Source organism: Anastrepha ludens, chromosome 6 (genome assembly GCF_028408465.1).
Source record: "Anastrepha ludens isolate Willacy chromosome 6, idAnaLude1.1, whole genome shotgun sequence".
Lineage (NCBI taxonomy): Eukaryota > Metazoa > Arthropoda > Insecta > Diptera > Tephritidae > Anastrepha > Anastrepha ludens.
The window spans coordinates 13,255,882-13,400,060 of record NC_071502.1 but is presented as its reverse complement, the minus strand read 5'-3'; the positions used below and the strand labels follow the sequence as shown (position 1 = coordinate 13,400,060).

At 36.7% G+C, this 144,179-nt stretch overlaps 1 protein-coding gene across 2 annotated transcripts; it reads left to right on the top strand.

Moving 5' to 3' along the window:
• Positions 1 to 31,262: 31,262 nt before the first annotated feature.
• Positions 31,263 to 89,572, top strand: LOC128868611 (sodium/potassium-transporting ATPase subunit beta-1-interacting protein). Of its 2 annotated transcripts, none has more exons than XM_054110901.1 (5): positions 31,263 to 31,395; positions 47,398 to 47,478; positions 50,896 to 51,093; positions 51,696 to 51,756; positions 86,589 to 89,572. In XM_054110901.1, the coding sequence occupies exons 1-5, from the start codon at positions 31,300 to 31,302 to the stop codon at positions 87,956 to 87,958; spliced, it is 1,806 nt and encodes a 601-aa protein (XP_053966876.1). In that variant the 5' UTR covers positions 31,263 to 31,299; the 3' UTR covers positions 87,959 to 89,572. The 2 variants fall into 2 exon arrangements, with proteins under 2 accessions (XP_053966876.1, XP_053966875.1); XM_054110900.1 differs by lacking the exon at positions 86,589 to 89,572 and adding an exon at positions 72,983 to 82,445.
• The last annotated feature ends 54,607 nt before the right edge of the window (positions 89,573 to 144,179 follow it).

Here is a 144,179-nt window from a genome sequence, read left to right as displayed (position 1 = left end):
AAAAGAGAATATAATTTTCGTTGTGAAAAGTTTGACCAAAAACAGCTGAATTATGGCGCGGCATCATTAAACGCTAAACGCTTCTGGCTTGAGGATTAATGCAACTGTGCCACTAAATATTACGCCAAACAATGCCAACAGCACCCGCGTACGAGCTGGCCCCGTGGTTTATAGTCGCTACGTGCCACAATCAGCTATTTGTGTGATGTGGAATGCACGCTTGTGTAAATGTGTTTATGCGCTGCTCAGTGGGTGTTTTGCTCGCTGTTCGCTTGTCGGATAAGTGAATGTAATTTAATTTTTGTTAATCATTGATGCCCACAGTGAGTTGCAACGAAATGTAACAACAACAATAGCTCATAAATGTGTGAGCACACATGCACATGGAGACGAAGCAAAGCTATCGCTCACAATTGCAAAATGCGGAAGCAGGCTAAGTGTGGTAATAAATTTAATAAACATTTAAGTTCATTCACTTTACAATTTACACTTTTTGTAAATATTTAAAAAAAAGTGGTGAGTGACTGGCGACAGTGGCAAGCTAGAAATGTAATGAGTTAATATTTGGAGCGAAGGTGTCAGTTAGCTGCATTTGAATTCGATAAGTCAAATAATTTCGCCAATGTCGTTGAAATTTTTGAGACATTTTGAAAGAAAAAACTTTTTTTGAATGAGCAACAGTAGAATATTTTAGTATGATTGCCAATTGAAAGCTATTTAAAAAATTACAAACTGAGTCAAAGCGGTAGCCCACACAATTTTTAATAAAAGGAATTTCAATACAAATTGTTCACTGCTTGCAAAAAAAAAAAAAAAAGAAGTGAGGAAGGGTGAAACCCTACGCTGTACACCCGACACATATCCCCAGCGAAATCGCATATTCAATGATTGTGAAATTGCAGGCATATTTTTTTTCCTTGTGCACCCCTCTCGGGGCATAGGGCCTCGACAAGACTTGTCTTGCGATGGTTTCTTTAATCAATTTGATTTCTGACAGGGTAGGTGATTAGCCTGCCCCCACCAGTCCTAAGTAGTGGGAATGGCCACCAGTCATAGCCTAGGAACAACGCCTTCTTAGTGCTTGGAGCGTCATCTGTGTTTCGCATTTTTCTACCAGAAGGATCACACAGATGATTGAGGACTTCGCTAAAGTGGGTGTCTGCGCTATTACCGCGGCTGCCCGCTTCCTCTTGCTGGCGCCACTGATGCACTGCGTAACTGTGTGTTTTTCTTTGTTTTTGCTTGTTTTAGCAGCCACAATGCAAGTAATGCGCTGAGTTTTGTGCGGGAATAAGGATGGAAAGGATACATTTTTGGGTTTGAGGAATGGGTTTGGTTGGGTTTTTGTTGTTTTTTTTTGTCTTGCTTTAGAAACGGGGAAAGTGGGTAAATTTGGAAAAGTGCGAGAGCCGTGCTTTACGTGGGATTCGAACCCGCAACCTCTGGGCTCGCAGGCTAGTGCACTTACGCTAGACTACCGGGGTCGCAAAACATGATAAAGACGTGGTGATATTAATTTTCATAAATTGACTTACATAAGAAATAGTTTCGTCTTTCATGTGGTCACGAAATGATGGTTTGATCGCATCATATGATTTCTTACTACATCTAATACAATATGAAACATGTTTATTGATCTGATATAGATGTTATATGCTATGAAAAAAATAAATAAATGGGCGTACAATCGTATCATATGATGAGATCATATGACGAGATCACATGATTGAATCACATGACGGGATCATATGATGAGATCATATGATGCATTTATAAAGATTAGTATCACCCTAAATACTATATTAGTGATAGTTTTTATTCTGACTGACGCGCGAAAACTAGGGGTTGGCTAGAAATACAAATTTTTTCAACTGATGTACTGTCAGTGTCAGCGTCAGCGATAAGTTTTGACTATTTATTTACTTATTTTGTAATTTCAATTATTTTTGACGTGAGAACCTCTTATAATTCGATGTAGCCGGCTGCACGCAACAAAAAATGCGTCGTTATCTTGCTCATGCGTAGTTATCTTGCTCATGCGGCGTTACCTTGCTTGAACTGCATGTTATGTTATGTTATTTGATGTTACGTTATGTCATGTTATGGTATGTTATGTCATGTTATGTTATGTTATGTCATGTTATGTTATGTTATGCTATGTTATGTTATGTTATGTTATGTTATGTTATGTTATCTTATGTTATGTTATCTTATGTTATGTTATGTTATGTTATGTTATATTATGTTATGTTATGTTATGTTATGTTATGTTATGTTATGTTATGTTATATTAAAATTTTCTTTTGAAAAATGCAACCTTTCCATCAGTATTTTCTTATGACGTTGTCACGTTAAACTACCACGTAAAGCAAAGTCTCGAGAAATATGGCAAAATTTGAGTAAAATTTTCATCAAAATTTCGAATTTTTTACTCAGAATTTTTAGAAAAATTTCATGTACGCAGTTTTATAGACCATTGAATTTGTTGCATTTGTTGTATTAAATAAATGCAAGTTTCAAGTTAATCAAAAATCGCGTCGATTTTTGACAATTTTTTTCTGCTGGCGGTGTTGGGTGTTTTCTTCGATATCTATGAAAACACAGAAGTGAAGTAGGCGTTAAATGGAGAAAATGCACGAGACCGCGTCCAAAAAAAAGTATCTCAAAAATCAGTGTGATTTTTGATCAGACTGATTTTTTATCTACTTGAAAAGTGCATTTTTTCCCAGAGCTCATGGAGGTGGTAAAAGTCAAAAACGTCTCTAACGAGAGGCACTAAAATCTTATATAATTAAACAGTCTTTGATTCGCTTTGCACAATTGGGGTATTATATGTTATAAGCCAGAGTATATCAGTTTGACTATCTACGTAAATTGTGAAAAAAACCCCCACAAAAACAACTATTTTTCATTTTGAAAAATTCTCTTCCATATTCCCAAAAATTTTTCGACGAATCATTAAAAAAATTTATAAATTACCTTCTAAATAAGTTATTCTTCGAGCTAGAGGATTCAGAAGTTAGGATGTTTAAGGCCCACTGAATATTACGAACAAATTGCTTGATTGCTTTGATGATCTGTCAAAAATAGCTGACATACATTTTCCAGTCGTTTTTGCTTGTGGCTAATATCTGCTATGAAAATTAACCAGAGATGGAAATTTTTGTAGTTTTTCTTTTCGCGGCAGAATCAAAAATATGGCTAAACTTCATTTAGGAATTTTTGATGGGCTTTTACCGATCGCGAATGATGGGATGTGGTTGTTACTGCTTTCGAAAGTTTAATGGGAACTATTTTGATTTTATTCTTTTTTATTACACGAAAAACGTCTTACTCGAATAGCTGCCAAATCCAAACTAACCAATCAATCAGTCTGAAATTTGTTTTGCCGTCATGACGATGCTGGCACCAACTTTCCTCAGGAACGCCCTCTGCTATCAAACACGGGTGCTTATTGAATCGCCCTCGTATGCACAATTTCTTACATATGTCTGTATGTATGACCGCAATTAAGTAAGCGTTAACGGTAATGCTCAAAACATTGTCAGCATATCTACAAACATACATACAGATTTGCCCATATGTACATAGACGCATACATACATATATATACTATATATAAACAAATATACCCATTATCATTCATCCAAATTTGCCTCATTTGTAAGTCACTGCATTGCACTTTTCATGCACGTCATGTGGCTGTTGACGTCAGCTGCACCTTCAAAGGTTTACATTTATGCAGCCACACACACAAGCATACATGCACTCGTATACACATTCATGCACGCATTGTCGCATTAATTTATATTTAATTGCAAATGCAACATTAATTGCTTTCTCCACTTGTCTTGTTGTCGTGTTGCGTTGTGCTCGTGGTTGTTGTAGTGGCAATTCGCCCCAAATGCTGCCACTGCTGCAATTGTTTTTGTAGCGCTTGTCACGGTTGTTATTATAGCTTTTCTTGGCGCATTACTTGTACGTTTACACACAAAAACCATATTGCTCACTTTTTCTTTCTTCTTCCTCCACCGCTGACCTCTACTGCACCTCGGCTGCTCGCCACTCAAATGCGAGAGACAACTGCTTTGCTTTGATTTGATTTTTCTTTTTTTTCGTTTTCTTGTGTTTTTGTGTCGTTGACACTTCGTGCTATTGACTTTTGTTGCACACTGTTGTTAAATGTTAAAAAGTGTTTAATCACACAGTTGTAGGCACTTTCATGTATCGTATTTTATAATTAGTGGAGCAAAATGCGAGCACGCTTGGCTTAATGGCTTTGTTGTTTGAGTGGAAAGTGAAATCGGCTAAGGAAATTGCATTGATTTAATGAGAAGGAAGTGCATAAATAAGATGTGGATATGTCCGAAGCAATTTTTTAATTTTAATTTAATTGTATTTAAAGCTTTTTGTGAAAGCTCTGGTAATGAAGCTGCAAAATATGCATATTTAAATATGTATATTTAAATATGATTTTCTTTGTATTTTAGGATAGAATAAAGTAAAACAAAAAAAAATTTTTTTGGGAAAAACATTTTTGTATTTTGTTTTTTCATTTATGGAAAACATCACTCCTCAGATTTTTGTATATTTTTTTGTAAATTAAAAAAAAAAAATTTTTTTTTTACTTTTTGTTAATAGCTGCGACTTTGCTCAGTGATCTCTGAAAGTTTCATAGATTTATTTTTGTTGTTTTGAAAGTGAAAAACTTTCTGTTCTTGTAAGTATATTTTTTAATTTGATTGTTTTGGAAAAAAATTACTTTGGATTTTTTTTTTAATTTTTGGAAAAAATTCCTCCTTAGATATGTTTTTTTGTTATTGTATTTTTTCTATTTTTATTTTTTTACTAATTTTTTATTTTAATTTTTTTATTTATTTTTTATTTTTATTTTTTTATTTATTTTATATTTATCATAAGAAAAAGATTTAGAAATTTTCAGCAAAACTTCTTTAAAAAAAATTTTAAGTGTCGTGCATTTGTTTCATGGAGAAAAAGCGCAGCACCGTCAAGCAAAAAATTATAAAAAATAAACAGGATATTTCAGTCACCTAAAATTTGCACTTCATTACAATAAAATTAAATAGGCAATAACTGTGCGTACCCAAAAATTTTAAATAAAAAGCGCGAAATAATAAAAATTAATAAATTTGCACAATGTTTTAAAGTTGGTTTTTGTTATGGAATGAAATATATTTTTATATGGTAACAAAATAATTAAAATTAATTTAAAGCAAAAAAATAAATAAAAAATACATCCAAACTACTCTATTTGCGGTAACTTTATCACGATCCTACTATCTCTAGTTTGAGCTCTTGTTACGAGGTCTAAGGGGTAACACCAGGCGGAAAATCTAGCAGAGAATTTTTACTAACAAGTGAAACCTTGAACCAAGTCGGCAAGTGAGAAGTAAAGCCGCCTTTTTCAAATTTCAATTCAATTTCAAACAAAACCTACTAATTAGTTGTCCTGCGACATACATCACACTACAAATCTTTCGAGTTAGGATCATATAGGTAAATCGACTAATGACGTAATTAAAAAATGGAAATGGAAAACTTACAAAGAACGCACATAAATAGGAGGCGTCCTCAGCTGCTACCTGCTCGGTTATTGTCAGCAGCTGGTGCCCCAATTCCACTCGCCACTCGCTCAACCGCTGATCAGCAATTAATCAGTACAGCAGAAAAGCATTCAGTTGTAATTTCAAAAAAAAAAAAAGAATAAAAAGGCAAATTATTAATCAAGACAACTGAGTCTGAGCAGTGGCAGCAATAATTGTTGCACACACGCAGCTCGATGTTTTAATTGCAACTGTTGCGGTTATATGAAAACTTTGTTGCCTCGTTTTTACGTTGCGATAATTGAGTGAATACGCGCGTGCTTGAGTCTTTGCGTGGAACTCAAAGCAAAAAAAAACGACATTGTAAGAAGAGGCATTCCTGATTTGCAACAATTTCTCAGAGCTGCTGCGACCTCAGCTGGGAAGTGAAATTTCCCAGACAGCTGTTGCGAAGAGGAGCCCCTGCGTTCATGCCGTCACACAGCCACATTGCTCGAACCTCTTTCTCGCCCTTCTTTGCATTGCAGCATCGGCTGTTTGTTGCACTTGCTCATTGTAGTTGATGTTATTGTCGTGCGTGGCAATTACTTGCATGCAGTTCGCCTTGTTGCAAAGCAGCAAGGGCGGAAAATTCTTTCGTATGTGAGCTATTCGGCAGTGAAAATCAGTCAAGCAAAGGGAATAAAGTTGAAAATGAAGGAGTGGAAAAGGAATTTGTGGAGGGCCAGCAGCACCAGCAACAGAAGCAGAGTGGCGGGAGCAATTGCAGTTGCAAGCATGTGAAGAATGGCTAAGTAAGTACAAAAAATGCGACTTTACGGAGGTGCTGCCAAGGGCTGAATTCTTATGCGGCTGCTGATGCTGTTTAATTTCATTTTAATTACGTGCAATGCGCATGTAAACTCGCGGCAATCTCTGTCAGTTTGCAACATTTCATTTGTGCGCAAGGAAACATACTTGTACGAGCATCTAACGACAACTAAGAGGAGGGATAGTAAATGATTGGTCAGGGGAAGTTAAGGTCAAAAGGTTGCTATACCTTTGCCTACGAATCTTGGTTTGAGGCACTATGTTAGGGGAATGCAGTCGGATATACACCGAAGGATCAAAAATAAGTCGGTAACAAGACGTAGCTTTGCGGGTGATTGCAGTGCGACAGAGAAGCCTCAATTATTTAGGGGGTTTCAGCTTCGTTGGCCACGCATCTGGCATCACAATTCATAGCATCGGTATACAAATATTTAATGATTTACTTACTCAAGAACCAAGAGTGACCAATTCCTATGTCAAATCGGACGGTGAGTCCAAGAGGCTGAGAATCTTTTCCTGTTATGTTATTTTCGTGATGTGGCAAAATAACGATAAAAAAATTTACGAAAATTCAAAATTCCGAAATTTTTATTCGGAATAAAAAAAAAACTAAAAATTATAAAAAATCAAAATTTTTAATCAGAATTAAAACAAAACTTATAAAAATTGAAAATTTGAAAATATTTAATCAGAATTGAAAAATAATAATAGAAATTCTAAATTTCAACATTTTTAATCATAATTGAAAAAACAAATTATAAAAACTAAAAATTTTTACATTTTTAACCAGAGCTAAAAAAAAAAAATGTATAAAAATTCAAAATTTTTTTTCAGAGTTAAGAAAAAATCTATAAAAATTGAAAATTTGAAAATATTTAATCAGAATTGAAAAAAATTATAAAAATTAAAAATTTCAAAATAAAAAAAAATTAAAAGAAAACTTAAATTTTTAATCAGAATTAAAAAAAAGTTTTACAAATTCAAAATTTCAAAACTTTTAATCAGAATAAAAAAAACATAAAAAATGAGAAGTTTAAGTTTGTGTTCAGAATTAAGAAAAAATTAATCAAAATTGAAAATTTTCAATCAGAATTGAGAAAAAATTATGAAAATTCTAAATTTCAACATTTGTAATCAGAATTAAAAAGAATTATTGTATAAAAATTACAAATTTCAAAATTTTTTATCAGAAAAAAAAAAATGAAAAGAAAATCAAATTTCAAAATTTTTTATCAAAAAAAAAAAAAAATTAAAAGAAAATCAAATTTTTTAATCAGAATTAAAAAAAAATTATACAAATTCAAAACTCGAAACTTTTAATCAGAATAAAAAAATCATAAAAAATGAGAAGTTTAAGTTTGTGTTCAGAATTAAGAAAAAATTAATCAAAATTGAAAATTTTCAATCAGAATTGAGAAAAAATTATGAAAATTCTAAATTTCAACATTTGTAATCGGAATTGAAAAAAAATTATAAAAATTACAAATTTCAAAATTTTTTATCAGAAAAAAATTAAAAGAAAATCAAATTTCAAATTTTTTTTATCAAAAAAAAAAAAATAAAAGAAAATAAAATTTTTTAATCAGAATTAAAAATAAATTATACAAATTCAAAATTCGAAATTTTTAATCAGAATAAAAAAATCATAAAAAATAATAAATTCAAATTTTTATTTCGTATTAAGAAAAAATTAATAAAAATTGAAAATTTTCAATCAGAATTGAGAAAAAATTATGAAAATTCTAAATTTCAACATTTGTAATCGGAATTGAAAAAAAATTATAAAAATTACAAATTTCAAAATTTTTTGTCAGAAAAAAATTAAAAGAAAATCAAATTTCAAAATTTTTATCAAAAAAAAAATAAATAAAAGAAAATAAAATTTTTTAATCAGAATTAAAAATAAATTATACAAATTCAAAATTCGAAATTTTTAATCGGAATAAAAAAATCATAAAAAATAATAAATTCAAATTTTTATTCCGAATTAAGAAAAAATTAATACAAATTGAAAATTTTCAATCAGAATTGAGAAAAAATTATGAAAATTCTAAATTTCAACATTTGTAATCAGAATTAAAAAGAATTATAAAAATTACAAATTTCAAAATTTTTTATCAGGAAAAAAATGAAAAGAAAATCAAATTTCAAAATTTTTTATCAAAAAAAAAAATTAAACGAAACTCAAATTTTTTAATCAGAATTAAAAAAAAATTATACAAATTCAAAACTCGAAACTTTTAATCAGAATAAAAAAATCATAAAAAATAATAAGTTTAAATTTTTATTCAGAATTAAGAAAAAATTAATAAAAATTGAAAATTTTCAATCAGAATTGAGAAAAAATTATGAAAATTCTAAATTTCAACATTTGTAATCGGAATTGAATAAAAATTATAAAAATTACAAATTTAGAAATTCTTTATTAGGAAAAAAAATTAAAAGAAAATCAAATTTTTTAATCAGAATTAAAAAAAAAATTATACAAATTCAAAATTCGAAATTTTTAATCGGAATTAAAAAATCACAAAGAATAATAAATTCAAATTTTTATTCAGAATTAAGGAAAAAGTAATAAAAATTGAAAATTTGAAAATTTTTAGTCAGAATTAGAAAAAACTTTTAAAAATCAGAATTGAAAAAAAAAAATTATTAAAACTTTAAATTCCAACATTTTAATCAGAATAAAAAAAAATTTTTTTAAATTTTAAAATTTCAGAATTTTTAATCAGAATTAAGAAAAAAATTCAAAATTTCCAAGTTTTTAATCAGATTTAAAAAAAATTTATATAAATTCCGCAATTCGAAATCTGTATTCAGAATTAAAAAAAAATTTATAAAAATTGAAAATTTGAAAATATTTAATCAGAATTAGAAAAAAATCTAAAAACCAAAATTAAAAAAAAAAATTTATAAAAATTTAAAACTTCAGAATTTTTAATTAGAATTAAAAAAAAAATTTCTAAAAATTGAAAACTTCGAAATTTCTAATGAGAATTTAAAAATTAATTAATTTGGGTGTGCAGTTGTATAGCCCGTTAAATTTTATTTTAATAAAGTGTAAATTTGATATGGCTGAAAATTCTTGTTGATTTTTGTGAATATGTTGTGGTGACGATGTTGGATGAAAAAATATCTTGCACTCGTTATATGAAGAAAATGTGTAATCCTGCGGAAATCCTTTTGGATTTCGCAAATATAAGACTTTTTTTTCTAAAATTTTCAAAAAGATTGAGTCTTACCCGACCACCCCGGCAATTTTATCGAAATCTTATTCACGGACGATAGACGCTCCTATAGGGTTTTTATTTTGCCAGCCAGCTAATAATATGACTTTGAATATCACTCGACGAAAAATTGAATTGAAATTACCCATTCTAACGTATGGCGAAGAAGCTTAGATGATGACAACATCCGATAAGCCTTCACGCGGATAGTTCAAGAGAAAGATTCTGCAGAAGATTTTCGGCCCTTTTCACGTTGGCGACGTTTCAGAACGTTCCATTACCTTAAAATATAGGCAGAAATCGTGCTTTTAAGTCGGAATATCTCGAATTTGAGTTCACATGCGTATTCTTCTTCTTCTTCTTAGCTTCAAGTCTGTGGGGGACCATAGCATCATCAGAAATCTTCTTCTAATTCGCTCTCTCTCTCTCTCTCTCTTGCTACATTTTTCCAATTACGAACATTCATCACTTTCAAGTTTGCTTCGCTGGCTTGATGACATCTCTTTCTTGGTCAGCCGCTTTTTCTTCCTCTTATTGGACGTAAAGTAAACTCTTTTTTTTTAATTCTTTTATTTTTCATTCTTATAATGTGGTCAATCCATCTAGTCCGCTGTGCTTTAATAAAACTGCATTACATTCGCACCGGTACCGAAGTAGGTGAGGTGTTTCAAATCTGTTAATCGATCAACTTTGTTAAAAACTAATAGCGAAAAGTGTGCCGTGTAAACAGAATGTTTTCTTGAGTAAACTTATTTTTTTGTGTTCAAAAATTCTCCATGCCTTAAAATCCACTCCATGCCAGATAAATAAAAAAGTAAAATAAAATTCTGTAACAACACAAGACAGAAACACCTACTTCGCTGTTGGTGAAAGTAAATAAACAACTGGGCCAAATGTGGAAATTTATGAGCTTCCAAAGTGACTACTGCTGGATTTATAATCGAATTTTGCCTATAAAAGGATGCCAAAAGCTTAAGAGAAATACATAAATACATACGTACATACGCTCATATACGAATAAAAACTTCAGTAACAATTGTTATGCCAAGAGAAATTCAGAGAACAATCGACTGGGCCACGTGCATTTGTGTGTGTTCGTGTGTGCGCAAGTATGTGGCTTCCTTAATTTATTTGCGATAAAACCAAACTTGACCTCAACGAGAATTACTTACTTGTAACGGGTGCTTTCTATGTAGGTAAAGAGTATTTTTTTCGGAGGAAATGAAAATCGAGTTTAACTGAGATATATTGAAATACCATTACAACAATTTTTCTAACACTTACGAAACTAGAACTCGTACATATTTTCCATTTTGACTTATTTCTGGTTTTTAAGTTGAACTTTCCGCTTTCGTATATTACATATTACACATTAAAATTTCAGACGATGCGGTTGAATACTTGATTTTTTTTTTTGACAACACCAGACCGAAGAAAGTTTGTTTTGAGATAAATGAGTTTAAAGTTTTGACCATTTAAATGCGACCATTGACGCCGCCGCGTGACGAATCTGACTGACTCTACCTGCTAAAACGGCTGTAGCATCGAAAATACTGGGAATATCCTTCCAAAAATTTGACTGTATATTCTTAAAAGCCTATACTTTGGAAATATCAAAAAAAAAAAAAAAAAAAAAAATCGATTTTTTGAAAATTCTAGACCACCGGAACCTCTTAAGAGCTTTATAATAAAATTTGATGATACATATTTTTGCGGTCGATTTTAGCCCGTTGTATCCCTTTGCTATGTGTATTTTCTGGCTTTTCCCGCAAACGAGACAAAAAACACCAATCTATATAGGAGTTAGAGAGTTAAAATTTTCTAGCGAAATATTCCTCATTATTTTTTACATATAATTGCTGAACAAATTATATATCTAAAATTAAAGATCACAAAGTTTCCTATGTCGATTTACCATAGGAATTAGCAAGGCGTAAACTTTAAAATCGCCGATGCACGTATACCATTTTTTGTTGTTCTTTTCGAGGGTCAGAACCTTGTTATTTGTTTGTGTTCTTTACTAATTGATAGGAATATTTTTTGAGATTATTTGGACCAGAAATTCTTATCATTAAAGTGAAGTGGTCACATTAGAGCTATCAGATTTTGAATTGAAACAAATCAACGACAGTTCAAATTGTTTCGGCAATCTTTATTATTTTTTGTAGCACCATTCCTGACATTTATTTTTTAAAGATAATCCCTTTTAAATGTTGGCTGCAACTGCGCCGTAATTTGGTCATCCGTAAACACCAATTTTCAATAACTCACTGGAAGACTTTGGGCGCTGTCTCGTGAATAACTTTAGAAATTGTGGCTTCTAATGTCTCAATCGAAGCTGGTTTATCCACAGAGCATTTAGACTTTATATACCCCTACAAATAAAAGTCCAAATGTAAGTCTGACAGATGGTAAATATTGGTCCACTGCCTCGCCTACCCCTCATATACAAATTTGGATCCAAATGATAATTATGATTCAGTTTTGATGATATTTTATGTTAGTCGGAAAACCATTTATTCTGAAAACAGTCTCTACTGTCTTCCAATGCAACAATTTAGTACGGAAAATACGCATCCTTCTATTCGAAAGAACCCAGAGTTCTCAAATCATAGTTTCACATAAGGAAAGTATGGTCATACTCTGCGTCATCGAGTCAGGTTTCTACTCTCAACATCTACAACCAACTAAATCAATGCGTTTTCCAGACAAAACTAACGTATTTCAGGCAGAATGACTTGCAGTAAGTGAAGTCTGAAAAACCATAACCGACGTCATGCAAGAGTCAATGTAGCTATCTTCACGGGTAGCCAGGCTGATATAAAGACGGCAAACTCATATAATATAACTTCTAAACTTGTAATGCAGTGTAACTGAACTCGCTCAGCCAATAGTCCAATATCACTCTATTATGGCTTCCGGATAACAGGCACATCAAGAATAATTAGAAGGCGGATGAGCTTGCTAGGCTAGAATCCCACTTATGCTCGGCCGAAGCGGAACCAGTAGTAATGGTGGTATGGGGATGCTTACTGGTTTCACGCTCAACTACGCCCCATACGTAGTAATCCAGGGGATTCAGGTCGGGGAAGTTAGACGGCTATAAGTTCGGTGTTATGTGGTCATGGACATTTTTAGCCATCCAATCTTGTGTTGCCATCGCTTTGTGTGAAGGAGCTGAGTTTTTGCTGAAAGATGTATATATCGATCGAGGGTTTTATTACTGTCACTCGAAGCTCGAGATATACTGCAGAATTCACTCGAAACCCTTGAGTGAAGAAGTGTGGTGGCATGACACACAAATGACATCTGTTGCTCGCAACACCTAAAACCATAACATTGGCTGGAAACTTCGTGTGCTTGACAACGGGAACCTTGGAACAAGGCTTTCTGTCATTTATGCGGTTCGTTGTTGTCGCAATAACTTTGCCTGTCAGTGTGGTGTAATCACCAGTCGTCTTCGTCTAGCTTATCTAACGGTAGGCCCAGGAAACTAGCTGTTTCGACAGGTTGGGTTCAGAGGGAGAGGGGTGTTAGATGAGTGGGTTGGATGGGGTATGTGAGAAGGTGGTTACATGCCGGACATATGTTTAGTATATCGGGGTCGATTCTGGTTAAGTAGGAGTTTAACTTGCTGCAGTATCCACAACGTAATTGTGCCAGTGTTACACGGTACTCTCAGGGAAGTTGGAGCTCTTTGACTGCGATAGGTGGTGGTTGGACTCCGATAACGGCGTTCGGGGGTCGGAAGCTTAAGAAGGTGGTAATGGTCTCCCGATGAATGTCGTTTATGGTCTGTCTGTACACTTTCCGATGCAGTAGCTGTCTGTCTGTTTTGTCTTGGATCTCGTCCGCGTAATTGAGGAAGTGCCTCCTGACGTGCCTGGTGGCTCTGGCTCAAGCAGGTGTCTGCATGGGTGAGGCCTGCAGTAACACCCTAGCAGAAACTGCTTGCTGAGCAGTTTGTTATGCTTCTTCACAGGCAGCATGGGAGCCTCGTAGTGTAGGTGTTGTATCGGGGACATCATGAGACATCCTGTTGCGGTCCTTATTGCAGTGTTTTGGCAGGTCTGAAGCTTCGTCCACTGCGAATCACTGGTTCAAGGCGACCAGACAGGCGCAGAATAGTTTAGAACCGGTCGGTCTATTGCTTTAAAAGTCGACAGCAACATTTCCTTGTCTTTGCTCCAAGTGCTGCCGGCAAGCGACTTGAGGACCTTGTTGCGACTTTTGGTTTGCGTGAAAATTTGTTTCGTCGGAAAAAAACTATAACATCTAAGGAGCTTCAAAATGTTTAATTATGCTTAAAAGACGTTTTGATCGGATAACTCGCGGATAACTCGGATAAAATGTTTTCTGCGCATCGCGTAGGAGATCTTCATGTACAACTCGACGGATAAGATCCTCAGAAACATTCAGCTCCCTCGCAAGAGCGCTCATTGATTTAGAAGAGTTCTCGTCAATGAATAAATTCTGCAGATCGGATAGTCTCAGAACGTTCCTCGTGTGTTTTGTGTTTTGCAACAGATTTTGTATCGTCGCCTGATGCTTGCAATTCACGGCGGCGAACCTTAGGGACGAATGAACGGGCGCACTTAAGAAAATTTCAGATTTCTAATAAGATTTCCAATAGACGATAAGCGCATGTCTTCTTTTCATTTCTTGAGTTAAGTTAGAGTCGTCCATGTTTTATCTGAAAGAGGGTAAGCCATAGAGGCGGCATAGCCACATATATGCATGCCCTTAGTTAGGTATACACCCTGTATTTAGAGTTGTCTGCAGTTTCCAAGTGGTTGAAAGGTAACAAAATATCCCCTCTCCCTTCTTCAACTGCTCTATTCTTTGCACTTTTTGCGCTCCCTTCGCAAATGGAATGTTGATTTGCCAGTTACGCCTACCTAAAGTTATGTGCGCTCAAAAGAAACACCCCTTACATTGGAAAGGAGCACATCCATATCTTTATGTATGCGCATTTGCATACTCTTAGAACGCGGCTAACGGCGGATGCACGTCCAAAGAAAATAGTGAATTGAAAAAGTAAATAAATAAATGTTTGAATGGCTGCTTTGTAGGCCCGAATGACCCATAAACAGCTAAGAAATAAAGTAATAAAAAGAAAATTGTAGTAAACAACAATAAAGCAATTGAAGGCTTTTTATCATGCAACAGCAAAAATAAAAGAGAATAACTGCAATAACAACAACATGCAAACAAAAGTTGTGCGCTGATTTGACTATAACAAAGAAAATAAGTTCGCCAGAAACAATTTCAATATTCGAGTGTGGAAAAGTGGAAAGTGCTGTGTGAACACTCAAGAATTAAATTGTAAAAAAACAGAAACCAAATCACAAACACCTGAACGACGACGGTTGGATGTTGGGCTGAACAATCGAAGGTCCCGCGCCGAATAAGTGGAAGAGGAAGGCTAAAGTACGATGAAACAATTGTAAACAAACAAACAAATTGAGCTGAAAGTTTAAGTGGAAAATCCACAGGTCGGAAATGAAAGGAGACCACAAAATTGAGGGATTTGAAAAACATGCAAGGGTGACGCATAACACGGGCTGACAACAACAACCCACATACTTACATGAGCACTTCTAAGTGGAAATGTCAAGCCAAGCGCTTAAATAAAAGTGAAAATTGTAGAGCAGAAAATGGGGGAAAAAACGAAATTACATAAATGTCAACTGCAGCGGAAAATGTGAAAATGGTTTTAAATGGAATAACGAAAACCGAAAAAATGAGAAAGAAAAACAAAAAAATTTAACTGAGGAGAAAAACTCAACATAACTCTTAACATTTTTGGGAAACAGTTTTAGCCACCCTTTTTTTTTTTGACTTTATTTAAATTGTTTTTTGATTTTTTGTGTGATTTTTTTTCTATTGTATTTTGTTTATTTTTTTTTAATTCTTTTTTTCATTTCATTTGAATTTTTTTATTTCCATTCCATACCTTTTGCCTTTCCGCTTACCACGAAATCACTTTAACAACCTTTCAGTTGGTGGTCAAGTTGTTAATATGTCAACAGGAAATCGCTACTGAAAGTTGCTCAGAAACGTTAGGTGACACATAAAATACATACATAAACGCCAAAAGCATGGCACACATAACAGACGTTACAACAGCGTTACAAACTGCAGGCCTCCATAAACAACCCGACATACATTCCTATTCGGGCTTGTGCGGATGTACATAGATGTACATTGTGTAAAATAAGTACCCGGAATTTATAATTTAAACTCTCCCGGGAATACCTGACACTTCAAATTTGGTTTTTTCATGTTGGTACACATGGCCTTGAATGCACAAGCCTTATTAGAACGGGATCTATTACTGAGTGTGTTTTATTCTGCAGTCAAAGTGAGTTGATCTTTTGTTTACTTGGCGAATTTTACTATGGATTTCTGCAAAAAGAGCATCGGAAGGAGGTCTCTGAAGACATGGTTTCCCGAGCTAATACGGACCCTACGTTCATGAAACACATAATAACTGGTGATGAGACATGGGTCTACGAGTACGATATGCAAACCAGTCAGCAATCGTCTGAATGGCGCTTCGAGAACGAGCCGTATCCAAAAAAACCACGCCAAAGCCGGTCAAAAGTGAAGGTTATGCTCACGGTTTTCTTTGATTACCAAGGCGTGGTGCACTCTGAGTTCCTTCCAGAGGGCCAAACGGTTAATAAGTAATATTATTTATCCGTTTTAAGGCGTTTACGTGAAGCCATTCGCCGTAAACGGCCCGAATTGTGGAAGGACAATTCGTGGATTCTGCACGACGACAACGCGCCATCGCACCGAGCCTTGATTGTACGCGAATACAAGACCAAAAACTTAATAAATACTATCGAACAGCCACCGTATTCGCCAGATCTCGCACCCTGTGACTTTTTTCTCTTCCCAAAACTAAAATTGCCACTTCGGGGAAGGCGTTTTGAGTCGATTGAAGACATTAAAAAAATTCGCTAAAGGAGCTGAAGACCATCCCGGCGCCGGCCTACCAGCGGGCCATGGATGACTGGGTTGTTCGTTGGAATATTTGTATCGGCTCAAAAGGAGCCTATTTTGAAGGCGATCCAACAAATAATCATGAATAATATGAAAAAATGTGTTTTTTTTTTAAATTCCGGGTACTTATTTTACACAATGTATACTCCATATTGTGCATATATAGATTTTCACGAGCACGCGCCGGAAAATAGCACGTGTGCTTGGTAGCCAATGGCAGTGCACGGTGTGTTGTGGTTTTACTTAATATGGGAAAAATGAAAAAAAAAATTTATAAAAAAAAAATTTATAAAAAAAGGAATTACGGAAAATAAATTTATTATTATTGGCCAAACATCAAAATTAAAAATGCTAACTCTAACGGCTAGCGCTTTTGGCTAAAAAGTAAAATACAAAAGTGCTTTTGCATCGTTACGACGGAGCTAATCCGTACCGCTTTACGACGGCGTTTTGTTTTTGCTAGTTTTTTTGTCGGGACAACTAGCAAGTACAGCACTCAGACACAATTACGTCCATTGTACTGCACTCGGATTCCATTTTAATTTTCTTTAAATCTACCCAACCTCCGAAGAAATCTAAGTAGATTTTATGGTGCCAAGGAGCCAAGGTGGTCGCTTCTTAACACATAAGTGTCAAAGACCTCAAACCTGATTCAAGCAAAGGCGGGGCAGACGCACAGAAAGTGGTCCGCCGTCTTATCCTCCTCTCGACATGCTGGGCAGAGTGCACTGTCTGAGATGCCAACCTTTTCCATGTGCTTCGCCCACAGAAAGTGGCCCGTTATCAGCCCAATCTACTGTCTGCAGTCCTTTAATGATAGTCCTGCTTAATGACAGAAGGATTTGCGACAGTCGATCGGACATGACAGGTAACATCAGTTTAGTCCATCTGCAGCCTCTCAGCATGCCAAGCTCGCTTGTGGGTTGTAGTAAACCATTTGAAAACCGTGGCTTTGATGGCTGCAGAAGGGAGTGGCAAAACGGGCTCTGAGCCAAAGAAATTGGCCTCCGAGGTCATCGTAGCTAAGGAGTCAGAGGTCTCGTTACCCACGACTCCCACATGTCTCAGGACCCATGTTAGCATCAAGCTATTGTGTCTATCGACATAGTTCAGCTTGGATTTACAGGACTCGACTACCCCTGATGTGGTCGGGTGGCTGTCTAAGGCCATGAGCCCAGCTTGGCTGTCGCTGCAGACACATATAGATCTGCCTCTTCATCTGTTTTCGACAACAAAGTTCATCGCTTCTTGTCCCGCTGGATTCCACGTAGGCCCCAGAGTAGGAGCCGTGCTCGGTCCTGGAGCCATCCGAAAACAATGTTAATGTTTTAAGGCCATGAGCCCAGCTTGGCTGTCGCTGCAGACACATATAGATCTGCCTCTTCATCTGTTTTCGACAACAAAGTTCATCGCTTCTTGTCCCGCTGGATTCCACGTAGGCCCCAGAGTAGGAGCCGTGCTCGGTCCTGGAGCCATCCGAAAACAATGTTTGCCGGGCTCATTTTCAGAGTTTGACCACAATTGATCCTCTGGCAGCACTACACTGTATCTCTTTTCAAGTACGAATCGTTGGATCGAAATTCATGCCTTCTCTGTTTTCCAATGCCGCACAGGGCCCGTACCAGTTTCCATTGTGTTTCAGCCACCAGATGGCCTTCAAGGCCTCTCCTTGGATGAAAGCATCAAGCGGCATCTAATGCCGAGCCTGAAGTAGTCGGAAAAGCTCCGGTGCAACAGATGGCCACAGTGCATTGTAGTCTTGATAAGGTCCTCTTTACTTCCACGAGAGAGAGTCTGCTCATCCCGACCACTGATACATAGGTGATAGTAGGTCTTATCATAGCCGTGTAGATCCGTAAGAGCATGCTAGGAGAAATACCTCATGTTTTTCCAAAGACACCTTTGCACTGCCAGAAGGCTGTCAGTGCTTCAGATGCCTTTGTTTCTACGACTTCCAAAGAAGTTTACTATCGAGGATTACTCCAAGATATTTGCTTGGGTAGCTGGATTGTGACTACTTTTAGCTTAGGCAGAACGAGTGTGGTAAAGAAGACAATACCAGTTTTGGTGGGGTTTGCCGATAGCCCCTTAGCACAGCACCAAGTGTCAATCATATACAGAGTTTTCTGCACGATGTCTTAGTGATCGCTGAGAGAGTTCCACGCTAAGAAAAAAGAGTGTTGTTATTGTTGCTGCTCTAAAAACTGAATATATTCTGAAAGAGAAAGCTGATGTCGAAGTGACAGTCAAGACAGACAGACAAGACACTCGGTGGCCCTAAGACCCGTTGTGATGCCCGCATTACATTTGTAAATTTAGATCTTTTTCAAAAGGTAACTTGTCCCAAAAGGTAAATGTCTCAGTGAGACTTTTTGCAAATTTCCCAAGTCCTCAAAGAAATAATCGACAAGATATTTGGCACGGCTTCCATGAAGAGCCGGACATGCACAGAGAAGGTGTTGTACTGACTCAATTTCTTCTTCATCTCCACAGCTCCTGCAGAAGTCATTGTGAGGTACACCCATTCTACTGGCTAAGGAGCCAGTGGTGCAGTGACGCTGGTAGTTGATCTATTGAATCCAAGCAGACATTTTGCCCTTTTAAGATTCAGTTTTGGCCAGAACGCTTTGGAACCCCTGCAGTTAATAGTCAGAGATCACCTTCTATTGGTTTCCGCAATTACGCTCAAGTCGATGGCAATGTACAGTTCTTTTAGCACAATGCTTATGTCCTGTACCACGCGCTGAAAGTCAAGCTCAGAACCTGTTCTTACACATTCATCCGCTTCTTCACTTGCCTCCACTCGAGAGGGCCCGGGGACCGAACAAAATGTGGTGTTGTGTTGTTGGATAAGTTGAGTTGAGTTGAGTCGAGTTAATGCGCGCTGAGGACAGTGTCTTAACCGCTGCTTGACTCTCAATAAAAATGGTAAGGTTTGCCGGATGTAAGTCCATTGGTCTTATCGTTTTTATTGCTTTGTCTATAGCGTAGATCTCAGCTTGAAAGACGCTACACCAGTTTGGGAGTCTAAAGGAGCAATTTAAGGATAATTGCTCCGAGTACACTTCCAATTCCGTGCCATTGACCATCATTGAGTCTTCAATACAGATATGGTGGACCACTATCATCTGATATGACTCTGCTCTGCCAATCCTTTCTGTTGGATATTTGTATTTTATAGTCTTTGTTCAGATCGATTTCGGGAACCAGATAGTCTGTTTTTGATGGCTCTTGCATGTGTATGTAGAACTGATGCAAGACCGTGCGTGTTTTTAAACCTGGAAGCGGATTTGGCCGCTATCCCATTAAAATAATAGGACTATGAATAAGTTCGTTACGGTTTTACAACAGATGGCGTAACTTGATTATTATTCCATCGATCCACATTTCCAAACATTCATTGGAGAGCTACTGTCGTAAGGCACAAACGTCAGTATAAGTTTTTTATTTGAAGCGTAAACAACAATATTTTTACCACACTTGAAAATGTCGAATTTCGTGCCAAATAATGTGTTTTTGCGGGGAATTCTTCTTCATTATTTTAATATGAAGAAAAAAGCAGCCGAAAGTCATCGTATCTTGGTGGAAGTTTATGGTGAGCATGCTCTATCTGAGCGAACGTGCCAGAAGTGGTTTGCACGCTTTAAAAGTGGTGATTTTGGCTTGGAAGACGAAGAACGCGAGGGTGCGCCGCCAAAGTTCATGGATACCGAATTGGAGGAATTGCTCGATCAAGATCCGGCTCAAACGCAAGAAGAGGTTGCAAAAACTTTGGGAGTTGATCAATCAACCATTTCCAAACGTTTAAAAGCCATGGGAATGATCCGAAAGGTAGGCCATTGGGTGCCGTATGAATTGAAGCCAAGAGACGTTGAACGCCGTTTTATGGCATGCGAACAACTGCTTCAACGGCACAAAAGAAAGGGTTTTTTGCATCGAATTGTGACTGGCGATGAAAAGTGGGTCCATTACGACAATCCAAAACGTCGGGCAACGTATGGATACCCTGGCCATGCTTCAACATCGACGTCGGCGCAGAATATTCATGGCCTGAAGGTTATGCTGTGTATCTGGTGGGACCAGCTGGGTGTTGTGTATTATGAGCTACTGAAACCGAATGAAACGATTACGGGGGATGTCTACCGACGACAATTGATGCGTTTGAGCCGAGCACTGCGAGAAAAACGGCCGCAATACGCCGATAGACACGACAAAGTTATTTTGCAACATGACAATGCTCGGCCACATGTTGCACAAGTGGTCAAAACATACTTAGAAACGCTCAAATGGGATGTCCTACCCCACCCGCCGTATAGTCCAGACCTTGCGCCATCCGATTACTATCTCTTCCGATCGATGCAACATGGCCTGGCTAACCAGCACTTCCGTAATTACGATGAAGTCAAAAAATGGATCGATTCGTGGATTGCGGCAAAACCGACCGAATTTTTCACAATGGGAATCCGTGAATTGCCAGAAAGATGGGAAAAAGTAGTAGTAAGCGATGGACAATATTTTGAATATTAAATTTGTAACCATTTTACGTCAATAAAGTTTCAAATTTCGAAAAAAAACCGCACGAACTTATTCATAGTCCTATTATTTATCATTATATTTATGGTGGAATATGTAAAATCACTTCCAGCGCCGCCTGAGGCGTCGATCGAAACGCACTACACCAGCTAATTGTTGGACACTTATGAGATTCTTTAGGTATCCTAATGTCCTATCCTATGTCTGCACCACCTACCATTAAACAAAAGCGACATAAGTCAAAATGGGTTTGATGTTCGTATTGTATGCCCAGCGGTTTATGTACGGTTTCAGACCCCATTTTTCGCCAAATGAGTGCAGATAAGAAAGCTTGAATCTTCATCCTTTCCTCGGTATTCTTATTCCAAGGAACATTTGAGTCCAGAATTATTTATGCCTAGATACTTGGTTTCCCTCAATAGGGTTAGTGTTACTTCATCTATGAACGGTAACTAAAAACTCGCTATCTTATATCTTCTAGTGAACCGAATTAGTTCGGTCTTGGCTGTGTTAACCATTAGACCATTTGAGGTGGCCCATTTAGAGAGTTCGCTTAACAATTTAGAGAGCTCCCGTTTATAGTCAAGAGATACATCACAACCAGGACAGTCCTTGATCGGGTATAAATTCAGGTCGTTCCAGTAGGCCTGATTGTCATGAGCATGGGAAGAAGAGAGCAGTCGGCTGCTTTGCTACATAGTGCACAAGAAAATCCTTCGTGGTGGCACAGTTGACGAGGAATTTAACACTGCTCTCATTTTCGTGAAGAAAGAAACCGTTAGAAAGTTTAGTAGGATAACCTTAAATCTCTTCTCAGAGGCATTTGAGAGTACGATCTTTTTGGCATTCTTCCTGGTTTTGAAACATTAGCCTAAAGAGAATTGTAATCGCATTGTTTTGATCCAGCTTTTGATTCAGTATTTCAATTAAAGTACATCACATCAAGGAGTTTCGAACTGGTTTATTTGGGTACAGTTTGAAACGAACTGAGGAATTGTTTCAAGTTTGCCTATCGGCAAGCTGAGTTCTTCGAATAATCACGTTCAAACGAAAGCTTGAAAGCTTCAATTCTTATAAAAAAAGTTTATATATATGTATGAAATGAACTGCAACCTTTTAGACTTCCTACAATAATAACCAGCAGCTTTTACAATGTTAGGTTAGACGGGCTGCTACATCTCCATAAACCATCTCGAATTTTTGGCGGATCAATAAACACTTCTAGCGAGGCTGAGCATATACTCACCAGCTTCTCAAAGCTCTGCTTTTCTAGAAATCTGAAGCTCATTCCTTCAAGCGCGAGACCTTCGCACGATGAGTATTGAAGTGATTTCCTTGTTGTTCATCGCTACTGATGCTATATAAATCGCGCGCGCGAGTCTGTGAGGCAGCCGGATGGTTGTTTTTGAGATCCGTGTAAAGTGCCATGCCCTACGTTCATCGATTGCTGGTCAAAAATGTATTCAATTTTCTTGTGATATCTGAAACTACACGCGTAGATAAACTTCCTAAGCTTCGCAGGGTACAATAGAGAAAAATATTTTTTTTTTTCCTACTCTTGAATAATTATATACCACACTCGTCCCACTGTGCCACAATGTCACTACCGAAAGTATTAAGTTTTGACCACGTGGCAAACAACTTCGTGCTGCATATCTCTGGGCGCGTGTGCTTGTATTTGTATTTGGCTAGTGTTGGGTCAAGGTTAACTGCCGCAGCAGCACATGTGCAACATCAGAACAGCGCATACTAACACACATACAATACGTAAATATGAATTCATGGTTTGTTTATCCTTTCTCACGCCACTACCCAGACTATACAGCATTACTCCTACAATTTCTTGCCACTTTTTGCGCCTTCGGTAAAAAACCAGTTACGAATTTTAGCACAGGAAATGGAAAATCACTGTGAGCGGTCACGACCAACTGTGACCGCGCACACACACACACACAAACACACTGCAAATGCAGGATACGCGAAACATATAGAACTTTAAGTGGGTGCTTTTATGCAGATAAGCTTAGGTAACAACACCCATTAAAATGCACATATTTACAAGTACGAGAGTGTGTGTGTGTGTAAGTAGTGGATGAAAGTTTTGCGCTGATCTCTATGCAATTATTGTGAAATAACGAAACATAGTACCGCGTCTCCGCTCTCCCATCGGGCAACTTAATCAAAAAGTGCAGTTGGTGCTGCGGACCCTTTGTGTGTTGTGTGCGGATTGTGGCCACATTTGTGGGTGGCATACTTTTGTGGCAGGTGCGTGGAAAATATTTTGTGGTCACCTCAATGCCTGCATGCGGTTATTAATCGTTGTTGCATGACAAAAGAATGTAGGGTTGTTGCGTTTTAATCGCTTTTAAATCTGTTATAATATTTATTGGTGGTACTTTTGAAGTGTCACAACGAGCAATAAATGAGTCTGGAGCTGCATACATTAATTACTCTATGAATGGGGTCGTATTAAAGATTTATGCTTATTTCATTTACACAAATGTATGCTTTTTTGAAATTGAATTTATGCATTTGGGCAGTGGAGAACTAAGATAAGAGCCGCTCAGGTTGGAGTTTGGTGCGTACAGCACAACCAGTTTTGAATATTTCACCTTTTCACCAAGTTTCACATTTTATATACAAATTTTAAAAATTCCAAAAAAATTTCTGATAATTCAGAAAAGTTAATTTAAAAAAATTCAAAAAAATTGATTTAGAAAAATTCGGAAAAATATATTTACAAAAATTCAGGAAAATAAATTTAAAACAATTCAGAAAAAAATTTACAAAAACTCAGAAAAATTAATCTACAAAAAAACTTAAAAGTGAATTTAAAAAAATTCAGAAAAATAAATTTTAAAAAATCCAGAAAAAGAAATTTTAAATGATTAAAAAAAATTTACAAAAATTCACAAGAATAAATTTACAGAAAAACTCAGAAACAAAAAGTTAAAAAACTCAGAAAAATAAATTTACAAATATTCGCAAGAAAACAATTTACAAAAATTCAGAAAAGTGCATTTACTAAACTCAGAAAAATAAAATTAGAAAACTCAGAAAAGGAATTTAAAAAAATTTCAGAAAAAAATTTACAAAAAATCAGAAAAAAAATTTACAAAAATTTTAAAAAATAAATTTACGAAAATCCTGAAAAATTCAATATATTAAAAAAAATCAAAAAAATAAAAAATTCAGAAAAATAAATTACAAGAATTCAGTAAAATAAATTTAAAAATATTCAGAAAAATAAATTAAAAAAACTCAGAAAAATAAATTTACGAAAATTCAAAAAAAAATTAAAAAAAAAAAATCAGAAACATAAATGTACAAAAATTCAGAAAAATAAATTTACAAATATTCGCAAGAAAACAATTTACAAAAATTCAGAAAAATGCATTTAATAAACTCAGAAAAATAAAATTAGAAAACTCAGAAAAGGAATTTAAAAAAATTTCAGAAAAAAATTTACAAAAAATCAGAAAAAAAATTTACAAAAATTTTAAAAAATAAATTTACGAAAATCCAGAAAAATATATTAAAAAAAATCAAAAAAATAAAAAATTCAGAAAAATAAATTACAAGAATTCAGAAAAATAAATTTCCAAAAATTCAGAAAAATAAATTTAAAAAACTCAGAAAAATAAATTTACGAAAATTCAAAAAAAAAATTAAAAAAAAAAATCAGAAACATAAATTTCCAAAAATTCAGAAAAATAAATTTACAAATATTCGTAAGAAAACAATTTACAAAAATTCAGAAAAATGCATTTAATAAACTCAGAAAAATAAAATTAGAAAACTCAGAAAAGGAATTTAAAAAAAAATTCAGAAAAAAATTTACAAAAAATCAGAAAAAAAATTTACAAAAATTTTAAAAAATATATTTACGAAAATCCAGAAAAATATATTAAAAAAAATCAAAAAAATAAAAAATTCAGAAAAATAAATTACAAGAATTCAGAAAAATAAATTTAAAAAAATTCAGAAAAATAAATTAAAAAACTCAGAAAAATAAATTTACGAAAATTAAAAAAAAAAAATCAGAAACATAAATTTACAAAAATTCAGAAAAATACATTTAGAAAATTCCAGAAAAAAATATGCAAAAATTAAGAAAATAAATTTAAAAAATTCAAAAGAATCAATTTTAAGAAATTCAGAAAAATAAATTTAAAAAAATTCAGAAAAATAAATTTACAAAAAAATTCAGAAAAATAAATTTAAAAAATCAGAAAAATAAATTTACAAAAGTTCAGAAAAATACATTTATAAAATTATTTATAAAAAGGGGAATGAATTTACAAAAATTCAGAAAAATAAATTTAGAAAAATTCAGAGGAATGAATTTACAAAAATTCAGAAAAATACATTTACAAAAATTAAGAAAAATAAATTAAAAAAATCAGAAAATTTATAAAAGCTCATAAAAATACATTTATAAAATTTCAGACAAAATAAATATAAAAAAATTTAGAAAAATAAATACAGAAAATCTTAGAAAAATAGATGTACAAAAATTCAGAAAAAAATATTTTTAAAAATTCGGAAAAATAAACATAAAAAGCATTCAGAAAAATAAATTTAAAAAAAATTCAGAAAAATAAATGTACAAAAATTCAGATAAATAAATTTACAAAAATTCAGAAAAATAAGTTTACAAAAATTCAGAAAAATAAATTTAAAAAAATTCAGAAAACTAAATAAAAAATAATTCAGAAAACTATATTAAATTTAGAAAAATATAGAAAAATAAATTTAAAAAAATCAGAAAAATTAATTTAAAAAAATTCAGAAAAATAAATTTACAAAAATTCGGAAAAATAAATTTAAAAAAATTTAGTTAAATAAGTTGTAAAAAATTCAGAAAAATAAATTTAAAAACCTCAGAAAAATAAGTTTTAGAAAAATAAATTTAAAAAATTCAGAAAAAAAATTTCCAAAAATTCAGAAAAATAAATTTACAAAAACTCGGAAAAATAAATTTACAAAAATTCAGGAAAATAAAGTTACAAAAATTCAGAATAATAAATTTACAAAACTTCAGAAAAAAATTAGAAAAACTTCAAAAACTCAGAAAAAAATTACAAAAATTCAGAAAAATGAATTTACGAAAATTCAGAAAAATGTATTTACAAAAATTCAGAAAAATACATTTAGAAAATTTCAAAAAAAAAAAATATACAAAAATTAAGAAAAATATATTAAATTTTAAAAATTCAGAAGATAAAATCTAAAAAAATTCAGAAAAATAAATTTAAAAAAATTCAGAAAAATAAATTTACAAAAAAATCAGAAAAATAATTTACAAAAATTCAGAAAAATTTAGAAGAATAAATTTTCAAAAATTCAGAATTAATAATAAAATAAATAAATAAAAATAAATTTTTAAAAATTTAAAAACACTTTAAGTGGTGAACAAAAAGTTTGAGCAAAATGTGAGTTAAAAAAGTGGTTTTATTTATGAACTTAGAAATCAAGTCACAAACACAAGAAGATCAAGGATTCGACTTGATATTGATTTATATCCTTTGTTAAGTGTCTGGGCGAACTTCTCTTATAAGTAGTGTGAGCCTGGATGTAGTGCCAGAAGTAGAGGAACCCTATAATATTATGCAGTTGCTTTTTATGAGAAACTTCTTCATAGCCCGAAATCAGTGGAAGGTTTGTCTGCCGATGGATGACCTGTATTGGAAAGGAATTTCTCTATCATTTATTGTTTTACGGTCATAGTGGGTCTCGCATCTGGGCCAACCGAATGGTAGTCACACGCATTTATTTATATGTATTGTAATTCTTTACATACGTGTGCATATGTACCAACGCGTATATATATGCCCATGTTGTATCTATCTACTTTTGCTTAGCTGAGAGTAAAGTAAAAACATCATCCACTTCGAGTCAATTAGTTTCAATTACTGCGCTGACGACTTGCAGCATAGTTGGCACATGCGAAAAGATAACATACAAGTTTGGATAGCAGTACATTTGGTGTGGAAGTACATAAATATTGTTTGTATGCACACATACATACCTAGAGAATACATAGAAGAATAGACATACGATACAAACATGGATATAATTTTGAGTCCGTACGTATGTAAGATCTGTAGGGTACATGATTTGTGTTTCGCTTCTTACCTTTTGCTGCCATGGACATGCGGCTCTACATAGAGTTCTAGATAAATACATATGCATGTATGTAACCTTTGATGCCTTTTGTTGGTGCTATTGTTGCTATTGCAATTGCGTAATAGCCTGCAACTGGAAAACATATATCACAAACAAGCACCAATTATCAGGCGAGTGCAAGGCGTGCGTACAAATTGTGTGGTGTGCAAATGTTTGCGATTGAGTGCAAGGCGAGTGCCGCAGTGTCAATGGCCAAGTGGACACTCAAGGCACTCAATCAAGGCATGGAAGTGAATTAATTTCTTTTGCCGTAACAAAAATATTTACAGAAATCATATCAGCATTATTTGAATCCATAGTAGGCTTAGTATTCTTAGATGGTATATAAACATGCGTGATTCCAAGTGAATTTGACAGCATTTGAATCGGCTTATATTATAATATTTAGATGAGTTAAATTTGGAATTCAAGACTGTCTCGTAGAACGATGCATATAAAAATTAAAGGGAATGAAGGAGCAATTTGTGCAGTAGAATGGGTCTAGTTTGCATGTGCCAGCTGTGTCTATTACTCATGTACCACATATCCGAAATGTCATGTTGCTTAAATTTTTTGCCAAAATTTGATAAGAGATATGATTCGATCTGATATGATATGATGTGATGTGATATGATATGATATGATGTGACGTGATGTGATGTGATACAATAATATGTGATGTGATATGATAAGATATTATATAAAACTACACATAGCCACGAAGCAACAGTCGGGTATGGCGTATGCGCCTAACCGGCATTTTGAAGATTCATAAGATGAAGAAGTAACAGTCGTAATAAGGGGCAGCCAAGTACAGAGGTTAAAATAAAAATAAAGTGGAATAAAGATTTTTATGTAAGGATTTGTATCCCGCCATTTAAATAATAGCACCAAAAAAAGTTATGATATGATATAATGTGATGTGATATGCTGCGATGTGATGTGACGTGATGAGATGTGATGTGATGAGATATGATATGGTATGCTATGATGTCATATGATATGATCGGATAGGATGTGATTCCATATGTTGTGATATGAGATTTGATGTGATGTGATGAGATATGAAATGATATGATATATGAAATGATATATGACGATATGATATGATACATGAAATGATTCGATATGATATGATCGGATAGGATGTGGTTCGATATGATGTGATATGAGATGTTATGTAATGTAATATGAAATTCTATAGTGATTAAAAATTTGTACTGAGGTTTGATATTAGTAGATTTTGTATCAATATCATAAACCCGCTTCACTTCTTCAGAAATGTAAGTCGAATTATGGATCCCTTCTATATACATTTTGTACTAAAAAATACCAGCGCTTCCATTTTTCATTTTGTCGCACGGGGAAACGGAAGCTGCTCTCGAGGGAAGGGGGGACGCTCGCGAGAAAACAGAATGGGTTCACCTATGGGGTCACCACTTTCAGATAGATGTCGCTGGGTTTTACCTACGGTAATGAAGGATGCTTTTTTGAGAAACAATATTAGAAACAATTGGAGAATCATAAAAATTGTACCGATCCGAAAAAAATAAGGACCTTAACAATTTCAGGAACTTTAGGCCTATATCGCTAATACCTGTTTTTCTAAAAATAATCAATTTGATGATTAAAAAAGAGTTACTCGGGTGCTGAACGAACTGGCAGCCCTTCCTGAGAACACTTTTGTTTACCAAGCGAATAAATCTGCTGCTAAGTGCGTAAATAGCAATAAGAAAATATTACTGTTTACGTTAGATATAGAAAACACTTACAATTGTGTCAGAGTAGCCACAAGCTATGTGATATGTACGAAAAGTGAAACGATAGTGCTGTTTGTTGAATGGAATTTGACTACTTGTAATTCATTTCATATATAAAATACTTAAAATATTGGGTATGGGAATAAGTTTCCGCCCTTGTAAAAGTCGTGATGCTTTTGATACTATTTTTTTTTTCGCTCTAGTAATATACTGGTGATTTGAAAGTGGATATGTGAGTTCTCCATCGCAGTAGTTGATATTCGTTTGAAGCGTAAAGATCCTTTTTTATATGACGTCCCGAAAATATAGCATTTGCGGGAAGTCATGCTCCATTACTACCTTTTAAAGAAAAGTGCAGCTGAAACGTGTCGTATATTGATCAATATTTACGGTAATCACGCTCCATCAAATACAACTTATAAAGTGTAGTTTCGACGATTCTAAAGTGGCGATTTCGAAGTGAGTGATAAAGATCTAACGAGCGAAGGGGCACCGAAAAAATGTCGAAGACACTCAACTACAACAATTATTGGATGAAGACGATGGCGAACTCTTGATTATATGTCTAAAGAGTTGAAAGTTGACAGATCAACGTCGGTATACGTTTGCACGCGATGGGAATGGTCCAGAAAGCATGTAACTGGGTGCCACATCAATTGAAGGATGCACCCGAGGGGATATCGATCGACGTTTGGTGACGTGTGAGATACTTCTTGAACGGCAGAAAAGAAAAGGTTTTGTGCATCACATCATCACTGGCGATGAAAAATAGATCTATTATGATAACCTTAAGCGTCCAAAACTGATAGAACTTCTTAAACCATCTGAAACCATCACTGGCGAGCGTTACCGATTGCAGCGAATGCGTTTGAATCGAGCTCTCAAAGAAAAGCGGCCGGAATGGGACGATAGATATGACAAACCGATTTTGCTGCATGACAACGAAAGGTCACATGTTGCTAAATCGGTTCAGAAATGTTTAGAGGCACTGAATTGGGAAATCTTGCCCCACTCGCCGGATGACCCAGACATTGCACCTTCGGATTACCATCTGTTCCGATCAATGCAGTCAACCCTTATTGGAGAGCGCGGTTCACTTCTTACGAGAGCATCGGAAGCTGGCTCAATGAATGGATCTCGTCAAAAGAACTCCAATATTTCATCAGAGGAGTCCGTATGCTGCCTGAAAGATGCAGTTAAGTTGTAGCTTCCAATGGCACATACTTCACATAATCATAGTTTATTTAATTGTTTAAATAATTCGTAACTTTGGTTTAGAAAGAACGGAAACTTATTCCCATGTATACAAAAAAGTAGAATCCATACGCACTTCTTGTTTTCTGCACATGCTTTTCCACAAAAAAATTCCCCATGTGCACACAGATCTCTTTGAAGAAGCTCACAAGCAACTTTTTATCTCTAAATCATTCCAAGTTATTCTTTAATTTCCGATCATCAGTTATTTAGTTTTCTAATACATTTTTTTTTATATACGTTATGCACTTCATTTGCTTTCTTGCTGAAAACTACTTAGTATTTTATATTAAATTTTCTTACTTCACTACGTCTTCTTAACCCCCACAACTGGTTCTAATTGCTTCCTCTACGCTGCATCATTCGCATTTGCTCTATAGTTTTTACTAATTAAATTCAATTAAATAAAATATAATAATTAACAAACCAATCAAAACAGCCAGCCAAGACAAGTAATTAAATACGCATAACAATACAAACATACAAATGCACAGCCGCATGAATTTAATACGGGCGTATGTAGTAGTACACAGAGGATGTACGAATATGTACATATGTATATGAGAATATACTCGTGTGTGTATGTGTGCGCTTGTAATTGTATTTAGCGTAATTTTAATGAGTTTGTGATGCGTAAAGTGGCGCAGTGTTGCAATTGAGGGTACTGGGTCAGCGATGGCCAAAGCAGTCGTTCGCATGCTTTCATGTGTGCTTTTGTAGTATTGTATAACACGCAATTCTCCTTATATTGCAGTGCTCTTTATAAACTTACTCTTGAATTCGATGAAATTTTAATTGAAATTATTGATATACTCGTACAAGTGACAGGCATACATGCGTCATACATACATACAAATCTGTATAAGAAAAATATTTGATACATATTTTTTATACTGACTAATGATGCCTTTTTTTCTCTTCTTTTTACAGATAACAATCATCGAACGCCAAGTATTCGATTTTCTCGGATACATGTGGGCGCCCATATTGGTCAACTTCTTTCACATAATATTTATCATATTGGGATTTTATGGAGCATATCATTTTAGAATAAAATATATAATAACCGTGAGTAGAAAAAATGCAAACTAAATTTTTTTTTTAAGTTTTAAGTAAACAAAGTCACTGTATTATTTATATATTGAGTATGGGAATAAGTTTCAGTCCTTTCTTAGCCAAAGTTACGTATTATTTAAACAATTAAATAATACAAAATATTAAGTGAGGTTTGTGCCATTGGAAGCTACAACTTAACTGCATCTTTCAGGCAGCATACGGACTCCTCTGATGAAATATTGGAGTTCTTTTGACGAGATCCATTCATTGAGCCAGTTTGCGATGCTCTCGTAAGAAGTGAACCGCTCTCCAATAAGTAATGACTGCATTGATCGAAGCAGATGGTAATTCGAAGATGCAATGCCTGGGACATGCAGTGGATGAGGCAAGATTTCCCAATTCAGTGCCTCTAAATCTTTCTGTACCGATTTAGCAACGTGCGGCCTGGCGTTGTCGTGCAGCAAAATCAGTTTGCCATGTCTATCGACGCATTCCGGCCGCTTTTCTTTGAGAGCTCGATTCAAACGCATTAGCTACAATCAGTAACGCTCGCCAATGATGGTTTCAGGTGGTTTAAGGAGTTCATAATAGATGACACCCTTCTGATCCCACCAGATGCACAACATAACCTTTGAAGCAGGAATAGTTTTTTTCGCTGTCAATGGACCTAACAGCGATTCACCTGGCAGGCTCCAACTTATTCGACGCTTAGGGTTATCATAATAGATCTATTTTTCATCGCTAGAGATGATGTGATGCACAAAACCTTTTCTTTTCTGCCGTTCAAGAAGTATCTCACACGTCACCAAACGTCGCTCGATATCTCCTCGGGTGCCTCCTCCAATTGATGTGGCACCCAGTTACCTACTTTCTGGACCATTCCCATCGCGTGCAAACGTTTCCGATGGTTGATCTGTCAACTTCCAACTCTTTAGACATATCATCAAGGGATGGACATGCGTCTTCATCCAATAATTGTTGTAGTTGAGTGTCTTCGAATTTTTTCGGTGCCCCTTCGTTCCTTCGATCTTTATCACTCACTTCGAAATTGCCACTTTGGAAGCGTCGAAACCACTCTTTACAAGTTGTATTAGATGGAGCGTGATTACCGTAAATATTGATCCATATACGACAAGTTTCAGCTGCACTTTTCGTTAGAAGGTAATAATGGAGCATGACTATCCGAAAATGCTGCTTTTTAGGGACGAACGTAGACTTTTTTGACGTCAGGTGAAAAAGGATCTTTACGCTTCAAACGAATATCAACTCCCGAGATCGAGGCCTCACATATCCACCTTGAAATTACCAGTATATTACTAGAGCGAATACAAAAATAGCATCAACAGCGACACCTCTTTTACGAGGGCGGAAACTTATTCCTATACCCACTAAAATTATTTCACAAAGTAGCTGAATCTTTTGATTTCATTTTTATTAGCTGTGGTTCTTAATTCTTAACCTATGTTTTGTATTTGAGGTCCACCTTCTTTTGCTTCATTTACATCCCTTCTTTCTGGCATCTTTTTTGCTAAATTTTTTTTCCTTTGTTCTTTTATTTCCAATAATTTTAGTTTCTGCATTTTTTAGCTCGTACGTTTTTCTAGGTTCTTAGGTTCTTTCTATTGTGTTGGCAAATAAGTAATTGCGGACTTTTTTAGAAAATCAAAGACAATTTTTTCATGGAGCTAAATAACTTTATTCATTTTGATCAATGACCTTTGCCATCTTTCAGACAGCATCATAATCCCAAGGTCATAAAACTTCTGGTTTTATTAGCAAAAACTGAATCAGGTACGATTTGACATCATCATCATTATTGAAATTTTTACCATTCAAGGAGTTTTGTAAAGATCGAAACAAAAAGTAATCAGATGATGCAAGGTCAGGACTATATGGTAGATGTGGCAAAAACATCCCAACCAAGCTCCAATAATTTTTGCCGAGTGGCCAAAGATGTGTGTGGCCTTGCATTGTAATGATAACATACAATCCTTTATCGATTTGTCAATTCGGACCGCCTTTCTTCAACTGCATTGTTTAATTTCGTGAGTTGTTCAATGTTGACATCAGAATTGATCGTTCGGTTGGGTGGGAAGAGTTTAAAGTAGACAATTCCTTTGTAATTCCACTAAACTGATAACAAAACCTTCTTTTGATGAATATCAGCTTTTGATGTTGTTTGAGTTGGCTCACCTGGCCTGCTGCACGATCTTTTCCGATTGATATTATTGTAAACAACATTTTTCATCGCCAGTTAGCAAATTGCAGCTGTTAATGCGTTGCGTTGAATGCGTTTCTTTCGGTTCGTGAGGAAACCATGAATCGAGTTTTTGAACATAGCCAAGGTGTTTTAAGTGATTTTCAACGTATGTATATGATACATAAAGCTTCTCTGCAGTCTCACGTGTTGTACTGTGACGTTCCGAATCGAGTATTGCTTAGGGCATCATCAACTTCCATTGGACGACCAGAGCGTTTTTAATTTTTCGGTGAAAAATCACCAGAACGAAATTTGGCAAACCAATTTTGACACTGCCATTCTTTTAACGCTTCGGCACCATAAACAGCACACAACTTTTTATTAGGTTGCGATGCGGTTCTCCCTTTGCGGAAATAAAAAAAAAACAAAATATAACGAAAATGTTCCTTTTGATTTTCCATTTTTCAACTAACGCCGAACGAAAACTACGCAACCGATCAAAAACTTTTTTTACTGATTGACAACTGAATCGCCAACTATCAAATAACAAAATGTGTTTTACATTTGTACTACGTCTGCAAACCTAAACGTTCAACTGAAGCCATCTATGAGTGAAATACGCAATTACTTAGTTGCCAACCCAATATTTTTTTTAATGCGAACAGAATACACAGTAGCCAAATGGCGAAGCAAATGTAGGTTTTTTGCCAATGACAGTACAGAAAATTCATTTTCGACACTCGTTCGCCATTTTGTGGCGAATTTGCTGGCGATTCGCACCTCACAATACGAGACTACTAAATTCACCTATATTTTCATTCGCTTCGCAAGTGACAATACTAATCTTAATGAGGCATTCATATTACAGAAAAAGCGTATGTCCTTAGTCGCCTTGGCCTGTTCTGGCTTATTATAAAATATAATATCGAATTTCGCTTGCGAATGCATCGACTTTTCGCACTTTCAGCCACTTCAGTAGATGTCATTTACGGATTTTCTCCATCTGTCTATTACTAGCCGCAAATTGTCCAGTTAAAGTGAATATTCCTCCTCCTTTTTTTCTTTATATCGTAAATAAGAATTACACAAACCAAAAAACAATAAAACATTCCATAAAATGAATTTTTCTATGAAGAGAAACCTTTCAGAACAGTCATGACAGCTAATTGTCAATTTTGTTGCTGATCTGCCACATGTGAACGGGTAGATTAATTTTTGTGGATTTATTGCTAAATACTAAAAAATATGTGAACGTACTTTAAGCTGCACCTGGTATCGTATAATATATCCCCAAAAAAGAACAATCGATTTGTGCGAACTATTCTCGATCGTCGTTTTCTTTCAAACAAAGCCTTGAAATATCCCAATAAATTTCAATTCATTTAATTAAATTTTTAAAAATTCAAAAAAAAAAAAAAAAAAAAAATTAACCACCCTGTACATTTGACATATCCAGGTACATTTGAAGCAGTTTAAGTCATCACGCATTTCGTCAGTGGTGTAGTTGTGGCTTTCATTTATTCCTACACCCAAAATATTCTCACATTGCTGGGGTAAGAAATCGATTTATTATTTAGCTCAAAGTTGTATATGAAATATCGCAATTTGCCGCATTGCGCGTACTTTCCTGCCGCAAACTCGCCTATACGCATTGCTCACGCACTCTCCCCCTCCACCCTAGGCAATCACTTCACGTCATATTTTTACTTCTATTATTTTATTTTGAACTCCAACGCGTGCTTTGTTTTTTTTTCCAATATTTTGCTTTGCCATAATCGATAATATTTACATCAGGAAATACCAATTACAACAAAAACAATGTATATAATGATTTTTTTATATTAGGAGGAAAGAACGCTTAGGTACACAGTCTAATAATATTAGGAATTTATGCAGATGTTATTATAACTGAGTTTTTTACTAAATATCGAATGCATTTATGGCATGCGATTAGGGTGAAAAATCCAAGAAATGGTAATAATAATGAGAAATCTATAATAAGCTAATTGAGCTCTGAAATATGAAAGTGAATTGCTAGAAATAAAATTTTTGTATTATTACACTAATCGTTTCAGTGCGAGTGGTACCATGAGCAAATTCTGAATATATTGATTGACGAATTTATGAGTGTTACGCAGTAGACAATTCTAGGTATAAAAGGCATACTTTTGTAATGGTAATACATTTCTGATCGACTAATTCTTGATTTAGCGTCAGACTAATCACCTACCTTGTCAGAAATCAAATTAAGATTAACGAAACCAACGCACGACAAGTCTTATATAGGGCAAGACATGTCTCCCGAGAGGAGTGAACTAGGAAAACAAAATCTTGATTTGACTACCTTTTTTTTAAGTTCTATAGCGTAGAATATCTCGTATCATCTTCAAATATCTTGTCGTATATTTTATATGAAATTTAGGCGTGTGTGTGAGGCCAGAAATTTTATTTAGAAAATTACTTTTATTCAATTCAAAGTAAAAAATGTGTGAAAATAATACAAAATTAAGAGTCAATTTACTTTTTCTCGGTATATTCACCTTTTGCCTTGATTATGGCCTTGAGACGGTGCAGAAACGAATCGCAATCTGCCCGAATGTGGCCTGCAGGTATTTCGGCCCCATCGCGGACAATGTTTTTTTTCAGCGTTTCGACACTCATTTAGTTCGGACTTTGCTCTCCAAAATGGCCTAAAGAGTATAATCTATCGGATTCGCGTCTGGTGAATTTGAGAGCCATTGTGTGGACGTTATGAAGTTCGGAACGTTGTTTTTTAGCTATTCTTGGTTCACTCGAGCTTTGTGAGATGGTGCCGAGTCTTTTTGAAACGTCCATGGTCTGCCAACGAAATGTTTGTCTGCCCACGGCTTCAAAGTAACCTCCAAAATACTTTTCCTATAATCTTTCGCACTTCCCTTGACGCCAGGCTCGATGAAAACGATCGGAGACCGCCCATCTGCGGTTACAGCGGCCCAAACCATTACCTGTAGCGGGTGCTGCCTCCTGGTGGCCAATCGATGACTCAAATTCTCGTATGACCGGTCGGTCGCTATCCTTTGGAAGTTTACGAATTGCTCATTTTAAAAAATGTTCTCGTCAGAAAACACATTGTTCGAAATACGGAAAATGACCGCTTTCGGCCAAGCGAAGCAACTCCTTCGCTCTTTCAAGTCTGACTTGTTGCTGCTTTGAGGTGAGATCAAGCGCCGTTTGGATCTTGTAAGGCTTGACTTTGAGATCATATTTCAGTATGCGGGGGACGCTACGGTCAGATATTTTCAGTTCTTTCGCCATTTGATTGGCACTTCGTCGGTGATTTCGCTCAAGTCGCTTCTTCAGTTTTTGAACCATTTCTCGTGTCGTTGCAGTCTTTTGATGACCACCTCCATGACGTTTCGCGATACTACCAGTATCATTGTAATGAGTAAGGGTGCGACAAATAAAAACTTTATTTACTTTAAGGTGCTCGAGCTCACGTAGAATCGCTGGTTGTGATTTTCCAGCCAAATATAATGCAATCCCATTTTTAAGTTTGAAATCCATTACTGATTTTCTTTTTTCGCGTTTACACTCTGCAAAATGCTGCCGCGCACTTGTAAACAATACTCTGGACTGATATTTAGCCAACTAACAGACAGCCGTGTATCATCTATGGGTCTTATCTTGGTGGATGGTTCATCATCTTCACGGGTGTGTCTTTGAGCGACTCTTCCACCTCTGAGAGCCCCGTGAAGAGTTGTTCGCCTGGGTTTTTACTATCATTTTTGTTTTGTTTTTTGTTGCTATCGTTTTTTTTTTTTCTTTGTTGTTCATCCTGTTCGTACGATCGCCTGCTCGACAAGGCAAGCTCGGCAATCTTCAAATTTTATGGGGTTCTCAATCGGTCCGCTGCGCCGCGGTAAGACCACAGTTACTCCTCAATTCGGCCCGGTGTTGAGGAGGCGCCGTTATAATGCAGCCGCTTTTACATCTTGGCTGCAAATCATCCAATGGGCAGGGTGACTCATAACACACTGGATTAGCAGGTGACAGCTCTTGGTTATCGTTCTCAAGCCAGGGTACCAGACATCAGGGGGAGTTATCGTCTGCACGACAACTCCTCCCAGTGCTTGGATACGTTTTGAAATTCGATTAAGTCTCTCCACCTCGTCAAGGTGCCTGCCGCAGCCAGAGAGTTCACCCTTTTACTCGGATCCATATTCCCCCATTGTGAATGCTATCGAAGAGTGCGATGAGATGGCGGATTTCTTTGATTGGGTTTCTTGTAGTAAATCTCGATCTTTTGTTGCACTCTAGTAATAAATATTTTTAATGGTAATTTTGAAAGTTTTGTATTTCACATTTTCTCTCTTATTTGAGTCAGTGGACTTTTTTTGGATTTGGTTTTTTTCGATTTATAACACTATCTGTCCTGTGTTATCAAACAGAAATATCAAAGCCGTGCATAAAAGTAGATATGTAATAGGCAAATATAGCGAAGTGAAGTCACAAAGATAACATTGGCAAACTTGGAATAACTTCCGTCATCGAATGGCGATAACAAACTAACTGGCAATAAAAACAAATGATTGCGAAGTGTTTATGGGTCTCGAACTATGTACAAATCCAGACATATGCATGGATGTATGTACAGCGCTCCAAGCAAAGCAAACATTAACACACATTTACTTACAAACATACGTTCATATGCCTTGCTGATAAAATACATATGAAACGAATGCAATACATTTACTTATGTATGCCCCAGCAGTGAAGCACAGAAAAAATACTAGTTTAACACTAGGTATAATAGAATTGGCCTTCTGAAATCGGACTAGTTCGAAAACGACCAGATTTGTACTCATTCTAAAACAATTTATTCATGCCTACTTGATTTGACCTTAATCATTTAGTTCACATTCATTTGGGACGTTGTTGTGGTTGTTATTAAAGTGGCTGAATATTTCCACTGAAATAGTCGTAATTAGCGACCAGCGCCGTTTTACTACCACTGTTCTCGTGTGATGATGTCTCGTGTTTTTTTTCTTTTTTTTTTTTAAATCAGACCCATTTTGTGAGATCGAAGTATAGCAGAAAATAATTTATCTCGATGCCGGAGATCTCATTTATTTGCTGTAACAAAGGCTTACCGAAAGAGCGTAGTCGTGCCCTAGCTAGCCATGGACATTCACATAAGTAGTGGAAAAGACTTTCCTTCACCCCTTCCGCTTGACAGCTTCTACAGATAGGATTAAAATGAAGGTTGAGTTTGGCGGCATGATACTCTATCTTGAGGCGTTCGTTCTAAACTAGTTTTTGAAGTTGCGTTAAAAATGCCTTCGCATAACATAGTAACTACGTCTGTGGTGATTCCACTAAAAGCATACCTCCTCTTCTATTGGATTTTTTTCTCAACTCCTGGGCTGCTTCCGCAATGCTTTGTGGTAGAGGTACAAGACGGCTTCCTAAGAAGGACTCATTCACTTACTCACTTTACATCCAGAGACGCCTGCTTTTAAAAACATATGCTTAATGCTCTTCCGCATAAGTTTCCATTTCACACCTCTTTTTTCGTATAATATCCTCAACTAAATTTGCGACGGGTTTCCATTTTTCTTCGCCTATCATCACTTCCTTGACTATTTCTTCGGGTGTGCATACACCAATAGCTCGTTGCAGAGCTCTTTTCTCTGTGCTCCATATCTTGAATTTGAAGAAGGTGTACTCCGCATCAGCGTATTCAGCATCTTCTTAAATGCAATTTGATAGGGTCACCTTTCCCATTCGCCACAAATGCTTAGGGGAGGATCTATGTCCGGACAAGAACTGTGTGATAGTCAACTTCACCGAGCTTTCTTTCTACCCACTTTTTTAAATCGGGTATTAGTCTCGCTGTCTATCTACCGTACTGTTCAGAGTTCCATCTTGCTTGCTAAGGTGTGAGCGTTTGAATTCTTATGGTGGAGAAGCATGGTCTTGAATTTCTGAGATTTTTGCCTCCCAACTCCGTTTGCGCTCTTGTGCCAGAAGATCTATACAGATGGTTCCACTGATAACTAAAACCGTTGTTTCTAATGCTCTTCTGTAAGAAGTAACCACTCTGAGAGCGCAGGTGCGTTGCACAGATTGTAAAGTTTTTCGCCGCAGTTTCACACTTAGCGAATCTGCCAATATTTCGCATCCGTATAAAGGAATCGAGTTCGTCTTGTCCATTAAAAGGTTTGGCTTGCAATAAGTTGGACCATTGGACCTCCAAGATTTGCCATGCCGCTTACTTGGCAACTCTTGTGGCAGCATGATTTATGTGCGCGCAGTAAGTTAATTTTGAGTCTAGTTGCATTCCTGGTATTGGACCACTCTTTTTGTCGATAAAGTGGCATCGAGTACTTGTATGTCTACTTCTAATGGGATACGTCTGTTGGTTAGAAGATTAGCTCTGAGGCCAGTTTTAATCCATGGTCCTCTAGCCATGTCTGTACTAGGATCATCATCTGATTTAACTTCCTTTTCGTTTCATCAGTGTTTCGAGTGATTGTTACAGCTGCAATGTCGTCTGCATTTCCAACTAGATGCACATCCTCAGACATCTCTTTTCGAAGGATTTCATCGTAGCTTACAATCTAAAGTTCATGTCTGAGTATTGATCGTTGGGCCGCACCTGCTGTTATTTTTTAAGTCTTGCATTCTTCGCGAGTTTCGTATATGAACATGTGATTGTTTAGATAGCTGCGAATTATCTTTAATAGATTATTCGGGATCTTGCATTTTATCATTAAAGCTTCTATTACGCCACCCCAACTTCAACTGTTGAAATCATATCTAATGTCCAGTATTTACCCCGACCACTACGCGGCAATTTCGGCCTTGGGCTCATTCTTTGTGCGTTCGAGATTGGTTGAGGAATGTCTGGCTTCTCGCTCGATTGCATCCGAATACTTCGTTATTAGGTTCATTTGGGTTCCCGGTCACAGCGACATAGAGGGAAAGAACTGGTCTGAGGAGCTGGCTAGACAGGGAACTTTGGAGACGGTTTCGTCGCAGAATGAGAGAATTGGGGTTCCCTTGAGAACCTGTGATCTGCTCCTGAAAACGTGGGTCTCGCATCAACTCAGCGAGCACTGGGATAGTGCGCAAACGTGCGAAGTCGCGAGATCCCTCTGACCACAGGTAAATCGGGGGTGCTCGAGGGAACTTCTAAGGCCTTACCGGACATTGTGCGTTAGGTGTCCATGCGGTGAGACCTGGGATTGCCTCAAATGCATTCTGCAGAAGTTGCTTGGAGGACGACGTGAAATCATCCAACACCTTCTTCTCAGCTGCCCTGCTCTCGTCTGTCAAAGATTTAGACATCTGGGCTCTCACTTTTTCGCTACACCTGCGGGCATAGTGGGTTAAAATATCACACATGTGGTGAAGTTCATCAGTAACGAACGTAAATTAACCACCATCGGCGTGGTGCATGGCCCTTATTCTCTAATCCCAAGGTCCCTCCCTTCTCCTTTCCCGTGTATGGTATCACAACGGACGAAATTTTTGAATATTTGTCCAAGTGGGCCCCAAGCAAGGGCACCCATTTAACCTAACCTAAACTAACCTAGTTGGGCTTTCGACCCTTTCTAGTTGTGAGGTTTTTTATATAAGTAAATAGTTCATTTGACTACAGGGTGTACTGTATGTAGGTAAACAAGCATTTGCAAGCGGCTGCTGCTGTATCCTCTTGAAAGCATAAGAACCAAACAAAATGCACGAGGGAAGAAGTCTGATAATGTGAGCGTTGGACAAAGCAACATATTGCACGTGTTTATCGATGTTCATGTTTGCTGCTATCTACATACATACATACACATATACGCACATACTGCATTTAGGTATAAAATGAATTACTAAAGCACCCCGATAACAAATAATCACTTTGTAAATAATATGAAAAAGTGTTTTTATGAACTCAAAGCGTGAACTCAAAGTTTCGATAAGCTTTGCTGGGGCAGCTTGGATTAGCCAAGGCTTTCGATGGATGATGTAGGAGAAAATATACATAAACAGACCGGCGTATGCAGGCATACATCTATGGGGACGGCATTTGATTAGTATGCCTGTTTTTTATCAGCATAGGCGTTGGTGTCGAGACTGATAATTCGCTGCGCATAGCCACGCAATATAAGGATATTTTCATATTTGATAATAACGATGCTGAATTGCTTTATGTACTCCAAGACAGCTAGTAATGCTGTCTAGAATTAAGGCCTTTTGCAAGGTGGCGCAAAATTAATCACCCTTTCGCTTTTTAATTTTTTAATTATTTATAATTTTTCGCTTCCCTTTCGCTTTTTAATTTTTTAATTATTTATAATTTTTGTCATCGTACGCCAATCAAATTTGACACTTGTAAACTCTACAGTTGCAGTATACAAACAGCGAAGTAAGGAGCGCGTAAAGATCGAAATAAGATAACTGAAACAATTTTTGTTTTATTTATTAAATAATTTATTCAAAACTAAAATTGGATGATTAATTTTGTGCCAGATCAAAATTGATGTAAAGTGCAGCAGATGTGAGCTGCTGTTACAGATATTCAAATTTGAAGTTAGTCTTCTAATCTAAGGTATTTTGTGCTTAGAGTTCGCTCTTATTAAATAAGTCCGTTAATTTGTAGTACTCAGGTAAATATCGCAGAGGGGTGACAGTTTCGAAAAAAGTTGGCAAAGAGCTGAGTCGGGCCCGGACTAAATATTTCTGCAATATAGTTATACAAGTTAAAGCCTTTGCTGGGTAATTCTGAAGAATTTATAATTTTTCTAAGTTTCCTAAGCGCCATCCCTACGGCCCTACACAGTAAATACGGCGGCCGCCTCAGTCAAATACGCCACTGCTATTTAGTTAGTGCCGGCTCGATGGTCATTGTGAATATTGAACATCAAACAGAAAAAGTTTTCTCTGAGGCGCCTGGCATTCGATAGAAATTAACAATACTCCTTGCGTATTTACGCCTAGAAAATCCTTTTCCAAACTCATCAGTTGTTCGGTGGAGGCAGTGTAAAATTGTAGGCCCCTCCATTTGTATGCCAACGCCAACAAACACAACACCAAAAATAAAAAAAAATTAATAAAATAAATAATTGGCGCGTACACTTCTGTTAGGTGTTTGGCCGAGCTTCTCCTCGTATTTGTGGTGTGCGTATTGATGTTGTTCCACAAATGGAGGGACCTACAGTTTCAAGCCGACTCCGAACGGCTGATATTTTCATGAAGAGCTTTTTCATGGCAGAAATACACTCGGAGGTTTGCCATTGCCTGCCGAGGGGCGACCGCTATTAGAAAAATGTTTTTTATTAATTTTGCTTTCACCGAGATTCGAACCAACGACCTCTCGTGAATTCCGAATGGTAATCACGCACCAACCCATTCGGCTACGGCGGCCGCCACCAAATATAGTAGTAGATTATTGGACAAATATCCAACAAAGGATGTAAGTTTACATTAGAGTGCCTCTCAAAGAAAAATTGCAGTTTTTCCACCGGAATAGTTTATTATATTATAATTATTTGCGGACTTTTAGCACAAAAATCGATTTTGTATGAATGAAGTTAGTTTTTGAAAATATATTTTCCAAAAATTCACGTCAAATGATAGTTGAATCAAAGCTTAAAGGGTATATATACATACATAAAAATTTTATCAGCGGAATCAAAATAATAATATTTCGGAAGTGCTTTCAAATCAGTTAAGCTCACGAAAAGCTTTATTAATTTGTGAACTATTTTGGCAGAAGTCTTAGAAAATAATGAATTGTATGATTCCAAGGGAAAAATGGCACTGATTTTTTTGTATAAAGAGTAATAAATATACATGTAGAAAATATAATTTTTATTTAACTATTTCACTGTTCATTTAGCAACTTAAACTTGAAGTTGCCACATTCTGATTGATTCGGAAGAGAAACCTTCGCTTGTGAACAGCTTTGCAGAGATTACGATAAAGCAGAAATAGGAAGAATAGATTTGCCCTAATATCTTATAAATGATATACAAAGGATAATGATATACAATAGGATAAACAAAAAAAATAAATAAATAATTGGCGCGTACACTTCTGTTCTGTGTGCGTATTGATGTAGCTCCAAATTAATAAAAACATTTTTCTAATAGCGGTCGCCCCTCGGCAGGCAATGGCAAGCCTCCGAGTGTATTTCTGCCATGAAAAAGCTCCTCATAAAAAAATACTCAAAGGATGAGGGTGTCAAAAATGTTTACATAAATATTTATTCTGAGTTTTGAATCTACAGATCTCAATCCGATGCCTGCCTCACCGAGAACTTTAAACGCGTTTTTCTTGAAACTATGAGCGATTCCACGTCAAGCGCTTCAAGTACTTTGGTTAATGTCGTAATTTTTTTTTTTTTTTGAAAATTGAATTATTTGTAGGATTCAGTTAAATAAGAAGTTAACTGAGAAAGATTGAATAATTTTAAGATTTACTTAATGTTGACAAATTTGATATAGAATGTTTTGAAGTGATTGATCGATTCTCTTTAACATACATACATTTGTTTTTTAATTTTGATAGATTAAAATGTTTTTAAAAAAAATATTTTTTGGCAAAAAATTAATTGATTTGGAAAATATTAATGTTTGAAAAAAATTTCGAATTTGAAAAAATAATTTTTTTTCTCAAAAAATGTTATTTAATTGTTTTTCCAAAAAAAAAGTTTAATTACTTTTTTGGAAAAACTTTTAATTTGTAATTAATTTTTTGGAAAAAATAATAATTGTTTTTTGTTTAAAATTTTTCGGATAAAAACTTTTTTTGTTATTTTTTGGAAAACATTGAAAAAAGTATTTTGCTAAAAATTTTTGGGAAGAAAACTTTTTTTCGTTGTTTTTGAAAAAAACACAAAGCCTTTGAGCATAGTCTCAACTATTAGTAAAAAAGTTGGGAAAAACAAAAATCTACGAACAGAAAAATGGCAACAAAAAAAAAAAACCCAACAGTCATAAACAAAATAATACATTCTTTTTCTAAAAATGTTTTTCACAAAGTATTTATATTTTATAATAAAAAAGTAAAATTTTTGTTTTTGGTATAGAATTTTTACTTCGATTCTTGTTAAAATACAATTTTTTTTTTTGTTTTAATTTGGTTAGGTGCTAATGTGTTTTTAAAAACAATTTTTGTTAGGAAAATAAACTAATTTTTTTTGTTATAAATTTTGGAGGTAAAAACGTTTTTGTTATTTTTGAAAAACATTGGAAACAATTTTTTGTTGTTTAAAAATTTACTTTATACTTATTCGTAAAGTATTATTTTGATGTAGAATTTATTTAAGCGAAATAACTTCGGTTCTTTTTAACATTTACATTTCGTTAAATAAAGTATATTTTTTAAAACAAAATATTTTTGTTGTTGAACATTTTTGTGATGGAAACTTTTTTGGTTATTTTTGAAAAAGACGACCCTCTCAGAGCATGGTCTCAACTATTAATAAAAGAGTGAAACAGAATAATGACAAAAACAAAAATTTTTTTCCAAAAAAAATTTTTTTTTATTTTTTTTGGGAAAACTTTAACACTTTTTTGTTATTTTTGTTGTTATTATTCTGTTGGTATTATTCTGTTGTTAAAAATTTTTGGGAAGAAAACTTTTTGGTTATTTTTGAAAAGCACAACCCTATCAGAGGATAGTTTCAGCTATTAATGAAAAATTTGGCAAAAACAAAAATCTACGAATAGAAAAATGGCAAAAACAAAATTTTTTTCCAACAATTATAAACAAAATAATGCATTTTTTTCTAAAAAGATTTTTCGCAAAGTATATTTTATCCTAAAATATTAAAACAAACATTTTTTAAATGTTTAATAGTTAAAAAAAAATTTAAGGATTTTAAGATTTATTCAACGTTGAAAATTTTGGTATAGAATTTCTTTAAGCGAAGAAGCTTCGGTTCCTATTAAAACATAAATTTGTTTTTGTTTTAATTTTGTTAGGGAAAGTGTGTTTTTTAAAACAAAACATTTTTTGGAAAATAAATTTTTTTTGTTAAAAATTTTGAGGTAAAAAAACTTTTTTGTTATTTTGGGAAACATTGAAAAAAAAAATTTTGTTGTTAAATGGGAAGAAAACTTTTTTGGCTATTTTTGATGAACACAAACCCCTCAGATCATAGTCTCAACTATTAATGGAAACAAAAGAACAGAAAAATTACAAAAACAGGAAAATTACAAAAAAAAAAACAATACAAAATAATGCATTTTTTTGTTCAAAACTGAAAGTATTTCACTTTAAAAATCCTTTACCAAACCTTTCAACTTTAACTGCATCTCAAATTAATATTTTTTCAAATTTCTTTCTTTAGCTCATATTATACCCCGGTCTATAAATAAACCTATTTCCAGAAAAGCAGCAACAATGTCCCAAATACTTGGCTCACTTGACATGGAATCCGCTCTACATTTTCCAAGTCAAGCTCATAGCTCGTACAAATCGTGACTGATTGACTTGAAAATAATTAACTGTACATTCACAATTGCAATATTTGGTATTCCATGAATATTTTGAAATATTTGTGTAGCTTTTGCTCTACTAGTGGATATTAACATCAGGTAAATGACCACCGTGACCATAACCGAATTGTAAACTGGCTGTCCTATGTCTTCGACTGCGTCACGAATTCCATCTCTGAGGTCTTGAATCGATTCTGGGCTGTTGGCGTAGACCTTCTCTTTCACGTGGCCCCAAAGAAAAAAGTCACAAGGTGTTCAATCACAAGATCTCGGTGGCCAATTGTGATCACCTCTTCGAGAAATAACACGGTCCGGAAACTTTTCCTGTAAAAGATCAATGGTTTCGTTGCTTGTGTGGCATGTCGCGTCGTCTTGTTGAAAATGAACGTTGTCTAAATCAATACCATCCAATTCCGGACATAAAAAATCGTTAATCATCTCTCCTGTTTAACACCTAACAGATGTTATTGGTAAACCCTCATATTTTGCAAAAATGTATAGCCATGCAAAGTTGCATAAAATTTTATGGTTTTGTTTTAATTTTCGGCACAAATTTTACATTTATGTAAATTTTGTTTCTTGCTACAAGTCAAACAGGAATTCGATTACTGATATGGCACCGTCGTTCACATGCTGCCTCATATCAGCGCACATCTGCTAGGCTGACACAAACAAATATGTGCATGATTCATAAATACGAAAACATCTGCCACTAATTACGACAAACGCTAACTTCACAGGGCGTCTACTCCCTTCTTCTGATCCACACCTTTAACCCTTCACTTTTCCCCAATTCTAATATTTCTGTTATTTTGGGTTATCTTATCAATTTTTCCCCCTCAGTGTATATGTAAATAAATATAAATTAGAATATGATGCCAAAGAAACGATTGTTATGAGTTTTGCCAAACACCAAATAAATAAAAAAACAATTAAGCTTATCGCTTATGTTTGTGTTGATAAGTTTTCCCCCTGCCCTTAGGGATTGCGCATACGCCATGGTGTCGATGGCAAGTAACGATTTACTACAGAGCAGTTTATGGAGTGCTTAGCTGATAAGAAGTGGCACAAGCTGTTTGATTTTATTATTATTCCATTTTGTTGTTTTTGCTATATACTCTGTTTTTTGGGCAATCAGACGCACTTGAAATGAGGTTGCAGCAAAAAGTAGCACAGCAGTGTAAGCTAAAATTGGTGTTAAAGTATAACAGATGGAGGAGTGTATGTATGACCAGTTACTGGTGCTACCATCAATATAAATATCATATTTATATACTACCTATATATATATATACTCCTAAGATTGGGAGTTTAATTTGCTTTTCTTTTCTCTTTCAGTATTTAATATGGAGCTTCATTTGGATCGGCTGGAATGCATTTCTCATATGCTTTTATCTGAATGTAGGCGTATTGGATCGGGTATGTTGGAATATTTATTTTTATATTGCATATTTGTGCTATCACATTGAGTTGTAATTTATATTAGATCTTACAACTTGACTTACAATCAATTTGTTTCTGGATTAAATTAATTTTTAAGAATATTTCTACAAATTTAATTTTTTAAACGTAAAATATAAAAAAAATTTAAATAAAAGAAGCATTCCAATGCGTCCTATTACGTTTTCACAACCACCCGTGATCAGCTGAGAAGCGATATTTTAACCAGTTTTGACTTTCTTTTGTTTTTTACTTTTAATTTAGAAAAATATATGTATATACACCAGCCCCTCCATTTGCACGTTACTCGAATTACGTCCCTTCTCTTTTACATGGTTTTTTAAATTCCAACAAAAATTTTTTTTTTGATTTTATTCTGAAACGTTTCATTTATTTGGTTTCTGTTTTTTTTTTGTGGGTGAAACTTTCTTCACGCTTATATCGGTCATCGGTTAATGCGCCGAGTGGTGTGGCCTTTAAAACAATCCCTCAGTTTAGTCCATCTCCTCATATTTTGCTGCCGTACAAAAGCTTACGTTTGTGGTGGCCATGATCATCCTTCATTTACTTTAGTTGGTCCACCGATGTTTGCCATTAGTCTGCTTAGCATTCCTGTGATATTCGCTGTTTTAGCTTTAATATTTATTTTTGTTATATAGATTTTACTGAATATTTATTTTTTTTTATTCAACTTAAATTTTATTTCATTTAATATTTATTTTTAGTTTTGTATTTAATATTTATTTTTATTTTTGTATTTAATATTTAATTATTTTTTGTTATTTAAAATTTATTAATGGTTTATTGTTATTAAAAATTAAAAATTTTTTTCAAATATATATTTATTTTATATTTCAATATTTTTTTTATTTAATATTTATTTTTAGTTTTTTATTTAATTTTTTGTTTTAATATATATCTATTTTTGTACTTAATATTTTTTTTTTTTTTTATTTAATAAAGGTTGTCAAAAAAGTCTTGCGGTATTTCCGCAAGCTTGTCTTTGCAAGCGCGTAGTTCTAGTTGTATTCGTCGCATCGGTTCACGCTAGAGCTTTTTGGAAAGCTGTTTTCACGTGCTAACACGTGTTTGATTAATTGTTGTTTGCTTTTAGTCGTTCGTGAGTTATAGCGTCGCAAACATGGAGCAAAATAAAGAGAAAATACGGCATATTTTACAGTACTACTACGATAAACGCAAAAATGCATCTCATGCTGCCAATAAAATTTGTGCAGTTTATGGACCCGATACAGTTTCCATTTCCACCGCACAACGATGGTTTCAACGTTTTCGTTCTGGTCCAGAGGTGATCGAAGATGCGCCACGGTCCGGAAGGCCTGCCGTCGAAAATTGCGATAAAATCGCTGAATTGATCGAAAGAGACCGGCATAGTAGCAGCCGTAGCGTCGGCCAAGAGCTGGGCATGAGTCAACAAAATCGACCCGTTTTTGAAGCGGATGGTGACTGGCGATGAAAAGTGGGTCACTTACGACAACGTGAAGCGCAAACGGTCGTGGTCGAAAAGCGGTGAAGCTGCCCAGACGGTGGCCAAGCCTGGATTGACGGCCAGGAAGGTTCTTCTGTGTGTTTGGTGGGATTGGCAGGGAATCATCCACTATGAGCTGCTCCCCTATGGCCAAACGCTCAATTCGGACCTGTACTGCCAACAACTGGACCGCTTGAATGCAGCACTCATGCAGAAGAGGCCATCTTTGATCAACAGAGGCCGAATTGACTTCCATCAGGACAACGCCAGGCCACACACATCTTTGGTGACGTGCCAGAAGCTCCGGGAGCTCGGATGGGAGGTTCTTTTGCATCCACCGTATAGTCCGGATCTCGCACCAAGTGATTACCACCTATTTCTGTCCATGGCGAACGAGCTTGGTAGTCGAAAGTTGTCCTCGAGAGAGTCCTGTGAAAATTAGCTCTCCGAGTTGTTTGACAATAGGGAAGCGAGCTTCTATAAGAGGGGCATTATGAAGTTGGCATCTCGTTGGGAACTCGTCATCGAACAAAACGGCGCATATTTGACTTAAATCGCATTATTATAACCAATTTTATGAACAATTGAAAATTCAATAAAAATGCCGCAAGACTTTTTTGACAACCTTTATATTTTTGGTTTTTTAATATTTATTTATTCTGTATTATTTATCTTATTATTTATTTGTTTTTATTTATTTAATATTTATTCTTATTTTTTATATTTTTTATATTTTTTTTCAATATATATTTTTATTTTTAATTCAATAGTTATTTATTTTTTTGTTTAATGTTTAATATTTATTTATTTTTTACTTAATTTTTATTAAAATTTTTTTAAATTATTTCTACTTTTATTTTCTTAATATATTTTTAATATTTATTTTTTTACTTAATTTTTATTTTTAATTTTTTTTTAATTTAATGTTTTTTTTTTAATAAATAAATATATTTTTTTGATTTAATATTAATTTTTATTTTATTTTCAATATTTATTTATTTTTTATTTAATATTTATTTTTATTTTTATTTAATATCTATTTGTGTTTTTTTATTTAATGGTTATTTATTTTTTAATTGAAATTTGTTTTTAGTTTTTATTTAAGATTTATTTATTTTTTTTATTTGGTATTTATGGTTCTATTTTATTCAATATATATTTATTTAATATTAATTTTTATGGTTTTATTTAGTATTTACCCGTGCCGCCAACGCCTTGAAAATTACCATTGAATTCGTATGGAAAAAATACACTTTTTTATTAATTTGGTATACAATTTAGATGATGCTCTAAGTTTTATTAAAAGTAAAATTTTTACTTCGCAAAATTAAAAAAAAAATTCTATAAATTAAAAAAAGAGAATTTGTATATTCTTTTTTATTTTTGGCCTAAGAAATATAAAATTCTTGTCTTTTGGTGATGAAATTTTTTCTTATATTATTTATTATTTGTTCTTTAACTTTTTTTAATTATTTAAAAAAATTGTTGTTGATATTTAGTCTCTTTTTGGTTTACCTGGAAAGTTATACTTTTCTCAGGGTCGCTATTAAATTTGTTATTCTTTTTATTAAATAATCATTCAACTACAATAAAGTTAATAAATAGCATTTTCTGGACGTTTTGAAGGCAAATTAAAAGAGAAGATTAAATAATATCAATGCAAAGCTTCACGTTGACGGCCCTGATAATAATAAAATAAAATAAAATAAATATTAAATAAAAAATAAAAATAGGTGCCCTATTGTTTTGGGCATTTTGTTTTTTTTTGTTTTTGGGCAGGAACACATATATTTGTTCCATAAAACTTATTTCCAACTTCAGCCTGATTTTTCATTATTTCTAATATGATTATAATATCATCTAATACCTCATTTTCTGATTCATTTCTTTTCACATTATTCGATACACAGGACAGCGATCTGCTCAATTTGGGCACCGGTAGCGTTTCCTGGTTCGAGGTGAACGGCTATGGTTGCAAACCGACATATCCTGTGAATATCACCTCCGACGATCCATTTCGCCCCATACGTCCGGAACGTGTGGATGACTGCTTATTAGATTATACTATAGTTGAAGTAGTGGAGTCGGGTGTGCAATGTGCTTTAGCGGTAAGTATCTAAGTCTTAATAAAAGTAATCTACAAAACATATAGTTAAAGTAAGAGGTCAACTTAAAAATAGCGTATAATGAAATATATTCTATAATAATAAATTAATTGAAATGGAGGCTTTAAAAAATTAGTGGAAATAAAAAATTGTGCTTGAATGAAGGTTAAGTAAAGAAAGGAACCATCTGTAGGTATTTGTGTTTTTAGTTTTTTATGTCCGCGCATCCGAAAGTGGGCTTCGATTTAGTATAGAGGGTTGTATGTTTTCTCAGTTTTAATTTGATGTACTTACATATATTTCAAAAAAGAAAAAAATCTGAGCTTCCATTGATCTTCCTTTGATTTAAAAGAATGATTGTAAAGCTAAATTATATATTTGATGCAGTGTGCAAAAGATTTTCTAGTAGGAGCACAAAAATATTTGAAAATATTACAGACTTGTATTGTGAAAAAATAATATCATGTAATAGTCTATTTCCACCGAGCCTTAATAACAGTTAGTTTACATTTAACTACAATTTTTCAGTTGAAGATTGCATTTAGTTTTTGCTTAAAAATCAAACAAGATTTATTCACATTTTTTCTCAACTTCTTTACTTTCAGTTACTTGGTATTTTAGGCGCCATATTAATAAGTTACATATTCCTCGATGAAGATGACAGATGTAAGTTAATCAATTTTAAATTTATTAATTTTTATATTAGAAAAATTTTAGTAAAATATTATAGTGTGCATTAATTTTGGGGCAGATCTCGACTTTTTTTTATAAAAAAAAAATGTAATAGTTTTTTTTAATAAAAATTAGAAAAAAAAGTTTTTTTTATAAAAAATGATTTACGAAAAAAATGATTTCTTTTTAATGAAAATTAAAAAAAAAAGTTTAATAAAAAATTATTTACGAAAAAAAGGATTTTTTCGATAAAAATTAAAAAAAATATGTAATAAAAAATAATTGTCTATTTTTGTTTTAATTTTATTTTTATGTTTTTTTTTATGAAAATTAAAAAAGAAAATTTTAATAAAAAATTATTTACGAAAAAAGGATTTTTTAATCAAATTAGAAAAAAAATTTTATAAAAAATATTTTTTTATTTTTTTAAATTTTATTTTTGATCAATATATTTTTAAATAAAAATTTTAAGCAATTTTTTGAATACAAATTTTTTTTAATAAAAAACAAAACATTCGAATCAAAACAGAAAAAAACCAATAATAACAAAAAATAACATAGGCCTGCGAGTCAGTTATAGGAACGATCGCAGATGAGATTCTGATGGATTTTTTTGATTATTGATCTGTTGATTCACTATCTGATTATCAATCTGACCTCTACGGTGCTCCCCACTTCAACATTTGAAGTAATTCTAAATCTGGCCTTTTTCAAAAAGAGTAAAACCAAATAATTGTTGAAATCGAGTGTGTCTTACGGAGGGACAAAATCTTTTTGTGGGAGCCTTTAATTTTGAAACAGTGCGACATTTTAAATATTTGGGAGTTATGTTCACATTTCACGGTGATTCCAGTTCTGAAGTCAGGGATCGCATAAACGTCGCCACTAAAACGTACCTTAGTTTGTTCAAGTCTCGGCTCTTGACTAAAAGTACAAAGTTTACTATGTACAAAACTTTTATCCGACCTATTTTGACGCATGGATGTGCACAGATTGCTAACATGAAGGGAAAAATTTTAAGAAAGATTGTTGGCCCAATAAGAATGGCTGACGTTACCTATACAATACGATATAACTCGGAACTAAATCTCGATCTTACTCAGAACAATACAGCTGTGCGGATTTGTTCAAGTATACAGTGCATAAGGTGGCTGGGTCACGTTACCCGTATGCCTGCTGACTGTACCGTAAAGAAAGCCATGACAGGGAAGCTAATGGGCGTGAAAGCTAAAGGCAGACCGCGGAAGCTATAGTTGAATGCATTAGAAAACGATCTCAAATATTTGCGAATTTGTAACTACGAACAAAAGCTCAAGATCGACCGCTTCGAAGGAGCATTGCGAAGGAAGCTTTGACGCGCACAGCGTTGTAAGGCTATGAATGAGGGTGATAATGAAATCAAAATAATACAAAACTAACTAAACCTTTCACATTGATGCCGGTAGAACTACTTTTGCTAAAGGTTTATTCGCCAGGTGGCGCTGGTATCGAATTATTACAGTAAAATCCTACCTATGGCTCAACTGGCAACTGGCAAACTGTTTTGGCTAAACGAGAGCAGGATGTAGAAGACCTTAGAGAAACTGAAATTGTAAGAGTTTCTTTGAAATACTTGCTTTAAAAGGAGCTAGCGCAACGATTGCAACGGCTAATCCGTCCAAAATAAAAATGTCGCGCATTCATTATATGAAGGAAATTCGCTACACAGACAGAAACAAAAAAATTATCAAAAATCAACGAGAATTTCTAGACTCTTTAAACTTTTGTTATACCGAAATCGAATTGGCTATAAAACTGCGTAGCTAATTTTTTTTTAAGTTTGAAATTTTCATGAAAATTTTTTGATTTTTCAATAATCCAGTACGAGGTATAAAACTTGGATCTTTGTTATAAAAGCAACTATGTTTTTCTAAAAAATATGAGTGAAATAAAAAAGAATAAACATTTCGCTAAGATTTCGCAATATGTCACTCGCTTTACCGCAAAAAGAGATATTTTTGCATTTGAGTTTTGTGAATTTGAAATTTTAGGTAATTTTTAAGGTAACTTTCAAGGAGATTTCATGTTAGAAGTAACAGTTACATTTATTATCAGAAACTGTTTCGGTATTTAACGCATTAGTTATTTAAAATAAGACAAAAACGATTTGATAGAGATGACTGCGCTAGTCGGATGTGTTGTTGATTGACTACCACTCAGAAGCGTTTAGATTCGAATCTCATTGTATGAAATCCCAAATGATGGAAACAGTTTTTTCTAATAGTGGATGCTCCACGCCAGGCAATGCCAAAACTCCGAGTTTATTTCTACCATGAAAAAACTCATCATAAAAAAGTTCTATCGTTCCGAGTCGGCTTAGAATTGTAGGCCATCCCATTTGTGGAACAACATCAAGAGGAGAAGGAAGTCGCCCAAACACCCAAAACAGAGCTCTGGTACATCAACTGCACAGCATGCGTACCTTAAAGGCAAACGCTTCATGAGGTAATCCGAACAATAGAGGGCTCTCTAGAGAACAAACATTATACCATGACGGCATTCTTGGATATAGAAGGCGCCTTTAACAATGTTAGTACAGATGCTATCCAACGGGCGTAGTGTATCAACGCCAATTGCATCAGTAATTGGGTCATCTCTATGATAGACACCAGGATCATCAAAGCTAATAGCGTAATATCAGCATAACCAAGAAAGTACACAGAGGCACTCCACAGGAGGGAATAATGCCCTGAATAATGCTCTTGCAGAATTGGTATTCACACCAGTAGGTGCAGTCAAGAATAAATTTCCCAAAAAAACATCAAAACATCCGAATCGCGGATTGTAGATAGAGAGACCAGACAAAATGTAAAATCAGCAAGATGTTATGGCCCACCTGCAACCTAAACATGAAATGACGGGACGCCTGAAGACTAACGGTAGTCATAATAGGCTTTTGGTCTGCCGGGAAACAAGCAGCCAAAATGGGCATCCCTCACAACACACACTGTCACAGTTGCAAACAAACAAACGGAGAAGAAGAAAGCAATCTTCAATTTCCTCTGCGAATGCCCTACCCTATGGCAGGACAGAATGTCAACCCTGGGCCAACCGCTGTTCGTGATTCTCGAACAACTGTCTGGCTTAGACGCCAACAACCTTATAAGGTTTTTAAACCGCACATACTAGATTTAGTCATGCTGTAAATAACCGTTAAACAAGTTGGTAACGAGGATGCAGCAACAAAATGGTGTGGATGCGCTAGTTAGATTCTGGATTCATCACCGCTTTAACCAACCAACCAACTACGTGAATACTCTTACAGTGAAGAGTTTGAGAAACGACGTATTTGATAGGATAAAAGTCGAATACGGTTTGTCAAATATAAGAAAATGGAAAGGAGTAGTAAAAAGCTAGAGATACTGCAACTCACATCAGCTTTTCTAATTTTCAATGTCTGAGCGCTGGCTGAGATTAAGCCTTTAAGAGTAATTGCAGCTTTTCGAGTTACTTAAATCCACACATTTTTTAACCTCTGTGATATTCCATTGGTTTGCTAAAAAAGTGGATATTGGATAGTAACAGAACGCGCAATTTTGATTCTTCTCTAAGTATGCGTTGACTTTTTTATCAATACTTCTGACTGCTGTTGGTGAGCAAATCAAGAAAAGTTCGTTATTTTTGGCAGAAAAATAAAATACCCTAAAAATGACTGCCTTTTAAAGCGTTCGTTCAGTTATTGAAAACCACACCATTACGCTAAACTTTCTCAAGGGTATCCAAGCTTACTCAAGTTACACAAAGCCAAAATATGATTGCAAAATTTAACAATGGTGACACTATGGAAACTGCTTTTTTACCAAGTATATAGCAATTTCATATGTAAGCCTTTAAAAACATCCTTACATTAGTGGCACATATTCCACACGTTTTTAGAAAATAAAAAGTTTGAAAACCAACCATTCAATGCCATTGTCAAAACAAACATAATAACCCTGAAGTGATGTGCACCATCTAACATCAGCATTATTGACATCACTCACCTTCATATTGACATTAGTGTCAAACCAAACACTTTTCACATGCACAACCCTTACCAAAGACAGACACAGGCACCCGCCGCAGTAGAGCACAGTTTACATAGTCGTTGAATTTTTATATTCATTGCCACTGACATTGCATTTATTGTATACTCGGTTTGTCGAAACATCTGGCAAAAAAGTTGACTAGATAAATCTATCTCCTCTGATACACACAAATAAATTTCTGGTATCTATGTATACAAATAAAGTTACTGTGTTGCATACGTCTAGCGCATATTCGTTGAGCTCAACTTTGTATGCATGCATTCAGCTTTTGTGACAGTAAAATGCTGCTTAGCAAATCAATTCAAGTGCAGGCAGCTAACTATCTTGCTACATAGCAGAAACATACTGTATATACATTGCTACGCATTTCACAGTCACGCAAGCCTATTATTTGTGCTCGCTGTGCTCGTTGTTGTTGGACATTTTCAAGTGAAATGCGCAAAACTATGCTCATCATCAGCAGCAGTCAGTGGCAAGCAGCAAGCAGCCTTTGGGCTATCACACCCAACTCAAAATGTCAAGTTTGTCCGAGGCAGATGCAGTATGTATGTGTGTATGTATGTATGCACGTATGCTGCCTCCAAACATGCAGTTCACAGGCGTAGTCACTACTTAATGGCATAAAGTCCTTCAGCTGTGCGTCTCAGCACTTATCCTCGCACTTGTCACTTATGTAGGCTGCATTAATAGTTATGTGCGCGCTTATAAACCAAAAATAACATAACTCAACTTTAGTAGTTTCTGAGCATGACATGCGATATTACAGCGTCTTAAGAAAATATTTAATTTTCTTGTTATTTACAGCTATACCAGCAGCATCTCTTTGAATACTGATTACGCAAAAAATTTTAATATTTCTATTGTAGGCCATGAATTATTGAGCCATGCTGCAAAACAGCTAAAATCAGTTAATGCGTTTCTTAAAAATAGTACAGCATATGCATCACTGCACCTTTCACATGGTAGCTGGCATAGTGCTACATTTCTATGTATGATATATACATATGTTTGAGCATTTAAGCATAGGCCATACACTGCGTATGAGTGACATGCCATTGCAGCTATTCAAAGAGGCTGCTTCTGGTATCTGTGTTGGCACAGCTTGGGTTGGTAAATATTGGCACATACCTACACTAAATAACGAATGCATACATTTTGATTGAAGAGAATGTATACTGATGTAACAGTACTTTTGTAACCAGTCGGCAACTAGTTTGAAAGAAATGTGAATACGGTCAATTGACGCCAACGCTCCAAAAATATGTTAATAATGCGCGTAAATGCATTTTTATGCACAACTTAAAGGTCACTAATTTATAACTAGTTATCAACTAGTCCAAAAGTTATATGAGGATGAGCAGTTGTGGATCAGGACATACGAATTTCTTTAACAGCTGCTAAGTATGAACAGATTTGTAATAAACCAACTTAAGCTTGCCGCAGCTATAACTAGTTGATCGGTTATCACTGTTGTAAGAGGGCTTTTGTGACCAGTCGGCAACTAGTTGGGAAGAAATGTGAATACTGTCAATTGACGCCGACGCTCCAAAAATATGTTAATAATGCGCGTAAATGCATTGTTATGCACTATTTAAAGGCCACTAATTTATAACTAGTTGCCAACTAGTCCAAAAGTTATATGAGAATGATCAGTTGTGGACTACGACATACTAATTTCTTTAACAGTTGTTAAGTATTAACAGATTTGTAATAAACCAACATAAGCTTGCCGCAGCTATAACTAGTTGATCGCTCAGCACTGTTCTAGCAGGGCTTTTGTAACCAGTCGGCAACTAGTTGGAAAGAAATGTGAATACGGTCAATTGACGCCAACGCTCCAAGAATATGTTAATAATGCGCGTAAATGCATTTGTATGCACTACTTAAAGGTCACTAATTTATAACTAGTTGCTAACTAGTCCAAAAGTTATAAGAGGATGATCAGTTGTGGACTACGATACACAAATTTCTTTAACACGTTGCTAAGTATGAATAGATTTGTAATAAACCAACTTAAGCTTGCCGCAGCTATAACTAGTTGTTCGCCTAATTGTAAAGATACGCAGTGGTTACAACAGCAACATGTAAAGCTAGTTCATTTCTCTATTGGGCACTTACAATAGCCCCGCAAGCGTGTGCAATTTGATATAACGAGCTGTCTGCTTGCTTTTGTGCGCCTGCTACTGCCATAGGAGGTAACAGTGCAGTGGTTAAAAAATAAACTACATAGCCCCCCCAAGTAAATAGCGGCGTGGGCTATAGATGATGGTCGCGCTATTAAACGCACGCATACAAAAAGCTGCATGCACAAGCGTAAGCACACATGCAAACATACTTACACATCTCTATAAAGTGCTTGAATATTCATCGTTTGAGCTGTTGCTGCTGCTTCTGCGTTTTATCCAAGCAAACAAAAGCGCGGAAGTGAAATCGCAATTTTACAACGAATCCATGCTACGAAAGTGAAAATCATGTGAAAGGAAAATGTCAAAGATTAGAGGAGTCAAAGAAGAAGTGCAGGCAAAGTGTGTGCGGCAGCGTAGATGAAAAGTAAGGAAGTAAAAAATAAAAAAGTAAAACAAAAAAAGCACGAAAAACTTTGAAGAAATTTACGGGGGCAATAAAAAAAAAGAAGAAAAATTGTGCAAAAACTATGCGCAAGCAAGCATGCATCCACGATGCCCCTGCTTTATATTCACTACTACCTTGACATGCATTCAAGCAAAAAGCCCCAACCAAAGTTTGCATACATCCGCACGCGTATACAAGCATGAGTTTATACGCTTTTTGGCATTTCACTGCCAATGGCTGCCTTATGGCGTTGCTTCTCTTCTTTTCCTGGCGATGCTCGCGTGCTGATCTGCTTTATGCAAATGTCGAGTATTCACACTTATACACTTGCAAAAATATGCAAAAAACACTGATATGCATTTTTTAAGTTTGTCGGCAAGGCGCGCATAATCGGCTCACAAGTGAACTCGTACTCGTGGGTACTTTATGCGATGAGCATAAGCTGGAGGCAAACACACATAAATACGAGTATATATTTGTATGGTTGTCGCATCTATGCTTTGGTAGATGTTTGGCTGTGCTGCTGCTCCAATTTGTGGCGTGCGACTTGACAAGTGTAATTTTTCAGGTACTTGGGTATATTTTAAGGGAGGAGTCTGCTTTAGAGAGTTCACAAAATCGATTTTTTCGTGGATTTTTTGGGAAGGAAAGAAATATTCGATTGAAACGAAACTTTCAGGTTTTATTGTTATATATTTCAACAGTCTTCTCAAATTTTTTCATTAAAATATCTGTCATATTATGCCTAGTACAACCTTATTGCCGAGACGCCTCGAGTGTGCATGTGTCGTGCGGCGGGAAAGATGCAGGTCGCAATTTTCATTTCAAACCAAAAACCCAACAAAAATTTTATTTTGGTATAGTATAGCTTCTAGTTAAACCAAGAAAATTAAACAAAAAGTTAGAAATTCAATAATTTTTCGCTAATTAAAAAAAAAAATCATTTTTTTGGAAAAACAAATTCACTTTAGATTGTTTAAAAAGCGGGTTAATCATAAGTTCTTAAGGTTTTTTAAGTTCAACTAGACGAGAATTTAATGCCAAAAACAATCAATGTTATCTCGCTTCGATAGGATGTTTAACTTTTTTCCTATCTTTCCCGCTAGTTAGGAAAAATCGTAAACATAAAAAACTGAGGAATCGCCCGTTAAAGTTTTTGTAATAGGACTATGAATAAGTTCGTGCGGTTTTTTTTCGAAATTTGAAACTTTATTGACGTAAAATGGTTACAAATTTAATATTCAAAATATTGTCCATCGCTTACTACTACTTTTTCCCATCTTTCTGGCAATTCACGGATTCCCTTTGTGAAAAATTCGGTCGGTTTTGCCGCAATCCACGAATCGATCCATTTTTTGACTTCATCGTAATTACGGAAGTGCTGGTCAGCCAGGCCATGTTGCATCGATCGGAAGAGATAGTAATCGGATGGCGCAAGGTCTGGACTATACGGCGGGTGGGGTAGGACATCCCATTTGAGCGTTTCTAAGTATGTTTTGACCACTTGTGCAACATGTGGCCGAGCATTGTCATGTTGCAAAATAACTTTGTCGTGTCTATCGGCGTATTGCGGCCGTTTTTCTCGCAGTGCTCGGCTCAAACGCATCAATTGTCGTCGGTAGACATCCCCCGTAATCGTTTCATTCGGTTTCAGTAGCTCATAATACACAACACCCAGCTGGTCCCACCAGATACACAGCATAACCTTCAGGCCATGAATATTCTGCGCCGACGTCGATGTTGAAGCATGGCCAGGGTATCCATACGTTGCCCGACGTTTTGGATTGTCGTAATGGACCCACTTTTCATCGCCAGTCACAATTCGATGCAAAAAACCCTTTCTTTTGTGCCGTTGAAGCAGTTGTTCGCATGCCATAAAACGGCGTTCAACGTCTCTTGGCTTCAATTCATACGGCACCCAATGGCCTACCTTTCGGATCATTCCCATGGCTTTTAAACGTTTGGAAATGGTTGATTGATCAACTCCCAAAGTTTTTGCAACCTCTTCTTGCGTTTGAGCCGGATCTTGATCGAGCAATTCCTCCAATTCGGTATCCATGAACTTTGGCGGCGCACCCTCGCGTTCTTCGTCTTCCAAGCCAAAATCACCACTTTTAAAGCGTGCAAACCACTTCTGGCACGTTCGCTCAGATAGAGCATGCTCACCATAAACTTCCACCAAGATACGATGACTTTCGGCTGCTTTTTTCTTCATATTAAAATAATGAAGAAGAATTCCCCGCAAAAACACATTATTTGGCACGAAATTCGACATTTTCAAGTGTGGTAAAAATATTGTTGTTTACGCTTCAAATAAAAAACTTATACTGACGTTTGTGCCTTACGACAGTAGCTCTCCAATGAATGTTTGGAAATGTGGATCGATGGAATAATAATCAAGTTACGCCATCTGTTGTAAAACCGAAACGAACTTATTCATAGTCCTATTATATATACCGGCCGCTCGTATACCTGCTCGACTCTTGCTCACAATTTCTTCTGTATTTTGAATTTGCTTCTGAAATTTTGAAGACACATTTTTGGATAGTTTGGGAAGACATTTATGAAAGAAAAAAAAAATCGATTTTTTGAAGCCTCTAAAGCAGGCTCCCCCCTAAAGTAAAACAAAAAAATGGATTTTGCGAAGTTTCTACATTGGACAGAACTCTTAAGGGGAGGTTCTAGTCCAAAGACCCGAAAATGTGCGTAATTTCGTGATTTTTTTTTGAGAGCACATACGTATTTTTGTTTTTTAACTTTTGTGGCATTTATTTTTCTATATTTTAAAAAGTTTCCTAAAATTTTTCGAGTAAAAATAATAAAAAATGCCAGTTCCAGCCCTCACTGACGACGGTCGTGCGCGGCGGTGAACGGTGTGCGTGGGGCACTCTACAGCTCTGCCAAGTGATCTAAAATGAAAAAATAAAAAATCTTTAAGTAGATGAAATTTGCGGGCCTTATGAATTTCCGATTTTTAAATAACTCCTATTAAAAAAACAAAAGGGGACCCTTTGAAGAAACTTACCTTTTTTGCCTCTTTTTATTTGTTTTAATGTTAAAAAAAAATACTAAACAATTTTTTTGACAAAAAACGCTTCCCTTCCTAAAGCGCCTAAATTGAATAAGCTTTAATTTGAGCTGCTAAACGTCGAGCTCGGTGTAATCGTTAAAGCGAAATCGCGCCCCGCACGCAAAAAAAAGATGTTTAGAGAAAAACGCGTTTAAAGTTTGACGAAGAAAAAATTCGAGCGCGTGCTTATACCTGTTTTTCGGCCGACGCGCTCTCTCGTCTATACGCTATAACTCGTAAAATCAATTGGATAGGGAAATATCCTTTTGCCTACACATTTTTAAGACCTTACGGATGAAAATAAAGCAATACAAAAAAATTAGTTTCTTTGGTCGATTTTCACTAGAACCTCCCTTTAAGTGCTCATGCATTAAAAAATTTAAATATTGAAGTGAACTATGAGATGAAATTTTGAGCGAAGTTCTTAATTTTGAAAAGAAAATACGACGAAAATAGTTTAGCTATGCACTCGAAATATATTTAGAGGTATCAGATTTTGAATTGAAATAAAACAAAGAAAATTCAAATTGATTGGGTCATCTTTAATATTTTTCGGTAGAAGCATTAATGGCATTTAGTTTTTAAAGATAATCCTTTTTAAATGTTGGCTGCAACTGCGCCGTAATTTGACCATCCGTAAACACCAATTTTATTTGACTCGCGGGAGGACTTCGGTCGGTATCTCGTGAATAACTTTAGTTGGCTAAATGTTGACTTTCAATGCCTCAATCGAAGCTGGTTTATCCACAAAGCATTTATACTTTACATACCCCCCACAAATAGAAGTTCAAAGGTGTGATATCACATGATTTTAATGGCCAATCCACTGGTTCGAGGCGGAAGATGATGTCCTCAACGAAACGACGACGTAGTAAATCCATTGCTTCACGGGCTGTATGGCAAGTAGCGCCGTCTTGTTGGTCTTGTTGGAACCGATCTTTGTGGAGATCACGGGCTTCAATTTCCGGCATGACGGCACAAACTCGTTTATCATGGCGTTTTAGCGTTCTTCATTACTGTTACATTGGCGCCAAACTCGTCTTTGAAGAAATATGGCTCATAGATCGCTCCAAACAGTTGTTTTCAATGGACGTAATGGCTGCTCTTGAATGACTTCAGATTGCTCTTCCGCACAACTTACTTCAACTTTAGTTATTTACGTAGCCATTAAACCCAAAATGGGCCTCATCGCTGAATAAAATTTGGATCGCAAAATGCGCATTTTCGGCAAGTTTTTCAAGAGCCCAACGACTGAAATTATGACGCTTTGGAAGATCAGCGGGCTTCAAATTTTGGAGTACCTGTATTTAATACGCTTTCAAATCAAAATTTTTGCAAAAAATCACTCAAGTAGTGCCATAAGGTAGGACAAGTGGTTGATATTCGAGCCGAATCGATTCATTCGGGTCTTCGGCAAAAGCGTCATTTACGGCCACAATATTCTCTTCACTTCGGGTTTTACGTGGTCTAACAGGTTAAGGATCATTTAATAATGTCCAATTATTCTCAATTTTGACTGTGGTTTACCGAATAGTGATGTCGGTAGGACGGTTATTTATTTTTTTTATTTTTTTTATTTATTTACAAGAGAACCAGCTATAAATAGTTGATACACTGAGATAATAAGCACTGGCTGCTAAGGCCTTCGGCTTACATTATATATATAAAATTGGTTTACAAACTGATATTATAGAGGTATCGGATCCATGGAAATGAATCTAAATGTCTGTAATATTATATTACATAGTTTGAGAAATTTGTTAATGGCACTGATGTTTTCATAGGTGGTAGCTTTAAGAAGGTTAGATGGTTGAAGATTTCCGAATAAAATTTTTCTGAATCGGTCCAAGCCAGGACATTCATCTAGGATGTGAATAACAGTTAAGGAGCTTGAATTACAATATGAGCAGTTCGGACTGTCGGAACCATTTAAAAGATGGCAATGTGTTTTTAAAGTGTGGCCTATTCTAAGGCGAGTAAACGTTCTTAAATCTCTGCATAAACAATTTGGTGGGTAGTTAGGCTTCAAACCAATAGGGTTATGCTCTTTGTAATGGTGTTGGTAGTTTCTCCACTCTTTATTATGTTTAGCAGCGAAGTATTTTGCCACATGCTGTCGAATATCTTTCGTTGTAATATACGTAAACAGTTTCAGTGGTTCTCTGGCTGCTTCTTTAGCCCGCTCGTCTGCTAGGTGATTGCCTCGGATACCAGCGTGATCCGTAACTCACATAATTTTTATTGTGCTTTTACAGCAATATAGGATATCGCGAATATTGTCTATGAGGATTGAATTATTCCTCGGGTTTAGAAGAGCTGCCATTGCCGATTTACTGTCTGTGCAAATTATACATTTTTTATCTGATCGCGAGACGAAGGAAAGCACTTCATACAGTGTCGCAGTGGACGGTTATGTATACCATAAATTGGCCTGAGCGCGCGATGAACACTTTTCACAGAGCGTTGATTTTCGTAATACAATTTTACGATTTGTAAACGTTGTTGAGGCGTAAGTCTTTCCATGATGAAATGTCAATGAATATTGAACAAAATTATGTGCTTAGTGCGATAGTAGTCCCACGTGAGATGACAAAAAAATTCTATTGGAAGAAGTACCTCCCATCTGATCACACTTTATTATAAAAATAAAATTCTTTAAAAAATTAGTATAAGGTAGCGAAAAATTAATCAGCATCAAAAGGTTTATAATTTATTATAATTTATCTTTATTATAATAATTTATGCAAATGGGTATGAAAGGGGTTGTTCCTCAAAGATATTTGACAACTGGAGTATTGAAACAGGCCCACAATGGAGCGCGAAAGAGTCAAAATAAAGATTTCTATCACACAAAATCATTTTTCTTTATTTAGTATAAATGTTCTTCAAACATAAAATTGTTGAACTAATTTGGTGCTACCTCGTATAATTGATAAAGTGTGAGCCACTGTCAATTTTTGAAATTTTTTTTCCAAATCAGCCGAGAGCGCCTTTTAGAAGAAAATGTGTTCGGCAACCAATATTAGGCTTAAATAAAAAAAAAAACTAATAATAATAATTGGCGCGTACACTTCTGTTATGTGTTCGGCCGAGCTCCTCCTCCTATTTGTGGCGAGCGACTTGATGTTGTTCCAGAAATGGAGGAACCTACAGTTTTAAGCCGACTACGAATGGCAAAGTGGGCTTTTGCGTGCAGCTTTTTTGCCAGGCGTACGCGTTCTAATTAAGCAGAGAGACAAATTAAAGATATCAGCTGGTGAGTCATCTTTTTAATTTTCAAAAATTTATGTATTATTATTAAAAATAAACACCAAAGTCGAGATCTGCCATAAACCAAATGCACACTTTACTAAATGGCAGTAAAAAAAAGAGAAATAAAATGAAATTTCTTATTCGTATAAAATTAATTTTTTCGTACTTTTTTACAATTAAAATTATTTAAGAAGTATTTTAATACTTCCTCAATTTATTTACTTATTAATTTTAATATTTATGTAATTAAAAACAACTATCTAATTGTTGACCAAGAAAATTGCTTGTGGGTTTCACTTTTAAAATTATTTGTTTTTAATTTTTTTCCAACAAACATTACTCACCCACTCATACATATGTAATTTTGTAATTAAAAAAAAAATTATAAATAAAAAAAAATAAATAAAAAAAAAAATTAAATATGTTTGGGTTTGGTCAGCCAGTAAGCGCTCGAAAATGCATGGCATTGCAGTTAAAAATATTTTGGTTATTATTTCCCTTTTTTCGGCTTGCAAACTGGACGCTTACTTGCTGACCAGTCCAAATGACGCATGCTTTGCTATGTATGTAACATTATAGAAAGCTAACTAACCCACATTTGCATTTGTATATAATTTTTTCGGCACGTTGTTGGTTTAACTCTCCATCGCCGCTTTAACACAGCGCACGACGTGGAAATGTACTTTTTATGCTCGATATTTTGTGACTACTCATCCCTTATTAGCGTGTTCTTCGAGCGCGCTGCTTAAAAATAAAAACAAAAATAGTAAAACTTTACATTAGGGTGGTACACATAAACTCGATGGACTGAAAATTTCCTATAACAACACTCTGTATAATAAAAAAAAATGCTAGGTTTTGAAATCGATGTTCAAATTTAATTCTGGCGCAAAGCGATTGAAGTTTCTTAAATTTTAGAACATTTTTCTTTTTGTCGCAAATTTGATATAAAATTCTTTTAAATTTAATTTAAAATAGTCAAAGTTTTTTAATAGGCAAACATATACATTGACAGAAATTATTAAACTATGAAATTTAGATGATTATCCCTAAAACAAATTACATGAACTACTTATTTTTTACCGGGTCACTAGGTAAGCTACATTGGTATGGCGGCCAAAAGTAGACCAAATTAAGACTCAAATAACACTTAATAAGCCAGCACTTAACAATAGCCTGTCTGAGCGCAACGAAACCAATACAAACTTACCCCTAACGGCTGTAGGAATGGTCACTCATCTTATTCCACTTCATCTCGCAGCCAAATGGTCGGCTGCTAGTGAAGCGCTAAGGCAGACTTCTTAATCCATTTCATCCTAAAGAAGGCAATCTTACAGGGAATGTAAGAATTCTGGGTTCAAGCTTGAACTCTCCGTGCCTGACGGTCTATGAAAAGAAGAAAGATAAGAAGAATTCCCCTAGAATTTCAAAGTGGTGATGTACAGTTATTGCTCAACATGGAGAAATAATGAAATATCTTTTAAACAGGACCCACAGGTGTGGTTTACTGATAGGTGCAAAACGGAAGACGACAGTGCAGGGGAAGGAATTGCCGAGCCACACTTCAATAAGCCAATTGTAATGGGAAAAATGATTTACATTTTTCAGGCGGAGGTGCACGCGTTAGAGCTATGTGTCAGAGAATGTCTTCGTAGAGGCACGCTTGGTGTCTACATCAACATTCTCTCTGACAGTCGAAAAGCTCTAAAATCGCTAGATAGCTTCTTATTCTTTTCTACGTGAGCGGGAACAACGAGATCTAATCGAGTACTGTAGGGTCCAGACAGGCATGCGGCAGTCAAAAAGACTCATTGGTTTAGAACGTATAAAGGTAGCGGCAATCGTAAACCTCAGCAGAGAGCAATCCATAAAACTTTAGATTGACAAAACTTTATTATAGAACAATGGAAACTTAATGACCACATGAAAAAAATTGGTGTGGTGGAAAATTATTCTTGTCGACTCCGTAAAGAAGCACACGGACATATTCTATGCGACTGCCCAGCAATGGCACGACGCAGACTAAATTACCTGCACAATATATCTTTTCAGGACCCAGTGCACATTTATAATAATGAATAGAAGTAAGCTCATAATTCCCGGTAAATAATGTTATAAAATTACCGGCTGTGTTAGTTTTTTACTTACAGTTTCAAAAAAAAAATATTATGCTCCAGATTAAGGCTTTATACTTCGATAAGTTTTGAAGATAAACAGCGCTTTTCCATTAAAAACGACATTTCTTTTTTCTACCTATTATATAAAAAATCGGAAAAAAATGTGTATTAAATTTTTAGCGATTGTTCCAATTATTTTTCAGCACGTTTTCTTAAAAAAATCACATTTTGATCATTTCTGAACACGAAAATCGTTTTCTTATTATTAAAAAAAATGTTTTTTTGTAAACAATTTTTGTTTTGTAAATTTTTTTCATAAAATGTTTGTTTTGTGGAATGTTGTTTTGAAACATTTTTTTTGTTTTGATAAAAGGTTTTCTAAACTTGTTTTTTTATAAAGTTTTTTTTGTAATTTTTATTTTGTAATGTTTTTGTGAAATTGGTTTTTTTTTAAATATTTTTTTTGATTTATTTTGTTTTGAAAAAAATAATTATTTTTGGAAAACATATTTTTTGGGTAAAAAACTTTTGAAAAAAATAATTATTTTTGGAAAACATATTTTTTGGGTAAAAAACTTTTTGGAAAAATTTTATTTGCTTCTAAACAGTTTTTGTTTTGTAAAAGTTTTTGGGCCTTTTTTTTGTGAAATTTTTTTTATGGAACGTTTTTGTGTTTTGGGTATATTTTTTTTTTTTGCATTTTTGGAAAACATGTGTTTTTGGGAAAATATTATTTTTTTTTGTTTTGAAAAAATATTAGGTTTTTGCAAACATGTTTTTCTGGTAAAAACGTTTTTTTGGATAAAATTTATTTTTAATTTTTAACGATTCTTCCGATTTTGTTTCAGTAAGTTTTCAGTTTGACCATTTCTGAAGACAATTATTAAAAATCTAATCTAATTATTACTCGTAAAAAAGATTTTTTGTTTTTGTAAACCATTTCGTTTTGTAAGTTTTTTTGTGGAACATTTTTTTTTGTTTGTAATCAATTTTGTTTGGTTTCGGGAATTTTTTTTGGAAAAAAATTTTTTTTTTGGAAGAATGTTTTTTTGTCTTTTGGTAAAAAGCTTTTCGGAAACAAATTATTTTTAATTTTTATCGATTCTACTAATTTTGTTTCAGTAAGTTTTCTAAAAACTTTCACAGTTTGACCATTTCTTAGCAAGAACATCGTTTTGTCAATATTTAAAAAATATTTTGTTTTTGTAAACAATTGCTTTTTGTAAATTTTTTTTTTTTTTGGAAATCTGGAAAATTTGGAAAATTGTTTTGTTTGTAAGCAATTTGTTTTGGAAAGTTTATTTTGAGGAATTTTTCTTTGGAAACATGTTTTTTTTTTTTTTTTTTTTGAGAAAAAATGTTAGCTTATTGGTAAAAAGGTTTTTTTAGAAAAAATTTATTTTTAAGTTTTAAAGATTTTACCGAAGCTTTTTCAGTAAGTTTTCTAAAACGATTCACAGTTTGACCATTTCTGAAGACGAACATTTAAAATTATTATTAATAATTAATAATTAATAATAATTATTTAAAAAAATGTTTCGTTTGTGTAAACCATTTTTTTTTGTAAAACTTTTTTTTTTGGAAAAAAATTTTTTTGTTTGTAAACAAATTTTTTTTGGGAATTTGTTTTTGGGGAATCTTTTTTTGCAGAATTTCTTTTTGGAAAAATTTGTTTTGGAATTTTTAGTCATTCTTCCGATTCTTTGCAGTAACTTTTCTAAAATATTTCTAAAGACAAACATAGTTTTCTTTTTATTGCAAAACTGTTTTTTGTAAGCAATTATTGTTTTGTAAATTTTTTTTTCTAAAAAGTTTTTTTTTGTGAATTTTTTTTTGGAATTTTTTTTTTTGTTTTGAAAAAATATTTTCTAAACTTGTTTTTTTGTATTTTTTTTTTGTACAGTTTTTTATTGGGAACATTTTTTGTTTTTTGAAAAAAAAATTTTTTTTTTTTAAAATGTTTTTTTTTGGTAAAAGTGTTTTTTTTATGTTTTTGTTTTTAAATGTTTTTGGTTTTTTTTTTTGGGAAAATCTGTGTTTTTCATTTTTAGCGATTTTATCGAATTGAGTAATAATACAATTTCATAGTTTGATAGTTTCTGCAAAATTAATACCACTTTTCCATTTAAGAAGAAATATAGTTGTTTAGCGATTATACATGAAATTTGTAGGTATATGTTTTTTAAATATTTTTCAATTTTTCAAAGTTCTTCATTGTCAAGAAACTTCATTGGTTTTGCGACACCACTACATATAAAAAGCGATTTTAAAAGAAAACATCTTGGGTTTTCTTTTTTCAATATACGAGTAGAATAACTTCGGAAACGTCGCCGTAAAAAATCTCTAGTACTTCGAATTATTGCGAACCACCCTAATACGTGCATGTACATATAGATTTATAAATATTTTATTTGAAACGCATGTTGTATTAATCTAACCGCAAACTCACTAATCCATATTCACCCATCAATCGTTACGAGTATCTTGAATTATTTTAGTCGTGTTCCATAGCCATAGCATCTTAAATTCTCTAGGCATACATATCCATGTATGTTTGTATGCATATAGATTCATATGTATTTTTTTAATTAATTTTTGTATGTTGAGCTGGGATGATTTTTGATACTGTTTTAACAGTAAATAAAATCCAGCTCCCTTGTGACATTTTCTGAATTCATTCTATTTATCATCATTTTTTCGTTTGCTCACTTTTCAAGCATTTTGCCTTAATTGAAACTCATTCATTTCTCTCAAAACTGAAGCGTTGCATTCATAGTCTCTTATATTTTTCGGTGTAAAAATATTTATCTCAAATCCATTGTTTGTATGTCATCTACTTTTTCGATGTGCCCAGCAAAGGCAGTACATGTATACATATGTACATAATATGTGTGTTTATATGTATGTGTAAAATAACTTATTTGTTCCTACATTTTGTGCTCAATGTCATCAATGCTGATGTGCTTTTTAGTGTGAATTTTATATGGGATATATTTCTTTTTTTTTTTAATGTGAAATCTTATCGCTGTGTGGTCAGTCTGATTATCGATTTTTTATGTAAAACTTGCATATTTAAACTAAATGCGTAATGATTGCGAAAGAAGATACAGCAGTCTGCAAACCTCCTCATATCAACTTTGTAGTGTCCTGGGCTTTAAAGTATTTAAAAAAATAAATTTAGTGTGAATAAGATTTGCAATATCAAAAAAAATCTGGATTTTCGCGAAATAGTTACTTTTTTGAGTTCAATAAAAGTTCGGTTTTGAATTAAATTTAAAAAAATTTCGCAAACCTTAAAAAAAAAACACACACACTAAGCACATTCTATCATCGCTTTATAACTGCAAACAGAATGGTATTATCACTTCTATAATTCCCGATTCTGCTGACGTGGATTCAGCAGTTTCTAAGTTGGTTGAATTTAAGTTGCTTAAAATCATTTATTGAGGGCTTTTTTTGTAAAATTTTCTGCCTTTTAGTCCTAAACGTCAGCATGGTGAGCTAACTCGGGCAACATTGGTTCATTCTGAATTCTTGTAGGTAGGTAGGTGAAATGCCTGAAGTCCCACTCTGGCACTCCCCAAGTAGCACTAAAGCGACGTTTTGATGACTTTATGAGACTACCAACAGGCAGATATCCATAGCCAGTCAGAGCTGTTGATGTAATGGATAAGATTGATTGGACTTAGGTTGGCGCGCTGCCCCAGGGTGAGGAAGAAGAAAGGAGCTCCCAGTGACCTTAATCGTCTAGCTGATAAGCTCGGACATTTACAGGGAATCTGCTCAACAGTCTGCTTCTTTGAAAGGTCTCCACAGCTTCTGCAATGGGGGTTAAATGATAAACCTAGATTTTCCACGTGTGAGCCGATCGTCCAATGACCGGTAAATTCAACTACGAGTTTGAAAATTGAATGCCAAGAAGTTTCCATTACTTTCTGAGTCTGTCTATTGTAGTGGAGCCAAAGGGTTTTCGAAATACCACACGAAGAAATAGAGCTCCATGTGTTCTGCGCTTGTTTGAAAAATAAGTTGTGTAATTTCCCTTTAACTGGGTAGGAGATCTCTGAGACCAATTCAGTCAACGCTTTCCTGGCAAGCTCATCAGCAATTTCATTTTCCTCTATTTTCCTATGCCCTGGAACCCAGATCAGAGAAATATTACCTGCAAACCCAAGATCTTGATTTGATCTCCTCCTTAAAGGTGTTGACTAATTTGTATCTACACCATGGCGTCGTCAGTGCCTTGATCGCAGCTTGGCTATTGGAAAAAAATGTTAATAATATCTTTCTCTCTCCCGCGTTCTCTGCGCAGGCATGCAAAATCCTGCAGGATCGCAAAGACTTTATTAAATTCGGCTAAAATCGAGTAAGCGGTTATCGCGCCAATTAAAAAAAGTAAGAAGAAGAAGATTTTTTTTATTTATAATTGGCGCGTACACCCTTTTTGGGTGTTTGGCTGAGCTCCTCCTCCTGTTTGTGGCGTGCGTCTTGATGTTGTTCCCCCAATGGAGGGACCTACAGTTTCAAGCCGGCTCCGAACGGCAGATATTTTTATGAGGAGCTTTTTCGTGGCAGAAATATACTCGAAGGTGTTTGGCATTGCTTGCCGAGGGGCGTCCACTATTGGAAAACACTTTTTTTCATTTTGGTGTTTCATCGAAACTCGAACCAATGTGCTTCGAATTCGGAATGGTGGTCACTAGGGCGGATTTAAAAATCGCTCATTGCTCTGCGAAAATCGTATTCTAGCGATCAAAATAAGAAACTTTGCCGAAGGAACCATACCTCTAAGACGAATTCTGATGTCCCCCAATTTGTTTGGATAAGGAACTATTTGCATTTGGGTGGTCTGTGGAAGTGTGCCGTCGGCGCCGCGGCGGGTATTTGGCCAATATTTTGCTCCATACGTAATTGAGCCATACAAATATTATCATAATAAAGAGAAATGACAATAATTTCCTAAAAAATTTGTATTTTATTCAAAATCAACACCGGCCCTTGAAACTTAGCCACCCTTTATTTGAACTTTCTAAAGCAAAAAGGCTTTCGAAAGTCTGGAATTACCTATCTCAAGATGACCATTTTAGGAAAACCACATTTTTGTTTGTTTTGTGATCAAAATGTTCACAACTAACCCGAAACTCATTACCCTGGGAGTAGTCTGGATTTTTTTTTAATGGACTGAGTACTCGAACTGCCTCTTTTTTTAACTTTTTCAACGCAAAAGGCTTTCGGAAGTCTGGAATTACCTATCTTAAGATGACCAGTTTTAGAAAAACCACATTTTTGTTTGTTTTGTGATCTAAATTTTCACAGCTAACCCAAAACTCATTACCCTTGGAGCGATCCACACAAGCACAATCAGCCAACACTATTTGGAGATTGCAAAAATCTGCTGATATCTTTGCTTAGAATCCTAATAATCGTTATCATCATTACTTTGCAAGCATTTAGCGAATCTTGTCGTTTTATTTTATTAATTTTTTTTTTAGTATAAAAATGTGTTGTATCAGTGGATATATTTGAAGAAAACTCATCTGCATAAACTTTATAATTATTAAACTCATTTGTATTATTTCCCCAACGCAAATTTATCAATTGTATGTGTGTATTTGTAATTATGTACGTATGTATGTTGTATCTATTGAATGCCCCTTATGCATATCTTCATGTACCGATTTTTATGTGTGTAAAGTATTTATAAGCATCATTATATCGACTATACTACATCTTAAAACACATTGCCACATATTCACAAACATTTCAGAAAACAAAAACAAGAAAAACATTTTTTTAATCACACAAAACTAAACAAAAATTCATCAAAATTTTAAATTATATTATTATTTTTATTTTGTTGTGCAAGCCCACAAATAAAATTTACGGGAAAAAATTATACATATTTTGTAAATGATAATTAGGAAATAATCAAAATTTTTGGCAAAACAAGCGAAAAACTAATTTGAAAATTTCGCAAATAATTAAAAACAAAATTAAAAAAAGAAGAAACAATTAATTATAAAAATATTAAAATTAATATATTTTAAATGAGCATAAATCTGAAAAAAAATAATGATAATAATAATCAGTTCAATTGCCAACAACAAGCCAATCTACAACAATTATAATTCTCTGGTTTACAGTCGATTTCGTGAATGGCGACGCCAAGAGTCCCCAGCACACGGTGGTCCATCCAATGTACGTGAGCTACAGCAGCATACCGACCTCGGCAAGCGCTAGCGCCACATTGCTCTCAAACAAGCATCACAACAATCACCAAGCACTTAGTAACAATAACAACCACCACCAAATTCATCCGCAACAACAGCAACTGCAACTGCAGCAGCAACTCCATCATCAGCAACCAAATAATTTTAACAGTAACACATTTCTAATACACACGAACAGCATCAGCAACAACAGCCATAGCCATAGCCATAGCCATAGCCGTAGTCATAGTCATAATCATAGTCAGAGCAATAGTCGCAGTCGCAGCCGCAGCAATAGCCAAAGTGGCGGCATTGCCGGTAGTGGCGCGACTAGAAAGGGTCGTGGCGGCGGCGGCGGCGGTGATGGCAACAGCAACTCGCTTAGTGCAAGCAAGAATAGCACATTAACTCGAATACTTTACAGTCCGAAGAGTAGTAATAAAATCGGCTCATCCACAAGCAATACGATTCAGCCGACAGATATGTTACAGCGGCAACAATCGCTGCCACAAACGCATACCACCACAATGTCGCAAGGCGCGCAGCATTATTACGATGATAGCACTGCGAAGGCGGATCAGCTGTATACGAACAGCAATCGACGACAGTTCTTGAATGGTACAACATATCAGCAGCAACAGCAACAACAACAACAACAACAACATGTTGGCACACCGAATTCCTCATCGCACGACAACACCACTTCGTCGCTCTCTTACGCCTCGTTACAAAATTCCAATTTGAATTTGACGCAAAGTTTACGCGGTGTCGGTGGTGGACCAAGTGGTGGGTTTGGCTACTCGGGGGGAGGTAGTGTTAGTGGTGGCGGTGGCTGTGGTGGCATGAGTATGGGTGGTGGTGTAGGTTCAAGCTCTGGTGGCGGTGTAGGTGGCTTCGGTCGTGGCGGCGGCGGCAGTGCCATGACAGCTGCCTCCTCACAAGCGACGCTCAGTCCGCTCAGCAATAGCCAGTTCAGCCTCAGCAATAGCCTCAACAATAACTATAGTAATCATAGTGGCAGTAACAACAACAACAACACTAATAACAACATCAATGTGTTAAACAATCATACTAACTATATGAATAACAATAACGGCAGCGTGGGCAGCGGTGTTGGGGGCGGCCACTTTGCGCGCATCCACGCCAAACCCAAGCCCCCTAAGTCGACAAGCTACAGTAGCTTCATTAACAATGGCAGCGCTGCAAATCTCACTGGCGGTGGCGGTTCCATGACTAATGTCCATCGTCCCGATATCAAGTACACGCAGATGTCCAATGAACGTTTGTCGCGTAACTTGGAAGAGGGTTTGGAGGATGACAATTTCTCGTTGCAAAACTTCAAAACCGACGATGGCATCACATATGTGCCGTTCCAAAAGCCAACGCCGGGTGCGCTCTTCGTTGGCCAGAATAACAATCCCTCTTATGTGTCGTTGAATTCATATGCTGGCACACAAATGTCACCCAACAACAATGCTAGTCCAAATACGATTAACAATAATGCGTTGCCGCAATTTACGCGCAGCATTTCACAATTGGCGCCACCACCGTCGACGCCACCATCTCTCCCAGAGAGCGGTGAGATACTTTTGGAGCGTGGCGCAGTTCTGCAACCCGCCTACAACTATCAGCCACATCCCCAACAGCAAATGCTGATGATGCAGGCGTCGGGTCCAACGCACATGCAAACGCAGCCACCACGCGGCGTGCAGTCGCATCCACAGTCACAACCACAGCCACTACTAAATCCTGCCAATCGTTTTCTGTATCAGCAGAATGGTTTACCATTCCATCCAGCCTACAATAAGCCCATTCCAGTGCCACCACCGGTGCCCACACATACGTCGCCGCCCATGCCTGCATCATCTTATCACCACATGAGCCCAGCCGTCAAACAACCGCCACGCCCTACAAACATTCCATTACCCACCATTCCGCCACATTCATTCGATACACCCATTTCACCCTCGGAGGTTACACCACCACCACCTCCTGCGCCACGTCCACACATTTTCCAACCGCGTTCGGGCCATGCGCCCTACCCTGATCTCTCACCCGAAGTGACTGAGAAGTATGCCATGCCCACACAATATGTACCGCGCTCACCGGTTGCTTCGCGTATTGCGCGTCGCCAGCGTCAGCAACAGCAACCCTCGCATAATTACCATCATCAACCAGCACAGCCGGCGACGCATCACGTGAATACATCAGCAAATTTCTGTGATCAGGTGCGTGATGCGCCGCCTGGCTATATAGTGGACGCGGGCTTCAGCATTGTGCGCGCCAAAAGTTACGATCGATTAGCTTCTGTGTCGTCGTCGTCGGGTTCGGTGCGACGCGAGGCGAAAGGTCAGGCTCAACAACAACAGGCCCAACAGGTGCAAGTTAATGCCGAAGCGGCGCCGCATGTAAATCGGCGTAGCGGCCGACGTGATGCCGCTGGTCGTGCGCGTCCACGCTCCTATTGCAATTCGATGTCTGGTGGTGAGGGTGTAATACGCGGTAGCTTAGTCTATGAGCGCGATTTTGCGGTCGAGAGTGCTGCTGGTGGTGGTAGTGGCATAGATGAGGGCTGTGGAAATGTTGGCGGTGATCAGTTGGCATAGGCAGAGGCCGGTAAAGTGAGTAGTACAGTGTTGGAGACGCAAAAGTTGCGTAATCTCAACGATCGTACGCGGTATTGAGGTAGTTTTTCGAAGCAGGAATTCAAGAAGCGAGACATTTTGTAGGCAGTGAAGTCTTAATTGGGGCAATGAAGTCGTAATTGGGGCAGTTCATTGTTATGAAGGCGAGAGGAATAGCTAGAACGATCTTGCGTGTTATATTCCGCATTCGTTATTCGTAAAATAATTAAATAAATAACTATAATTGTAGACTGCGTAGAGAGTTGGGTGATAGGAAAGTGATTGAAATGAACTGCAAGCACTCAAGAAAACGAACAAAAATGTGGACTAAAATATTTTTAAGTAGTACAGATCGGCTTAATAAATGTGAGATGGCTCTTATTTCTTTAGAACTTTCTCTTCAACAGAAGCTCTCGACCGCACGATCCAAGCGAACTGTATAGATAGAACATAGAGAAAAATCCGGTATACTATGCAATAAAATATCTCGATGGTTCGAGTGGAGCTCGTTTCACAGTTCACGACCAAATCTGTAATTTGTCATAATCGGACTATTAGCATGGAAAAGTTTTCGTTTCAAAATGCTTAGTTAGTTTTATTACTCGAGCGAAAGTTTTATGAAAAGACTTTTCAATTTTCAAAACCGTTATATATTGCACTTACTGCCTCTCCAAAGTCATTGAGAACCGCCACTATTTCCGTTACAGTATTAATCCTTCAAGTAGCATTCAGTTCATTTTGGTGTTTTATCACTTCTCACTCGAATCATTGCCATTTCAAACATTTCAGTGTTCATTTTTTATTGCATCTTTCAGCTCATACGCATAAACCCAATCTCGCTCTCATTTCCAAGTCATTTCGTTCTTATTATTTATAATTTTTTTTTCTCGATTTTATTTTTATTTCAACTATTAATTTCCATTTTTTAGACTCGTAGACTATGATTGCTGAATTGACATTACTCATATGCGGAAAAGTGGTGGTTAACTGGTTGTTGAAGCTTCTCTCAAACTCCTCTCTCTCTCAGATGCTTCTTCGCGCGCCTCTCTTCCTCGCAAAATCTCATTCATGCCCTCAAACATACACGCTCTCTTTTAATCGAACAATTAGCTCGGCTGCGCTCTCTGCCATTTGCGCTGCCCTCAACAAAATGTTGCACGGGCTGATGTTGCTGTTGCTACTAATGCGATGTTGCTGCAATATATTGCTAAGTGAAAACAAATTACTATGCCAAGTGGCTAGAACGAAGTATGTAAATGTTATGCAAATTCAAAAGGAATTTGAAAATTGTTATACAATTTTGTTTTATGGCATGACGATGATGATTGCAATGAATGCAAGGAAAAAACTGAAAATTCATGTTGTGTACTAAAAATGTGTTAATCAAAGAAACCAACAAAAAATGTTAAAAAATATTTGGTGTTGTTACTTTGTGTCTTAGAATTTATGTTGTTAACCTGCATACGAACACACAAGCACATATATACATATACACTAGTTTGTATTGTAAATTGACGATGTAAATTACTATATTATTTAACGAAACATACACACATACTTATCTACTTATTTGTATGTATATGTACATAATATACACTATATAAAATAACTTAGTTCTTATAATAATACTGCAATGGGTATTTGATTTAATTTGAACGAACTTCAGGCTGATGGCAATAATATTTGCTTGGAAAGCTCACAAAGCTGGAGCCACAAATCACAATTAGAAAGTAGCTTAGATTAATACACAATTTGAGGTGTTAAGCGCAAACGACGGTGTTAGCAACATGTGCTCAGAAGTGTTGCGAGCGCTGAAAAGGTGGAAAAAATGTAGAGAAGTGGGTGTAGACACAGCAACATGTGTACAAAATTGATATGTTGCGAGCGCTGAAAAGGTGGAAACATGTTCTTAGAGAAGTGGTGGTACAGAAGTAAGGAGTTAGACACTAAAGTAGGAACGTATCTTTGGAACGAGATTAATTAAATAAATAATGAAATATTTTATAAGTAATACGTTTTTGATAGCCAGTGAAATTCCAGTGGTGCATTAATAGCTTTCATTCACATTAGAAAATCGATTGAGAGAAAAATACGTAAAACGAAAAGAGTAAACATTTTGGGGGAGAAATAAAAAAAATTTGTAAAACCAAGCGAACGAGGATATTTTACAAAACCAGTAATAAATGAAGACACAGAGTAGACAGAGACTGAGTAGAAAGAGATAGCGACGATGTCGACGTAGATGGAGACACTGGTGGACAACGATAAAGATAAAGATAAAGATAAAGAAAAAGATAAATATAAATATAAATATAAATATAAAGATAAATATAAATATAAATATAAATATAAATATAAAGATAAAGATAAAGATAAAGATAAAGATAAAGATAAAGATAAAGATAAAGATAAAGATAAAGATAAAGATAAAGATAAAGATAAAGATAAAGATAAAGATAAAGATAAAAATAAAGATAAGGATAAAGATAAAGATAAATATAAAGATAAAGATAAAAATAAAAATAAAGAAAGATAAAGATAAAGAACGATAAAGATAGAGATAAAAATAAAGATAAAAATAAAAATAAAGAAAGATAAAGATAAAGATAAAGAACGATAAAGATAGAGATAAACTAAAGATAAAAATAAAAATAAAGATAAAGATAAAGAACGATAAAGATAGAGATAAACTAAAGATAAAGATAAAAATAAAGATAAAGATAAAGGTACAGTTAAATATAAAGATAAAGACATATACCCAAAGGAATGGAGCTAAAAACCAGTTACATATACAGACATAGACACAGATACAAATATATACACAGTTAAGATATATACTGATAAACATACTTATGTAGGTCCAAATACATACAGTGACCGACAAAAGTCTACATACACTCCCCATTTCCACTGGATTGAAAGTTCAAAAACTTTACTGAAAAATGTGTTTACATAGTTTTATTTGAAAGCTTTTTCTAATCATTATAAATTTAAAAAAATCCATACATTAACATAAAATAGCAAAGCTATGGCAAAAGAAACCTAAAACCAAAAGTCTACATACAGTACACAAGTATCGTACTCCAGTGTGAAAAACTTCACTTAACTCTAAGTAATATTGCTTCTTAGTATTTATTTGGTCCACCACCATTAGCATCATTTAAACCTTGAAGCCGTCGTGGCATCGAGGTGACTAAATTTGTTAAATCTGCAGAAGTTATATTGTTCCAAGCTTCTATTAGTTGTTCTTTGAGCACTGAAGCATTTGAAATCAGATTTTTTCTAATTTTTCGAGGTAAAATTTCCCAAACATGTTCAATAATATTCAAATCTGGGCTTTGCGGTGGTGTATTTAATCGCCTTGGAGCATGGTAAAGCAGCCAATCCTTGACAATGTGTGATGTGTGCTTTGGATAGTTATCCTGTTGAAAGACCCAACCTGGACCAAGCTCCAAATCATCAACCGAAGATTTCAGATTGACTTCCTACGATTTAAAACGATCCATATTACCTTCAATAAATACTAATCTTTCAACTCCAAATGCAGCAACAGCCTCCAAACCATTACATTGCCGCCACGATGCTTCACTGTTGGTATCAAATTCTTCGGACTCAGTGCAGTATTTTTTTCCTCCACACTTTTGCTCTTCTATCGCTATCGAATATATTAAACTTTGACTCATTTGTAAACAAAACTTTTTGCCAAAAATCCATCCCCTTTTCCCTGTGTGCTTTGGCGAACTCCAGGCGAAATTTACGGTTTCAGAAATAAGAGGCTTTTTTCGTGGTGTTCTACTATGAAAGTCGTTTTTGTTCAAAGCTCTTCGAATTGTTCTTGAATGAACACACTTGATGGATGAGCTTGCTATATCCTCGACCAATTTCGGAGCAGAAACTTGTGGATTTTTGTCCACCTCTTTTAGAATCAAACAGACGTCTCTGCGAGATAGTTTGCTCGGGCGGCCACTGCGCGGCTTATTTTCGGTGGAACCACTATTTTTAAAGTTTTTTACAATGGTCTGAACTGTTGCACGACTTAAGTTTAAGATTTTTGAAATTTCGCCATATGATTTTTTTTCTTTCCTGTAACGTCAACTGATATTTCTTTTCGAGGAGCCATTGTAGATGCTTAAGTATTCAAATTGTAACTAAAATCAATATTAGCAAAGCAACAAACATAAGAAAAGGAAAGAAATAGACAAAAGGTATTTTACCGTTATCACAACATAGGATATCAGAGTAGCATAACTGTACTGTTTTATGTTAAAGAATGGATTTGCTTTAGTTAAGTCGATTAGAAAAAGATTTCAAATGAAATTGCATAAATACATTTTGAAGCAAAGTGATTGTACTTTGTAAACAACGAAAGGGAATATGTAGACTACTGTCGGCCACTGTAAGTAGATGAGGGTACAGATAGACACAGAAATGTAAATACATATGCAATCAGCGATGCAGAGATAAATTATAATGAAACATTTATTACAAGTTTCCTTAATCCTTTTCGAGCAAAAAGTTTTCTCTGAATGATAACCAAGTAAATTTATATGTCTGTCTCTTTCATGTTGTAATTTAGAGTTGCAAGCTGAGAGTTTAATAATGAAAAGTTAGAGCATTGAGCTTCACGCCCACTTTGGAGTACCGTTTGGAAATTTATATTTAATTTTTTGTAACTTGACTATTCAATTTGCGTCTCAAAGCAGTCACTCTGATTGTGGAACGCAAAAATACCTATAAATGGCGCGCAATCTACTTTAGTATAAAAATTTGATATATATATTTTTTTTTTTTAACTTTTTATAAGTAAATAAATATTTAATCAAATTTTGTTTTTAACAAATTTCGATCTCACTTGGAAAAAATACAAAATTATAAAACACAGTGCTGCCATTTTGAAACTTAGTTTCTCCAAAGCGATTATTCTGTATAACTTAAAAAATGTCTATGGCCATATTTTATATAAAGTTACATAGGTTTTTGAGCGGTCACAAATTTGTTTACGTTTCTTTCATTAAAAATTTAATACTAAAATCAAAAATATTTAAAAAAAATATATAAACAAATACATACGAATACTCAAAATCGGTTTTTAGGTTAGTATTTTTTGACGGACTTGCAAATCGCAAAAGTTATTGGTGTAGTTATGTCGCAACAAGAATAATAATAAAGATTGCCTTGTAGTTGAAGCGTAGATATGTATGTATTTATTAAAAAGTAAACGTAATTATAAAGGAAAAAAAGAAAAAAAAATTATAAAAATAATGCGGCTCTCGTACGCGTGAAACGAGCGTAAAGCGAGTTGAAATTTATTTTTTATTAAAAGTTTTTTGAGCGTTTAACTAAGAAAAATATATTGAAAAAAGAAGAAAAAAAAACACTAATCGATGTTCTTTTAATTTCAACTGTGATATATAAACGAGAGTTGGAGTATATGAAACCTAATGTAGATGAGAAGAAAGCAAGGAGAAATATTTTGGTAGTAAAGTAATAGAAAGTAGCGCCGATGGGAAAGTTTACAAATATTTTGCATAGAAAGCAATTTACACATTCATTTACCTATGACTGTAGTGCAGACTATATTAAACCGCTATGTGAAATGGGGAAAAGTAGAAATGAAATGCGTTTAGCTAACCTAGCCATGTAATGCTGTGTGCACACTTGGCAGTAATGTGGCAGAAAGGGCGAGATTTTGAAAATCCAAATTGAATAGCAAAAAACGTAGTAATAAAAGAAAATACTTATACGAAATATTTTAGCGAAATTTTAACGTAAAGCCACAACTTCACCCAGTGTGAACACAGCTTTATGTTGTGGGGAGTATCAAAATTGAATGCAGGCAAAGCAAGAAAGAATGCCGTTAAGCGATGTAAATGAGAATCAAAATTTTATATTTACAAAATTCACACTCTGTATAACTACTACGTAAATAAATAAAAAAAAAAAATGTTTTCAATCTAAATTTATTAAAAAACTGAAATGTTGATTTAAAAAAAATAATAATAATTTGTAGTTGCCTTTTTGCATAACAATAATTGTAATTGCACGTAATTAAAACTTAAAGAAAATAAGTAAAATTAACAAATTAAGAAATAAACTAAGAATTAATAAATAAAGGAATTAAAGAAAAAAGTTAAAAAAATCAGATATTAAAAAAAAAACACAAAAAAAGCAAGAAGTTTTGAACTGCAACTGCTCTAAAAACTATCATCAACCCTCAAACATTTTTTGGTGTGTAGTTGTAACCCACACTTACACACACACACACACACACACTGTGTGCCAGCTAATTTCGCCACTAACACTAGGGTGTGGCGATGCAGTGTGTGAAAATCCAGCAGCATTTTCTCTGACAAAAAAAAACTAAAAACTAAAAAAATAAATTTCATTAAAAACTATACTAAACGAAAAACTTTAAAATGTAGAGAAGCCTTGCAACACAACCAAAATAAATAGACTCATAAATGCCCACATACATAGACGATACGTTTTTATAATTAAGCTTACCTACCAACACTCACACAAAACTAGTTAAAAGAATTTTAAATTGCTAAACGTAAACTGAAAAATCAACTCACTACTACATAAATGTTGTTGTAACTACATAAAACTCAAAGCAAAATGAATGCAGAACTTGAACTTAAAAAACTAAGCATACAAAAATTAAAAAAATAAGCTGAGTATCCAGCATACAAACAAAGAAATAAATAAACTGAAATCAGAAAGAATAAGTAAGAAATGATGTTGCAAATAAATGTTTTTCTTTTTTCAAACTATATGCGAAAAAAAAATTTGTAATTATTGGAAATTATTTAGGCACTTTTTAAGGGGTTAGGGGTAGTCAGAGGTACGAAAAAATGATGGTTTTCAATAATTTTTGTAGCGAAACTTCTTAGGCGTCGATAGACGAGCGTGAATGGAGAGTAAAATTTCAAGGCCATACAACGTTTTGGGCATTTTCGTGCCGCGAGAGAGAAAAAAGATATAATCTAGAGGAAAAGGAGAGAGAGAGCTATACCACATATATATCTTAGATACACTTTAGGCTATTTTTTCTGAGTTTTTCCTTGTGGTTGCTAATTTCTAGTGAGAAATAACACTGCCTACTTTTTGGCGCTTGTTTGTTGGTGCAAACTTGTAGGAAATATATTTTTGGTGCCAAAGTGCAAAAAGTTTGGCGTTATATTTCCTTGGTGCCTACTGTTGGGGCGTTTTTTGTCCCAATTTTTTTTTGGCGTTTTTTTGTTCCTTCTTTTTGGCGCCAATTTCCGTTTCCTGGCTAGCGCTTATGCGTACTATAAAGTGCTATCCATTCCAGCGTCGGATTTATTGGTATTGCCTTGCGGTAATTTGTGCCGTTGCTGTGGTCCTGGAATCGCTGCGTTTGTGCGAGGGATAAATGCACGCTCGGAGTAGTGCGCGTTGTTGCCACGGTTTATGTCCGGCGTTTACCTACACCGATCGACCCTTCTCCGTTTTTTGTAAATTTTGTCTATTTGTATTCTCTGCAAATGTTGTGAATTTATTTAGATATATGTATATTCTTTCTCTCTCTTTCTCTCTCATTCTCTCTCGGGTCTCTCTCTCTCACTCTCTCTCATTCCCTCTCGGGTCTCTCCCTCTTTCTTTGTCTGCCGTGAAAGTTTCACTTCTGTTATGTGTAATACGCTACACGCATGTTTGTTTTTTGCTAGTCAGTTGCCTTATTTTACAAAAATAAAAACATAGCATTAATAATTCATGTTCTAACTTGACTTTAGCAAAATTAAAAAAAAAATTAAATAAAAGTTATCGCTGTTTGTATGGCGCCCGTTTCTCCAGAAGTCCCTTGCAGTGATCAACACAAGTCCTTGGAGATTCATCTAAAATCAATCGGATAAGAGAAATTAGTTTTAATAATAGATAATCTTATGCCTGATCGAAGCTTTTTTTTCAAAATTAACAATATGGCGGCCTTAGGAAATATTATTCAGATTTTCGAGAAAAAAAAACGACAATTAATTGTTTAAAACTAATCGAGGTTTAAAAAGACCTTCGACACGAGTTTTTTATATGTTTTCCAAGAGCTTTATAAATTTTATTGAAATCTTCCAAGCGATTTTTAAATTACAGTGATCACCAGTTCGAAACAGTTTTGAGTAGTCAAAGTAGTTTTGGGAAAAACGCATTTAAAGTGTTGCTATCGATTTATGTAGAGTCATACGAATTAATATATTTAATTACTTACACTGTGTCATCTATTCCTGGGCCATATAATAGTTCTTCAGCCGTCATAGCAGCTTCCAAAATATCGATTTACTGTTGCCTACGTAGCATTCTACCTTCTCGAGTGGTATCTCTACCGCGCTTATCTGCCACTTTCATACGTGCAGCATACATTTTTTCAGCATACGAATGCCCCGGAGCGCCCGAGCGCCCTCTGTTAATTGTGGAATAACTCGAAAAGTATTCGTCAGATTCACTTCAAATTTTCACACAATATTTTAAAGATATTTCCCTTTAAAAAAATGCAAAAAAAATGTAATGTTTTTGAAAATTCTGACTACCCCAACCCCTTAAACTTAGCACTTCTCTTAGCTTCGCTTGGTTGGTTGATTAAAGTGGTGATTCATCCAGAATCTAACTAGCGCTTACGCGCCATTTTGTTGTCACATCCTCGCTATCAACTTGTTTAACGGTTATTTACCGCATGACTATATCCAGTCAGTGCGGTTTAAGAACCTTAACAACCTAACAACCTAATTCTTGATGTCTAAGCCACACAGTTGTTCGAGCCTCTCGAACAGTGGTTTGCCCAGCGTTGACATTTTCGCCTTTTATAAGGCAGCGCATTGACCGAGGAAATGGAAGATTATTTCCCTTTTCTCCAGTTGTTTGCAGCTGTGACAGTATGGGCTGTGAGAGATGCCCTTTTTGGTTACTTGTTCCCCGACAGACCAAAAGCCTGTTATGGCTGTCGTGAGTCTCCAATGTTGATGATTGTTTAAGGTTGTAGGTGGGCCAAAACGTCCTGCTAATTTTACATGTCGTCTGGTCTCTCCATCTACAATCCGCGATTCGTTGATATTTTTACGAAATTGCATTCTTGATGCCCCCCAGTGCTGTGAATAGCGATTATGCAAGACTGCTCTTCATGGCAGATCTGCCTCTTGCCAGTTCATCTGCTTTATCGTTACCCTCAATGTTCTGATGCCCTGGGACCCAGTTTAAGAACTTTATGACTCAAGATGGTAAGGCTATTTCTGCTTTGTTCCAGAAGTTTCAAGGGATATAAAATACCTAGAGCTCAACTTCTCTCAATAGGGAGTGCTTCGCGGGTGCATTCTGATAGAGTGAAGTAGTTGGGTTTTAACTTTGACTGAAAGCTAACGTGGAAGTGCAATATTTTTGGTGCGATTTCAGAAGGTATCATTTGCAGCGGCTGCCTGCACGAAGGCCGAAATTTTAGTTGGATGTCTTTCGGCTGTTTTTCTCATTTGTGACCAATTTTCCATCGTCAGTGTTGGGAGTTGGCCAGAACGTGCGCTGCGTTTGGGACACGTCACGTAAAAACTCCCCCAATGAAAACAGCAACAAAGCTTTGGATGAGAACTTCCTATACTTATGATGACTCTGAACAGGATCAGAATTGTAAAAATCGCCCAATTAACTTATGATTCTTCAAAAAACATAATCCTTATTATGAAATGAAAAAGGTAATAACAGGAAATTTGACACAGATGACAACAAGTGTCATCATAGTCACAAGAGTAAAGTTTCTTCGAAGCACATTTTTATTGTTCTTCAAGTTATGTAGTTAAATATCACTTTTTTTTGGTAGATCTATAGCTGATCCTGTGCACTTGCTAAATTTGCAATCTAACTTATTTATCAAGCTTGAATATTTATCATGATTTTGTTAAGCTTTGCAAAAAGTTAAAAGCTCTTTTCTTGCCCGATTGTCCAGTTTCCATACGGTCTTGACAAATTAAAACAGCTGCTTGAAAGTTTTTACAGTTTTGCGCATGAGATGCGCAGCGTAGTAAAGCTTTTAGTTTTAACAATTTATAACGGAATTCTAAAGAGCTTTAAGCTTGATGAAAAGCTTTGTTAATTCGTTAAGCGCACAAAATTGAGAATTTAGTTTATGTATTTTTAAACATTTTCTTTCAAACCTTTTCCAAAACTTTGGTGGCATTTCTAAAGTTTCTCCTTTGCTCTTCCTCAAGGCACAGTATGTATGTATGTATTAATGTAGGTGTAGTATATAAGTGTATGTAAAAAAACATTCCTTTATATAGTAAAAAATTCTTTCCTCCAAAGCGTTATCACTTTTAGTTGACTTTGAGGATATCTTAAGTAAAGGAATTTAGTTTGAGTAAACTGGGAAAAGATTTTTTATAATACAAAAAAAAAAAAAAAAATTTATAAAAAAATAAAAAAAAAATACATAAAATAACATAAAAAATTAAAAAAAAAATTTTAAATTAAAAAAAAATTTTAAATAAAAAGAAAAAAATAAGAAACAAAAAATAATTATGCTAATAACGGTTTCTGTACGCGACTAACCTATACAATGAGTTTTAAATTTCACCTTTTTCCTTTGACTTTTACTTTTGTGCTAACCAACTATTTATAGGCCTACTTTCCGTTTGTAATTAATTGTTGTTAGTTTGTTGTTATTTTTTGATTTTCAATTTTCTTTCTTTTGGTGACTTGTGCTAATTAAACTACATGTAAAGTTATCGAACAAAAAACTAAAATAAACTACACACAAACAACTAACCACCAGGTAATTCTATGGAACTCCTCTAATTTATGTGTATGGCATGAATCCAGCATCCCTCAGCAAACAACTTGCAACAAATGCTAATTAAATTCTCTTCTTCTTCTACTTTATGCTCTACTCTCCACGCGCACATACACGCCCACACATACAGTAAGGCATGTTAACAAGAAATCCAAGCATCGCCAATCTCTCTACTCCATCGAATTTGGCCCCAGCATCGATACGATTCGCAGCCGTGCCGACACCATACTCGACTACGATGATCACCTGCACAGCCGTGACGATGGCGGCGAGTTGTCGCCGAAGCCCATGACACCACGTCGCGTCAAACGACGTTCGGTAATGGCGCGCGGCACCAACAGTCGCCAATCGACTACTAGTCGCCGCAGTCATCATAGTCGCGAGCGCGGTGATGGCGGCACACATGGCAGCAACAGCAGTGGTGGCGGCGGCACTCATCCACGCAACAGCACACGCAGCTCGCGGCGCAAATATCAGCAAAATCCTGTCACCAAGTTGCTCGATCAACAACAACTGCAATTGCAGCAACAGCAGCAGCAGCAGCATCATCATAATCATCATCACAATTCGCATGGTGCGCAACATGGGCAAGCCAAGCATCATTTGGGTTCATTCCATCACAAGGAGACACCTGCACCGCTAACAGCTTCGAATTTGCAAACATTGAATCAGGAAATTATAAATAATACAAACGGCAGCACCACAGTGGTGGCGCCCGCTGATGGTGGCGGTGGTGTACTGAACAACATTTTGATAGGCGGTGGTGGCGGCGGAGGCGGAAGTCTCACGAAAACCAACAACAATCACTACCATAGTTTCCGCAAGAATATACCACCAGATCCGATTTACTACAACACTAATGCGCAGACGGGTCTGTTTCAACAAACGTGGCAAACGAACTCACAATCACCCATTGTGGGTGATGAGCCGCCACCGACGCCTACGTTGACACCCACACTGGTGGGTCACTTTAATCCCACCTATCAGCATTCGACGACAAACCTCAACGACGTGGAACACCCGGATGAACTGTACAATAACCGGCCACCTTCAGTGCGTTCGAGCTACTCAAATTTCCATGGTACGCGTCCGCTCTCTTCGTATTTGTCCAACTCGGGCACCACGGAAAATGTTTTCGCTGGGCTAACTGGCGCCACACAGGCACAATCAGGAGCTCAGCAGCAGCAGGCGCCACAACAACAACAACAGCAGCAGCCACAACATATGCCGACTTTACCGCCTTTGCCGCCCCATGTAGCGCCCGCTACGCCACCCTTGTATCAGACAAATCCGCTGCAACCGCACCCCCAGGCAGCTGGTCAACAGCACATGCCGCCCTTGCCTTCGCCCAACTTTCCCAGCACGCCGCCACAGAATATACCTTTCGGCAAGCGCACCGCCTCTAGGGAGAGCATAAGATCTATGGCGTTCTTGAACAGTGGGCCACCGGCATACAATCTCAACTATCATACACCACCCGACTCGGAGACGACCATGTAAATGCAGTAACTAAAATTCAAATGAATTGAGTTGAGTGGATTTTCAAAAAAATCATTAGCTGCAAATATTAAATGGAAATTAAGGGACTGATCTTCCATGGCAGTTTTGAGTTGCCAAAACATCCGTCCATATATATGTATGACTGGGTATAAAAACATGATTTGTAAAATAGTTAATAGGAGGTAGACCTTAAACAACTATTAGAATTTTAGGTGATAAGAAATGGCGCTTACCGATTGCTTTCATACAAAAAAAAAAAAAATATTCTCTTAGAAAGATCCAATATTACTGAATGTGAAAGCGCGCTGCTTTCTGGACTATTTATTTCGGTATAAAAAATAGTGGCAAAAAATGAACATTTTTTAACTTAAGTGAACGTTCACGTAATAAAGCTTTCACGTAATAGAGCTTTCACATAAAAGAGCTTTCACACAATAGAACTTTCACTTAATAGAACTTTCACAGAATAGAGCTTTTACGTAATAGAGCTTTCACATGATAGAATTTCACATAAAAGAGCTTTCACGTAATAGAGCTTTCACATAATAGAATTTCACATAACAGAGCTTTCACAAAACACAGCTTTCACTTAGCACAGTATATCGAGGCGAAATAACTTAATGTCTGAAAAAATACATTTTTTATGTATTTTTCACAAAATGAAGCTTTTTACATGAGAGGGCTTAGAAGAAAAGAGCCACGCGATATAATTTAATGCCTGATATAAACATTACAAAATAAACTTTAAGGAAGCTTCCTTTTAGTTTACCCTAAAGAACGCTCGCTCATTGTATAGGTACAATTTCCTGCCGTATACTTATGATAATTTAGTTTTCGTTGTGTGCCCAATGGCGGCCACTTCGACTTAAAAGATCTTTCGTGTCCATCCGAAACTTAATAAGGACTATTTTTCAAAGCTTAGTCAATGGCCGATGTACGATTTTTCACTGAGCAAGCAATGAAACGAAAGTGCTTTGTTTTTTAGGCTATTAAGGGGTGATCAATTTAGAGGTACCGGAATTTAAATTGAAATAAAGCAACGGAAATTCAAAGTTGTTGGGCAATCTGTATTATTTTTGTGACTTATGGTGTATTGACATTTATTTTTTAAAGATAATCCTTTTGAAATGTTGGCAACAACTGCGTCGTAATTCGGCTATCCGTAAATACCAATTTTGAATAACTCGCTGGAGGACTTCGGTCAGTATCTCGTGAATAACTTTAGTAATGTTGGCTGCCAATGCCTCAATCGCAGCTGGTTTATCCAGAAAGCATTTAGACTTTACATACCCCCACAAATAAAAACCAAAGGTGTGATATCACACCAACCCACCGGTCCGAGACGAGAGATGTAGTGCTCACCGAAACGACGATGAAGTAAATCCAATGTTTCACGGGCTGTATTAGTCTTTTGGAACCAAATGTTGTGGAGATCACGGGCTTTAATTTCCGGGTTCAAAAAGTCGTTTATCATGCCACATGAGCGTTCGCCATTCACCCGTCTTTGAAGAAATTTAGTTGATACGATGATATAATTCCTCCAGCCCATAGGCCGCACCAAACTGTTCTTTTCCATGGATGTAATGGTTGTTATTGAATGGCTTCGAGTTGCTCTTCAGCTCAAATGCGGCAATTTTGCTTATTCACGTAGCCATTAAGCCAAAAATTGGCCTCATCGCTGTACACCATATATTGGACTGACCGTGCGATGAACACTTTTCAGAAAGCCTCGATTGTATGATTTTTAATGAATACGGAACAAAATTATATGTTTAGTTTGACAGTAGTCACGCGCGATATTTCAAAAAAACCCCCTATTAGAACAAATACCTCGAAAAAATGGAGTCTTCGTTTAAAGAAGATTTCATATAGTACATTTTTTTTACATGTAAAGGCCGCCAAATAGATGACAATTTGATTGCATATACGAGCAAAGTTTTTTATTACATATTTCTGTTTGTTTTGCATTTCAAATTTACCCTAGTTTAATAAATGAAAATACCTGCCTAAAAAAGAAAGCTTCACTTAATGCGTGCTATTTTTTACTTAATGGTTGCTTTTGCTTTGTAAATTTTTTAAAAATTAATTGCAATTTAAAATTAAATTTTAAAAATTAATTGCAATTTAAAACTAAATTTTAAAAATAGTTTGTAACATTAGAGAGTCAAATTGTGCTTTAGAAAGCTTTCACGCTACAATAAGTTTTAAAATAAAAAATATAAAAAAATAAATAACTGGCGCGTACACTTCTGTTAGGTGTTTGAACGAGCTCCTCCTCGTATTTGAGGTGTGAGACTTGATGCCTTTCCTACAGTTTTAAGCCGATTACGAACGGTAAATGGTTTTTAGGAGGAACTTTTTCATGGCAGAAAAGGTTACACTCGGCGGGTCGCCATTGCCTGTCGGCTTTTTTTTTGGCTAACAAAAATTCTCTTCAAGTAGAGCTTTGCCGCGAGTTGGTTCATAAATTACTGAAAGCTCTTACTTTTAATTACATTTGGAAGCGCTTTTCACTTTCAAAGCTTTACTACCTGGCTTTATTACGAAATTTAAGAAATAAAGAGAAAAAGATTTGATCTCAAAAATTATTTGTTCTAGTATAATCTCTTATGGTAGTAGTCCTGTGTAACGACCGAAATTTCGACGTTTTTTCATGAACCTTTTTCAAAAAGAAAATAAAATGCGATCGTTTTAAAATTTTTACATGTTTTTATTGGTGTTTTGAAGTATATAAACACATTTTTTTAAAGTTAATTTTATATTAATTTGTTTAAAATTGTTGACGTCAAAGTGGAGTCCTTAAAAAAAAGATGAGTTGGTTCGGGGAAACACACAGTCTTCCAAAGTCATCTGAAATAAAAAATTCAAAGAGATTATTATTCTGTAGACTTTATTTTAGGTCCCGAACATAAAATATACTTAAAAATAAAACAACAAAAACAAAATGGCGGACTTGTGAAAAAAGTTCTCAAAGTCTATTTTTTTTTTTTTTAATAAATTGTTTAAATTAAATAGTTTATTATTAAAAAAATTAAATATTTTAAAGGTCCGGTATCTAGATATGTGTGTCTAGAATAACGGGTTAAATTTTTAGCCAAATCGGTTGAATAGTTTTGAGTCAGTGATTCCCCGAAATTTCGAAAACATGGTTTTGAGAAAAACGCGTTTAAAGTTTCGACGACAGCTGCTGCTGGCGTGTCACACGCTTTCATACACACTTCGGCGCGCTCGCTTATTTTAGCTCAAACTTTAAAAATAATTAAAATTTCTGTCTAAAATTTTTATAGTATATTTTTAAAATGTTTTTCTTCCGAAAAATGTAAAAAAAAAATTCGATTTTCTGAACCCGTCACATCGGGCTACTACCTTATATGAGTTGAAGAATAACTTTTGACGCTATCAAACCTTTTTTTGTTTTAATAAAATTTTTTTTCATATTTTTAATTATTATTAATAACTCTTTTAAAAAAATTATCTTATTTTATTGTTTTTTTTTTGTAATTAAATTTTTTTATTAATTTTTTTTTTTTACTTTTTTAATTGAATTAAAAATGTTAGAGAATATTGGAAATAAATTTAACATTTTATTTAATGGTTTTGATCTGAAATGCGCTCTTGAGCGATTAAATTTTCTTAACAAACGTTTTGTTTAATTTTTATTAATAGTTCTTTCAAAAAAAGTTCTTTTTAAAGATTATTCTATTTATTTAATTTTCTTAACAAACCTTTAATTTAATTTTTATTAATAGTTCTTTTAAAAAATATTAATAGTTCCTTTTACAAATTATTTTATTTATTTAATTTTTTTAAATTTTATTTTTGTTTAAAAATAATTTTTTTATTATTTTTTTAACTTTTTTTTAGTTTTATTTATTGTTTAATACTTTTTTTATATTTTATTTTATTTTTTTTAATGTTTCATTTCTTTTTTTATTTGAATTAAAAATGTTAGGAAATACTGGAGATAAATTTAAAATTTTAGTAACTGGTTTTAATCTGAAATGCGCTCAGGATTGACACAACTTTCTTAACTAACTTTTTATTTAATTTTTATTAGTTGTTCTTTAAAAAAAAACGTTCTTTTTATTCTGATTCATTAGATTATTCAATCTATTCAATTTTTTGTTTTTGTTTTTTTTTGTTTAAACATTTTTTTAATTTTTTTTTTATTTCTTTTTTATACATTTTTTATTTTATTTTAATATATTTGTTTTTTAATTTTCCGTTTCTTTTTTTAATTGAATTAAAAATGTTAAGGAGTATTTAGTTATTGGTTTCAATCTGAAATGCGCTTAGAATTGTCAAAATTTTCTTTTATTTACCACAAAAACTTTCAACTATCGCTCGATAAAGTAACACATCAAATTTAATAAATATTTGCGATGAATTAAAAAAAAATATGACCTTAATTTTAAGTAAAGATTATACTTTATAAAAATTATTAAACTAGAACATAAAAATAAATTATTCATTTGAATACTTTTATTTATATATGGAATAAAAAAACATTTGTGTAAAAATTCTTGTGTAACAAGTTTTAAGAAAGTGGACGGACTTCCATTACAAATAAAAACTAAAACTAAAACTAAAACTAATTAGTTTTAAGAGTATTTAAGCGAGAATATTCTCAATTTAATATATTTTTATTTAATTTAAATGTTGTTTAAAATATTCTTACATTTAACAACAATAACTATTTTTGTGTTTTTTTTTGTTTTCGTATTTTAATTTTTAAGAAAATAATCAGTTTTCCATAGAACAATTAGTAATTTAAATTAGTCATTTCCATTTAAGAAATTACTTAATCGGAGAAATGTACTTGAAAACCATCTCAATGCTTATAAATATGCGAGTCTTCACACACACACACACACAAAGCTTCATATTTACATAAAATATATGTAATTCATTATTTAAAAAAAAAAAACCAAAGTAATATTTGTATATAGCAAGCAGGTAGAATATTATTTTAAGAATAATATTATAATTAATGAAAATAGTTTTTGATTTAAGACAACGAAACCAGTTTTGAAATTTTGTAAGTTTGAATGGAAAAAAATAAAGAACTTTTTTGCAGAACAATAAAACATGATTTTATAAATGTTTTCGTGTTTTAATAGACATTTTTTAATGAGGGGGGTCGAAAAATGTATATTGAAAATTTGTGGGTAATATGTGCCCATAATTATGAAAGTGGTCTAAGTCATTTGATATTTAATGAATTGCGTTTGAACGAGTTAAACAATATTTTTATATTATACGACATTTTAATTTATAATTTTATTAGTCTTTATTAATTCCCATTAATCACTATCAATACGCAATTTTGTATGAATTTCATACGAAAATGTTGTTTTTAAAGCTCGAATTGATTTAGATCATTTTCAAAATTAATTGACTTAATAGAGAACTATGAGTTTTATTTGAAACCATAACATTGATGGAATAATTCATGAACATTTATTAACATTACATTTTCTAGTTTTTAAGATACGCAAAATGTTCATGATGAACTGGTGGTGAACACATAATATCTATAGGTTATTCTTCCGTTACTGGTCTAGTGGTGGTGGTGCAAAATGGAAGTAATTTAATATTTTCGTATATTTTTGGTCTTCCTCTTTTAGGTGAAAGACCCAAAACGTGGAGTTTAGAATCATCTAAAGAAGTTTTATAGATCATTTTATAAAGTCAATTTTTCAAGAAACGCATCCATTGACTGCGTTGAAATAAAATCTGGCTGCGACATTCGTTTTACCGAAAGTTTCCTTTTCCTTTTTTACACTTTTCGTTAAATTCATAATAATGCTCAGGGTTGTATAAATATTATATTTTTTTATTCTCATTTCTATCAAACCGAAATCACTGTCATTCGGTAGAAAGGAATGACCCGATACCAAAAACTTGTGGTCTACCGTTTAAATATTATTATTATTATTTGACTGAGCAACTTTCATCCATGTTAATGCTACTTTAATGTTACAATTTTGGCTTGAACACGCATCACTGTAAGCTATTACGAGTTTTTGAGTAGTTATAATATCCTCCATATGCGCTAAAATGCTTGATACTACTTCCTGTGCACCTCTTGATGCTGTATTTACATCTAGACATTGCCATTATGGAAATTGTGGAGGCCCAAGTTATAAATGTATATATTTCGTTAACACAAAACAGATAGTTTAGGATACGGAAAGTGAATTTTCTTTGGCTTTTTTCTGGTCCTCTGCAAGACAGTTCCTAGCTGTTTTGACATTTTTTAATGTACATCATGACTTTCTCTAAGATGTAAGTTCTCTTCCTCATTATTGCATCCTTTAATTTTTCCATCCAGTAAATCGGATTTTTGGCATTTAAGGATTGGTTCTTTTCCTCAGATTTCTCTAAATGTAGGCTATACATTTTACGAATGTTTAGATCAGGACTCAAATATTCTCAACCAGGTGTGTGACGAGCTCTGATGCAGTGGCTCTCATATGCTGGAAAACTTGAAATATGTTCATCTGTTGGCGTTTTTTAGACCACTATCATAATTATGGCCACATATAAAATTCGTGCAATTTTGTTATGAAATTTGACGTATCTTAAGTAATTTTTTCGATTTGATCCATACTTGGTTTAAGTGTAAAAATAATTATGAAATCTTTTAACCCTCGAGTTTCTATTTATGCGTGTCAATTGGATGCCGTTTCATAAGAAAAGTGCCTAAAGTGCTTTTATATAGGAAATTTGAGTACTAAAATGTTGTACGAAAATACAATATTTACCAGAAAATTTCGGCAGAAGTTACCGAAGGCATTTGTCAATATACGAGCGGACAAGAAAACCCTGGCAGAAATACTTATAAAAATGTTCCTGACCAATTCATTTAACCAATCAAGTACAGAACATTGATAATAAAATATTTTTTAAGCAAAAATATCAAGGAAAATTCGCCCCAAAATTCATTTTTTTTAACCATGTTTTCCGCGATTTTTTTTCCATTTTTGTTTAATTCATATAGAAATTATGACATTAATAAACAAAAAAAATGTTGGTTTTTTGTATTCAGGTCACTTACGCTGATGCTACAATGTCCGCCGAGAATTGAGTGCACATCCGCCATTTTAAATTATTAAAATAAAAATGTATATTATTTTAATGTATAAATAAACTGTTTGCCAATTTAAAAAAAAAATATATTGAAATTTTCATTTTAAATAATTTTAATAAAAATCAGGGAAAATATGGCCGTTTACAGGTATCTGCCCCCTTAAACCTGGTTTTCCAATTGCTAAAGTCAGACAGTACAGAAGCTGCGCTGTTGATTTGCTGTTGAAATCTATCCATGTACGAGCGGGGTTCAATAAGTACCCGTGCTAGAAATGAAGACACAATTTTTTCAAAAATTTTGTTTTGTATTTTTCAACATAGTCCCCTTTTACAATGATACACTTCTCCCAACGCTCTGGCTATTTTTTTAATCCCACCAAAAATAGGATTTGTCGATCTCTTCAAAATACACCTCTACCTCGGCGAAGACTTCCTCGTTTGATCCACATTTTTTCCCCCACGAGGCATTTTTTCATGTTAGAGAACAAGAAAAAGTCTCAGTGGCTTCTTAGGATGTGGTGAATACGGGAGATGTGGCAGCAATTCATAACGCAATTCTTGAATTTTGGCGACGACAACTCCGGATGAAAGTGCTGGTGCGTTATCGTGGTGAAACACCACCCACTTTTTCGCCAAATACGGCCGTGTCTCCTTGAATTTTTTGTGAAAGCGGCCAAATCTAGTATCGGTCCAATAACTCACTATTACGACCATTTTCGGTTTTCCCTTTTCTATACAATCCATGACGCTGTTCGGATGCCAGAAAATCGTCGTCATGACCTTCCCAGCTTATATGACTGTCTTCACCTTCTTTGAAGCAAATTCATCGGGAGAAATTCATTGTTTTGATTGTTGCTTAGTTTCCGGTATGTAATGATGAATCCAGGTTTCATCGATGGTGACAACTCGATGCAAAAATTTCTTCGGATCTCACTTAAATTGCTCCAAACATTGCGCCGGAGTTAACAGCCACATCTGCTTCTTCGTTATTTCGCCTCTGTTACTTCGCGCACTTCCGTTCAACGAACTGCGAGATTCACGTCATAGAATTTTTGAATGACTTCCTCGGTATTACACTGCATGTTCTTCGATGTCGTCTAATAATAAAATTCAATTCATTTTAGTTGTACATCTGTTAACTTATTTTCAGCCACCACTGTTGTGAGTAGAAACTTGGCTGCTGGTTAACCCGCTTAGTAGGGACTGCAACCAAAAAGTGGGAAATTTCCATTAGCCAAGGCGACAACCACCAATAACGGATGCAAGTAATGTGAAAAAATGGAAGCAAAAACTTGGAATAGGGGTATTCATGCGAAGCTCGGAAACGCTACGATTCGGTACTTGGGCATACATTAGGACATTGCGCCATAACTTAGCGAGAATGATAGAGAAACAAATGGCGCCTTCCGAATTCGCCGCGTCTTAAGAGCTCATGAACAAACAAGCAAAATGAAGGGAAATTATTTGTTTGTGCAGAAGAAGAGTAGGCGAAAACAATGGAAACAACCAAACATAAGAAATTGTACGCACACACACACACCTTTTTTCCACGGCGTCTTCTGCATAAAAACGCAAACAAACTGCATTTTTAGCGAAGGCATTCATTTCATTAAAATCAAAATGGAAGCTGTTCCAAGTGGTATGCAGAGCGATACAAACCTACGCAGCGCAAGTTTGGGGATATGCCTTATTCGATGAAGTAAATAAACTTCAACGTTACTTCAGTAAAAGACTCCTCAAACTACTCCGAATTATGCAATAACACTAGAAACTATTCTTTAAAACTACACATGAAGTACCTATATCTGGAAAACTATTTATAAATATAATTGCAGACACAAACTAACACAAGGCATCTTAAGTAAAAATGTGTTTTGGCTTAAGCATCGGAACGACGTAGGTACGGAGTTCGGTCTGAAGTTTGAAGAAAACATCACCGCTACAGACTGGCAAGATCGCTGGGAGCAACTTCTTACCAAAATGAAAATGAAAGATCTCACCATGGCAAGGCAAAAAGCCCAGTCAAGCGCGACGCGAATTTATAAAAAATAAGACTACTCAAAAGGGGAATCGTATATTAAGGAAGATATGCGGCTAGCTGATATTACGACAATTTTCAAAGCAAGATGTGGTTTACTGAAGCTAAATGCAACTACGTATGGAAATACCCAAAATAATTGGAAATACCCAAAATAATTGGAAATACCAAAAAATAACCCAAAATAAACGAGGAAGAAGGCATACAACACTCCTTAGGACGATGTCCTGTACTGAAGAAAATCAGAACAAGATACCTAAACGCAGCGAAGCTAAATGAAGCAGAAACAATAGATATACTTAATGGTCACAATTGGAAAAGACTAACTTGCTTTATATACTTACGCTATAGAGAAGAGAGAGTTTAATTTTTGATGAATTTTTCAGCTGTGATAGACAACAATGTTATGCCAATTTTTTTTTTTTTTTTTTTCTATTTTCCAGAAACGAGTCGCAAGCTACCCGAATGTGACTTCAGATATTTTGGCCCACTAGCGTTAAATGACTTTTTTAGCGCCCAGATACTGGTGAATCTTTTAGTTTGGACCTTGCTCTCCAAAATGCCCCAAAGAAAATAATCCATTTGCTTCGTGCCTGATGAATTTGAGAGCCATTGTGGGGATGCTATGAAGTTCGGAACGTGGTTCTTTAGCTATTATTGCTTCACTCGAGCTTTGTGAGACGATGCCGAGTCCCGCTGAAACGTCCATGGTTTGCCACCGAAATGTTTCTCTGCCCACGGCTTCAAAGCAACCTCCAGAATACTTTCCCGATAATATTTCGCATTTACCTTGACGCCAGGCTCGATGAAAACGGTTGGAGAGGGCCCATCTGCGGTTTCAGCGGCCCAAACCATTACCTGTGGCGGGTACTGCCTCCTAGTGGCCAATCGAAGACTCAAATTCTCGTATGAACGGTTGGTCAAATAAACCCTATCGTTTTGGGAGTTTACGAATTGCACAATGTGAAAATTGTGTCATCAGAAAACACAATGTTGCGTAATCGACCGCTTTCGGTCCAGCGAAGCAACTCCTTCGCTCTTTCAAGTCTGACTTTTTGCTGCTTTGGTGTGAGATCAGGCGCCTTTTGAATCTTGTAAGGCTTGAATTTGAGATCATTTTTCAGTCTGCGGTGGAGGCTACGGTCAGATATTTTTAGTTCTTTTGCCATTTGATTGGCACTTCGTCGGAGATTTCGCTCAAGTCGCTTCTTGACTTTTTGTACCATTTCACGTGCCGTTGCAGTCTTTTGATGACCATCTCCATGACCTTTCGCGATGCTACCAGTCTCATTGTAACGAGTAATGGTGCGACAAACAAAAACTTTATTTACTTTAAGGTGCTCGAGTTCACGTAGAATCGCTGGTTGTGATTTTCCAGCCAAATATAATGCAAATACAGAATTACGTTTGAAATCCATTACTGATTTTCTTTTTTCGCGTTTACTCTCGGCAAAATGCTTTCGCGCGCTTGTAAACCATACTCTGGACTGCAATTCCATTCAGTCAACTAATAGACAGCTGATGCCCATCCATCAGCTGCGCGAGCGGTTTGAAGTTGGTTACACTTCGAGTGCCGGACCCTGTAAAAGTGATCAACCTATAAGTGGTGGGTAATTGTACTGTTTTAACACTATATTTGTTATCAGTTCATATCCTGGTGCTTTTTTGTTTTTTTTGAGGACTTTACTTATTGTGAAATTAGCTCTTTTCAGGTGTGTTGCGGTATCAGTAAAGCTATTTGAAACGAAACCGAGAGAAATTTGTGCATTGGGTGGATTTCTTCCGTATTTCGACGGGGGTAAAAGTTCCAAAAACATTTGAAAGATGTTTGGCAAACTCAAGAGCTTTTACCTTATCGCCTTTTGCCCATGATCCGTGGGATGTTTTTATAGGCGCAATATAGGATGTTGGTTCTTACGTACTTCTGTGCGAGTAAATAGCAAAGATACAAAGTTGAGTTTGGATCACCCTATATTCGCAGTGTAAAATACATTTAAGTATACGCAATCATTTAATTGCGAAAGTAACGAAATAATCGAAGCATCAGAAAGCTTTTCGCCATCATTCCAATTAAATCGATTTTTGAGTTGCAACTCCGAAGGCCACTTAATGGAAGGTATGTAAAAATTGTGTGACAATGATTGATGCACACGCACATATACACAAATATTGTTGCTACTTGCATCATGCAACAAAAGGTGGCAATGGCATTCTTGCAACAAATGATTACAACAAATTGCTGGCACTCTACAAATTGGCCTCTTTGTGCAAGTAGTTCATTTCTCGTATTTACCAGTTACACTCTTATACTGCAGTGGTTTTGCATCTCAGGTTGCAACAACAATAAAACTTAAAGTAAAGAGATGTGCGCTGGCCTATGGGTGGTTAATGCGCGTTTGTCGGATATTCTGTGCTGGTGCACCGGATTGCATTGGTGATGACGCATGGAATGATTGAGCAATGCATAAAGAAAAAGTAATTAAAATGGTGCGATTGAACGGAGTAAAAGAAAAAAACACAATGAATGCTCTCAAGGGCTGATCAAAAGTTGACTTAAGGATGACATTTTTTCATTTTTATTTCTCGGTGTTTATATTTCTGCAACTTAATTGCAATTAAATTGAATTGATAGCTAGATTAGATTTAGATTTATTGGAGGTTTGCACTTTGACCTCATGGCCTTTTCTTCCCTCTACTCATCACATTACCTCATCTGAAGCCAGTTCCCATAGTAAGCTTAAGATAGAGGTTGGTTGGACAAAGCGCATATGCCGTTCTTCTGGCTGTAAATGGTCGAGGTGTCTCAGCTTTCTCCGCGCTATAGCGCTGCATTCAAGATTCAAGAAGATGTATTGGAGTCTCTTGGAATTGGTCGTAGAAACGGCAAGAGTTCGTAGACCAAATCCCGATCATGTGCAGATGACTGCGCAGCCTGCAATAACCGGTGAGAATGTCCATGAGCATTCTCAGTTTATCCTTGGTGAGAGTTATGAGTTTTTTAAACCTCTTTTGGCTGTACCCCACCAGCAAGGATTTCGCCTGGCGTAGCTCTATAGTTTGGTACCATGTCCCTTATACTTAGTTCTTCACCACTAAGCTTCTCATTGATGATGTGTTGTCCCATAGCAAGGAAGGGCTCGAGACTTATTAATAACGGCCTCTCTTGCCAATGTGTCTGCTACTTCGTTCCCAGTTATACCCTGTGTCCTCGGAGCTAAGTTAGCCGGATGCGATTGTGCGTTCCTGGAAGATGCAGTTTCTCGATACACTCAAGTACCAGTGAAGACTTAGTCTCAGAGAATGGCAAAACCTTGAGTGTCCCCCAACTGTCGCTCAGAATGGGAATTCGCTCATTTCAGAAGTTACAGTCTAAGTTAATCTCTGCACATAGACAAACGGCACAAACCTCCGCTTGGAAGATGCTTTAAAAAGTACTCATCGGCACAGAACGTTTAGATCTGGGGCCATATACTTCAGCGTCTATGTCATCAGGTGTCTTCGAGCCATTTGTGTACCAGTACAAGGTACACTCCTGCAGGTTTCTTTCGTATGAAGGTGTACTACAGTCTAATTAACTGGGAAGTTTTAGGCTTTTCAAATGCGATGGGTGTGGCATAAATGAAATAAATATACCGAGACAGCATTTACGCCAATAATATTCTTCGTCTCCTTGATTGGCGTAATGATTACGCGATTTTGGCCGAGTTTAACAAAGCGCGCCAGTCGTTTCTTTCTCGTGCTAATCGACGCCAGTTGGACACACCAAGCAGGCCCTCCTCTGCTACCATCAGCTTTCACTGCATCGAATACTTTCAGAGCTGGAGCGTTTATTTCCATTCGGACGACATGACCCAGCCAACGTAGCCACTGGTTCTTTATTCGCAACTCATTGCACCATCGCCTGCGCTACTCGTCGTCACCAACGTGACGCCTTAAGTGTCTGTTTCGTTTCTGGACTAACCGCCAATCCTCGAATACAAGCCCAAAATATCAATATATTGCTGGGTTGTCTGACTTGGTGCGCCATCTCATTGAAATCAAAGGTAGTTAAAGTTCATATGGTCAGCATCGCTGCTTAATTATTGCCTCTCGTTTTCAGTAGTGCTCTTGAAAAAATGGTGCCACCACTTCAAACCGAGATTAGTTAAGCAACTAGTACGCGGTAGACTTAGTTTGATCATCGAAGAATCCCCAGAAATGAGGTCGCCGATGAGTTAAAGCAGAGAATGTTCCTTCATTACTTCAAGAGACGAATGGATTCTTCACCTATTACTATTATATTTCTTTATTATTATTTTCGGGCCATAATGTGACCTGCACTGTAGTCTATTGGGCTTGAACACAAGCCTATAAATAGAGGTTTTCCATAAATCAGAGTACCTTCTTAGTCTTTTTGTTTCATATCACTAATGGATTTATGCTTGCACCGCATAAGTGTACGAGTCTTCGACTTGCGAGGTGCGCGATGTTTATGGAACTATAGAGATTTTGGAGGGAAATTACTATTCGGAAGTTATTTGGATAGCAAATTATAAATTTAAAATTCCAATTCTATGTATATATCTAATGACGATGAAGGCGGCCCCTGCAGTCGAATGGGTTGGTGCGGGACTATCATTCGGAAGTGCACAGGTTTGAAAACCCGTGAATGAAACACCAACTGATAGATGCAGTTTTTCCTAATAGCGTTCGCTCCTCGGCAGACAATGGCAAACCTCGGGGTGTATTTGTGCGTGAAAAAGTGGTTCATAAAAAATCATTGGAGGCGGCGTAAAAATATCAAGACAGGTCCCTCCATTTGTGGACAACAGCAGGACACAAACCACAGTTATTCACTAGAATTCAGTGTCACGATTAAAGACTTTTTATAATAACTTTAAAGTTTGAAGTTGCTAAAAAATACCGTGAATTTTTTTAAATTTTTTTCTTGGCAGTATTGCTGTATATAAAAAAATGCCGTGTATTTGTTGTTTGGAGAAAGCTAAAAGTCTTCAAACCCATCAGGGAATAACGTTATCAGAGCTCAACTCAATTTTTGAACGACTTCGATCTTAAACTTTACTGTCTAACGGGCTAATACTATTCAACTTATTCTCTCTCTCCTTGCATAACCCAGAATTAACGAAGGGGCGCGGATGTGGAGCGAACCTCATGGTGAAAAAATTTTTAGAGGGGTACTACCTAGTAGACCTTTATTTGGCTCTGGACTTTAACAGATATGCTGACGTCATTCGTTTTGTGTTTCACAAAATTTAGCTTTAGCTTAGTGAAACACAAAACGAATGATATAGAATCCAAAGTTCTCCTCAAACATTTATTTTTTACCATACCTAACGACGAAACCTGATATCTGTCACCCTTGAGCGAACTTAGTTCTTAATTTCTTTAATTTTTTTTTTTTTTTTTTTGTTATCTTTTGTTTTCTTTTTTCCTTTTGTTAATTCCTACGAGAGGAGAAACAACCTTAGGTTAGGTTGGGTTAGTCAGGTTGCTTGTTTAAGACAAGATTTCGTTCCCCTTACTAAGTTGCTTAAACCACTTAGATCTTTTTCAGATGGTAATAAGTCCGAGACAACCTTAAGATATCTGGAGAAATTATTACTTCATAGTTTTTTGTGATAGTTTTCAAAATATTTGCTCTATCTGCTCTGATAAATACGGGAATCTTACAAATCTGGGAATGAAATGACGTTCGTTCTCCTTTTTTCCTCATACTCCAAAATGTTAGAATACAAGATTGCACCGTGAAGTTACTGAAAGGCAAGAGAGAGATAATTGCGCGAGAGAAATGTGAAAACACAAACAAGAGTGCAAGAAGAAGGGGAAAGCGGAATAGTCACGATGAAAAGATTGCAAAGGTGAGCTCTTTAACAGACTGTTATTCGGCTCTGAGCGAATTTGGGCGAATTAGCTCATAGGCTGACGTCACTTGAGGTGTGTTTAAGAAAAAACTGAGTTTGTGTGGGTGATTTGCGAAAATAATCAACCAATGATACTTCGTTGCCGTCTGAACAACGACTGATTGGACGAGTGTTTGAATGCATGTGAAATGATCGTGCAGATTTCGGATCCCCGAGTCCCCAAGTGACGTGGCAGCCAAAGTTCCCCTCACAATTGTCTTTTTCACCATAACTTTGTTAAAGAGTATACCTGGTAATCGATCATCCCTTCGGAATAGTGGTACGCACGCCACCTTTGTATTCTGTACATCGTGTCTCGTACCTATAAACTTCTGGAAGGGCGAAATCTGTGAATTGCTAAAGAATGACATACAAAGGGCTGCTATTTTTGAGTTACTAAAAAATGGCATTCAAAGGTTTGATATTTTTAAGTTTATTGCGTGTATTTTGCTATATTAGATTCCTAGACCAGAAAGACATCTGCTTTCTTTAGAAATTATATAATTTTATTCTCAAATCCAGTCTACGATAAGCAAACAACGCCAGTCAAATCTATTTCACTTAGCCTAAAGTTAAAGTAATTTAAGGCCTGTAAAATGTATTTTAACAAGTTTTTCACTCAGGAAAGCCAAAAGTCAAATACTCGAAATACTGAAAAAATTAAAAAAAAAGAAAAATTCAATTAAAATAACAGATATTTGGTTGGGGAAAGTTAATTGAAAAAAACCTTTACTTTTTAACAAATTTGTTCGCAACAAACTCCACTCCATATTGAAATTAAGTTTTACTGTATTTTTAAAATATATTAATACCTTGAGTGCCATTGCAAAGTAATCCCAGCTGAGCTAAAGTGCAGTTTGATGTATTTGCGTATTTTTTGAATGAATGGAAATTATTTTTTGAATAACAGTTAGTAATGGTAAGATTAATGTAATCTTGTTATAAAATCGATCAAATTGCATTTTGTGCGCCTGAAGTAAAGGGTAATCAATTCAGAGCTATCGGATTTTAAACTGAAATAAAACAGCGACAACTCAAATTGATTGGGCCATCTGTAATATTTTTGTGTAGAATCACTCATTAAATATATTTTTTCAAGAAAATTCCTTTCAAATCTTGGGCGCAACTGCGCCGTAATTCGGCTATGCGTAATGACTTGCAGGAGGACTTCGGTCGGTATCTCGTGAATAACTTTAGTAATGGTGGCTTCCAAGGCCTCAATTGAAGCTGGTTTATCCACAAAGCACTTAGAGTTTACATACCCTCACAAATAAAAGTCCAAAGGTGTGATATCACACGATCTTGGTGGTCAATCCACCGGTCCGAAACGAGAATTTATCTCTAACCGCAACGACCACTAAGTAACTCCATTGTTTCACGGCCTGTATGGCAAGAAGCGTTTCATCTTGTTGGAAATCGCGGGCTTCACTTTCCAGCTTCAAAAAGCCTTTATCTTGACTAGATAGCTTTCGCTATTCACTGTTACATTGGTGTCAGCCTCTTCTTTGAAGAAATATGAGCCGATGATTCCTCCAGTTCAGAGGCCGCACCAAACGGTTGTTTTTAATGGATGTAATGGCTTTTCCTTAATGGCTTTGAGTTGCTCTTCCGCAAAAATACTTCAACTTTTCTTAAGCCATTAGCCAAAAATGGGCCTCATTGCTGAACAAAATTTGGATCGCAAAATGCGCATTTTTGGGAAGTTTTTCAAGAGCCCAACGACTGAAATTATGACGCTTTGGAAGATCAGCGGGCTTCAAATTTTGGACTAGCTGTATTTTAAACGCTTTCAAACCAAGATTTTTGCATAAAACCACTCAAGTAGTGCCATAAGGTAGGACAAGTGGTTGAGATTGGCGCCCAATTGATTCTTTCGGGTCTTCGGCAAAAGTCTCATTTACGACTGCAATGTTTTCTTCACTTCGGGCTGTACGTAACCTAATCGGTCGAGTATCATCCAGCAATATAAAATTATTGTCAATTTTTCAGATGGTGCGAATAGTGCGTTAGGTAGGACAGTTATGTACACCATAAGTTGACCTGAGAGAACAAAAACAAATTTTAATCATCGAAAACCACTTTAATGTTTTTCAAAATTTTCTCCATGAAGATCTATACACTTTTGCATGCGTTTGAACCAATTGTCGAAGCACTTTTGCCACTCTGAATGAGGTACCTCCAAAACATGCATTCTGAATGCCGCAGCCGCTTCTTCAGGTGTCGAAAAACGTTGACCTCTCAGTTTGTTTTTTACGTACGGGAATAAAAAGAAGTCATTCGGTGCCAAGTCAGGACTATACGGCGGATGACCCATTAATTCGATGTTTTGGGTGCTCAAAAATGCAGTTGTTTGAACCGATGTGTGAGAGCTCGCATTGTCCTGGTGAAGAGTGATCCGTCTTTGGCGATTGGTTTTCCTAATTTCTTGGAAGACAACTGGCAAACAAATGGTTGTGTACCACTCAGAATTTACTGTTCTGCGTTGTTCTAGTGGTATGGTTGCGACATGCCCAGTTTTTTCGAAAAAACAGGCGACCATTTGCTTGGAAGTGCTTCGTGCGCGAACAACTTTTGTTGGAATTGGCTCATGTTGAAACACCCATAGAGTCGACTGCTGTTTACTTTCGGGCTCATACGCGTAAATCCATGATTCATCACCTGCCACGATGTCATAGACGTGTTTCGAAGCCCCGCGATCGTTTTTGTTGAGCATTTCCTTCGACCAATCGACACGAGCCTTTTTTGAGCGATTGAAAAATTGTGTGGGATCCAACGCGAACAAATTTTTTTGACAGTCAAATGTTTATGCAATATTGAATGTATGCTGGTCTCACTAATGCCTAAGATTGTCTCAATCTCACGATACGTCACATGACGATCTGGCAATATCAGTTCGCGCACAGCATCAATGGTTTTCGGAACAACAACTGATTTTGGACGACCTTCACGAAATTCGTCTTGGAGTGAACTACGACCACGATTGAATTCACCATACCATCGATAAACACTGGTCCTTGATGGAGTTTCATCGCCAAAAAATGAATTAAGTTCATCCATGCAATATTGCTGAGTTAATCCGCGTCGAAAGTTGTAAAAAATAATCCCACGAAAATGTTCAAGATTTAATTCCATTTTTGGACCGAGATGAATCTTTTAAGTTACTGTAAACAACACAAATAGCGCTGGTATTTCAAAACGTTCTGAGTACGTAAAAGCCAAAAAATGTCAAACTTTGCGATACAGCTGTCAGTTGCCAGATTGCAACACCAGGGTTGCCAAATCCCGAAATATAAAACGCACTCTGTTTAGAACTACCTCATTTGCCACCTTCAGCGTAATATTGTCAGGAAAGAAAGTAGCTCACAACCTGGTTATAAAATTTCACTACTTACAGTTCATCTGTTCTGAAGACTAGGACATTCTAACAGATAGAGAAGGCTTTTAAAAATTCTTTACTATTATATTCCGTTGCAGTTCCTATACCATCCAAAATAATGTCTTTCATAATAACTTCAAGCCGCAGACACTTCACTCTTCCTAAAGATTATACTGAGTACACATAAAAGCCTTTCATGCCCAAACAAACTCAGCTACGGCGGCTCCCAATCAGATCTTACGGCGAACAACTCAAACAACATCAAACGCTGATATTCATCAAAAGAAGTTTTGTTATCTGTTTGGTGGGATTACAAAGGAATTAATTGTCTACTTTGAACTCTTACCACCCAACCGAACGATCAATTCTGATGTCAACATTGAACAACTCACGAAATTAAACAATGCAGTTAAAGAAAAGCGGCCCGAATTGACAAATCGAAAAAGTATTGGCATATAGTCCTGACCTTGCACCATCTGAATCCTTTTCTTCCGATCTTTACAAAACTCCTTGAATGGTAAAAATCTTAATAATGATGATGATGTCAAATCGTACCTGATTCAGTTTCTTGCTAATAAAAGCCAGACGTTTTGTAAACGTGGGATTATGAGGCTGCCTGAAAGATGGCAAAAGGACATTGATCACAATAGGCTATACATTACAGAATAAAGTTATTTAGTTCCATGAAAATATTTTGTCTTTGATTTTCTAAAAAAATCCGCAATTACTTACCTGCCAACCCAATATTTATTTCTCCTATTTCCAAAATCGTGTGAATATGAAAAATGATTGCAAGTACGGTCGCCTTTCCATGAATTTGGCGATATGCCACGGTATGTTTGTGAGTGCTTATATATTAATTTTGGCGGTACTATTAATTGAACGTCACAAACAGGCAATGCAAGTGACCAAGAAGTAGAATAGCAGTAAAAAGGTCCAAGAAATCTAGACATTTGTTCTGTTTTGCATCTCGGATGCATTTTTAGCGCGAATTCGAAAAAGTTGCAAGTAACTGGCAAAGCTAAAGAACCTCATAAGAAGAAAAAGTGTGACGTTGAAAAAGTGAGTTTAAACCTAATACGAGTAAAGGGTCTCTGAAGTTCAAGTTTCTTCTTGTAATGCAAAACAAACGATCGTACGTACACACCCTATGATCTGAAAGTACCGGGAATGTCTAAATAAAACAAAACAGAGTTAAATTTCAGGCAAATTTGTTTTATCTCCTTCAAAATATGACCCGTCTGAAGCAACACACACATGTGCCAACGTTTAACCCAATCCTCCATGCATTCTTGGTAGACCGACGAAGGTATGGCCTTCAGCTCCTTCATCGTTTTCTCTTTGATCTTCTCTATCGACTAAAATCTCCTTCAACGATGTGATAAATTCAACTTGGGAAACAAAAAGAAGTCGCACGGGGCCATATCAGGTGAATATGGTGTTTGGTGCTTTGGTCGGAGTTAGGTCAAATAATCCAAATGGCGCGCCATCATCATGCAAAATCCAAGAATTGCTTGCCCACATTTCCGGCCCGCCAGGCAGACACTATTGATCCGCTGGCGCTAAAAAGTGACAGATGTGTGTCTTACAGTCCTCCCAACATAAAAAAAATATGGACCGTTCGTTTAAATTAAACATTCCCGGTACGTTTTGATCATAGGGTATATTGTGAATTTAAATCCATTAAATATAGTAGACGGTATACAAGTTAAGAACGATAAATTATATTTCATAAATGCCGTTTTTTGTAAATGTTTTCATGAAATGTTCGATATAATTTAGCCATAATTGGGGCGGCTCTATCTCGACTACTTCGCGGCGCATGCAATTTTTGAAAGCTTCAATTGTTTGTGGCTTATTCGAATAAGCTCTGCCTTCAAACACACATAAAATATATCAAAGACGCTAAGTTTTATTGTATTGCCGGTTAAATTGTTGCAGAATTCCGTGTTACTCTGAAAGTCCTGGCGGGACTCCACACTCGGTTCACACGCAAAAAAGCTAGATTTACCATTTAACCCCCATCGGAAAACCTGCAGGGACCTTTCAAAGAAGGGGACTGTCGAGCAGGTTCTCTTTAAATGTCCGAGTTTGGCAGTTAGACGATGAAGGCCACTGAGAGCTCCTTTCTTCTTCCTCAGCCTGGGACAGCGCGCCATCCTAATCCTATCAATCTTCTCCATTACATCAACAGCTCTGGCTGGCTGTGGTTATCTGCCTGTTGAAAGTCTCGTAAGAGCATCAAAAGGGCGCCTTAATGATACTTGGGGGCCAGACTGGTACTTACACCATTTCACCTACCCACCTATCCTCTGTGATATTATTTGGCATGTCGAATCACGGCTAATTTTCATGCCGTCCACATTAGGCAAGCAAAAAATTTTTTCATGAAGTGTGGACCGATGCTAAAATTAAAATAAAACAAACTTCTTCTTTATTGGCGCGTTAACCGCTTACGCTAGATTTTGGACGAGTTTAATTAAGCGCGCCAGTCATTCCTTTCTCGTGCTAACCGGCGCCAGTTGGACACACCAAGTGAGGTCAAGTCCTTCTCCGCCTGATCTTTTCAACGCAGAAGAGGCCTTCCTTTTCCTCTGCTACCATCAGCTGGTACCGCATCGAATACTTTCAGAGCTGGAGCGTTTGTATCGATTCGGACGACATGACCCAGCCAGCGTAGCCGCTGGATCTTTATTCGCTAAAACAAACTACGTGTAGGGTATTAAAAAACTATCTTTTTTTACTTGGATTGCAGGTTAAATACGAAATAGGGCATCGCTCGTTGACTTCGCGTGGTGAAAATAACAGTTGCGCTTCGATTAATAGAACCCCTGCTTCACAGTCTTCTGGCACAGAACAAGTCACTGGTAACAGCATCACAACGACAACGCCGAATTAAGTTCGCTCGAGAGCACATATCCCGGACCCCAAACCAGTGGCGTTATATAATATTTTATTCAGCGATGCAACGAAAATAAATAGAGTTGGTCCAGATGTGCAGCATTCTATGCCAAGTTCGTCTCACCAGCCATAAAGCACTGGAAGGCTCAATAATGGTGTGAGGCTGCTTTTACTGAAACGGCGTCGGGCCAATTCATGGTATTGCCTTTTACGGAAGAGAATTTACCGGTGATTTGGAAATTTCAACAAGACACTGATCCGAAGCACACTTCTCGAGTGACAAAATTTTTTTTGAAAATAATTTGATCACTCCTCTGGATTAGGCATCTTCGAATGCCGACTTAAGTTCAATAGAACTACCTTGGATCGACGAAAAAAATGCACTTAGTTCGCGGAAAATCATAAATTTGTATCAGGTATTTGAAAAGGTCAAGGGAGCAAGGAAATCCGTCTCTGTTGAACGTTTAATAATGTCAATGCAAAGGCGCTGCGTACCAGCGAAAAGGCAAAAAAGATTTTCTACAAAATATTCTGAAAGCCGGAAAACCGCCAAATGATATGTCTTCATACCGACCTATTTCTCTGCTACCAATGCTGGGCAAACTTCTTAAACGATTGTTACTGACTCGAATGTTGGCGATTATAGAGTTATTCCAACGCACCAATTTGGCTTACGCAAAAATCATACTTGACAACGCATATTCTTCATTACATAAATCAATCGCAGGGGTATCTCAACGAAGCATTCTAGGCCCTCTCTTATACCTCTTGTATACGCGTGACTTACCGGTCCACGAGCAACACGTTTCCGCAACTTTTGCAGATGACACGGCTATCCTGGCAGTTGGAGAATTAATCGAGACTACAACGACGAAATCGCAATCAGCGGTCAATTCTATTGCAACATGGGCCAAAAAATGGCGTATCAAACTAAATAATTCAAAAGCGGTACACATTGTATTCAGCCTGAAAACAACAATTTACAAACCAGTCTACATAAAAAGATCAAAAACAAAAAATCTTCTTTATCTTATTGGCAGACACTCTGTTCTGTCAACGACCAACAAACCGATCTGGGCGTATGGCATTCAGCTATGGGGATGCTCAATCGAATCTTGCTCTACTATTTTCCAACGATTCCAAAGTAAAGTGTTGCGCAACATCGTCAATGCTTCATACTATGTGAGAAATCTCGACATCCATCGTGATCTTGGTATGCTGCTCGTCATTGACGTGGTGAAAGTGGAAAAAGTGTGCCGTGGCTCACAGACAACGTTTAAGTACACATGGCAACGCTGAGCATTGGCTGTGCTCCAGCCAAATACTCATCGTCGGCGGCTCAAGCGTAAATCAGGTTTACATCAGATGGGCACCCAGTAGCAGCTGTACCTCACAAATTTATACATTCATAATGAATTTTTAAATATTGAGGCATCTTAGTTTTTCCTTTTTTAATATATGCGTTCAATAAAAATTGCTCGTTAGTATCTTTATTTAGTTGAACTCGTTTGTAATTTCTAAACGTTATTCTGCTTATACTTTAAGATGCGTTAATAAAAAAAAATACAATAATAAAAATATTAATGTATAATTTTCCCTTTTACCTGCCTTTTTTTATGATTAGACTTCTATTTCACTTCGTTCTTAAGTTTTTCCTCGAAGAATTTTTGTATTGTATTAATTTTTGTACATGAAGTAAAAAAAATTAAGTATTTCTTAGAAAAAAACTGATACAGATTGAAAACATTTTCAAGTTATAAAATCAAACCTGACACTTAAGTTATTTTATTAAAAAAGTGAGAACTGGGTATCGTTCTTAAGTATTTTTTAACCGTTTGAGATAAAAATGCGCCTTGTCTGAGAAGATGATGTTTTTAGCAAAATCATCCGTAGTGGATATTAATTATATTTATACGATTTTCGAGTGGAAATTACTTTATTTTTGTGTATTGATGTCTCGAAACGCAAAAGCTGTCTAAAGTTAGCACAAAAAAACACTGCTAAAATATGACTCGAACCCGAAACACCCTTTTTTCTAAGTTGTCAACAGACGCTTACTCAGCGATTTCAAATGAATACAAAGGTCGAAAAGTTTACAGGCTTGAAGCTTGAAGATAAATTGAGTGCTCGAAGGTTCATTCAATCAAATGCCAAATAAATATGCAACAAATTCAACAATTGCTCAGTTGCACAAACAAAATACAATAAATACACTTGAAGAATTTCGCTTTCAATACTAAAACAAAAGCTCGAATACCAAAACTTCTTGTGCAGTCTTAGTTCAGCCGATTTTCGGTCGTTTATAAAAGCACAAAAAAACAGGCAGATAAAAGTTTTGAGTAAAAGAACAACCAACAGAAGTCAGTCAGTTCCATGACTAAATCGAATTTCCATGTAAAAGTAAACAAATGCACAAATCCTTTTAGTCAGGTAAAGTTTATAAGTTTATCGTCCAACTACCTGGCAGTCGTTTCGTGGCGCTGCCTCTGGGCCAGAAGCCGCAGAAGCAGGGTGACATGTTGAAATCCTTTGGATAGCTGAAAGTTAGCAGCAGCACATAACAAATCGTCAATCCGTTGCATATTTTCCAAAGTTTCCGGTTTATTTGCGTCCACACGTTGGCTTTTCGTTTTTATTTGCATTGCTGTTCTTGTGCATTGTTTTTGGCTACGTCTGGCTAATGGGACAGGTCATGCTTGGGTAAACATGTTTATCGCATAATTTGGCAAAAAATCACACCCCCTTGCGCCCCAACCTCGCTGCTCCTCCACTGCGATTGTTTCAGCGCATGCCACCGTGCCATTTGTGACACTCGAAAAAGTGAAGTGCGAAATGAAATTTTCCAAATACCAAATACCACATTTTGAATTATTCTCTTGCATGTCATTTATATGCTGATGCGTGTTGTATGTATGTATGTGTATGTATGTGTATGTGTGTGTGTGTAACATAGCTGTGTATGCTTATGGAGATTTTGGGGCTGGCATTGCCTTTAGTCGGTTTTGCTTGTGCGTTGGTGAGGCCTGCAAATATTCGAATTTAAATTAAATTCAAATGCATTGGATAAAATTTTTTCATGCCGATGTGTGTGTGAATGAGAGAGTCTTGACTCATCATCGACATATTTGTACAGGCCAAAAATTTGATTGTAGCGGGATGTGCTGTTATTGCATTTAAAAAAGAGGAATTATGGCATGGCAAAGCGCGTGAATGGCCGCTTATTACTTTTTCTATTTGATTTTACTATAAAAATATTTCATTGCAATTTTGATTGTGGTTTTTCAATCAACCCAGCAATTAATTTCGTATAAGCACTCGTGGTTTTTGGTATTGAAGTTAAGACAACCAAATTAATTACTGTATTAATTATTCGTCATAAAAGAGATTTGTCAGGCAATTGGAAATGCAGGGTCGTTGAGGAAAATCTCGAATATTTTATTTTATTTATTATTCTAAAGGGTGGTTAAATTTCAAGGGCCGATATTGAATGTAAACCACACCTAAACGTCTAGTTTTTTTCTACATTTCATTTGACATTTTTCAATTTCAGACTAACTCAATTTGAACCATGGAAAGATATACAATCGAGCAACGCGTTAAAGTTATTCAGGCTTATTATGAAAACGGGCGTTCAAAGCAAAATGCATATCGCCCACTTCGGGATTCAGTGATGAGGCACATTTTCACCTCAGTGGATTCGTCAATAAGCAGAATTGCCGCATTTGGGCGAGTGATAATCCAAGAGTGATTGCCGAAAAGCCAATGGACCCACAAAGAGTGATTGTTTGGTGCGGTTTATGGGCCGGCGGCATCATTGGGCCGTATTTTTTCCAAAACGAGGCCGGTCAGGCAGTTACTGTGAATAGTGTTCGCTATTGTGAGATGATAACGAACTTTTTATGGCCCGAATTGAAAGATATGGATGTGGTCGATATGTGGTTTTAACAGGACGGTGCCACTTGTCACACAGCTAACGAAACAATGGCTCTTTTGCGCGCAAAATTTGATGGTCGAATAATCTCACGTCGCGGCGATGTCAATTGACCGCCAAGATCATGTGATTTGACACCGTTCGACTTCTTTCTTTGGGGTTATTTGAAAGAAACGGTGTACGTCGATAAGCCAGCGATAATTCAAGAGCTAAAGGATGAGATGATTCGGCACATTAACGGCACAGAACCTCAATTATACCTCAGTGTCATCGAAAATTTGGACCATCGGATGGAGGTGTGCCGCTAAGGCTGCGGCGGCCATTTGGGCAATATTTTGCTCTATACGTAATTGAGCTATACCATTATTATCATAATAAAGAAAAATGATAATAGTTTCCTAAAAAAAATGTATTTTATTTAAAATCAACACCGGCCATCGAAACTTAACCAACCTTTAGTTTCTATTGTTGGCGCTCACCGGGGCCGAATGGTTTTTGTGCAAGGGGAATCTATTAAAGGTGGTGTTGGTAAATCAGCTGAGTTGCTTTTTTCTTTCGCCGTGTCCATGTGGCTGTCAGTTTAGAATGAAACAAGGCGAATTCATTATTTATTTTGTAGTTTCTCAATACTTTGCTTTGAGAATCAAACCTACTGAACAGTGTTGTTGGTCTAGTGCCACCATCTTGAATGAATTAATGAATGCGCCTTGGTTTTTGTGTGACTACCATTTGGAAGGGACCGAGCTCGAAACCCGCTGGGGTGTTTTTCTAAAAACTTTCGCTCCTCGGCAGGTAATGTCAAACCTTCCAGTGCATTTCTGCCGTGGAAAAGCGTCTCATTAAAAGACCTTCTGCCATGCAGATGGGCGTCATAAAACTTTTGATCCCCCCATTTGTGAGAAAATGCCAAAACGGACAAAAGTTACAAGCTACCTCCCTCAATCTTAAGTGATGGTTTTCCAGCATCATTTCCTTGACTTTGTCGACGTTTTCATCCGTTGAAGACGTTGATGGGCGACCAGATCGGGGAAAATCTTCCATGCCTTCTCGGCGCTCTGCAAAAGTCTTATAACTGTACCACTCGAAGGCCAGTGATAAAACGTCATACTTCCAACCGAAGCCAACGTAAGGCACCCGATTGTCCACTGGCATCGAAAACAGTGTGCACCGCTCCGACAACTGGTGGTATATCTGACAGTGGTCAGTGCTTTCTTCGCTTCCTCAGACTTCGTTTGACTTGAGTCTGAATGCCTCCTTCATTGTTTTCTTCCGGATTTGAAAATCTAAAGGTAGCAAGTTCAGGATGGCATTAAGGGCATCGTCAGACTTCGTAGTCATCGCACCTGTCATACCCAAGCACACACTTCTATGTAGTCTGGTTAGGGGTTTTACTCTGGAGTTAACCATAGTAGTCTTCCACCAGGCTACGGAGGTGTATGTGATAATGGCTCTAATCAAGGTGATGCACAACCTGTCTACTATCGCCGGTCTTAAACCCCATGTCTTGCCAAAGGTTCTCTTACACTGCCAGAAGACTTTTAGTGTACGAGAGAACTTCTGCTCGACGAACTTCTTCCAGGTAAGCTTACTATCTAGGATTACTCCTAAGTATTTAACCTTAGAATACAGTTGGGCTGTTCCCCCTTTCAATGAGGGTTGTAGCAATATAGAAGGCGTTTCTTAGTAAAAAGCTTTAAGGTACTTTTTATAGAATTCACCTAAAGACCATGCAACTCGCACCAATACTCAATTTTATTTAGAGCTACCTGCATTTTATTGCATATAGCTTCAAGTGATCGTCCTGAGATTAATACGCACACATCGTCCGCGTAGGCTTGAATGTGCCCAATTTCCTCCAGATCATTAAGAAGAGAGTCCACAAAAAAGCACCAAAGTAGGGGAGAGAGTAGACCGCCTTGTGGGTAACTCTTTTTAACCTCAACCTTGACTTCTTCATTGCTTTCTCTATCCATGGTAAACAGTCTGTTGGATAGCATAGAGTGAATCCATCTGCCAATGATTTTTTCCACTCCATAACTTTTGATAGAAGAGCACATAGAGTCAAAGGTAGCATTGTCAAAAGCTTCTTCAATGTCCACAAACACACCAAGAACTTACTCTCTTGTTTCCAGCCCTTTTTCGATTATGCTAATGTTCTCGTGCAGAGCCGATTCGCAAGATTTCCCACTTTGATAAGCATGCTATGTGACATTGAGAGTGTTTCGACTTAGAATCCTCGCCCTAATGTGTTTCTCCGCCATACGTTCCCGACCTTTAAGCATAAACGATGCCAGTCTCATAGGTCTGAAACTTTTTGGTAGAGCGTAGTTGTTCTCGCCTGGCTTTGGGACAAAGACCACTTTCACCAAACGCCACGATTGTGGAACATAAGCGTGCGCAAGACATGTCGTAAAGATTCTTTTCAGAACCTTCATTAGTTGCTCTCCGCCACGCTTGCGCATGATTGGTTAATACCGAGAAGGCGAACCTTATCGTGTCCTCGTTAACTGTTCTAGATGCAATGAACCAATTGAAATGCGAGGTGCGGAGTACTGCGAAAACCCGTATGCATACTATCGACCTATTTTGGCAATCTTGTCTATGCCGTCCGAGAAATTAAGCGACCTGAATTTTTATGTTATCTCCGAACGGCATTGGGTTTTTATGATAAGCGTTACCATGGCATTGCACCCATAGCCTCTTAAGGTCTATCAGATACTAGAAGCCACTTTATTTCTTTTGTTATCGCTTGGTCACACCCAGGAAACACCGAATGGTTACAGTCACGTATAAATCCACTGGCCAACACCAGCTGTTTCCTTTTACCCAAAAGTAAATGAAAAACTTGCTGAGAGCGCCGCATTCGCTTAATTGAATTTCTAAAACAACTGAGTTAAAGGAGTTGATTACTTTAATATATTTATGAATATGTTGACATATGCCACGCCATTTACATAGCCATATACATGCATATATTAGAAGCAGTTAAATTTGACACATATTCTACTAATGTGGTTACACACACACACACATATTCGTAGTTGCTTGTATTGAAGTAAACTTAACTTAAACAAGGCGAACCAACTGTTCCAATGGCAGTTGTTAACTAAAGTTTTGTGTTTGCTCTTAAATATGTAGGTGCCGGTATGTATATGTGTATGAGTGTGTGTATTGTGGGACACACCATAATTTCCAAGCCAAGTATTTGTCAGACTGTTTTATATATTTCCTGTAGGGAAATCCTATAGCGAAATGTAGTCAGAAGTGGTTCTCTTCAATAGAATTTGGCACCATAACTATCAAGTCAGTCCATAAGTTCGCGCGTTTTTTAAGGTGGTTTTAAAATTAATAAAAAAGGTGTTTACAGTATTTGTTAATCAATAATATATTTTCTTTCATTATTTACAATGTCTTCCCAACGTTTAGTCAATTTGTTAATTCCCTGCTCAAAAAATTGTTTGTCCTTGGAGCCAAAATACGCTTCGATATCCCTTTTTATAGCTTCGTTTGAGGAGTAGTTTTTGTTACTCATATGGGTTTGAAGTCCATGATGGGAATAATAATCAGCAGTTATCGTCTGGTTTGGTTGCAGAAGTTCATAATAAACAATACCGGTCATATCCCACCAAATAGACAGGAGAATCTTGTTGGGGTGAAGGCCGTCTCTAGGGGTCGGTTCTGGTGTTTCATCTTTATCTAATCATTGGCGTTTGCGAACAGGATTATTGTAAAGGACCCATTTTTCATTTCCAGAAACGATACGGTTCAAAAAACTTTCATTTTCAAGCCGCATCAGCAGCTGAGAACACACATTCACTCTCTGCTGAAGGTTGGCGACGGAAAGTCTATGCGGCACCCATTTTCTTCTGCTTTCAGCTTTGAAACCTTTCCCAACTGAACCAGCTGCCTGTGAACTGTTCCATGCGATGAATTTAACCTCTGAGCTATCATATCGACTGACAAATTTGGCTCAGCTTCCACGAGTTCGAACAAGGCGTCGGAGTTAAAGACTTTAGGACGACCAGCGCGCGGGGCATCCCCCACGTCGCAGTTACCACTTCGGAATTTTGAAAACCACTTTTGCGCCGTCCTTACACTCACGGAATCCTCTCGGTGAACAGTGTTTATTTCCGCAGCAGCAGTTGTTGCATTTTTACCACTTTTATAAAAAAATACAAAATATGCCTTTTATACGCGTTCGAAGATTCCATTTTATTTTTTGACAAAGAAAATATAAATAGTTCCGTTATGTGCCGCGAATAATTCTTTGTATGCAAAAATCGTACAAAAGTGAAATTATAGGTAAAATACGCACGAACTTATGGACTGGCCTGATAATATGCGCTCCTTCTCTTTTCGTACTCATATTTATTCTCACAAGCAACTCAGTTAATTTTACACGACGATGTCCTAGGAAGTGTCGCTAACCGTATCAACTTTGTGATAGTTCCTAACCAGTATTAAATTAAACGAATTATCTCCATAAAAACAAGTTTACAATCTCGCAGCAGGGCAGTTCACAATCCAGAAGTATAGTCATCCTTGCCACCAGAGATGTAAGGAACGCCTTCAATAGCGTAAGATGGGCGATCTTATTAGCTGCCTTAGAGCTAAGATTAAAAATTCCGGCATACGTACAGCGCATAATGAGGAATTACTGACGAGACCGCAAACTCATCTATCAAACACCAGAGGGTTCTCGTTGTATAGACGTCACATACGGAGCAGCACAAGGATCAATTCTTAGTCCCGTCTTGTGAAACATTAGTTATGACGAGATATTCAATTTAGAAATGCCCGATAGTGTCTTTCTAATCGGATACGCAACGAATATCGCAGCTGTCATCACAGCACGAAACTCTGAAGCAGCTCGTAGAAAACTTAACCAACTTATGATACGGACACAAACGTGGTTAGATTCAAGTGGACTCATCTTAGTCACAGAGAAAATGAAGCTAATACTTCTAACCAAGAAGCATATTCCCTTCAAAGTTAGTATGCAAACTTGCTCAAATACGCTTGGCACAAAAAAGTTTCTAAAGTACCTAGGCATGAGACGCTACGCAAGACTAACCTTGTGGGACCTAATAGAGCACGCAGCAGAGAAAACCGCTAAGTTGAAATCCCTACTCAGTAGGCTAATGGCAAACATAGGGGACCAACCTAAAGGAAACGGGAAATAACGATATCTACCACGCTCTCCGTTCTCTTATACGGAGCTGAACTGTGGGCGCCAAAGGTAAAGCAGCGAAGCAATACTTAACATCGGACCCGACAACGACAACGAACGGCAGCCCTGAGAGTTGTGTCCGCCTACCACACAGTATAAGGGCCAGCTGTTCAAGTAATAAGCGGTTCGATACCGATAGACTTACCAGCTTTTGAAAGGAAAAAGCTATGGGCATTAAAGTAAGCGGGAACGGAAGAAAGAGTAAGCAAACATGCAGTGCGCGAAATAAGGGATGAAACGCTAAGGTTATGCATGGCAAGACCGCTGGATTAACGAAACCCCCGGCAGATGGACGGCTAGGCTTATAAAAGACGTCACTACATGGAAGAGCAGGAATTTCGGTGAAACCAATTTTTATACAACCCAAATGCTTCCGGGGCACGGGTATTTCCACAAATACCTTTTCAGAATAGGGAAATACGAACATCCCACCTACATATACGGGAATGCCGCCAAAGATGCCGCTGAATACACATTCTTTGAATGCATGCGTTGGGAACAAGAACGTCGAACGCTGGAGAATGCAGTCGGCCACATAACCACTGGATCTGTATGGTAATCGAAAAGATACTAAATAGCGAAGAAGATCATCAGTAGTTTCGCGGAAAAAATTTTCCGGATAAAAAAGCGAGACCTGGACGCAGGCACATAGTAGGTCCTTAGGTCCTTTGTAATGAGGAATGTGGAACCCCACTCTGCAGGAATGCGAAAGCGGTTCCAGAACGGGCGACGGTTCCAACGACGGAGAGTTTTTTAGTCTCCTGACATACCATTGCTGCGACGGTAGCTTTAATGATGCATTCGGCGCAAGGTAGGTCCTTAGGTCCTTTGTAATGAGGAATGTGGAACGCCACTCTAAAAAAATGCGAAAGCGTTTCCAGAGTGGGCGACAGTTCCAACGAGGGAGGGGGAGATTTTTAGTCTTCGGACATACCATTGCTGCGACGGAAGCTTTTATGATGCATTAGGCATGTTCCACTCTCTTACCCGCAAAAAAACAATATATATATACCCATAACTTTTCTCTAGCTCGCTCCGCTGATGGTGTCGCAATAGTCGCCAGTGTAGATATAGGGCTATTACGTCAAGTATTTGGTTAATGGAACATTCGAATTATTCGTAAAATATGGTAAAGTTATTCGGTGCGCGACATTCGCAAAGCCGAACTCTACCAATTAATCAGTTAACCGCTTATTAAATTAAATAAAATTCGATTTATCGTTGGGTTTCAGTTATTCGAATATCGGTGACGCAAACCAATATTTTTTTTGCACAACTTTTTTACTGAAAAAAAAAACAAATAATTTTGAGTGATGGAAATCTTTATTTTGAACTGACGCGCTCCACTGGTTGTTTGTTTGAATGCTGCAGCTGTCTAGTTCGCAAGCTGCAAATATGATTGCATTTGAAAAAATTAAATATCTTCTGATAGGATGATTATTTTTGCGCCATCGTGTATAATTTTTTTACCAATTTTGTTTATTTTTTTTCTTGAAAAATGTATTTTATCCTAACAATTTAAAAAAAATTAAAAAAAAAATTTTAAAATGAATGAAAAAATTTAAAAATGAATGAAAAAATTTTAAAAGAACCGAGGACATTTCACTTGAAAAAACTTTATACCAAAAATTCCAATATTGAATAAATTACTATATTAAAAACAATTACTATATTAAAAAAAAAAAATTTAATTACAATAATTTCTAACTAGACTCAAACCTGAAAATAATGAAAAGCTTTGTTTTATGAGGACCTTTTTCATGGCGGAAATACACTCGGAGGTTTGCTATTGCCTGCCGAAAGCAGCAACCCGCTATTAAAAAAAACTTTTTCTATTATTTGTTGTATCATGTATGGAGATTCGAGCCTGTGCACTTCCAGCTGGTCGTCATGTACCAACCCATTCGGCTACGGCGGCCATGATGACGAATCTTAGATCTATCAAATCAGCAATCAACAGTATGGGAGTTCCAAGACGAGCTTAATCCGACCAAAGTTGTTTCGCGGAAGAAATACCTCAAAGCAAATCGTCGCCTGTTTTTTTCGAAAAAACTGGTCATGTCGCAATTGGACCAGTAGAGAAACTTAACACAGTCAATTCTGAGTAGTAGGTACACAACCAGTTATTTGCCAGAAGAGACTTAAAGAAAACCAACCGCAGAAGTCGAATCATCTTTCCCGGTACACTAAACAGGGCTAGTTTACAGGGCTCCCGACTCCCGAATGCCGTCATCGGAGTCCAACCATTTGCCAATACATTGCAGACGAAGATCTTCAACTTTCCCGAGAGCCGAGCGTAACCTTGCCACAATTACGTTCTGGATACTATAGCAGGTTAAACTCCTATCTATCCAGAATCGAACCCGCTCCTTGTTGAGCGTGGCATTCCTTTCGAGCATTTCCCATGATCTCTTCTTTGGATGAAGATCCGGCTTGACTCTCGGCTTTGGTGTATCTCCTGGGGCCACCCACTTCTTTCTTTGCTTCATTTTGATGTATGGGCACCATTTATCATCTCCCGTGACGATTCGGTACAAAAAACGCTGTTTATGACCGCGTTTTGCTCGATGGTGGGCGAGATGCTGATAAGCAATTTGAATGGGACTTTCTTTGTTTTTTCCATTGAGCTCGTGAGGCACCCAGGCTCCCAATTTTTCGGTAAATTCCATTGAATGAAGGAGGTTAAGAATCGTTTTATGGTCGCAGCTCATGTTTTCCGCCAATTCTCGACTGGTTTGGCGACCGTTCTCCTCCTTCAAAGTGATTTGAGATATTCTTCATCGAATTCAGAAGACCTTCCGCTGCGGGACGTGACACTGACGTTAAAGACGCCATTTTTGAACTTTGCAAACCATTTCCGTGCTGTAGACTCGCCTATGACACCTTCTCCATACACGGCGCAAATGTCGAGGGCAGCTTTGGCAGCTGTTTGACCTCAATGAAAAGCAAAGAAGAGCAAAGGTCGAAAATGTTGATTTTTGCCTATTGGGTATTCCATTTCTAAGCCTCAAAACTAATAAAAAATTAAATAACTCAAAAATAAAATGAACATAGTTTTGTAGAGCAGAAAGAGTTCTACCGAATGAATACTTACCTTTTGCCAAACAGTAAACAAATAATTGTAAAATAAAAGAAAATATAAAAACGCTACGAACTTATTCCCCAGCCCAATATTTCTCGATTATCATTTGAACAAATCATTATCTTTTGGCTCTACAGCTCTTTGTGAGCTTTGGCCTGCTGCCCGTGGGACCTCCATACGTCTCGAACGCTTGCGACTTTTTTCCAGTTCGTTATCCTAAGTTTCTTGATGTCGTCCTCTAGTTCGTCGATCCATCTTGTTCTCGGCCTTCCTCTTGCTCTAGTGTTGAACGCTCTGGCTTCTACGATTTTCTTCTGTGCCCTCGTAGCGTCCATTCTTGTAATGTGACCCAGCCATCTTAACCGCTGCGCTTTGATGAAACGTATAACTTTTTCGCCCTTTATCAGTTGATCCAGCTCGTCGTTCCATCTTATCTGCCACTCATAAATAAATAAATAAATCGAATCCTCATATTTAAATTAGCGATTTAAAGAAAGTCAAAATATGCATTTCTAAGCACATTTTAATGAATTGCATTTCCTACTGGGTAGCACTATCATGCCCCAATTTATGTACAATACATACATACACACCTACAAACACATGCACATTCTCATACATTCTCTCTATGTGTAAATATTACTTACCGATATGACCGAGGTTGGCGCGATTGCGGCTGAGTGCGACATTTCATAAATTTAATACCCGAAATGAAATTTGACCAGCTGATGCTCTTTTGTTCTTACTTTATTGGCAAACACAATCACACACCCATTACCTCGCTGATGCTTCTTAGTCTGCTCACAATGCTGAATTCAATGCAATGATTACCAAAGTTGGTCGCTACTTTGGCTGGATTTGCCGACACAGGAATAATATTGTTGACACTTTTTGTGCAAGTATGTGTGTGTGTGTGTTGGTATGTGTTTCATGTGTATGCACGGATGTGCTCCATGCATCACAGCTATGCATACAGTAGTTGTGCATTTGCTTGCCTTGGTGACCTTGCTAAGCGTTTAAATACGTCTGCATATTGAGGATTTTTTAATGGATACGAAGAGCTTGCAGAGCATCAGGAATAGTTATATGCTTTCGAATTTTAACTGACTTTGCAGAAAATTTTTCATTTTTTGTAAGCTTATCGAAAAATTACATTCCAAGAGGCGAAGCGTTCACGGATGCTGGACCAGAGCGGATGGGTTTTGTTCTTTTATTTCTAAGTTGAAACGATAAATGTGGGCGAGTAGAAGAGTTGCAATGTTTGGAGGATATGAAAATGTGTTTATGAAGTGAATTGAAGGTTTCAATGTGTGGTCGTTTGCGTGAGAAGTTGAATATTTGGTTAGATAGGTTTGGGATAAGGTGTCGCAAAATTAAGTTTGTTTCTAATTTGGCAATCTAAGTAAGTTATCATATACACACATACATACAGTCTGTGTCAGAAGAAAAGAACCGTTTTTTTTGTAACTTCAAGATCTATTTTCGTTCTGCTTTTTGCTGCGTAATAGTCCCACTCAAGGGCTACGACGCCAGTGCTAACTCTGGTTAGTGTCGTTCGAAACTTTCCCGTAAACGCAACCAAACAAAAAAGAATGAGAAGTACGCGAAGCGTTTCGAGGCGGTATTTTTTCGCACGCATTCGAAATGGCCGACATTATTTTATGCCGCGACTGCAAAAGTGATTAAAAAATCGAAAAAGTTTGTTGTGATGTGGAATCAGCGGTATAAGTGTACAAAAATGTTGATGACTTTTCTGAGTGCGGCTTGAAGCGAGTGACGACAAAAAAGCAGGATAAAATGATCGTCCACCTCTTTATGCGGGGACCCTTCTTTGTGACTACGCCAAGCACGATCAGTTCTTTCTAAACAGGGAATAGATGTGAACGAACGACGACTGAAGGAGGCGAACATATCCTATCGTCCACATCATTAAAACCTCTGCTCTCAGAAAAACACATTGAGAAGCGCAAGGCTTGGGCTACCGAAAACATGGAACGCGATTGGGGTAAGGTTGCCTTCTCGGATGAAGCAACCTTCTGGGTTTTGGATCCACTTAAGTGAGCTTGGTCCACGAACCATACTAAAATCGTAGAGCGCACTGTTAAACACCCGGTGAAAGTGAATATTTGGGGTTGCTTCTCTGAGCGCGGTTTCGGATGTTTGGAACTCTTCACGAAAAATTTGAACGCCGAAAAAATGGTCGAAATTTGCAATGGAGGACTTTTGAAGTCAGTGATAAAAACAGATGTATCCAGGAAGAAACAATGATTGGGTCTTGCAAGAGGATAATGACCCAAAACACCAAAGACTACTCTGTAAGGCCTGGTAACAAGAAAATGGCGTTACAGTAATGGACTGGTCTTCCCTGTGTGGAGAATTATGAAAATGCATCTTGCCGAAAAGCCAGTTTATGATTTAAAGCAACTCGTGCGTCAAGTGTGCAAAATTTGGTCCTCTTTGTCGACGAGCTACGTAGAAAACCTGTTTTAAAACATGCCGAGAAGATGTCAGGCTATATTCTAAGGCGTTTTTCAATAGGTGCGCTTCAACTCTTTTCCGATAGGGAGGGCGAACGACGCAATATTTTTTATTTTTCGCTTGTCATTTGTAAACTTCATTAGTATACATTTCATCATGGAACGCTACACATTTGAGCAACGATTGCAAATCATTGAATTTTATTATAAAATGCGTGTTCTGTTAAGAAAGTTTAAAGTCGAAAAATCATCTTCAGTGATGAAGCTCACTTTTGGCTCAATGGCTTTGTCAACAAGCAAAATATGCGTTACTGGGCAGAAATCAATCCACACGTGATTCATGAGGCACCGTTGCATCCCGAAAAAATCAATGTTTGGTGCGGTTTACATGCCGGCGGCGTAATTGGCCCATATTTTTTCGTTGACGAGAACGATCGCCAAGTTACTGTGAATGGAAATCGATACCGCGACATGATAAATGATTATTTTTGGCCGCAATTGAATGGTATGGACTTAGACGACATGTGGTTTAAACAGGACGGGGCCACAAGCCACACAGCACACGCTACAATTGATTTGTTGAAGAGTAAGTTCGATGAGCGCATTATTTCCAGAAATGGACCGGTCGAATGGCCGCCGCGCTCGTGTGATTTGACGCCTCTAGACTATTTTCTTTGGGGTTATGTGAAGTCATTGGTTTACAGTAACAAGCCGGCGACGATTTGTGAGCTCAGAGCCAATATTGAACGCGAAATTGCTGGAATTTCGGCCGATTTATGCAAAAGAGTGGTCGAAAATTGGGTTCAACGATTAGCCTTCGTAAAACGTGCACGCGGTGGTCATACAAAAGAAATCGAATTGCATACTTAAATGTATATGTTCAAACTCGATAATAAAAAAAAAATTAGTTAAAAAAGTCAAACCGTTTGTGTTTTATTAAAAAAAAAAGTTGAAGCGCTCTTACTGAAAAACGCTTTACAACGATGGAGACTACACGGCTTATTGACTAATTGCGATTCGTAGTTTTGTACAGACTTTTATGTAAACAATTTTTTAAATATATATCTTCGAATCAGACGTTCAAATCAAATTTTGCAGCGACTATGCCCCCTACTTGAGTAATGAGAGCTTGCGACCGTTCGGAAGATAGTTCCATATTGGTTATAAAACTAAAAAAAAACAAAAAAAAAAAAAATTATAAATATATTTTGTTGTATTCTCAGTTGTATTCCCGAGAGTATTTCCCTACAAATATGGGGCCACATGAAGCTGTAGATCGGAAAGCAAAGAATAGACTTGGCCAAATATCGATTCCTCGTCAATTCATTCAAGTATTATAGACATTTTCGTCAATTCTTCTAAAAATTGATTTATTTATAGGTTTGAGAATAATAAAAAGTTAACTGAATTTTTTTATTTTTTTTTTTTATTTAAGGGGTTATATACCTTGTGTTGGGCTAAAAAATCGAACGTTTTTTAATCGCATATTCTACAAGTACATCATCTTAAAAATATAAATTCAAAAAATCATAAAGATCGGAGCACTAGAACGAAAGTTACAGACCGTGGAAGTGCGCGACCTTTCTTCGAACGAGAAGTGCACGCAAAACTTTAGACGCGATTATCTCGAAGTCGTGTTTTTTGAAAATTACCGTCGCGGTGATCATTATTTATCAAATATTGCTATTTGACCGATTTGCATTAACTTTTTTTTTAATTATTCGAAGTTACAACCTCGTGAATCTGAACGGTTCACTTTTTATAAATCTTGCATAGTTCGCTGGAATAAATTTTTTTTTTTCAACCCCTCAAAAATCGTTTTTTTGGTGCAAGGCGGTTTTCAAATCGAGAAAAATGGGTAAATAAGCCGTTGAGATTCACTAAAAAACATTTTTCTACAATAATCATGTAATTTTTTGGATTCAGTTGAGCTGCTCATGCGCTACCGTGATCACCGCAAGCCTCTTCTAAAAAACGGCGTTTCGGGGGAGGGGTGATATCAACAATAAATAATAACATTTTTTAAAATAAAAACACCAACATGTGTTCTTTGAGAGTTACCCTTCATAAAACATATTTAAAAAAAAATGTATATAACCCCTTAATAATTTTGAGATTTATTCAATGTTGGAGTTTTTGGTAGAGAGTTTTTGCAAGTGAAATACCCTTGGTTCTGTTTTATATTTTTATTGTATAATTTTTTAAATTTTTTAGGATAAAATATATAAAAAAAAAAAAATATACAAGGTGGCGCAAAATTAATCACCCTATCGGAGGTTTTGAAATCTTTGCAAATGACCTCGTACGTTAATCATATTTGACACTTCTGAAATAGACAGCTGTAGTACAGGCAAGTACAAATAGACTAGCAACGGAGAGGGTAAATGTCAAAATAAAAATGTCCTTCATTCAAAATTATTATTTTTTTCAGAAAAAATGACTCAAAAACAAAATTGTTTAGTTTTGCACCTTCTTGTATCTTTTTGTTCAAAATCCTGGGGAAAATCATATAACTTTTTGTGCGCAGCGACATTTTGATCGATTCGCAAACGTGTTGAGCAGTATTCTGTACTGATTTGCTGTATGCATTTGAATATAACTTGAAAGTTCATGCAGACCATTTTGTTCCATAGCGATACCAGAACAGAGTACTATTTTTAGCGAAACCACATATGCATCACTCAAGATGCGCGTACTGTTCGCGAATTTTAGGATTCACTCAAGCTCCAGTGTAGGGTTAGAGTTTAGTCTTTCAAAGCTGAGAGCACGCAGGTAGCATAAAGTAGTTTTCGAGAGAGCCGGACAGGCACATAGAAGATGCTCCAGAATTTCTCTGTACCCGACTCTTTACATTTCTGGTAAGCATCGTTAAGTATTAGATTTCGCTTGTAAATATGCACTGCAACTAGGCAGTGTCCTGTTGGTAGACCATCGAAAATTCTACAGTTTCTTCCCACTTCTCGACCAATTTGTTGATGTCGTTCCGTCAAAAATCGCCTGGTTTGGTGTCAAAACACTTGTTGAGCCAGTTTTTAAGGACCTTTTTGTCATCGAAGGTAACGCCCGCCCTTCATATGGTTCGACAGGGAGCGAAAAAGATGGTAATCGATCGGTACAAGGTCCGGAGAATACGACAGATGCTGAAGGTCCTCCCATTCGAGCTCTAGGAGTGCGGCTTTGACGACTAGGCCCGATGTTCCTAGCGTTGTCGCGAAGGAGTGTGGTTTGACCATATCCATCAGGTGTTTTCAGTTGAATAGCCTCATTTACGCGGTGTAACTGGACAACGAAAGGCTCTTTGTTGACACCGTGGCTTTCTTTTCGAGCATTTCCCAGTGCACCATGTCCTCTCAGGACCACCAAACACATATCGTGATCTCTTCTTTGTATGAAGATCTGGCTTGACTCTCGGCTTTGGCGTATCTCCAGAAGCCACTCACTTCTTTCTTTGCTTCTTATTGATGTATAGGCACCATTTATCATCTCCCGTGACGATTCGGTACAAAAAACGCTGTTTATGACCGCGTGTTACTCGATGGCGGGCGAAATGCTGAGAATCAATTTGAAGGCGATTTTCTTTGCTTTTTTTGTTGAGCTCGTCAGTCTCCCAATTTCTTGGTAAATCCCATTGTATGCAGGTGATTCAGAATCGTTTTATGATTGCAGTTCATTTTTTAAACCAATTCACTACTGGTTTGGCGACCATTCTCCTCCTTCAAAAGTGGTCTGAGACGTTCTGCATCGAATTCAAAAGGACCTCCGCAGCGGGACGTGTCATCGACGTTGAAGTTGCCATTCGCCATTTTTGAACTTTGCAAACCATTTCCTTGCTGTAGACTCACCTTCTCCATACACGTCGAAAATGTTCCGGGCTTTGACCTCGATGAAAAGCAAAGAAGAGCAGGTGTCGAAAATGTTCATTTTTGCCTTTCGGAATTGCATTTTTAGGCCTCAAAACTAATAAAGCCTCACAAATAAGGAACTCAAAAATACAATTATACATAGTTTTGTAGAGCAGAAAGAGTTCTATCGAATGAATACTTGCCGTTTGCCAAACAGCAAACAAATCGTTGTAAAATAAAAGAAAATATAAAAACGCTATGACCTTATTTCCCGATTCAAGAGATACATGATCTCTATTCCCATTATTCGAAATGGCGCTAGAAGTATTCTTCTATGAGCTTCTTCAGACCACTGCAGCTTTCTTCTTCACAGCTTCAAAGATTTCTACACCTTTTCTCTTATAAAGCAGATCTAATCTAAGGAAATCAACGATTAGAAGTCACATATGGCAAGTATCAGCGAATAAGGCGAGATTTCTTGATAGACAATGCGGAATGAGGTAAAATATTAAAAATATCACAAAATATGTAAAAATAGCACTTTTATGTCTTTAGATAGTTTTTGGTTGCAAATTTCCAGTCAAATAGTGAGGTGAAACTCTTTTGAAGCTCTTAAGTTCAACCCTTTTGTAGGAGATTCATTATTTTAATAGGCTTTTAATGGGAGTGAGGTACCAACTCACATATTCCTAGCATCTTTCACAGTGTGCATATATCTCAAGTACAGCTGATACAATAATAAAAATATAAAATCTTATTAAACGCAGATATGCCTTACATTTCACACTTGCAGCTCTGCTCGCTTCAGATCGCTTACAAAAAAAAAAGTTTTCCCAGTGAACTGGCAAGTTTGAAAACAATTTCGTATTCATTTGTAGTGTAAGTGACCGCAGAATCAGCAGAAAACTTGCATGTGGCTTGAAAAAAGTGCAATCAAACACGAGCCACAGCACATACGCACACACGCACACATACAAAAAGGATTTCAAAACAAACACAAGCCCACATGACACAAATCGGTGAGCCGCTGTTAAATGAGTCCCAATTTTCTGTTGCTGCTCTTTTAAGTATAAGTAAAAAAAACAAACAAAAAATCGTGAGTCTACGTATAACCACATACTTTCTGCATACACTGTTTCGGTTCTCTCTACCCCAATTTTTTAAATCTTTTTAACGAGTTTAACTTTAACGCGCCTCGTGCCTGCCGCGTCCCAAAACAAATTGACCACAAAAGTGCAAACAAAAAATGCCTGCACCTGTGTGTGTGTGTGTTTGCATGTTTATGTGTGACAGCATTTTAGGCGTCCACCCTGTTGGCAGTTGTTGATTGTTAGTTGTTGCTGTTGCCATTGCCGTTGGCGTTGCTGGCCGGAATTGAGTGAAGAGTGAGAGAGTGTGGCTGTGTTTGCTTTTTAAATAAAATAAAATAAATTTGCTTAGCCAAGAGGCCGGCGTTTATATAAATACTTTAGCATTGGTGTATGTATGAATGTGTGTGGGAATATATTAGGGTGGCGCACAAAAAGTGGAGGTAATGAATTTTTGTAATGACACTCCTTAGAACTTTTTTTTTGTATTAAAAGGGAAATTACATATTTTTTCTACTTTGAAATCTGTTAATTTTAAAAGTTTTCCACGTATTTTTCATGGACAAAATTCGTTTTTTGTAAATTTGATGTATATTAAAATCATTAAATATTAATATTATATTAATAACTAATTATTAATGATAAAATTTTAAATAATGCGCAACAACAAAATAAATACAGGTATGTGTTATAGGAATTATGAGGCGGAAAGAGTTGGTGTTGTTGAAGTGGTTGAGTATTTCCACTGAAATAGTCCTAATTAGTGACCTGCACCGTTTTACTACCACTGCCCTCGTGTGATGATGTGTTTTTTTTTTTTTTTTGTCTAAGTCAGATCTTGTATTTAGTGAGTTCCAAGTATAGCAGCAAATTCTTTATCTCGATATCTGAGATCTCATTCATTTGCCGCAAGAAAGGCTTACCTAGCGTAGTCGTGCCCTAGCTAGCCATGGACATTCACATACGTAGTGGAAAAGACTTTCCTTCACTCCTTCCGCTTGACAGCTTCTGCAGATAGGATTGAGAGAGAGGTTAAGTCTGGCTGCATGATCTCCTACCGTCCAATGACCTGTAATGATTACACTGATGCGTAAGATGTTTGATCGAGAACAATTAGCAGGTTATTCGTCCTTTGCGTTTTGTACGACGGCCAGGTGTTTTTTGTTGTAATATATGCAGTTGCTTTCACCTTCTTTCGGCTAAAGATAGTGTGAAGCAATGGATGCTATTATTGTGCTCAGTGGGGTAAATACTGCCACCGCCTCTGCTAAGTCTAGTGCCGAACCTTTTTTTGCTAGCTCATCCGAAAGCTTATTACCCCGTATGTTCCTATGACCGGGACCCCGTATCAGAGTAATTTCAAGCCAATGACTAAGTAATTCTAGTACACTGAAAGACTAGTTTGGATGAAATGGAGTTGGTGTCTAAGGCCTTAATAGCTGCTTGACTGTCTGAAAAGAGAGCAGCTACTCTTGCACCAACTTCCTTGTAGAGTTGTAGTGATTTACATACTTCTCTGATCGCTGAAAGTTCTGCCTGGAACACGCTGACATAGTCAGGAAGTCGAAATGACTGAGATAGGTTGAGCGGGTCCGAATGGAAGCCAGCTCCCACACCACAGTTCTTCTTACAACCATCAGTGTATATTTCAATATCATATCTTCCAATCACCATCCCTTTGCTCCATTCGGCTCTCGGTGGAAAACTTACCGTAAAGTCTTCTTGAAGTTAAGGTCTGTGACTGTGTAGTCTGATATGTTTTTGAGCAGCGAGGGTCACTGTAGGAGGATCTTGCTGTGACCATACGACCTTGTCGTCCAGATTCCGGCGGGAAGAGTTATAAAGTACTGGTCCAACTGCCGTTTTGTCCCTGAATGTCATAATTTTATTTTACCGTATATTTAAGTTTTCCTAATTTGAGCGCAAGTTAACCTAAATTATTTGAAAAAAAAAACCGATTACTGTCCGTCTAATGGAAGCGTATCCGGCCAAACTGAAACTTAGAGTTTCGTTGTAAAAAAAATTTAAAAAGGGCTATTATTTTCGCAATAAACGTTCTGCAATTCGTTGGCTTGTGAAAAATTTAGAAAGCGAAATTTGTTTTACAAAATGAGTTTCGCATATGAAAACTGATTTGAAGCAGTGTTCCTATATACACCCCCTAAAAGTCCAAAAATGTTATAGGCATCTCCAGCAAAATATTTGAAGAAGCCGAAGAAGTTTATAAACGGCTGCACTGATATACTGAAGCTAAAAACGATGACGAGTTTGCTGGACGAGGTCTAAAATGAAGTACCACTCCAAAGCAAGATCAGAAGGTCATTGATTTGTGTGTGAAAAAACCGAATTTATCGTTGCGTGAAGCTGAAACAGTCTTAAGGAAAAGTGGTGCTAATGTATCCAAAGACACGATGAGATGACCTCAAATTCTGAAGCGCATTCAAAAAACTGCTGCTCTTCCATTGAAAAACCCGCTGCTCTCATTACCACACATCGAAAAAAGATTTGCACGGGCTGAAGCAAATTCAGAGCGGAATTGGGCAAACGAAATATTCACAAAAGAAACTTCCTTTTGGGTGCATGCGTCGGTTCTGGTGCATTGCTGATAATCGACAACTTCAACGAACTGTTCAGCATCCATTTAAGGTCCATGCTGTTGTTGTTGTAGCAGCTTATTAAACACTTTGAGTGCGATGTAGTCACCGGTCGTCTTCGTCTAATTCATCTAAGGGTAGACCTAGAAAACATGCTGTTTTTACAGGTTGGGTCCAGAGGGAGAGCGGTGTTAAGTGAGAAGGTTTGATAGGGCACATGAATAGGTGTTTAGTGTCATGCAGTGTGCCTTCACATGCTGGGCATATATTGGGTATGTCGGGGTCGATTCTGGATAAGCGGGAGTTTAACCTGCTTGAGAGAATTAAAGGCCAAACACACCAGAGAACATAGCAAAAAGGCACTTGCAAGCGCATCGTGCATATATACTTAGACCAAGCGAAGGATTCAACAACCTACATAAAAGAAGGAGTGCGGAATGAAGATATTTCAATGATATTCAAAGCACGATGAGGTCTGCTTATGTGAAATGCCAATAAGAAGGAAATGTGAAGCATTTTATTGGAAGGTGTCCTGTACTTGCTGAGTTTAGAAATATTTATTTGCAATAAAAAAATCAAAATTAACAGAAAAAGAAATTATAAGCGCATTAAATAGAGAAAATGATGAAAATTGGAGAAAAACTTTAGGTTTTTTGTATTCAGCTTTACGCTATGGAAATTATCTGATAGCGGAGTTTAACTAATTGCTGATTTTGTTTATATTTATGCAAGGAAAAGGACAGACGCGAAATTGTCATTCCTTATGTCTTAATTGGCGCGTACACCTTCCTCGGTTGTTTGGCCGAGCTCCTCCTTCCATTTATGGACATACCCTATGATCACAAAGTACCGGGAATGTATAATTTAAATGAACCGCGCACCTGGAAACCGGTCCATAGTTTTTTCTTATGTTGGTAGGACTGTAGGACACACATCTGTTACTTTTTAGTGCCATCGCATCATTAGTGTCTGCCAGTTGAACAAAGAGTTTGTTTGAAATTTTATGTTGCGAACGAAATTTTGTGTTCCGATGCACTGAAAATGTTGCTAAAAGCATTTGGCGAATCTGCTCGATCAAGAACAAGAGCATACGAGTGGTATAAAGACTTTAAAAGTGATCGTACAGTGGAAGATTTATCTCGTTCCGACCGACCATCGACGTCGAACACCGATGAAAACGTGAAAGAAATCGTGCTTGAAAATCGTCTTAGCAGCTTAGGAGAGATTTCTAATGAACTTGGCTTTTCATATGGAACGGAGCGAACAAGTTGTTGTTGATGTTTTGGGTATGAGACGCGTTTTAGGCAGGCTCGTTCTGAAGGACCTGACTTTCGTGCAAAAACACCACCGAAGACAGTTGCTGAGGAGATGATTTCTGCAGCCCAAAGCGATCCAACTTTCATGAAACCGATAACTTCTGGCAACGAGACCCATGTCTATGAATTTGATATGGAAACCAAACAACAATCGTCTGAAGACGAAGACGAGGCGAAACCGAAAAAATTGCGCCAAAGCCGTTCAAAAGTGAAGGTAATGTTGACTGTTTTCTTCGATTGCCAAGGCGTAGTGCACCATGAGTACCTTTCATCGGGTCAGACAGTCAATATTAAAATATTATTTTTCCGTTTTGAAGATGCTGTGCGTCGCAAACGGCCGAAAATGTCGGCAAACAATTGTTGGATTTTGCATGATGATAACGCGCCAATGCACCGAGCCTAAATTGTGCTGGCTGATTTGACCAAACACCAAGTAAATACCATCGTGCAAGCATCGTATTCACCTGATATGGCCCCGTGTGACTTCTTTTTGTTTCCCAAGTTGAAGTTACCACTTCGTGGAAGGAGATTTCAGTCGATAGAGGAAATCAAAGAGAAAGCGATGAAGGAGCTGAAGGCCATACCTGCGTCGGCCTACCAGGAATGCATGGAGGACTTGGTTAAACGTTGCAACATGGGTGTTGCTTCAGACGGGTCATATGTTGAAGGAGATGAAACAAATTTGCCTGAAATTTAACTCTGATTTGTTTTATTTAAACATTCCCGAAAATGATCGTTGGACCTTCCCCTTCCACTAGAAACCGGTCCCAGTTCGCTGGCAACGGCGTGCAGTCAACATTGCTCCGCGCGTGAAAGCTGTTTTAAAAGTGTGTTAGGATTTTGCAGTGGCGAAAATGCAGCGATCGTTGGAGCAACGTTACTCGATCAAATTTTGCGTAAAGCTAAACAGTTTGTACCTCCAGGAAGCACTGTAAACGCGGCATTTTACAAAGAAGTGCTCCTTCGCCTGAAAAACCGCGTCGCCCGGGCTCAGCCCGACCTCGTCAACAATTGCACTCCTCATTACGACAATGCGCCGGCGCACACCGCCTTCCTCTGCAGCTCTGCATTGGCCAAGATGGGGGTTCCGGTGCTTCCCCACCCTCCCTACAGCCCAGACCTGTCCCCTCCGGACTTCTTCTTGTCCCCGCGCCTGAAAAGAAAGCTGAAGGGGAGGCTTTTCGACTCCATCGAGGCGATCCAAAAAACTGTGACAGCCGATTGATTGAACGCGATTCCGGCGGATGAGTTTAAAAAATGTTTCCTGCAGTGGAAGGACCGCTACCAGCGGTGCATTGACGCTCAAGGGTCCTATTTTGAAGAATATTAGTTGTATAAGCCAAAAGGTTTAATAAAACTGCTTAAAAAAATAAGGCTCATTACTTTTCAATCAAACCCTGTAGTCTTTTGTTCGTTCCATTTAATCGCCGAATGTAATTAATTATAAATTTTAAAATAAATAAATTAAACAAATAAAAACGTTTATGGACCACCCTAATGTGTATATGTATGCTTGTATGAGTGTGTTTGCATGTTTGATTGCGTTTGCCGTTTGTTAGTTTGCTGCGCTAGCTTTGCTTTATAATTTATTTACTTTTTTAACTTTAACTTGCTTTTCGTTTCATTTCCCTTTTACTCAGTCGGTTTAGTTTCACTTTTGCGGGTTTTTCCTAGCTTTGCATTTAATTTCAGAGTTTTCACAATTTTCACAATTTTCAAGGTTTTCAGGCGTCCTGCACCATTCGTTTACCATTTTATGCCTATACTCCAATTCCTTGAGCCTTTAACTCTTCCGCATCTACAGCTGCACGTACACACCCATACACATCCACACATTTGCTTACTAAGTTGTGTGCATTACTTAAATTTTTCAGGTTTTGAGCAACTACTGGACGTGTGAATGTGTGCGTGTATTCAAGAAGCAGCATTCAAAAAGTTCTGGCTTCAATTACAGTTAATTTGATTGAGACAACTGGGATAAAAATTGTTATTTAAATTGGCCTTTAAATGGGTGTGAAGAGGAAGAGGTGTGATTTGAGGAAAGTTGCTCAAGGTTTCATTTCAGCTGAAGCCTAAATAAAATGAAACAATTAAATAAATAAATCCTAAAGTTTCGTGAAGGAACAAAAGATCAGAAGGCTAAATAATAGCACTTACTCATGATAACGTAAACCTTTCTAAATAATATTATAGTTTTCTTTTACCCGATTGGTCAGATTTTGCTGCAAAATACTGTTGCATGTGGCATACGTTACCAGCTCGCTGTTTTCGTGCTTGAAGAGCTCAGCTGGTAGGCCATTGTCTTTGCTACTTTCAGGGAAGTTCACGCGAAAATACGAGGGATACCGAAATATGCCAGGCCTGGCCTTGAGATGCCAGCCAAAAGGAGAAACGACCGAAAACTTTGGCAGCAGGTGCGGCGACCTTTAGAAGATTTCAAGACCAGGGCTATTTACTGTAAGAACAAAGAAGGCGACCAGGATACACTTAGGATAGGGAGCTACCACTTCTCTGAGTTACAGAGTAGTGACAGCGTGAGCAACTACAGAGGAGATAAGAAGCCTACACCTCCCGCCGTAGATGACGGTGTCGACGTCCGCTCATCCGACCTTAGTGAAGTGCAAGTAGCGATAACGCAATTAAGGTGCTATCGAGCGAACCGTGTGACTAAAGGCCACTGTCAATGTACTGCGTTAGATAAACTAGAGGTGGAAAGGCCTATCTGTTTATGGATCTCCTCCCTGCTTGGCTGAAGGGAAGTTAATACTGCCGCAAGAGGGGCTAAAGTCATTAGATTCGTTCACAGGGGGACGCCGCAGGGTGGTGTCCTTTCGCACTACTTTGACTAGTTGTTTTTGACAAAGTTCTGATAAAGCTAATATAAATAAGGGTGGGGTTAAGATAGTAACATATACCGATGACTTGGCCCTGATGGTATCGGGACCGTTTCCCGTTGGCTGTACTCAGTAGAGAACTGCAAGCGGTTGTATTTTTCTGACTTGCGATCCACTCACAAAAAAAGCGGTATCAATATGTACGACCAACGCAAAGTAAGCGGTGTTTGCGCTGAGCAGAACCGCAACTGAGCAGTAAATGTTCTATGTACATATATCGTTTGTATATCCGAGTCTTTCTTTGTTCAGTCTTTGCTTCGTTTATAACTACCGCTTGTGCGATCTCTTCGGCTATGCGGTGCTGCATATGACCGCTCCCAAATGACAAAAATACTGAAAACACCGCCTGCACAAATAGATCATAACACACAAGCAAAAGAGTACCGCTAAAAAATATCTATGCCATCGCGCGCTCACTCAATACATAAATGATTAGCACTCGAAGGAGTCCACTTTCTTATTTATGTTTTTTTATCTTTGTTTTCGTCGGCAGTGCATTAACAAAGGGCACGAATCACTCTACTTGCAGATATGTATATTAATGTGTGCATGTGATTATACGTTTATTTTTAAAAGATGAGAAAATTTCTTTATATCTTTATACATAAGTATCTTTAGAAGTAAGTTAAAAGAAAAATTATTATTTGTTTTTGTACGATAAGTAATTTGTAAAAGAATGAATTTGGCTTTCAGAACATAGTTCTAAATAAAAGATGAAGAAGCACTCAGTGATAAGGCTGAATACATTTAAATGCATTCTTTAAAGAAATTTTTGAATTTTTGTGTGAACAGTTTTGCCCTTCACTGTATGTGCACCTAAATGCGGAAGCGTGCAAAATGGCCACGCACTAGTCAACTAACGCTTTCTAGATCTCACGACATTCATATATTTATGCACACACAAACACATATAAGAATGGGTATGCTCCCATGCTTGTGTTGAACTTTCTATTGCTCGCATGCTGTTAAATTATAAACTTTTTGATTTTTATCCGCCTGCTGACACTCTGCATTATCCCACCGAATTTACTTGTGTTTCGGCAAATAAGGAACAATCATGTTCACATGATGGTGCCGCTTATGTAGCTGGTGAGCAAGCATATTATGAATTTTCATACGTGTGCGAACACACACAAATACCAGTAGGTGAATATATCCATGCCAGCTCTCACATATTTTCGATGCTTTGTGGACGCCATGGCGTATTTCCACCGACGGCACTTTTGCAGTCGGGTACAACTTGGCTTACGTAAGAAGCTCGAAGTAGATATGTTTAACCCTTTCAAGGGCAGTGGAATGTATGGGCCCCTGATATTTGACTTGGCTGTTTTTGCTAACGTTTTACCGAAGCATTTGAATTGATGAAAAAAGTTTATGGCGATGATTGCCCATCTCGTCCCAGAGTTCATGAGTGGTTTACACGTTTCAGAGATGGTCGTGAGGAGATAAATAGGGAAATAGGAAAACTACATCGAAATTGTTCGTAAATTTATGAAACGTGAACCAAAATCATCGTTGAAATTCATGGAATTGGAGTTGAGTATCTTCAAAACATCGATTTATCACATTTTAACTGATCATTTGGACTTACGAAAAGTCGCTGCACGTTTCATTCCCCTCAAGTTAACTGAGGAACAAAAATTGCTCAGAACTCAACATTCGAAAGACCTCATTAAAGAGGCGAGAAAAGACGAGAACTTCCTTTACAACATTGTAACTGGTGATGAAACGTGGTGTTTTCAACATGAACCTAAAACTAAGCGCCAAAGCGCCGAATGAAAGGCGTTTGGAGAAGTCAAAAATCAAGTCGATGCTCATTTGTTTTTACGATTCCAAGGGGATTGTCCACAAGGAGTTCGTGCCAATGGGCCAAACCGTCAATGCAATTTTCTATCTTGGCGTTCTGAAGCGTTTGTTGCATCGCCCTAAATACCGCGAAGGAGGAACTGGCGTTTATTGCATAATAATTCACTATACCATCAATCCACTTTCGTGTTGATGAAGCCCAATCATCATTGTACATTTAAGTAAAAGGTGATCCGTTTGCAAGTACTTTTTCCAATAGCGGTTTTATGACAGATCACGTGTGACTACTGTCAAACTTCTTCTTCTTCTTAATTGGCGCGATAACCGCTTACGCGATTTTGGCCGAGCTTAACAAAGCGCGCCAGTCGTTTCTTTCTCGTGCTAACCGGCGCCAGTTGGACACACCAAGTGAAGCCAAGTCCTTCTCCACCTGATCTTTCCAACGCAGAGGAGGCCGCCCTCTTCCTCTGCTACCACCAGCTGGTACCGCATCGAATACTTTCAAAGCCGGAGCGTTTGTATCCATTCGGACGACATGACCCAGCCAACGAAGCCGCTGGATCTTTATTCGCTGCGCTATGTCTATGTCGCCGTAAAGCTCATACAGCTCATCGTTCCATCGCCTGCGATATTCGCCGTTGCCAACGTGCAAAGGTCCAAAAATCTTACGCAGAATCTTTCTCTCGAACACTCCAAGCGTCGCTTCATCGGATGTTGTCATCGTCCACGCTTCTGCGCCATACGTTAGGACGGGCATGATGAGAGTCTTGTAGAGTGTTAGTTTTGTTCGTCGAGAGAGGACTTTACTGCTCAGTTGCCTACTTAGTCCAAAGTAGCACTTGTTGGCAAGAGAGATTCTACGTTGGATTTCAAGGCTGACATTGTTATCGGTGTTAATGCTGGTTCCTAAATAAACGAAGTCTTTTACAACCTCGAAATTATAACTGTCTACAGTGACGTGAGTGCCGATACGCGAGTGCGCCGACTGTTTGTTTGAAGACAGGAGGTACTTCGTTTTGTCCTCGTTCACCACCAAACCCATTCGCTTTGCCTCTTTATCCAGTTTGGAGAAGGCAGAACTAACAGCGCGGTTGTTAAGGCCGATGATATCAATATCATCGGCATATGCCAACAATTGTACGCTCTTATAAAATATTGTGCCTGAGCGATTAAGTTCTGCGGCTCGTACGATGCTCTCCAACATCAGGTTAAAGAAGTCACACGACAGCGAGTCACCCTGTCTGAAACCTCGTTTGGTATCAAACGGCTCGGAGAGGTCCTTCCCAATTCTGACGGCGCTGCTGGTGTTGAGCAACGTCATCTTACATAGCCGTATTAGTTTTGCGGGGATACCAAATTCAGACATAGCGGCGTACAGGTAACTCCTTTCCGTACTGTCGAATGCAGCTTTGAAGTCGACGAAAAGATGGTGTGTGTCGATTCTCCTTTCGTGGGTCTTTTCCAAGATTTGGCGTATTGTGAATATTTGGTCGATGGTAGACTTTCCAGGTCTGAAGCCACACTGATAAGGTCCAATCAGTTGGTTGACGGTGGGCTTCAGCCTTTCACACAATACGCTCGCTAGAACCTTATAGGCGATATTTAGAAGACTAATCCCGCGGTAATTGGCACAAATTGCAGGATCGCCCTTCTTATGGATTGGGCAGAGCACACTTAAATTCCAATCGGCAGGCATGCTTTCATCCGACCATATTTTGCATAGGAGCTGATGCATGCACCTTACCAGCTCCTCGCCGCCATGTTTGAATAGCTCAGCCGGCAGTCCGTCGGCGCCCGCGGCTTTGTTGTTCTTTAGCCGTGATATTGCTATTCTCACCTCGTCATGGTCGGGTAACGGAACGATAATTCCGTCGTCAACGATTGGGGTATCGGGATCTTCACTTTCTCTATGACATGCGCAGCTGTCACTGTTTAACAGGTTCGAGAAGTGTTCCCTCCATAATTTAAGATTGCTCTGTACGTCAGTCACCAGATCACCGTCTTTGTTCTTACAGGAAAACGCCCCGGTCTTAAAACCTTCTGTAAGCCGCCGAACTTTCTGGTAGAATTTTCGGGCGTTGTTCCTATTGGCCAGCATCTCAAGCTCCTCGCACTCACGTATTTCGGCCTCACGTTTCTTCTGTCGGATAATACGTCTCTCTTCCTTTTTCAGGTCTCTGTAGCGATCCCACATGGCTCGCGTTGCGCCCGATCGCAGCGTGGCTCTATAGGCGGCATCTTTTCTTTCGGCGGCAGCATGACATTCCTCGTCGTACCAATTGTTTTTTCGGGCTCGCCGGAATCCGATTTCTTCTTCGGCGGCGGTACGTAGGGAACGAGAAATGTTGCTCCATTGCTCGCGCATGCCGGTGTGTTGGGCAGTGCTCTCCGAGGGCAGGAGTGAGAGTCGAGTGGCGAATCTTCTGGCTGTCTGTTGTGATTGCAGCTTTTCGATGTCGAACATTCTTTGCGTAGGTAGATGTACGTTTTTTGCTGCACAGAGGCGTGTGCGCAATTTGGCTGCAACAAGGTAATGATCCGAGTCGATGTTGGCTCCTCGGATCGTACGTACATCTAATACACTAGAAGCGTGTCTTCCATCTATCACAACATGATCGATCTGGTTTCGGGTTTTTCGATCAGGGGACAGCCAGGTAGCTTGGTGTATCTTTTTATGCTGGAATCTGGTGCTGCAGACTACCATGTTTCGGGCCCCGGCGAAGTCGATCAGCCTCTGTCCGTTGCCGGATATTTCGTTGTGCAGGCTGAATTTTCCGACTGTGGGACCAAAAATTCCCTCCTTGCCCACCCTGGCGTTGAAGTCGCCAAGCACGATTTTTATGTCGTGGCGGGGGCAGCGCTCATAGGAACGTTCCAAGCGCTCAAGAATCCTTGGTCGCATCGTCCTTCTCTTCCGTCGGGGCGTGGGCGCAAATTAGCGAGATGTTAAAAAATCGCGCTTTGATGCGGATTACTGCGAGACGCTCGTCCACCGGAGTGAACGACAGTACTTGGCGACGAAGTCTCTCTCCCACAACAAATCCGACACCGAATTTGCGCTCCTTTACATGTCAGCTGTAGTAGACGTCGCAAGGTCCTAGGTTTTTCTTACCTTGCCCCGTCCATCGCATCTCTTGGATGGCAGTGATGTCAGCCTTTACTCTCACGAGGACATCAACCAGCCGGGCAGAGGCACCTTCCCCATTAAGGGACCGGACATTCCAGGTGCATGCCCTCAAATCGTATTCCTTATTTCGTTTGCAGGGGTCGTCATCAGTGTTGGAAGTTCTCATCCGAGGCTTTGTTGCTGTTTTCATTGGGAGGGCTTTTTAAGTGGCGGGTCCCAAACCCAGCGCACAACCAGCTATGCTGGGATGCTTCGCCTTCTCACGTTAGCTCACTCCCGAACGGGTGTTCGGAAGCTAACCAGAGGATACGTGGGCTAATCCCGGACGTTGTGAGCTGCTTGAACCATATGTAGAAGAATCGTCCTGGCCACTCCCAAGTGAATGGCGATCAGTAACTTTCCCCACTTGCGTGGACTTCTACACATGGAACCATCCTCCGACTACTGTCAAACTAAATACACAATTTGTTTTGGTATTTATTCACATTTCATCATGGAAAGACTTGCACCTCAACAACGTTCACAAATTGTGCGATTTTACTACGCAAGTCGACGCTCTGTGAAATGTATTCATCGCGCGCTCAGGCCAACTTATGGTGTACAGCAATGAGGCCTATTTTTAGCTTAATGGCTATGTCAGTAAGCCAACTTGCCATGCTTGGGCTGAAGAGCAACCCGAAGCCATTCAAGAACAGCCATTAGATCCATTGAAAACAATCGTTTGGTGCGACCTAAGGGCTGAAGGAATCATCGGTTCATATTTCTTCAAAGATGAGGCTGGCGCCAATGTAACAGTGAATAGCGTACAGTGAATAGCATACCATAATAAACAACTTCTCGATGCCAGAAATGGAAGCTCGTGATCTCCACAATATCTTGATTCCAATAAGACGGCGGTATTGGTCCTATAGCCGCTACTTGCCGTGAATCAATGGATTTACTGCGTCGTCACTGGGGTGAGTAATTTGTTACTCGACTCGAACCAGTGGATTGACCACCAAGATCGTATGATATCACACCTTAGGACTTTTATTTGCGCGGATATGTAAAGTATATGTAAATGCTTTTCGGATAAATCGATCGATTGAGGCATTGGAAGCCAACATTACTAAAGTTACTTACGAGATACCGACCGAAGTCCTCCAACGAGTAACTCAAAATGGGCGTTTGTGGATGGCCGAATTACAGCGCAGCTGTGGCCAATATTTGAAAGGGATTATCTTTAAAAATAAATGTCATGAATGGTGCTACACAAAAATAACAAAGATTGCCCAATCACTTTGAATTTTCGTTGTTTTATTTTGATTTAAAATCCGATACCTCTAAATGGATCATCCTTTAGAGTCAATAGTTCACCGTAATGCTTGACCGTGTTTGCTGTCAGTTTTGTTGTGAAAAACATGGCTACGAAAATGTGTATCTTCTCTTCTATATCTGCATGTCACTTTCTCTCTCTCTCTCTCTTTCACTCTCTCCAGTGAGTTAAAACTCTACCATTCATACTTTTATGTTTACTCGTTTTTCTACTGAATACGAGTATCTGCTTCACTTAAAAGCTATGTGTTAAATAAAATTGCAGCGGGCGGAGAGTAATAGGCTGACGGATAGTTCTTCTTCTTGTGTTTTTTTACAATGTTTGTTTCTGGCTAACTCCAAGAGATGACCAATATTTTGAACTCCAATCCAGTGGCGTATGTTCCGCAGCCATGATAACTTCTTTCTTCCGATGCCTCGTCTTCCTTTAACCTTTCCTTGTAGTATAAGTTGAAGGAGATTATATTTATAAATTCGGCATATATGGCCCAGGTAGGCTGATTTTCTGTGTTTAATGCATTTTAGAAGCTCTCTTTCGGTATTAACTCTTTGAAGTACATCAGAGTTGGAGATATTGTCGGTCCACAGACCTCTCAGTAGCCTTTTTAGTATTCACATATCGAATGTTTCGAAGCGGTTCATATCAGAAACTTTTATCGTTCAAATTCCAATGCCATATAAAAAACCTGGTAAAACATAACACCTCACAAAGCGTATTTTTAGTTTTAAATAAGCGGCTACTCGCTTTCAGTCAGCTGTTCACCACCCATTAAACCGTTACCCACTATCCGCTGCAATTCTGTTTCGAGCATTAACACGCACCTGTCACATTCGCGGCGACGCCCCCGCGGTGTTCACCCCAAGTCTTCAGTGTCAGCGCATGAGATTTTGATTTCCTCGTACAATGTAATGTGGGACTCTACTGAATAATTTGCGATGGTCCTACGGTCGCTCGTTTCACGTGCCGCAATGTCAGCACATTTCGTCACATATGTTAAGATAACGAGAAAAGTTACGAACTGTACCACTGCCTTCCAATAATGCACCCGTCGGAAATCAAGGCCATGGACGGTCAACAAGTTGCGCTGGAGCTACATCGCCGCCGGGGAATAATTTATAAATAGCCAATGGGACTAGGAACCAGTTAGTCGGGTTCGAGATGGACTGTGCTTATTAACTTAATTAGTTATGATAAGGCAGCCGACGTAGCCGAATGGGTTCGTGTGTGACTACCATTCTGGAGTGCGTAGGCTCGAATCTCCGTGCATGATAGTAAAAGTTTTTTTCTAATGGCGGCTGTTCCTTAGCAGGCAATGGCAAGCCTCCGAGTGTATTTCTGCCATGAAAAGGCTCCATATAAAAAAATCGTTTGCCGTTCAAAGTCGGCTTAAAACTGTGGGCCCCTCCATTTGTGGAACAGCATCAAGACGCACGCAACAAATATGAAGAGGAGCTCATTCAAACACCTAACAGAAGTGTACGCACCAATTATTTATCTATTTTTGTTTGTTTTTTAGCTATTGTATAATAAACTATGTGAAACTTAGTTTTAACTTGTATTCTGCTCTTGGGCGAGTTGGCTCATTTTTTTTTAAACAAACCGTTCTTAACTTAGTTGTAAGTTGTATCTCGAATTATTTAGAATCCACCTTTTTTTATTGAAGTGCGTGTTGTAGGCGAAAACTCTGATCTCCGATGAGTGTACAATCTGAATGTGGATCAAAGTTGATAGTCTGAGCAGCTAAAACGAATTTCGCATTTTACCATTTATCTCTCAGATTCGTGTTGAGTAATACCAGAAACCGCTTCGCACCAATTACGCTTAAGAGTTGTTCCATTTCAGTGATTTCCGTTCCCCATATTGGATTCTCGTTGTTAATTATTCCAATTCCTTTCTCAAATTTCAGTTCAGCGACCCTATAAACTTCAAGAACCAAAGTATCAAAGAAATCTGTGAATTATAAAGAGTTTTCTCTGAAGGGTTAAAGATGAAATTCATTCGTAGCTATGGGGAAGTACAAACGGAACATGTGGGCGAGCCAAATGGGCAAAATTTGTGTAAAGCAAATACTTTAGATGAAGGCGCTCGGGGAGGGGTAATGCAAGTTGACAGCCTATATCTTTGGTAGCTTGCATTTTCTCAGGAAACTAAATGGAAGTGAATGAGTTGCAAAAGTTTGCAACAGAAAAATAAAATTTATTGTGCAATAGAA

What these genes read in the sequence shown, in the direction of transcription:
- LOC128868611 (XM_054110900.1), top strand. Translation starts at nt 31,300, where the DNA reads ATGTGGGCGCCCATATTGGTCAACTTCTTTCACATAATATTTATCATA. An exon ending in GAATAAAATATATAATAACC is followed by an intron (nt 31,396 to 47,397) that starts GTGAGTAGAAAA and finishes TTTCTCTTTCAG; the next exon opens with TATTTAATATGGAGCTTCAT. An exon ending in ATGTAGGCGTATTGGATCGG is followed by an intron (nt 47,479 to 50,895) that starts GTATGTTGGAAT and finishes TTCGATACACAG; the next exon opens with GACAGCGATCTGCTCAATTT.